Source organism: Balaenoptera physalus, assembly GCF_965194825.1.
Source record: "Balaenoptera physalus genome assembly, chromosome: 4".
NCBI lineage: Eukaryota > Metazoa > Chordata > Mammalia > Artiodactyla > Balaenopteridae > Balaenoptera > Balaenoptera physalus.
The window spans coordinates 145,253,064-145,373,737 of NC_138891.1; the positions used below are offsets into that span (position 1 = coordinate 145,253,064).

Consider the following 120,674-nt stretch of genomic DNA (forward strand, 5'->3'; position numbering starts at 1 on the left):
CAACACATGAAAAATGAAACACAAAGAGACCTAACAGAGCAAACCAACGTTTTCAATTAAATCTAATTAAAATCCCCAAAGGGGAAAAGTTCAGGATACCTGTGCGGGAAAGAGCACAGCTGGCCTGGGACGGCGTCCTCAGGCAGCTGGGGACGTGCGCTTGGGGAGGGGGTCCCACGTGGTGGGACAGGAGCGCCTCACTGGCCTCAACAATCTGCACCACAGTATGGCGTGCGCTGCACACCTGCTCTCCCTCGGGGGGCTGGAGTCTTGGTGCCAGGCAGAGGGTGCCCACGTGACCAGCCCCCGATAAAACCCCTGGGTGCTGGTCCCCCAGGAGCTCCCTGCTGGGGAGTCAAGCGCACCGCGTGTGGCTCCGCTGAGGGTGTTCGGGAGGCCTGTGCCTGGTGCCCCCCAACCCCTCCCCACGCCACGTTCCCTGTGGTGCTCGAGTCCCTGGGCCTTTGGCTGTAATAGCCTCCCAGGGAACCACTGAACATGGGGGTGGTATCGGGGACCCCAACTCACGATCACGTCGGAGATCTTCAATAGTAAGAAGTATGCTGGAAACCCCTGGGCAAAAGGCAGGATGAAGGCTGCTGGAGGGCGGGCCAAGCCCCTGGCCCGGACACGGCGCAGAGGGCGCTGGGGGAGAGGAGGCCGAGGGACATAAGCAGGCTCACGTCAGCAGCCGTGACGAGACTGGAGACTCGAGAGCAGGACAGAAGCGCCACCTCCGCGCCTGCTGGTCTCTCCTCGCCCGACGCCGTCTGCTGCCAACACTCACAGGTCAAGGAAAGGCCGAGGGTCAGCGGAGGCTGGTGAAAACGTCTGCAGACCCCGACAGGGACACCCGGGAGTTCCAGGGGAGACCAGCGGGCGGAGCGAACAGGAAAGAGCAAAACTTCCCGAAGCTCACGTGTCTTGGGAAGGAGGTGGTAGTGGGAGTCCTGGCGGCCGTGCCACCTGTAGGGGGGCACTCCTGCCGCCCGCCAGCCACGGGGTTCCCATACGATTATATTAAAACACGACAGAGAAAACACTGCTCGGGACGGGGAAAATATAGCTTTATTTTACCATAGGAATTAATAAACTCCGTCACAGAATAACGACACCATGGGACTCCTTCTCTTTTGTTTCATTTAATAAATACAAATGAATAAAAATACTTTCTTTTGCAAAGAGACTGCCTCTTTCTTCTCCAGATTTCCTGAGCCCCCGTGGCCACAGGCCCACACTCCACCACACCCACCTTTTCCTCTCTCTGGAGAGGGCTACGTCCCATCCAACACGCCTGCAGATACTACGTAGGTACACTACCTCTCCTTTCCCCATCCTCTTCCGAATGCAAGTCCTCGTACTGCATTTCAACTTGTAAATGATTCCCTTCTGAGAAGGAGAGTCTGGTTTCCACAGAAGCCCTTTAGCCAATACCACGTAACACCAAGAAATGAGCGAGGTTTCAGTAAAAGACTCCTGCCCACGGGCACATTATGAAAGGGAAAGGATAATGTAAAGTAAAATGTACGTCTTGTAGACTGTCCCTTATTTCAAAAATAGAAACTCCTATTTAAATTTAACCTGTTTGAAACAGGCCAAATATTTGACTGCACGCAACAGATCTGTTATTGCTTGAAACGGAGCCCCGGCCCCGCGGCTGAGCTACCCACACCGGAGGAATCCAGACCTCAAAACCACAAGCCGCAGCTGAGCGCCCCCCACCGGCCCGGGGACCCCGGGGACCCCGTGTGCCACGCTCCCACGAGCGCCGGTCAGGTCTGGGATGCAGCACACCTCCGTGCTCTGCGCTAACGGCAGCGGCCCTTCCCAAGTGGCGAGAACGGTTTTGCGCTAACGGCAGCGGCCCTTCCCAAGTGGCGAAGAACGGTTTTGCGCTAACGGCAGCGGCCCTTCCCAAGTTGCGAAGAACGGTTTTGTCCCAACAGTTAAAGTTCCTGCTGCAGCTACCACGTACAAACGCGTAGAACTTTCCAGTTTTCAGATTGGAATAGAAAAGCTCCGACACACCCAGAAGACACTCTGACTAAAATCTCAGTCTCACGTGCCCCTGCTCTGGTAAATGCACTAGGAACTGAGACACGAGCGTAAAGTGTGATCAACACCAGCAGGGAAAACACCGGTCTTCATGGCCAGCAGGAAACTTCTTTTCTATGTGCCCCATTTTTCATTAGTCCACGTTTTAAAAAAGTATTTATTTCCTGAAAGTATTTCTAAATGTGATTATTTGTAACATACAACAAATGAAAAATGTGACTAGATTGCAAGAAAAACATCTGCTTGTAAAACAAAGTACTGAAACAAAGTCATGTCCTCCTCACGGGGGACACGGGAGCCCGGAGGGGCCCCCAGGGACAGCTGGCCGCCGCCCCCCTCCTGGGCTGCAAGGCCCCGCGTCTTCGGAAGGAGTGCCGCGGGTTCTAGTCCTGGGGGCCGGCGCGTACGCCCCGCCCCGCTCCGCACTAAGTGCTGGGTCCGCAGGCACGTCCGCTGGAGAGGTAGTGGTGACAGCTCCCATCATCCCCCTGGGCCACCTCGGCAAGAACGAGGGGTGGGTCCCTCAACTGCACCCAGCTGTCATCGTCCTACAGAAACCATCACTGCAGAAGAGAAGGCTGTTTGGGGTGGGAAAGGTAGAAAAGAAATAGATGCTGTGGTTCTGCAAGCTTGCCTTTTTTGGTACCAGAACAGAGTGTCACTGTCACTAAGTGTGTTGGAGGAGAAACTCCAAAATCTGCTCGGTGGTGTGCCTGCACGCACGCGCGGGCACACGGCTGTGCACACCCGTGGGCAAGGCTCAGAGCCCCAGCGACTTCTGCACGATCTGCTTGGCGATCTTGTAAAACTGTTCCCGGTCATCCCGCCACATTTTGGAGGCGTCCACGTTGGCCCCGCTTTCATCGTTGGGCTCTGAAAGAGAAGGAGAACCTCCACGTGAAAGGGGTTCAAGAAAGAAGGACCTGGCAAGACCTCCCACCCCCTGGAAGAACATCACTGATCTTCCCAGAGAGGTAACCGGAGACAAACCGGAAGCGCCGAGGGATGTGGAACTCCGGGCAAGGACATCAGTTCTGTGGAGACAAGAGCCTTCTCCTGAGGGGCGGGGCTGAGCAGCGAGAGGGCAGCGGACAGACCCACCCTCAGGGCTCCTCCACCCGCGCCTCCCAAGGGCCCACACCAGCCAACTCGGCCTCACTCAGGAGGCACCAGCCGAGCAGATCAAGCGGCCGCTGTGGGCCTCCCCCTTGGGCCTCCCGCTTGGCCACCAGCTCCCTCCGTTCGATGCTCCTCCGTTTCACGGGCGCGGTCTTCCCCGGGGGCTGCCGGGCCGTTCCTCTCTCGGCTCCCTCCCCCCACACGCTGTCCCTCACCTCCACGGCCAGTCCTCGGAGAGCCCCCGTCAAGGCGGCCACTCACACAACACCCCGAACTCTCGTCTCCCCCGAATCCTGCTCCCTCTGGAGTCCTGTCCCCACAGTCAGCACCCCTCCACCCCGCAGTGAGGGCAGGAGCAGGAGCGCCCCCAGGACGCTGAGCCCTAGAGCCGGAGTCTCCAAGGTCCCCCTCCCCAACCTCCCCCATCCTCTTGGCCTGGGACCCACCCCACCTGTTTCAAGCACGTGGGCTGCAAGGGCGATCCGTGGTCTAACAGCCCCACGAGCGAGCGTCAGCTCCGGGCGGGTGCAGGTCCACAGGGCGCCCCGCCCCCAGCCGGGCTCCAGCCATACCAGTCCTGGCGACGCCCCCAGAGGGTCCGCGCCCCCCACCAACCTTGTTAACTCCCACATGTTCTAAACTCACCTCGGGAAGTGGCCTCTGTACCCTGATCTCAGGATTTATCACAGTGTCCTGCAATAGTCGGTGGCTGTGAAAGTTCCCTGAGAATGTGGGGCCTTAAGGTTGGGGTCAGTGTCACCTGAGCTTTACACCCCAGGACACGGCGTCTGCAATATAGCGCCGACTGAATGAATGAAATGCCCACGGATACTCATGGCCAACAATGTGATACGCACGAGACCATCTTTACACCCGTAATTATAAAAAGCAGCTTACGCTTGGAGAAGTGTGTACGAATAACATTACATGAAAAAGCAGAAAAGAAAACAGTATATACCGACTCCTCACGGCGGACAGGGAGCTGTAAGACAAGGGTTAACGAGGAAGGAGAAGCAGCACCGAGCGTCGGGTCTCCCCCCTGGACGCGAACCCGCAGCGTGTCAGGAGCCGGCGGGGCGGGCGTTACCTGCCAGCATGCTCACCACCGACAGCAGGATCTTCTCCACGCTCTGCACGGGGCTCCACCGCTCGGCGCTGCTCTCGTAGCCCATGGGGTCGTCGCCGGGAGCGTGCAGGATGGAGATGCAGACTCTGCCGTCGGGGTAGACTGCGGGGTCAGAGCACACCCGGTGAGCGGGGGGTAGACTGCGGGCTCAGAGCACACCCGGTGAGCGGGGGGTAGACTGCGGGCTCAGAGCACACCCGGTGAGCGGGGGGACGGGCCCGTGACAGGGCGCTCGGTCAGGCCCGCAGACAGAAGGCAGCAAGCGGCGCAGACACCGAAACGGAGCTGTCTGCACGCGGCACAACCTGCGGCCCCAGCGCCACGTTCACGGCCATGCTCGCGTCCGCGCGCTCCCCGCGGGCCCGGCCGGGCTCCCAGGGCACCGCCCACGCACGGACAGGGTGCTGGGCCGGTCTGAACAGTTCTAGTATCATGGGGTGACTCCACCTTCCTATGGATTTTAAAAGCATTATATCCAAAGGGGATAAATGAAAGGCTACCTGGCAGCCAGATATTCCACCAAAATATCTCATGTAATTAGGACTCTTCACAACACTTTTCATAAAAAGTTTCTTAGATATCCCTCGTTGTGCCATTAAATCCCTGAAATGGACTGTGTAAAATATACGTTGCCATAGCTGGGAAAAACGCTACAGGAATTACGTAAATATCCAGAGAAAGACAGATACCAAGATTTCTCTTGGTAACTTACAGTAACAGAAAAACGACCGCCTGTCTTCTCTGGAAATCAGCTGTGCCTGAATCTAAATGCATCTCCCATCAACAGCATCCCTAACAAGACCCTCAAGATCTGATTCAAGAAAAATAAATTTTCAATTCAAAGTCTGGGGTTGGTCCTGTCAAAAAGGTCAAAAGCATCTGTTATCTTTCTTTTACACGTACTCGGGGAAATTCTCAGATGATTCAGTATATGCTCAGATATCCAGGAATCACTTGTAAAACTGTAAGGCTATTAAGTTATAATAATAAGAATACCAGACAATTTTAAATAAATTTAATTCACCCTCACTCATGAGCTCAGCATTTCGTGACCATTTAGAAATGTGAGTCGTTATAAACAGCCTTTCTTTTACACCTGGTCCCTCGTTTTCCTCATGCATCCCTTGTTCTAGTGGTTTCTGCGCTTTGAAACTGTACCGCAAACTCTCACTGAAGGGTTAGGAAACCACGCACGATCTGTCTCAGACACCAGGATGTCCGTCTGAAGTCCACACACACGGGACCTGGCGCCCAGAATGCTCTGAACAGTTCTCTCTGCCACGGACAGAGAGGAGGTGTTGCAGAGTTCTCAACTTCAGTGTCACTTCCTCAAGGTGACAGCACCATGTGATGACACCGCTGACCCCAGAAACATCAAAAAGCAGCTGTGTCCCTGCCACCCACCCCCACCACATCAGCGTCACTTCCTTACCCTCCCAAGTCCCCGCCCAGCCGAGTCCCCGCCCAGCCGCAGCGCTTCAGCGCCAACAACTCCCGCTGGTGCCAGGCTGGCGGTCTCCCCTCCAGGCCACAGCAGCGGCCCAGCACGCGCTCTGCTCCACCTCCAGCCTGCACCACAGTCACCCTTCAAAGGCCATGCTGGTCACGTCGCCCCTCACGCTCACTCCCAGCCCCTCAGCGGGTCTCCACTGCTCCTCGGATAAACATCAAAGTCCTTAATGCTGACCGAAAGGCCTGAACCGGTTTGGCCCTCCCCCCTCCCCCCCCCCCACACCGGGCCTCTGCACCTGCTAGACCCCCTCCCCGCCCCAAACAGACCCCTGGGCAACTCCTACAGCTCCTCCTGCAGGTGGTGGGTTCAACCACCACCCCTGCAGGTGCCTCCCTGGCCTCCCATGTGGTTTCACATCTCCCTGTATGATTCCTTCATCAGCGTCCATCGCTGCCCTCAGACTGGGCGCTCCGGACCGTCCAGCCCCCCACCTCTGACGGTCTGCTCACCACCCCATCCCAGCAACTCTCAGTGAATCTGCTGGATTATTTTTTTAAGTAGTTATGGACTGACCAATTTTTATGACATTGGTAGACCTACTGAATAGCTCTTCTCAAAAATAATTTTTACAAAATAAGAGTAACACATACCCACCTACAGTAACGCCAAATTTAAAAACTATTTGCATTGATTACCTGAACATCAAAAATAATATTATCAGGCTATTCTTAGTACACACATAATTCAATCAGTTTATTGGCCGTATCTGTCTTTAAACCACACCACAGGTATCATTCTAAAGAATGTATTTATCTTCAATATAATCTTATTATTTATTTATTTATTTTTAGCTGCATTGGGTCTTTGTTGCTGCGCGCGGGCTTTCTCTAGTTGCGGCGAGTGGGGCGGAGGGGCTACTCTTTGTTGCGGTGCGCGGGATTCTCATTGTGGTGGCTTCTCTTGTCGCGGAGCACGGGCTCCAGGCGCTCAAGCTTCAGTAGTTGTGGCACGTGGGCTCAGTAGTTGTGGCACACGGGCTTAGCTGCTCCGTGGCATGTGGGATCTCCCTGGACCAGGGCTTGAAGCCGTGTCCCCTGCATTGGCAGGCGGATTCCTAACCACTGCATCACCAAGGAGGCCCTTATCATTTATTTTGTAATTACCCATAATCCTCTTCATAGTTGCATTTTATGGTTAATCACCTTGAACTTGTTGACTTCCTCAATCAACTCTTCTGACCATAATGAATTTTTAAACTTTGTATTATGGAAAATTCCAAACACAGAGCAAAACAGCAGTATACCATGAATGCCCACATGTGCACAATCTCTAGGCCTCTCCCGGAACCATCGAAACTACTTCAAAAGCACTTACTGTTGGGATGAAACATCTCACAGGTAAATCTCATCTTTGGAGGACTTAACGGGTAATCAAGTGGGAAACTCAGGATGGCAGGAAAAACCCCAAACTCAAAACAGGTGTCTTCTGGGCCCCTAAAAGATACAAAATACAGAGACAGAACTTCAAGGTAGATTTTTTTCAATGTCTACCACACTTTAGAAACGAGTTAAGGAAATATCTACTGCTTTACAAATGTGCATGAAAAGATTATCTAAATATTATAATAACGATGAATTGGTATTTTTTTATGGTTGGAAAGTAAAGTGTCATTGTTCTGTTCCAATCAGGTTTAAATCACAAAGACCGGATCACAGGCACAGTTTTCACATTAATAAGGTTGAGAGTGGGGCAGCAACACCTGCTGAAAATGACGGGATCAGAGAAAAGAACTGCAGCCAACACTGCAAGATCGCAGGGATTCTGTTTTTCTATGTGGTACGATTACATTTTAGGATAAAGATACAAATCATGGTACATGTTAGAGCAGGATTCTATTGTACTAAATGAATGAGGGGTTAAGAGTTGTTACTTCAAAGGCTATTTTTAATCTTTAAATGCGCCTGAGAAGTGGTTTTGTAACCTTTGAGAAACAGGTACAGCGCGCACACAGATCACCGTGACGCTCGCGCGCACGTGCGTCAGCCGCAAGCCCTGACCTGCAGGCCTGGGCTCGTGCCACATCCTGGGACGACGCAGTCACCTGAGTCCTCACCGTCACCAGGCACGTGCCTGCCTGCCTGAGGCCACGTCCTCCTCACGTGGAAAATGGCAGAAACGGGCCAACCCACTTCCAAAGTCCTGTCAAATTTTAAAGCTCTATATGTGTAAATGAACACTATCTTGACCGACAGACAAGACGCGAAGGCCAGCCGGAGAGCGAGGGGGACAGCAGCCCAGCTCGCACCATAACAGACAGAGGGACGCCTCCTCCCCTCACAAACGTCCTTTATACAACATGCACGACAGCAGTTTAAAATCTAAGACCACTCTTCCTCTGTACATTTTTATCAGGAGGCAGAGCTGCTGAATGACAGCTACACACAGCGACACCAGACAAGCACTCTGGGAAGACGGGTCAGTTCAACAACGAAGAAGAATCCCGTTTCTCTTTCTGGGCGCGGAGAGGGCAAGGCCCCAAGCGTGTAACACACGAGCCCCGAACCAGCACAGGGGTCGAGACCCCACGCTGCAGCAGCAGTTCAAGCAGACAAAAAATTCTCAAACAAAGTGTGCAGGCAGCTTCACTTCCACCCGGTGACGACAACGCCCAGGGATTTCGAAGGCACCAGTGCAGTGGAGGCCAGGACTGCATCATGGGGTGCGGAGGGGGGCGGTAAAATGGCCAAAACAAGAACAAGGCAGCAAGTGTTTGGTGGAGCCACATTTTTTTCAACTGAAGACACACATCTGGATTCTGAAAACTGTGTCCTTGCTACTTTTGGGGAAACCAAGAGTGGAAAGCTACTCTGTCGTGAGGGATGAGCATCCCCGGACAGCGGCACCCAGAGCCCCGGCAGGAAGCAGGGACAGGACGGCCGCACGGAGAGGCGAGCTCGGGGGCCGGGGCTCCCCGACAGCTGCCCTCCAAGCCCTCCGCTCTGAAGGGGGTCAGCGCCGACGGCAGGGGAGAGCCTGCGCCCCCCGGCCCTCTTCCAGCCTACAACTCACAGTAGAGGATAAACACCACGGTGCTGGCCCTCACACGGCCTCCCGAGGGAAGGTGCCAGGAAGCAGTGCTGTCACCTCAGCGAGGGTCACCTGACTCAGGCCAGGCCCTGGGTCGGGTGGCTCAGTGGGGAGCAGAGGGCAGCTCAGGCTGCGAACCCAGGAGCCTGCGAACAGGGCTGCGGCCACACCAGGAACGCTCGCAGCGCCTCGGTATTCCTGGCACCTCCAAGTTAGAACGGAAAAGAATGTCTGGGTAGTTAAGTGTTTTTGGACAGAGCCAAATGGTATTTTCTCAAGACTCTGATATTTGCTCAGGTCTTTGTTTCTCATAATAGAGCTTTCTTTAAAATAAAAAAAAAAAAACAAAACCCACTAGGTCGTCCATAGCTTCAGAAGCAAGATCAAACATTTCCTAAAGTGCTCCCACATCTGAAACATCAAAGCCATTTTCAAATGCTCTGGTTTGCTACTGGTTTGAAACAGGGGCTTCTTTCTCTTCCAGAATGCCCAGTGCCTTGGCCCAGCACACAGGTGCGCCCCCGTGCACGGGGGCCTGCCCGCTGACTTTGTGGAAAACACTATCGAGTAAATCCCTGGGCCAAGACAGGCGATATAATTAGCGTTATTTTTGGACACGCTTTCCTATCATACTCAGGACAGCCTCACTCCTCTTTCACCAAAGAAGGCCTCACCTCGAAATCAAATTTATCTGAGGCAAATACAAACTCTTCAAAGCCTGCAAGTTATTTTCTATCTTAATTGATTAAAATAACGGCCTCAATTATTTCAGAGCTCTGAGGCAAGTGTTTTATTTATTTTCTGAGACTAGTATTAAGAGTAAAGCAGAACGCCCCTGCTCCCCTCTGTAGAGGCAACAGTGCACTCTGACCTCCCGGCTTCAGGGGAGCGAGAGGCCGGGGAGCCAGCACTGGGGGAGTAGCACCCACGCTCTAAGCCCAACCAGGGCCCAGCAACGCTCACTCCTCCCAAAGGGCAGCGCGGGTTCAACACCCGCAGCCACGCGCCGTCACTGGTGGTCGGTCACTTGCAGAGCCAATAAAAACTGGAGACACGCTTGGTTAGTCTTTCAACATTAAACTCGAGTGAGGCACCGTGCTTTGCCTTTCATCTCTAAAACTGTACGGACAGAACAAAAGCAGCCCACGGCCTGCGTACTGAAGGCGGCAGGGAGGCCAGAGTGCTCCACCATGGAAGCTGGGTGTGTCCGGGCGTCAGTGCGCCATCTGCCCGCCAGGCACGTTCCAGGGCCGCAGCCCGCACGTCACTCCAGCTGTGGCAGGTGTGGAAGAAGCTGTTTTTGCGCTGTTCTTTTGCAAGTTTGTCACAGCACACAGACAAAATTCTCAAACATACATACGAGGCTTGAAATAATGGAGACCGTAAACCCATTCACTAGCGCACACTTGAACTGGATTACCAAGGGACAATTATTCTCCAAAGCCACGACCACTTGAAGCATAAAAAAGAAGGGCACACTGCTTCACAAACACCCTCCAGCCCAGGCGAGCGTGTCACTGCCCTCGCTCTCTCGCTGCAGAACCCACACGGAGCACCCGGCGGTGGCGAGAGGGGGCCTGGCGTCAGAGCAGGGGCGCCACCTCCTTCCTGCGCCCCTGGCTCCGCAGCTCGGCCGAAGCTTCTTGCCAAAGCCCCCACCTCCCCAGTGCAGGTGGGCTGCAAGCACAGCCCCCAGGCCAGGGGCTCTAGAAGCCACGACTCCAGCTCCGGGGTGCCCTGCTGTGCCTCTAAGCCCCCAAGTCACTGAAGGAGCGCCTGTTGCGTGAGGGTCACCCCGCCAGCAGCAAGGCTGCACAGAAACTGACCGGAAGGTCCCGCTCACAGGACCTTCACACCAGCAGGAAAGCCAGGACGGGCTGCAGGGAGCTGTCGTCCCGGCGACAGTGCCCTCGCTGCCTCTCCCCTTGGGAGCCTGGTGGTCTCAGCCGGACTATGTGTCTACACCCATCTGGCACCAGCCCTGACTCAGCGCCGAGTCTCTGGGGATGGACCCAAGAGCCGCTTTCCTCTTTTGTTGTGTGCTAAGCACCCTAGCGATCCTGATGTAGAGAACCAGCGCTGGTTAAACTGTGAGGGAGGAAAAGGACAGGGCCTTCCATCTCAGGAAAGCACAGTGGTAACAAATACAGGCTTCCTTCCATATAATTATGGGTCAACTGATTCCGACAAAGGTCCAAGGCGATTCAATGCAGGAAGGATTTTCTTCTCAACAAATGGTGCAAGACAATTGGACAGCCACATGCCAAAAAATGAAGCTGGCTCCTACCTAATGCTATACTCCAAAATTACCCAAAATGGGCCAAAAACCTAAATTTAAGAGCTATAAATATAAAACTTCTAGAAGAAAACACAGGAGAAAATCTTTTCAATCTTGGGTTATATGACACCAAAAGCATAATCTATACAAGGAAAAACTGCTGAACTGCGTTTCATTGGAAATGAAAACCTTTGCGTTTCAGAGGACCCCATTAAGAAAATGAAAAGGAGGGACCTTCCCTAGCGGTCCAGTGGTTAAGACTCCATGCTCCCAATGCAGGGGGCATGGGTTTGATCCCTGGTCAGGGAACTAAGATCTCGCATTCCACACAGCTCGGCCTAACACATAAAAAAGAAAAATGAAAAGGAAAAGGAAAGCTGCAGAATGGGAGAAAATATCTGAAAATCATATTGATACATCTGATAAAGGACTCTGTATCCAAAATATATAAAGAACTCTTAGGACTAAATAAGAAGACAACCCAATTAAAAAATGGGCAAAAGTTCTTAAGTTCACCAAAAAAGATAGGTGAATGGCTCATACGCCCATGAAAAGATGCTCAACAGCATCGATTATTAGGGCAATGCAGTCCAAACCCACGAGACCCACCTCACACCCAACAGGACAGCTGGCATCAGACACCACCAAGAGGGTGAGGAAGTGGAGAGCTGAGAACTCAGCACTGCGGGTGGGAGTGTAAAATGGTGACACGACACGCCGGGAGGCCCACTCCTGCGCATCCAGCCGAGGGAGGGGGAAACCCGTCCGCACAGACTTAGGTCCCGTGTTCGCAGCTGCACCGTCACAACAGCCGAAGAGGGAAGCAGCCAAATGCCCGTCGATGGGTGAGCGGGTCCATTCCCGGTGGACACAGCTCGGTGGTGACGGAAAAGAGCCGCTCCCACAGGCTGCGCCGGAACCTCGAAGACACCACGCCCAGGAAAAGGAGCCAGACACCGAAGGTGCTGTATCGTGTGATTCCACTTGCAGCAGAAGTCCAGAAAAGGCAAATCGACAGAGTCAGAGAGCAGATCAGAGGGTGCCCGTGGCTGAGGGGGACTGAGTGCACAAGGGCATGAGCACGTGTTTGGAAATGCTCTAAAAGTGAAGTGTGATGACTGCAAAACTCTATAAATTTAATTTACTAAAAATCATTGACTTGTACACTTAATACAGGTGAAACTCTGCATGTAACTTCTATCTCAATAAAGCTATTGAATGCACCCGGCCACACCAGGCTGAGAGATCAGCCTCAGCACCACTGCCACCTCGGGCGTCCTGGGCACGGCGGGGCGCTCAGCGCTCTCCCACCCGGGGCCAGTAGAGATCTCCCCCTGCTACCCTGTGTGACAGCCACGATGTCTCCAGACACTGCCCAAAGTCCCTGGGGGCGAGGCCACACCTGGTGACAACACTGGTCTAGACCCATCGTCCAGCGTCTGCCAGAACCATGGCAGTGCTGCCGGCATCCTGCTGATTGGATGTCCGTAACTTATACTGGACAATGACGTTTCCACTTTCTTTTATGACTGCAGTGAATGTTGTAATAAACTTCCTCACACAGAGGTTTTCCTAACAGAATGTCTGATGAAGACATTCCCAGGGTGGGAACCACTGGGTCAGAGAACATACAGTGCAAATTATAAACATCTATTGTAGTATCTCAGGCTTATCTGAGCAGGCACAATCCTGACAGGAGCCAGGCTTCTGTAAAGAGGAAAGGCTGGTGCGGAGGGCGGTGCCGTGACCGTGGCCTGGGCACCCAGCGTGAGCCAAGCACGGCCTAGGAGGAGCCGCAGCCGGGGGAATCCTCCCCGCCGCAGGTGTGAACCAGCTGGGACCCAAGTGCGCCAGCGGAGATGCGGGGATAGGGTCAGCCAAGGGCTCCCAACCGCTGGGGAAGGGAAGGGCCTTCTCATCTCACCACAGCCTCGGGGCCCTGATCTGGAGACGGGACAGGGGCTCGGCCACAGACCAGGCAGGGAGGTCACCATGCGGCTGCTTGAAGAAACCTGCGGCAGGACAGAAATGGGGCAGCAAGACGCCAAGGGCTTCACGCCTCTTCCAGCCACGGAAGATAAACCGCCGTCCTGCACGGCAGGGCTCCTCCTGTCCTGCAGAAGCTCGCGTCGACCCTCCACAGCTGCCACGCCGCAGCCAAGGGCCAACGAGGTTGCACAGGCCGGAGACCCTGCAGCTGGAAGAGGTGGAAGTGAAGCCACTGGTCTAAAAAGGTGTCGAGGCTCTGTACTGATCCTAATAAGTGAAGGTCAGAGAGGCAGAGTGACTGCCTAAGACCATAAAGCCAGGCCAGCCACACACGGCTCAGGGGCCCGCAGCCGTCAGTGTGACTGACCGGAAGCCCCAGGCCTCTCCCACTGGGTCACAGGCTCAAACTCCGCCCTAAGCTCGGCCGGAGTCACTAGAGTTCTTGTCTCCTTTTAATCAGAGAACAGGCTGTGGTGAGTTTATTGCTGTTGGTTAATTTGTTGTGTTCCCCACCCTAGTCCCCTAATCTTGTTCTTTCAGGGTAGAGATTTGGGGTCACCTAGGACACGCCTGTATCCTCAGACAAGGGCCCTAATATAACAGGCACTCAGTATTTGTTGCCTGAACATCTGAAAAGATGTTCTCTTCGTTGCACAGCTGAGGCTCCGAAGGTAAGCACTACTGCAACAGCACCAGACTCGCAGAAACGGAGGCAAGTGTGGTTTTTAGAAGCACTAGGGTATGGAAGAAACTCTGGAAACAATCAAAGAATAAAATGAGAGAAGAGAAAACCTATCACTAAGGAGTGAAACTCAGCCAGCTGTCTGCCAAAACAGCGGAGTGAGACAAATCAATAGGAGGACAGTTAATTCCTTAATAGATGTTTTAAGTACATTTGTAAACGGCCTCTTGTTTGTGAAAGGATCTGGAACAGGACCAAAACCCACAAACTCACCAGATCTTGAAGCAGGGGAATTCCATACTAACGCAAAAGCATTATTCAAACATAAAAGTGCTCTACCTAAAAATAGTTCTAATTACTTTTTAAGATAAGTTTTCAAAATATTGGTTTAATTTTACGTTATTTATCTGTAATTAGTAATATTTATCCTAACGGATTCTTAACAATAAACACTTTAAAAAAAACCATACTGGGAGGCTCAAGTGTCCCTGGAAGGGCTTCGCAATAGTCTCCCGTGGGTGCGCACCAGCCTCGTCTTCCAGAGACGGAAAAACCGTCAGGGGCCCGCTGAGCTGTGCACTCACAAAGGCCTTCCAATCATCTGTGCACCCCAGCCAGGCCAGCTGCCCTGGGGCGTACTGTTTCCCTAAAGATGAAAAGCTATAGCTGACCCAAGTGCACAATGCCCTGTCACATCAAACGAAGGACACCACTGACCAGGAGACCCACCACACAATTTGTAAGTGCTTCAAGGGGTGAAAGACACAACACCATATTAGATACAAACACAGACTGTGAAGTCATCATCATGCCAGAAACATTTAAACACAGAAAAAAAATGGGTATCACAGGCCCAAACAATTAGGGTATAACAAATGATCAGGAAATGTTAGGTGCGCTGTACTTTCTCTGGATAGTGTTTATTAATTATTTTTAAAACAATCTGCTTATCAAAACAACTCATTTTCACACCCATTTTCATGTACTACTCTAAGCTCCACAGACAACACTGAGCAGCAAGCTGTTTCTCAGACTAAATGGGACACAAGCACGGGGCAAACGCAGAAGGTCTGGCGAGGCTGACACTACACCCCCTCACACGCCTTCCAGGCCGGCCCCACTAGAGCACGCCTCAGCCCAACGAAATCCCACCTGAAAACTTTCTAGCTACTTTCTCATTTTACTAATGAGGCTGCTGAAATGGATTATAAATTTCAACTTCCTAAAGTCTACCTAACCACATTTTGTTAAAAGTACAGTCTGAGAATGGCCAAGAATTGCACATCTAAGGTAGAAACATGAGAAAAAAAGGGCCTGGGTCATAGGGCCAAAGAATACTCTGGAATCAGGGGTCCATTTGGCTCTTTCCAAGCAACATCACTGTCAGTGAGATATGAAATCCAGTCAGGATCTTTCTAGAATGAGGTCAGGACCCACACTGCTCACCTTAGAACTAAGCCAGATCTCTAAGTCAGGGACAAGGGAAGGCCAGACAAGGAACACAGAAAAGGAGGAGCAGCAGAGGAGCTGAAGAACTGGGAAGGGAAGGGAGGGGGAGGGGGAGGGGGAGGGGGAGGGGAGGGGGAGGGGGAGGGGAGGGGGAGGGGGAGGGGGAGGGGGACGAACCCAGGCACACAGGCGGGCAGGGCCCAGGCGGCACCAATAGGCCCGGGCGTCACCCACACCCGGAGGACCCCGCCGCACCGCCAGAGCCCCAGGCTCACGGGGACCCCTTGAAGCCACAGCCCATTCTGTTTGAGGCTAACCCAACACGCAAACTTCATTACTTTGAAACTCTACAAATATAAATACTTACAACTAAAGCTTTTACTGGTTCTAAGGAAGTACTTTCATTTCTTTTGGATGAACGTACGTGTTGTCTGCTTTCAGATCCGCAGACACAGAAAAGCTCGATGACAGAGGCGCACTTGGCCTTTTTTCCCCATTGACGCCTCTGATCACTCACAGTGCAGAATGTGATTCATGGCTCTAATTTCCAATAAAGGCTTAAAACCAAACAACACATATGATTAACTTACATGATCAATGCCTCCCATTCAAAAAAATTCTCTTCATTCATGGGGCCTGCAGGAAAAGAAGAAATTCCACAACTTTACTTTGAAGGAAACTTTGGCAATTAGGAGTAAATGATAAAGAGGCGAACTTCACACTACCTTACCTGCCACAATTCCTTCCGGAGGATTCAGTGTTAATTCTATAAGGTTAAAAAGTAAAACCATTATGAAAAAGAATGAATATTATGTTGCATTTTAACAAAAAACATTAAAACGTATACAAGGCTATAAATTATATGGCATACATATTAGCAGATGAAAATTAAAATTCTGCTTGTCCCAAGTGAACACCTGCTGCAGTTACATTTCTGATCAAGACTATGTCAACAGCTCTTTATACCAGCAAAAAGGAGAATTTTAGAACTGTCAACACTTTCACTTTACAATGAAGAAACAAACAAAAGGTGTTGTTAACTCTCTTTCCAAAATACTCCTGCTGGTTATTTTGATTAAAGCTCATAAATCAAACACGGTATATTATTTCCTAACTGAAGGGATTTCCTGTCATTTTGAGAGTGGGCACAAAGCTTTCTGAATGAGACAAAGTAGAGCTATGAGCCCGCGCCAAGGTTTCAAAAGCCTGGTATTATCAAGTCCGTCAGCGCCGTATAGGCTGGCTGTCGACCTCCGACACCACGCTACAAAATCCATGAGCCCCCCCACGTGTGAGGTCCCACAGAACAGCAGACTGAGAGAGAGGCAGGAAGAAACCATCGGCAGCAGCATTCCTCAGCAACTGAAGGCCAGTAGTTGTTCTAAGGCTCTGCCAACCTGGAAGCTGTCCTTTCCACTCCTGGCCTCCTGGCTTTGTATGAGATACGGGAGGCTACAGAACGAAACCACACCTGCGGGCAAATGTGGCAAATCTGGCAAGGAGAACAGTGGGCGACGGAGGAGCACTCGGCAAGAAGGACGGCCACGGGAGCGAGGGGTCAGGTGGCAAGGGCACCCGCTCTGGGCCGAGTGCAGGGCCGGGACATGACTAAAACAGTGAGAAACACACAGGAGATCAACAAAACCAAGAGCCAGTTCTCTGAAGAGACATAAAACTAACAATTCCCTGCCAAGTAAACATAAAGCGTAAGGACCAGAAAAGAAAAAATAATCATTATTCACAGATGCTCCGCTTACCTACATAAAGTCCAAAAGAGTCAAAAGATAAATTATAATAAAAAGTGATTTTGTCAAAGTTGCTGAATACAAGGTCAATCAATACATACAACTGAACTGTACTTCTATATATCAGCAAGTTAGAAAAGTCTAAAAAAGACACCAATTATAATGGGAAACATGCAGAAATTAGCTTTTCAAAAATGTGCAAGATCTGTAACAGAACAGAAAACATCATTAACAAAAAATTTTAATAAATGGAGATTATATCACGTTCATAGACTAAAACATAATGGAGTTATGACTAAACTAAATGGAGACCTTAATAAATGGAGTTATAGACTAAAATAAATGGAGACCTTAATAAATGGAGATTATATCACGTTCATAGACTAAAACATAATGGAGTTATGACTAAACTAAATGGAGACCTTAATAAATGGAGTTATAGACTAAAATAAATGGAGACCTTAATAAATGGAGATTATATCACGTTCATAGACTAAAACATAATGGAGTTATGACTAAACTAAATGGAGACCTTAATAAATGGAGTTATAGACTAAAATAAATGGAGACCTTAATAAATGGAGATTATATCACGTTCATAGACTAAAACATTCAACATTGTCAAGTTATCAATCCTCTTCAAACTGCACCTACTGATCGAGCCAACCTCAGCCAAAACCCCACCAGGTTTCCTTGTCTGACTCTGCCTAGGTAAACACACGTGAACACGTGAACGACCAGAACAGCCAAGGCATTCTCTAAAAAGGGTAAACTGAGAACCACCCATGGGCTAGCAAGACTCATTACAGAGCTGCAGTAAGCAGGCAGCAGACACCGGCACAAAGTTCAGCAGACGATGGAACAGAAGCGAGCACGCCCAGCGCAGGCCATGCAGAGAGAGGTCCTCCATCTGCTGGGAAGGTCGCCCCACAGGAAAGAGGTGAAAGAACAGGAGAACACAGGTGAAAAAAGAAAACCCTTTTCCCTATCTCAAACCACATACAAAAATCAAAGTATATAAGGAAAAGGGGAGAAGGGGCGTGAGAACTAGTAGAAAATATACACATGGGCCTCTGCCCCAGTTCCCAGCAAAGCTCCTAAGTCCCTCGTAAATTCCCAAGTGACAAGAGCACCAGGTGCATCTCCCACTGTGGGTGGCTGCTGGTCACAAGACCGAGCCATGATTAGAAGGTTTCAGGCCCACCCTCCATTCTCCAGAGTGAGAGGGGCTGGAGATGGAGTTACGGGTGAGTGAGGCCCACGTGGGGAAGCCTCCATACAATCCCACTAGCATAAGGGCAGGGAGCTTCCAGGCTGGCGAGCACGTGGAGGGGCTGGAGATGGAGTTACGGGTGAGTGAGGCCCACGTGGGGAAGCCTCCATACAATCCCACCAGCATAAGGGCAGGGAGCTTCCGGGCTGGCGAGCACGTGGCGGGGCTGGCAGGGAGAGGCCCCCAGAGAGCAGGAAGCTCCGGGCTCCCCACCCCTGCCCTCTGCTTCTCTTCCATCCGGCCCTTCCTGGGTTCTACCCTTCTACAATATACTGGAAACCACGCAAGTAAAATGCTTCTCTGGGTTCTGTGAGCTGCTCTGGCAGGTTAATCAACCCCGAGGAGGGGGTCACGGAAACCTCCAATTTATAGCCTATCAGTCAGAAGCACAGGCGATACCCTGGATTTGCAATGGGCGGGGGAGGGGGAGAAGCCTCGTGGGACTGGGCCCTTAGCCTGTGGGATCTGACACACTAACTCCAGGTAGGTAGTGTCAGAACTGAGTGCAATCGCAGGACACCCAGCTGGGGTCACAGAAGTGCCGGGTGCAGGAAGACCCCCATGCGTCTGTCGTCAGAAGTGCTGTGAGTGCGGCAGTTGAAGGACCGTAAAGGAGAAGTACAGGAGAAGTGAGGTTTTCTAAACAGGGCAAGAGAGTGCAACCGGCCCATCACCAAAGCGGGCACGGAGGCAAACGAGCATGTGGGAAGATGCTCAACGGTGAGTCAGAGGGAAACGGAATGAGGACCACTAACAGACACTGCTCTACAGCCCGAATGCTGAGAGTCTCTTCACTTGGACCAGAAGAGCTAAAATTCAAACGACTGCTAATACCAGCATGGGTAAGTTCTGCAGCTGGGTCTCTCACGCTTCACCAGTGGGAATGCAAAATGCTTTGGCTGCCCCTGGCGAACAGTTTAAACACGTACTCACCCTGAGACCCCGCAACTCTACTATGGACTGCCTACCCAAGAGAAATGAAAACCTGTTTTCTTGACTACCTTGTGCACACGCAGGAGCCCTGTCCTGGTGGTCAGTGAGCCCCTTCTCAGCACCTAGCAGAGCACCTGGCATGAAGTGGGTGTTCAGGAAATACTTGATTGACTACGTTGTTTATAGAAAAGGTTTACATTGTACTTTCATTTGCTTGCTTTGGTGCTGTAAATCTGTAATATTTTCTTATGCTTGATTCTCAGGGATTAAAGACTGTGGACAAAGCAAAGTACCTCCTTCCCCTTCCCCAACAGAAATGTATATTATTTATCTTAACACAAAGTGTATACGTTCAGTTAATAAAAATGATATAAATAATAGTTTTATCATCAAAATGGTAATACTGCATTAAGGATCCTGAGATCTCTTGCATTCCTCTCTGGGAGCTGACCCCCCGGCTGCAGCAGACCCAGTGTTCAACACCTGCTGCTAAGGTAGATCCTTCCACACTGCTCCTACAACGGAACCAGCGAGCACGAAGCCCGAAGAAATCCTGGAGCCTTGATACCAGCTGCACGGCTGCAACCAGCATAACAGACAGCGCGTGCTGAACTCTGTAGGCAGCTAAGGACCAGGAGAGTCAGGGATGCAGTAGCGCGTCGAACTTGAACCACACGGAGAATGCGTGCCACTGAGTTGGAAAACCCCACCAGAGAAACACGTTTCAGAGGGAAGAAAATAGTCTAGTTCTGAAAACATCAAGTTAAGGATGCTTGTAAGTCATCTAAGTGCAGACAGTCAAGGAGGAAACTGGACGTGAGACTAGAGCCCTAAACAGTAGTCCAGACTGGACACATAAAACAGGGGTCCTGAAACAAGATGGTACCTGAAAATAGGAATGGAATACAAACAAATGAAATTAAAACTTATGTCCCCAAGGACTTGTATGTGAATGTGCCCAGCAACTTTCCTCACAATAGCCCCACACTGGAAACAACCCAAATATCCATCCACTGGTAAGTGAATGAGGGGTGATCCATCCACACCAGGAACACTAGGCAGCAACAGACAGGAGCAAACCACCGGCACACGTGACAACAAGGGTGACTCTCAAAGCACTGGGCTGGGTGAAGGAACCTGACATAGAGGCTACACACTGTGTCTATTTATACGAAATTCTAGAAGAAGCAAAGCTATAGTAATAGAAAGCAAATCCAACATTGCCAGAGACCAGGGGCCAGTCACAAGGGAACTTTCCAGGGCAATGGAAACAGTCTCTCACGATTGTGTTGACGGCTATACACAGCATACACGTGTCAAAGCTCAAAGAATGGTATACTTGGAACTTCCCTGGTGGCGCAGTGGTTAAGAATCCACCTGCCAATGCGGGGGACACGGGTTTGAGCCCTGGTCTGGGAAGATCCCACATGCTGCGGAGCAACTAAGCCCGTGTGCCACAACTACGGAGCCTGCACTCTAGAGCCCGTGAGCCACAACTGCTGAGCCCGCACGCCTACAGCCCGTGCTCCACAACAAGAGAAGCCACCGCATCGCAACAAAGAGTAGCCCCCACTCGCCACAACTAGAGAAAGCCCGCACGCAGCAACAAAGACCCAACGCGGCCAAAAATAAATTAATTAATTTTTAAAAAATGGTATACTTGAAATTGACACATTTTATAGTGTGTAAATTTTATCTCAATAAAGTTGACCGCCCCAAATTAATGTTTTTTTATGAAATATAAAACAATAAGTCTCCTAGAGGATAATGCAGAAGAATCTCTTCATGCTCTTAGCGTAAAGACTCCTTAAACAGAACTAACTGTAAAGTTAATAACCAAAAAGCACGAACCATAAAGGAAAAGACTGATAAAATTAAGAGCACTAAAATTAAGAACTTCTGGGAATTCCCTGGCCGTCTCGGGGGAGGGAGGGAGGCAGGCACAGGTTCCATCCCTGGTCCGAAATCCGTAAGCCAAGCAGCGCAGCCAAAAAAAAAACAAAAAGAAGCAAACAAAAAGTCTGACATCAAAAGATATCTTTGTTTTTAATATTCAAAAGAGACAAGGCAAGGCCACCCCCCGCCCAGGGCACAGTCACAGAGCCTCGCTGGAGAGATGGGAGCGGATCAGCACTCCCGGGCCTGGGCCTCCGGCAGCCTGATGTCCCCCTCGAGTCCTGAGAGCCAAGACCCGGCCACCACCTCCTCCTGACACTCAAACCCACAGTTCTTTTAACCCAGCTGACCCCTGCTCTACCCCTGCCTGAGTCACTGGCACCGACCGCCAGGCCAGCTCCCTGCACTCCAGCCAGGGGGTGCCAAGCCCCAGAGCCACCTCTCCTACCTGCAGAGCCCGCCCTGAGGAAGCACTGCTGACGTCCAAGCCTTCACTGCCTCCTGCCCACCCACCCTTCCTGCCTCTTCCCCGAGAAGACCCTTCTCGGAGGACCCTTGTCAGGAAGGCGTGCTTCTCCCCTATTGCCCACTTTATACAGTTTAAAGGCTGTTCTTATTTTAAATAATACTAAAATAGCTTCATTATCCTAAAAAAAACCCAAAAAACAAAAAAAAAAACACCTTTAAGAGAATGCAAAGGTAAGCCCCGGAAAGGAAGAAGACACCTGCAACAGATATAGCCAACAAAGAGCTACTATCTGAACTTTGAAAGAATGCCTTACAAATCAATACAAATACATAAACAACCCAAAAGAAAATCAAGCACAAGCAAGCCTTGAACAGGCACTTCACACACACACACACACACACACACACACACACACAAACACACACGACACCTAAGTGGTCGATAAACCCAAGACAAGGTGTTCAACCTCATTAATTGTGGGGAAATGCAAACTAAGCCCACAACCAGAATCACCCAGTGACCACAGCTGAGAGGGCTGACCCTGCGAAGTGTCCACACAGAAAAGGAGCCACAGAAAGAGAATGCCGGAAGGAGTGTGACTTGGTACAACCACTTTGAAAATGAAGTTGCTCTCACCTCCTATGACCTAGAAATTCCTCTCCAGAGTGCAAACTCACAGAAGTATGTGCACATGTGCACCAAGAGACATGTCAAAGAATTTTTTTTTTTTTTTACTGTTGATGTCATGACTTAGAAGACTAGCTTCAGAATCTAGGTAGCAACCAACATGCAGAGCAACTTGAAACAAATTATAACAATCCCCATATGTGTCAACTTCTGGAAAAACATGGGGAAATAGCAGGTGAAACGTCCGTCACTGGATGTGATTAAGGAATTTTATATTGTAACATGTGGCACTCTCCCAAAAGGGACAGAGAATGGGCTCTGACCAAGGATAGTAGCTTAAGCAAGAGTAAGGAGGAGAATTCGCCAGTACCACTGCTGAAGAGCCTTGATGAATCTAAATCTTGTAAGACAAAGGACAATCTAAGTATTTCTCCATTGTCATGAAAATATTGTTGACTGGTGGTTTAAAAGTTGGTCATGTGTCTCTATTTTGCTACATAATGTTTTTTTGTTTTGTTTTTTTAATTTGTTTATTTATTTTTGGCTGTGTTGGGTCTTCGTTGCTGCGCGCGGGCTTTCTCTAGTTGCAGCGAGCAGGGGCTACTCTTTGTTGTGGTGCATGGGCTTCTCATTGAAGGGGCCTCTCCCGTTGCAGAGCACGGGCTCTAGGCGCACGGGCTCAGTACTTGTGGCACTCGAGCTTAGCTGCTCCGCGGCATGTGGGATCTTCCCGGACCAGGGCTCGAACCCATGTCCCCTGCATTGGCAGGCAGATTCTTAACCACTGTGCCACCAGGGAAGCCCCTATATAATGTTATAGTTACAATCCTAATCACAGACTCGTTCAATTCCAGGCGGTATTTTTCTCTTTACGCTTGCTTCGTGGTGCTATCTGAAGCTCTGAGGAGCTAGACAAGCCGCAGGGCGATGGCTTGAGCACCCACACTTGCCCAGTACGACCAGAAGTAGCCAACCACAAATCACATATCAACTAACAGATATCAACTACACTTCCTCTCTGCAAAGCTATTCCAGGCAGCGGGGGTGTCGTGGTGAATGAGACAGACAAGGTCCTGCCTCCAGTGAGCTTCAGTTCTAGTGGCGGAAGACAGGCAGTGAACACGGAGACATATAAACACAAAGAGTGTTTCAGATACTGACGAGCGCAGTGAAGAACACAATGAAGTGACAGCACGACATGGCCAGGTGGTCAGGAGAGGCCTGCTGGGCAGGTGGTACTGGAGGTGGGCTCTCTTTTTTTTTAACTGAGGTATAATTGATATGGAACATTATATTAATTTCAGGTGTACAACAAAGCGATTCCATAATTGTATCTATTGTGAAATGATCAGCACAATGCGTCTAGCTAACGTCCACCACCACAGAGAGTTACAAATTTTTTTCTTGTGGTGAGAACTTTTAAGACCTACTCTCTTAGCAACTGTCAAACACACAACACAGCTTTATTTACTACAGTCCCATGCTGTACATGGCATCCCCAGCACTTCTCATCTTCTATAAGAAAAAGCCCCACGCCAGATTAGGGCGGATGAATTGCAAAGTGCTAAAGAGGGGCGGAGGATAGAATGTCGGTGGGAAAGGGAGCGGGGCACCTGGAGCCTCGAGGAGGAGCTTACACCAAAAAGAGCTGGCCTTATTTCTCCTTTGCGGAGATCCCCTGGGAACTCCCCTCCGTGACACCCTCCCTTCAGGGTCACAACTGCCACCTCCAGCAGCCTGCCCACCTGCATCCTTGGTCAACAGCGGCATCTACCGGTCAGCAAAGAATTACAGCAACCGAGTTTTCCAGACGGAGGGAATGTTTCTAGATTACATTGTTTCCTTGTTTTGTTTTTTGTTTTCAAAACACACACCCACAACCATATAGTTTCATGTTTAATGATAAAAACAACTTCAAAAAGAGAAACAAAATCTTAACAATAGCAGAGAAATTTGCAATGACCATTCTTTGGCACTGATTCCTTGAGAATGTTAATTGGTTAATAAAAACACTGCTTTAAATAAATAGTGGCTTTAAAAATAGACACCACGCAAAATAAAATATAAATATAAACTTTGACCAGTAGTCCTACTTCTCAGAATCTATCCCTCGGCAAGAAAAGACACATGCGTAAAGTTATTCATTTCAGGACTTTTCGTAATAGCAAAAAAAAAACCTGGAAACAACCCAAATGTCTATCAATAGGGGACCAGTCAAATTATGATATGTCTACTGATGGGACACTTTGCGGCTGTAAATGGGAATGATGAACACCTCTGTGTCCTAGTACAGAATGAACTCCAGGACATAGTAAAGGACAAAAAGTGCATTAGCGTGTATAACTAGGGTCTTTAAAAAAGAAGTAATTAAATGAGGTCATCAGGGTGGGCCCTAATCCAATCTACCAGATGTCCTTATAAGAAGGAGATTAGGGCACAGACATGGACAGAGGGACAAACGCTGTGAGGACACACGGAGGAGGTGGCCGTCTACACTCCCAGGAGAGAGGCTTCAGGAGGGACCAGCCCTGCTGCAACTGGATCTCCGACTGTAAGGGAATAGTTTCTGTGGTTTAAGCTCCTTAGCCTGTGGTACTTTGTTACAGCAGCCCAAGCAAACTAATACAGTGCTCAAACAACTGGACGGCCATTTGCACATCATCTCCAAATAAACCTTGACCTTTATCTCATACCACATACAAAACTTTACTTGACATTGAAACGTAAGAGCTGAGAGTATAAAGAAATCATAGGACAAAACCTTAATGATCTTATGTTAGGCAATGATTTTCTAAACACAACACAGAAAGCAAGAAATGTTTTAAAAGTCAATCTATTGGATGTCACTGAAAATTTTAAAACCTTTGCTCTTTTAAAGGCAATGTTATGAAAATTACAAGGCAAACCACAGGAGCTGTCGTTCAAGGGACAGAGCCCTTCCGTCCAGCCTAGTGAAGGAGCTGCAGAGCCACACAACCACGTGCACACAGCTCACAACAACGCACTGCACACTTCAGATGGCAACGGCGCAACGGTATGTGTTTCTTACCACAATTTTTTAAAAGGCAACCTACAGTCTAAGTGAAAATGTTTACAAAATATCCAACAAAACACCTGTACCTGCATTATATAAAGAACTCTTACAACTTAATAAGGAAACAATAAACTCGATTAAAAACTGAGGAAAAGATTCAAGACACGTTATCAGAAAAGATATGTGGATGGCATATACAAACATGAACTAAAACCACAATGACATGTCACTGCACACCCAACAGAACGACTAAAACTTCACAACTGACCACACCAAGGGTCAGCAACGAAGTGGGACTCTTGATACACTGCTGGTGGGGATGTAAAACGGTACAACCACTTGGGAAAACAGTTTGGCTATTTCTTAAAAATTAAACACACACCTCACATATGACCCAGGAATTTACTCAAAAGAAACAAAAGCATATGTCCACGGAAAGACAGGTTTAACCCTAACCCTAAGCCAAACGTTCACAGCAGGTTTATTTGTAATAGCCAAGAACTGGAAACAATCCAAAGGTCCACCAACAGGTGACTGCAGCAACAAGCTGTGGTCTTGAAGGGACTACTGACCCAAGCAACAACCTGGATGAACTGCAACATGATTATGCTGAGTGAAGGACCTCTGACAAAGAAAGTACAAAACAACTACAGGAGTGACCGAAGGCAGGTCAGTCATTGCCTGGGACCTGGGGGTGCAGGAGAGAGAAGGCCAAGCCAGATTACAAAGAGGCAGGAGGAGACTGGGGGGCGGTGGTTACTCAGCATCCTAACTGTGGCAATGGCTTCACAGGTGTGTGCACGTACATCCAAACTCATCAAATGTACGCTTAAATACGTCAGCTTACTGTATGTCCATTATACCTCAATAAAACTGTTTTTAAAAGGGTGGCTAGAAAAAAAGACACCACAAAGGTTGAAAAGACAAAGCACACACTGGGATAAAATACTTGTAACACATATAACCAACAAAGGATTAGGAATATAAAAAGGGATAGGGAATTTATAAAGAACTCCTACCAATCAGTAAGAAAAAGAAACCACACTATGGAAATCTGGTAAAAGATACGGACATTTCACAAAGGGAAAACATGACAGGATGCTCACCTTCATTCATTCGTCATGATCTACAAATTAAAACCACAAGGAAGCACGTCACACCCACCGGATGGGAGGAAACAGACCCCGCACAACACCAAGGTGTCGGTGAACATCCACCGCGATGCACGCGGCACACGCACACAGGGAAGCATCATCCGTAAGGCCGACCCGCGTGTGCTCCAGGGCTGCGTCACACCGTGCACGGCACCAGAAGTGTCCACAGCAACCAATCTGTATAATAAGCAAAGGCTGGAAATAACCTACACGCCCAGCAGTAAAGGACAAACTGTGGCTTATTCATAAAACGAAATACTACGCAGCAGTGAAAACAGACACAGCTGTATGTTTCAACATAAATGAATCTCAGAAAGAGTGCTGAGCAGAGATTCAATTTGCAGAATACATACTGTGCAATCCTATTTCCACTAAGTACAAACACAGGCAAAAGTAAACAAAACGTTGTGTAGGAGGATATTAAGTGATAGAACTATAAAGAAAAAGAAAAGAACAAGTCACACAAAACTCGGTGGTGGTAACTCCTGGTGGGGGTGGGAAGGAGCACGAACCAGACTGCTCAGTTCCTGCTAACGTCCTACTTCTTAGGCTGGTGTCACAGGTACAGGTGTTCATTTCACTATGTCATCTGCAAGTACACCTTTTGTATCCTTTACATACGTAGTAACATACTTTACAATAAAGAACGCTTTAAAAAACTAAAACGGGTTAATGACAGGGAAGGATGACAGTAATGGGAAGGACAGGCTGAGTCTGGTGGTTCAGAGAAGGTGTCTCCAGGGGAGCAGGGCGAGGAAGGGCCAACACCCCAAGAGGAGTGCGCTGCTGCAGCCACCAAGTGGGGCTGGGGAGACGCGCCGGGGCGCAGGGGTCAGTGAGGTCAGAGGCAAGAGAAGGGCCGGAGCACACAGAGCCTGAGAAGTCACTGCAAGGGCTTCTGGACAGAGCGACCCGATCTGACTTTGCTGTGCTGAGAACAGAGCCAAGCGGGGCAAGAGAGAAGCAGACCGCCGTCAGGGCTGGGCTGCAGTTACCCAGGCCGGAGGCGAGTGGCCTGAGCCAGCACTGGACTCCGGATAAACGAATAAAGTCTGAAGGCAGGTCAACAGGTTACACTTGGATACAGAAGAAAGTGAGTCCTCAAAAGACCAATCTAAGGTTTTGAGCCCAAACGGCTGGAAGAATGAGGCCGCCACTGAGACAGGTAAGGCTGTGGGACGACAACGAAGCAGGAGCACAGCGGCTCGGCGCCACACCTGTAAGTTCGGGGTTCCTACTAGACACTGTACTGGGTTGAACAGTGTCCCCCAGAACCTGTGAAAATAACCTTATTTGGAAACGGGGGCTGTGCAGATGTAATCAAGTTAAAACGAGATCACGCTGGATTAGGATGAGCCCTAAACCAGTGACTGGTGTCTTTATAAGAGGGAAGACGACCACGGGAAGACAGGGGCAGGGACGGGAGTTCTGCTACCACTAGCCAAGGAGCACCGCGGGCTGCCAGCAATGCCCAGAAGCTGGCAGAGGCAAGGAAGGATCCTTCCTAGAGCCTCTGCAGGGAGCCTGGCCCTGCCAACACCTTGATTTGGGACTTCCGGCCTCCAGAGCTGTGAGAGGATACATTTCTGTTGTGTTGTGCTACTCTGTTACGGCAGCCCTGGCAACTAATACCTAAGTCCATCTCTGATACTCCTAGAAAAGGCTAGATGAATGCATGAAGATAAAACAGATAAAACATGGAGAAAAGATATCGGTTTAAGACACCTTGTTTCTTTTCCTGTCTTTCCTTTTTTCTGGTTGTAAGAACCTGGGCAAATCATTTTGTCTGTTATTCAATTTCCTATAAAATTTGTAAAATTAGGGGCCTGAATGGAATCATATCCAAGGTCCTACCACCTCTGAGTTTCTGCAGCTCTGTGACTATTCCAAATACAAGACAGGGGGCCTGAACCCCATCCAAACCTACCTAAACCCATTCCGCACAGAAGTTGCTTCTGGAAAGCCTACCTTTCTACTGGATGTGCCGCCTTAGAATGTGGTAGGAGGGCAAACCAGATGCTAAGACACAAAAGACAAGAATCACTAAGTGGGATTTTATCATGTTCCTAAGATACCGCATCAACAACCCCCGTCCCCAGCAACACAATGGAGTCATTTTCTACGGCTGATGTGACGATGACCACAAACTCAGTGGCTGAAAACAACACCCACTGATGATGTCGCGGCTTCCGTGTGTCAGAGCCTGGGCACCGCACAGGCCACTTGGTTCTCTGCCGAGAGCCTCACAAGGCTGCCGCCCCAAGTTCATTCAGAGGGTTGGCAGAACCCTGCTCCCTGCAGCTGCAGGACCGAGGCTCCAGGGCCCTCACCGCTGTCAGCCGGGGTCATTCTCAGATTCTAGAAGCCACCGTGTTCCTCAGCTCCTGGCCCAGCCACGGCAGGGGATGCTCCCCCTGCGCTGGGTCTCCTGCCTCCCCTCTCCTGTCTCCTCTCCCGTCTGGGGGCCTCACGTGACAATGGGGCTCCACCTCCATAACCCAGGACACTCTCCCCATCTTAATGTCAGCTCGTTAGTTACCTGTAAACAACATCTCCAAAGTCCCTTCACACGGTGCCCAGGTCGGTGTCTGATTGAGTAACCGGGGGACGGGAGTCTTGGGGAGACACCTGTAGAGCTCTGTCCGCGACACACTCCAAAATGTCGTATATTTACACATAAAAACACACACGATACGCTTCTGTGACACAGCTTTGGAAGTCAACTGCTATTTACGTTTTATTACTACAAATTGACAACATGGTTGAGATACTGGATGGGACTTTTGTAAGCACAGAAAAGGGGAAAATATTAGGAAATACAAGTTCAACAATGCAAAGACCAGGCTGAAGCAGTCACCTAAATTCCCCATGCAGGGGTTTAACAGAGTCCTTCTCTACAGAAACAAGAAAGTAGTACCTGCTGGCAGTCTAGAAACAGGGCCAAATAAACTAAAACAGGTGCAGCGACACAGACCAAGATGGCAGGAAATGGCACGTGTCCCCAGACATCTGACCCCCAGCCAGGTTTCCCATGAGGAGACAGAGGCAACGGCCCCCATCTCCAACCCTCTGTTCAGGGGGAACCATCTCTTCCCCCACTCTGCCCCCCAAAGTCTCCCCTAAATATACATTCTTACTTAGAGAACACTAGATGGTGAGCGTTATCTAACCATTTATTTTAACGAGCCTGCATTTGCAACTCTGTGGTTTGCTCTAGCCAAACACTGACACCCGCTGCGCAGTGCCTCCAAGATGGTTTAGGAAACTTAGCTGCGTGCGTATTTACCAGTTAGCTTTACGACATTCGTTATTTTAGTTTATGTTCCAGTTTCTTCAGAAAGTGTCCTCAGTGTAATGACAAAAGGAACAGCTCACGCTGCGGAGAGCCAGCTGTCAGGTACCTGGCTAAGCACCATCTCCACAGACGCGGAAAGGCAGAGGGCGACGTGCGAGGTCAAGGTCCACAGCTAACAAGCAGAGGCAGGTGTGAACCCCCAGCAGGCTCCCGCCCACCCTGCGCCCAGCAAACACAAGGGCATCCATCCCCGGCTTCTCACAGCGACTCCTCCAAGGGAGCCTCCGCTGTAAAAGGGAGAACACGCTTCTCGCTTCTCCCTCTGCTTTCCCCAAACATCAGAAAATTCTGCGGGCTAAGAAAGCACGAAGGAGGCTTTTGCAACGCTACCCGGGAAGAATGGCAGGTGGCACTGTCCAAAAACCCTGTTCCCTCGTTAAAGAGAAAACCCAAATCTGACCTTTCGCCTCCGCCTCATCAGTACGCGCTTCCCCTCCTAGGACGCTTCCCGCAACTTCTCACTAGGCCGGTGAGCTGTCCCTCCGCCCGGCCCGCCGGCGTCCGCGAGGCTGGGTCGGGGAGCCCTCCGGTTACTGGCACAGCCGGAGCTCAGGGTCCCCAGACCAGCGCCGCGCCGGCTTCTCCCCGCCGGGGGTCGCGGGCGGCCCCCGGCGACCGCACGAAACCCGCCCCAACGGCGCACAGACGGGCCGGGCTCGGCGGCGGACCGAGTCCACGCCCCGCACCCGAACGTCGGGGCGGCCGCCAGCAGCGGGCGGGAGGGGGCGCGGGGCCCGGCGGGGGGCCGAGGGGCGGCGCGCGGCCCCGAACTCACGTTTGTATTCGGCCATCAGCCTCTTGAGCGCCGTCCCCGCCATCTTCCGGGCAACAGCTGCGCCGTCGGCCTCGCCTCCTCAGCGCTCCTCCCTCCCGCCCGACGCCCGGGCCGCTTCCGGGTCGCCGCGGGGGCACAGGAGCCCTTCCGGGACGCAAGGCGCGTGCGCGGGGCGGGGCGCGTGCGCTGTGGGCGGGGCGGGGCCCTAAGCCGCTTTGTGGGGTCAACGCCGCTTCCGGGGATCCGGATTCCGGTAGGGAACTCTGCAGAAGATCCCGGAGCAGCGAGTGCCTGCAGTGTGTGTGTGAACCGCCTGTTCCGTCCTCTTGGCCTCAGGGCGGCCCCGACGGCGGGGACGGGGATGGAGGATCGTGGACAGAGGATGGAGACGGCGGGGAGGGCGGCCGAGGGGGGCGGTGGGCAGGGCTGGCCACTCGCGGGCCGGATGAGCAGATGTCGTTCGGACTATTTGCTGAAGGTACACCGTGGACCGTGTCGGGGCTCCCTCGCTGTCACCCGTGCAGTTCAGAGGAGGCGACTTTCAGGCCCAGCTGCAGTAAGAGCGAGAATCCACGCGCAACACATTTGGTGCCCCGGTGGCTACCCTCACAACGCTTTAGGTTTGAAAAAGTGAGATTGGCGATTGTGGCGGTTTTATGCCGTGTCGGTGTGGTTCTGGATTCCACTCGGCCAAGAGAGGAGCTTTGGGAGCTCGAGGAGGGAGCAGAGCAGCGGCCAGACCTCCCCAACCCCAGGTGTGGATGGGCTCCCCTCCCAACCGCCAGCCTGCTGACCAGCAGCTCCCAGAGGCAGCGGGTCCAGACTTCCCCACGGCCCCCTTGGCAGTCCCCCAGGCCACTGCTTCAGGAGGCTAGCAAGGGGCTGTCATCTTCCTCAGGCCATACATCCCCCCTCACCCCCCGCCCCCGCTGCTGCTCTGGCTTCTCCACTGAGTAATGTGCATCGGATAACTAGACGGGCGAGTCTTTTTTTTTCGTAACATTCATGGTGGTTCTACTGACTGGCCCACTGATCTGTTGATCTGTTTATGCCTCTTAGAACCCCATTCTTACTTCAGAGAAAGTCAGCACCTTTAGTGCTTTGTGGCAAGGATATATGCACCTTTTAAAAAAGAAAAGTTTTTATCTTCACAACACATATCCAACGTACTCCTCTATAGAATTTCTACGTAATGTCCTGTATAATTTTCTAGCATAGTACACAACTTATCTGTCTCCTGTAACCAGAAACACGTCCCATGAGGGCAGGGTGCTCTTGTCTCATGTGTTCCTGGATGCAGCCTCAGTACCTGGACGTGGCAGGAGGTATCTGTCGAGTTCAATAAAATCAAACAATTCGCACAAACCTCACAATGGTGCATATTTTGCGGTAGAGGTGTCACAAAAATTCAGTCTGACACTGTCTTTTCAAATGACTATGGTGATTTATAGAAACAACACAGTACTTTTAGACAGTTCCAAAGAGTAATGGATTTGCACAAATACTCATGAGGTTTCCTTCTCCTGTTCAAGAAGTTGCCCTCTCTGCGATCAGACCCCCCACCCCACCCCCCCCAGCCGGTCAGGGGTCAGAGGGTGTGGTTCCCATGGAGACGAAAGGAAAACTCCACTTGGCCACCTAAAGGAAGTGTGGGTGATGAAAAGCATTGTCATCAACGTTATGACGCTCAGACAACAGCGCCTGTCAGATGCAGGGTGTTTCCTTAACTGCGTCCACGTCTGTGTCACTGCTGTCTTCGTGACATCATTTTCCTGTTGTAGAGCAGTGTGTGTATTCACCGCTTGTACCAGGATTAGTTTCAAGTGACAAAAACCCAAAATATGAGGTGCTCAACGTAACAGAAGGCTCTCACCTCACTGTGGCTGGTGGGATGGCCTCGCCTTCAGGGAAGCGGGCCCCCTCCACACGTCTTCTCTGAGATTCAAGTGTAACTGGGCACCCTGTATTTTATTCACTCAATCTGGCAACTCTCTGCTCGGTCAGTCGGTCCTGGTATCCCCAGGGTTCTCAGTAGCAGGTGTGTGGTATCAATACTTAGAGGCTTTGGCCCACTGGACAGGCCAGCAAGTTCAGAATAAACTAGTTTCTTTGGGAACTGAAGTTCTGAGGTACAAAAAGGATCTGCTTTTTGCAGTTCCTTTCCATGAAGCTGTGTCTCGTGGCAGAGCCAATATTAACACATGCTTCCCCACCTGTGCCCTGCAGCACAGCCAGGCTGGCACCGCCCGTGTGCCTGGAACTGAGAGGTCCTGGGACGTGGGACTTGTGGTACCGAAACTGAGAAAGTGCCAGCTGGGACCAAGGGCACCAATAACAGCATCAATAGGGCCTGTCTCCTACTGAAGCATCAATTTAACCCAAAGATTCTGGGAGTTGGGTTTAGGTAACAATATTTTAAAAACACTGGTATCAACAGATTATTCCGAATGCACAATCTGCATACATTTCTAAGATAAAAGACAACCTCCAGGACATTGCCTGCTCTTCGGTCAGGCAGCACTGCTCTAAGGCTCCCAAGGAAACAGCGCTGCTCCTAACCTACGGCACCCTGACGTGTCCCTCTCGGCTCAAGTGCAGGGGCTGCCCTGCTGGGCTTCACCACCCGCTGCGGCATCTGGCAAATGACCCAATCCCTGTGCTGTGCCTTTACCCACCTCCTGCTGCTGCTGTAAGCGAATCAAGTGCTCCATTGCCCGGCTGCCCTTGAGCTTTCAACTCGCGCTCACCTCACCCGATGCACCCTGGTGCTGTCACAGCGTAGCACGCAGGGAAGTTCTCAAATTAGTGCCAACTCACTTCCGTTTCAAACAGATGAGTGAGTAGGTTGTCAACTGCACCAAGGAAAAGTCTTATACTCAAACACCAAAAATATCCAGAAGCCCGGAGTAACGGCGACCCTCCACCCAGGACGCCCAGGAGAGGAAGGAGGAGAGTTCTGAGGGTGAGGGGGTGGCCTCGGCAGGAGACGCCACCCGCCTGGGAAGCCTGCGCGGGTGCAGGAGGGGGGCAGCAGTGAACCGGCCTTTAGATCAAAGTCTGAGTGGCCTCGCTGGAGGGTCGCTGCAAATACTGAATGTGACACAGTGCCCAAGCTCCAAACGCAGTATTGAATACAAGCCGAGAGACAGAATACCAAACTATATTTACTGTTGACAGTAGTAAAGGACAACAAATAATGTACAAACGGGAATAAACACAACAGAGCCAGCAGACATCCCACCCGTGCCCGAAGAGCAAAATACAAAGGAAAAGCAGACATCTTCAGCGAGATGCCAGCCAAACAAGAGATGACGGTGGTCGTGCTGCCCAGGTGACCCGAACAAGCAGTGCCGGGCCATCCGGCGGCAGTGGGTCCACACACAAGGGCAACAGGACAACTATCGGAGTTTAACCGGGACAGACCCCAAATGCTTCACAGAACTGAAATCACACGTAACACGTAAACTCCTTACCAACTTGGGGAGCAGAGCACAGCCCATGGGGAGAACCTGGAGCCGTCTTTCACATCACAACCACATAACCTGGAGCCGCCATAACCACACTTTGAAGCAGCTCTTTTACACAAAAACGTTAACTGCAAAACAGCAATACTCAATCTTCCTTTTTTACATACAGACCATCGTTATTCATCAGAAGCAAATACTGGAAGAAATCTGAGGCCCCGGCACTATTACCAGGTGCGACATGTGGGAATTACTTCTTCCCTGTTAAGGAAAGGGGAAAAGCCAATTTTCACTGCACCCAAACAGCATGACTGGCCATGGGTGGTGATGGGTCCTAGGCCCCAGGCCCCATACGGGGCCACGTTACTGAAGAACTTCTTACCTTTTAAGAAACATTCCAGTATTTTCCCTTCAACTTTACTATATTCTGACAAAGCTTACACTTGTAATATTTAGCATTAAAAAAAACCTGTGCCAGCGAGAAACAGTAAGTGAAAGTTTGTCTCCCATCCCGACTGTGTCCCCAAAACTCACCCCAAAGAAACACCCCCAGAGCAGTGATGTGAGTTCTCTACACGACTGGAATGGGTAGGGGCCAATAGCTGGGGTAAGAGCCCCACCTAGACGGAAAGTGGGCACTCGGGCCACAAGTTCGGGGGAAATGTCACAGGAGGGAGAAAAAACAAAAATGAAAGTAAAAACAAAACCAAAACCCCTCGCCATGCATTTTTCCCAAACAGAGGTACCGGGGTGATGGGCTGGGGGAAGCCGTGGACATCCCCGCGGCCGCACTCAAGTACGTCAGAGAGCAAAGTCCTTCTGGGGAATGTCCTCGGTGTCTGAGCCTCCCTGGGGTGGGCATGGTCACACCTTCACTGTTCAATAGCGAACACGAGCGCAGTGACACGAGGGGACGGTGGCTCTAGAGGCTGCACCGCAGAGGCAGCTGGCCGCCCCGGACCCCCCCGTCTGCTGCTGGAACACGTCGATGGTGTCCTCGTCCTCCATCTCCAGCTGCAGGCACAGAGGGGGCGGTGAGTATCCTCATGTCACAGGAAGGGCTCCCACCCCGCTGGGCGCCAGGGTCTCGGAGCTGCCCCCGCCCACGCCAGGGACACCACCCTGAGGTGCCTGAGCCCCGAGCTGCCCTCGGTGGGCACCCGGGGACAGAGGCTGAGCTGTAAATTTCCAACAAGCCCGCTTATTCCCCAAGCTTCCCCTAACAAAGAAACGGTCAACATTAGGGGCTTGACCTGATAGAAACACTAAGTCCTGTTACAAATAAACAAGTGTCTGTAAAGTTATACTGAAAAGTACAAACTGGCTAACGTTGCAGACCCAGTGCCCAGGCTGCAAGTGGGTGGTGACCGCATGTGCCCGGCTCGCCCGGAGCCTGGAGACGGCGGCGGGGATGACCAGGCCCAGGCCTTGTCCCCGTCTCTGGAGCACCTCTGCCGAGCACCGAGCCCTCCTGCTCCTTCTCCCAACACACAAGAGGCTGACAAAGGACGTTTTCCTCATTCGAAAACTGAACCTCAAAATTACAAAATCAAATGATCTAATAAGTAAAGCCATTAAGAAAAGGTAGGGACTTCCCTGGAGGTCCAGTGGTTAGGACTCCACGCTTCCACTGCAGGGGGCACAGGTTCAATCCCTGGTCGGGGAACTGAGACCCCACATGCCGCAGAGCACAGCCAAAAAAAAAAATTTTTTTAATAAATAAAGAGAAGGTAAGGTGGGTATTCCCTGGTGGTCCAGTGGTTAGGACTCTGCAATTCCACTGCCGAGGGCCCAGGTTTGGGGAACTAGAATCCCGCAAGCCACTTGGTGCGGCCAAGAAAAAGAGAAAGAAAGAAAATGTAAGGTATTCTTTCTATGTGAGAAGCAATCGGTGACTCTCAAATGCAAGTATTCCAAATGGCAGTTATGAAATGCAGATCGGAAGAAGCCCTCAAGTATAGACAGGGTTGGCTTTCCTACCTGTGCTGGGGTGTCTGTTTCATTAATTGGTTGTCCATCAAACCTGAATCGAATCTGTCTCATTGACAAGCCCTGAAAAGAAAAAGCAATCATCATTAAACATTTTCAGCTAACACATTAATTCAAAAAGAATCACACATTTATGTGGAAACACCAGATTTCTGAATATACAGATTTACGACACAGTTGACTACGAAGCCTCACCAGTGGGGCTGCAATCTAGCTCATGTGATGCCCCCAGAACAACCTTTCAGACATTGCCGTTCTAGCACCTTCTAGCTCCTGGGGCTCCGCCCTCATCCATCCCTCTCGCTTCCCTCCAGGCGCTGAGCAGAATTTTGACACCGTTGGCACCATCACTTCCTCCCCTTTAAACAATTCTCAGAAATAGGTCGGGCGACCCTGAGGCATGTGACGAGCAGCCTGCCTGAAGCTGGGAAGCGGCCCTTCTGCCTCCCGAGGGAACAGCTGGACGTGGTCGGGGGCACAGCTAGTTCCTCAGGACAGACAGGACTAAAACACCCATCTCTGCTCTCTCCTGAAACCTACTGCTGTGACATACAGAAACAAAAAAAGGCATAAACAAGGACAAAGAAAACAGGAGAGGGGCCAGGCCAGCAGACAAAGGGCGTCACCTCCGGGCTGGAAGCTACAGGGCTGTGGACCCTAGACCCCAAGGTCAGGATGCGGTGCACTGGGGGGCAGGAGGGCGGACAACAAGAGCCCCGAGAAGGGCAGGGGCCAGGCACACAGGTGTAAGGGGCAGCGATGCAGCTGATTTGGGATGACTGCTGGAAAGTCCATATCCGACTCCCAAAGCAGGGCCCCCAGCCCCAAGGTCGGGCACTGTCCCTCCCACAGGCAGAAGGTCCCCATTGTGGAGAGGTGGACTCAGAGCCCTGGGCTGGGGACACAGGCACAAATGGGGCAGTGACAGGTGGCCAGCGGAGGCAGGCGAGTGACGGCCAGTACACCTGGCGCCCCGCCGGGCTGCTCCTCCCGGCCGCCGCGCTCCCAGGCGGGAGCCTGGGGGCCACTCTGGGGAGACTTAAAGACTCACAGATTGCAACACTGGGACCCCCACAGAACACCCACCCGGGCAGGCCACCCCGCGACAACACGCGGGCCCCGTCCACACACCAGGTGTGCAGCTTTCCACCAGCTTTTTAGTGCTTCATGCTTAAATACGAGCTGTCACCCAGGGAGAGAGAGCAGTTAAAGAAAGACCAATGTGTGAGGGGTCAAAGCAAAGAAGAAAAAAAGGGATGAGGAGGGCACAGCGGGAGGAAGGATCAGAGGACGCCGGGACACGCGCGCACACGCGCAAAGATGCGCACAGAGACACAGCCGCGCACACACACACACGCACTCAAAGATGCACAGAGACACAGTCACGCACACACGCACGCGTACACACGTGTGCACACACACGCACTCAAAGATGTGCACAGAGACACAGCCGCGCGCACAGGCACGCGTACACATGCACGCGCACACACACGCACTCAAAGATGCACAGAGACACAGCCGCGTGCACACGCAAGCATACACACGCAAAGACATGCAGAGACACAGCCGCGTGAACACGCACACGTACACAAAGATGTGCACAGACACAGGCGCGTGCACACACACGTGTAAACACGTGCACACATAACCACGCGTACACATGCGCGTACACACATGCGTACACACGCGCGCGCACACACACATACGCACTCGTATACATGCGCACACAGATGCATACACACACCTGAAGCTCTTAGGGAGACAAAAAACAACAGAAAGTTCCCCCGGGGAAAAAGGAGCCTCAGAAAATGGGAAAGAACAAGAACTTTTAAAAATCAGAAATCATGACAGAAACAAGACCGTCCATAAAAAGTGGGAACACGGGAGTTGAGAAAACCTCCCAGAACAGAGACCAATAGCAACAAAACGCAATGCACGATGGGAGGAAATGATCCAACTGAACACACCTGGAGCAGGTAACTGCAAGCCGGATGGGAATTCCAGTGGAGAGGGACACAAATTACCAAAGAACTAACAGAAGGTCTAGTTCCTGAACTAAAATGAGTTTCTAGACCGAAAAGGCCCAGAACGTGCCCAGAAGAGTAAATGGTAAAACTGCCTCAAATCACGAAAACAAGGTCCCAAAAGCTATCAGAGATAAACCAAGCCGCAAACAGAGGAGAGAGAATCAGAATGCCATTGAACTTTCCACACCAGCGTTGGAAACTAGACGAAAATGATGCAATAGCTCCAAGAAAAGAAAACTGCAACCTATGTGCACTCAAACATTCAAGCGTGAAGGTTTATAAAGCAAATCACTTTCCGACGTGCAGTATTTTGCAGTACTTTTCATACCCTTTCTGAGCAAGATACTGGAAGACATGCTCCATCAAAACAGGGGAAGAAGATTAATCCAGAACATACACAGGAGGCGGCTCTGGGATGATGGCTGAGCAGCAGTTCAGGTGGGGCAGGGGGGGAGGGGCCCTGGGAGGGACGAAGGGAAAGCAAAAGACCCAGGAACATGGGGGACGGTGCAACACGGCGGGAAATTCAGGGCATAAATTAACAATGGGCCCCCAGAAAATGACACACACAACCACCACCAGACCAGGAGAAACAGGACTCAGACAAGAGCCAGAAATCTTCACAGGCTGCTGTGTGGCTCAGGGCTGGCGCTGCCCCAGTCAGGACAGAAGCAGGAGATTCCAGAGCGATGGTCTGGAGTCCAGGGAAGGAGCTGTGTGCAAGCGCGGGTGGTGGATGTACGGTTGGCGGGCCAGACCTGAAGTCCCACCTTTCACAGGCGAAAAAATCTCCAAAATCAAAAAACGTGAAGCAATAGAAGCACAAGCATATTTACCAAAGAAAAGTGAAAAAAAAAGTTGGAGTTGAAGGTGATCTCCTCTGAGGAACAAGGTCTAAAAAGTGGGGAGAAAAAGAGTTAGGAATGGAGATTTTGTAGGGTGTTTTTAATAATAACAACAGAAAGCCCAAGGCAAGGATTTATCAAAGCCAAGAACGGAAACTAACAAAGGTCCAGTATTTCCGAAGTATCCTGAGAAAAGCTGCCTCACCTGAAAGGACGGGCTCGGGGGGAGAGACCGGCAGGAGCATCAGAGAGCACAGGGGACCGAGGGGCCCAAGGGCACAGTCACGCTCACACGTAACACACGCGCCACACTCCGGGCGGTCAGTCTCTCTGGTCACTGTGGGAGGGCATACGAGCATCGGCTCCTTATTTTGAAATGTAGTAAACAAAGGGCAAGAACCAAGCATCGTCTGGAAACCGAACTGTGCCAAGGGCAGTGGCTCCACAGACGCAAAGGTGGAGGGATGGAATCCCAGGCGAAGTCACCACTCTGATTCCAACAGCGCCACAAAGACATCGCCAGACATCCACCCCTGACCGGGGACAACCGTGTGGCTGAAGAGGGAGTGACCGGCCAGCCTGGAGGGGAGCACCTCCGGGGGAGGTGTGCACACACACAGACACACAGGCACGCGCACACACTCCGGGACCCCTCCCCACACCTGGCGCTCGCAGTAGGCCTTCATCAGCTTGCTGAGCGGCGTGTGCCTCTTGATCTTGAACTGGACGACGGAGCCGTCCTGCCCGGCCACCTTCAGGTTGATGTGGTCATTCTCCGTCTTCACTCCCTCCTGCAAAGAGACATGAATCTCGGCCTCCAGCCCGTCGCCCCACAAACACCACTTTAAAGGCAAGTGTTTGCGTGGCTGCTGGTCTTTCTTTAAGTCTTAAAACCAAGCTACTTCTTAAAACTCCCCAGCAATTCAGTCACTCGTGTGAGTGTTTGATTTCTACACAGAACTTATTTTTAACTTCTACTTGCTGAGTCAGGAAATGCCCTGCCAATCTAGTGTTTCCACAGACTGTCAATTCAAGGGGGAAAATCTGCTCAATAGATCCAGAAAACAATGGAGAGAAAATCCATCTTTGTTCTAAGATCGCTCTCATGAGACTAGGAACCGCACATATGCACAGGTGATTTATACTTACGCACGCGGGTGGATGAGACCAAACGACAGACGTTTCCGGCCGGGAAAGCGGGTTGCAAGTGGCTTGGGGTCCAGATGGCCCGCAGCCTCCCTGCTCGCCACCCAGGGAGGGCCACCCTCAAGTCCGTTCCGTGCCACCAGTCCCACCTGGACGGGGTCACCGCCATATTCTATCCTGACATGATCCCCGTAGCGGGGGTCTCTGGCCCCTGGAAACTACTGGAAGTTGATGCAAGAAGCTCGTGCTCAGAGCAGAGGCTCAGCCTGAAGTACCGCTGGGGAAGACAGGAGTTGTTTATTTTTTAACAAAATGATGAAGCTGACCCCTGAGTCAACCTGCAGACGAGCTTGGATGGAGACCAAAGCAGGTTTGTACGCTGTCCAGCCACGTGCTCTCGTCCTCCTCCTGAGGCTCCGGCAGGTCCGGCCGCCGTGGGCTCTCTGCTCCTTCCCTGCTGCTTCCCCTTCCTCCCCCGGGACCCACTCCCCGCCGCTTCCCTGCCGCCTCCCTGCCTCACGGAGGGGGAGAGGAAAGGAGGCCACTCAGCACTCTGGCCCCTGGAGACCCCAGTAGGGGAGCTCGGGCTGGCCCGAGAAGCGGCCCCAGGAGGCGAGGCTCCAGCAACGGGCCTCCTCTGATGGAGCTGGGGCCCCAGGATCACTCCCCAGAGACTGAGGATGCAGCTGCTTTTCCTTTTTTTCAAATAAAGGTTTTATTTTGGAATAATCTTACATTTCCAGAAAAGTTGCAATACCGAGGCACAGTGCACTCCTACACCAGCCCCGCCCGTGTTAACATCTCACGTATGGCAGTGCCCATCACACCCAAGAAACCAACACTGGCACACCGCTGGCAACGGAACTGCAAGCTCTTTTGTATTTCACCAGGTTTTCCACTAATACCCTTTTTCTGTTCCAGGATCCAATCCAGGGTACCACCTTGCATTTACAGGTAAGATTTCTTTTCCATTTATTCATCGTGTTAAAATGCACATAAAATTTACCACCTTAACCATTTTCAAGCGTACAGTTCAGTAGTATAAAATACAACCATTGCCACCATCCACCTCTCAACTCTTTTCATCTTGTAAAACCGAAACTCTGTCCCCACCGAACACTAACTCCTCCCCCTCCAGCCCCTGGCCCCCACCGTTCTTCTGCCCCTATGAGTCTGACTCCCCCAGGGACCTCCTGTAAGTGGAATCACACAGTATTTGTCCTTTTGTGACTGGCTTATGTCACTCAGCATAATAATGTCTTCAAGGTTCATCCCTGTCGTAGCATGTGTTTAGGAAATCCTAAAAATGATTTCCTTCCTTTTCAGGCCCGAATAATATGCTGTTGTATGCATAGACCAAGTTTTGCTTATCCATTCATCCATGGACCAACTGGCACTTGGGTTCTTCCACAATTTTAGCTATTGTTAGTAATACTGCTATGAACATCGGTGCACAAATATCTCTTTGAGGCCCTGCTTTCAATCATTTTGGGTCTATACCCAGAAGTAGAGCTGCTGGATCATATGGTAATTCTACTTTTAACTTTCTGAGGAATTCCCATACTCTCTTCCACAGCAGCTGCACCATTCTACATTCCCACCACCAATTCCAACTTCTCCTCGCCAGCACTTGTTGTTTTCTCTTTTGTTTTTTGAAAGCAGCAATCCTAACGGGTGAGGTGGTATCTCACTGTAGTTTTGATTTGCATTTCCCTGATAATCAGTGATGTTGAGCATCTTTGCATGGGCTTCTTGGCCATTTGTATGTCTTCTTCGGAGAAATGTCTATTCAAGTTTTTTTGCTCATTTCTGAATCAGGTTGCTTATTTCTTGTTGTTGAGCTTTAGGAGTTCTCTATATATTCTGGATACTGATCCTTTATCAGATATACGATGTGGAAGGAAAATCAAAATGGAGTCAGTGTTGCTCAGAGAGCCTCTCTAACGGAGCCAGGAGGCCACTGAGGACGGACTTTACGCTCATCTCAGCCCGGACGGAATCTGACCCTGTGACCACGTCCTGTCCTGATGAAGGCATCCAGGACACCTGCCAGAAACTCAAGATACCTGTGGGACCCAGACCCTAAAACAACTCGTGACAGCCATCCCTTAAGGACAAATATTTCCTTTCTTGCATCAGAGCTCAGCCTCGTGGCTTTCGCCTTTATTATAAAGCCCCTGATTCTTTCTCTTCCTCGAAAGCTCTTTCGGTTTTACCCAAATCTGTGTCTCCCAAATTGCAATTCTTAACACCCCAAATAAATTCTTTTCTTATCTGCAGCCTTCTGTGGTCCTTTTTTTGGTTGATAGTGATTTGAAAATATCTTCTCCCCTTCTGTGGGTTGGCTTTTTACTCTGTTCACAGTGTCTTTTGATGTACAAAATTTTTTAATTTTCATGAGTCTAGTTTATTTTTTTCATGTTACCTGTGCCCTTGGTGTCATATCCGAGAAATCATCACCAAGTCCAACGTCATGGAGCTTTTGTTCTGTTTTCTCCTAAAAGTTTTATTGTTTTAGGTCTTACATTTAAGTCCTCGAACCATCTTGACTTAATTTTTGCATATGGCGTTAAGAAAGGTCCAACTTCATTCTTTTGCATGTGGATAGAGGATGCATTTGCTTTTTTAATGAAAAAATATGGGTGTGTTCAAAACAAAGAGACGCAGGGGCCAGAACACAAAACAGAAAGAGGGTGGACCAGGCAGAGAAAGACACCAAGAACAAATGGCCTGTCCCAGACCCCCGGTGAATGCCTAATAAACAAAGGAACTTAGAAGAGAGGAGGGGACGGGAGCCTAAAAACCAGAACCACAGTTGACACCGTCACTCCCCCGCCTGGGCTCTCCAGGGGAGGCAAACTGTCTTTCCCAACTAATCCACAAGGTTTTCTTTCTGCCAAGGTGGCCTGGGAGTGCACCTCCTACCCTCTCCTCTCCAGGCCCAGAGGAGAGAGTGGCTCCAGGTAGGGCGCAGTGCCCGGCAGGCACAGTGGGCACTGGTGGGGCATGAGGCACAACCATCCAGTTGCCTTGGAAGTAGTTAAAACAAGTTTATTCGACTGAATCGGGCCTTGGACGTTGACCACGTGGGAGAGTTAAGTTTAAACACACTGAAGGGATGGTACTGTGTGTATTTCGTTGCCTATAAACTACAGTAAGAGGAGGCCACCTAGAAATCATAAAGAAAGGGCATTTACATTTGGCCTCCCCAAGCGTGAAAAGCAAAGGCAGTTCCAACTGCACCTGGAGGGAGGAGGCTCCTGGAGGGTGACTTTCTCACAGGAGAGGGCAGCTTCCGGAGCCCCACCGTGTGATCCCGACCAGGGAGGGGCTCCGTGACCGGGGGCCCCAACCTCAGCTCAACCTCCAGCATCAGCGGGGTCAGCGGGAGCCTGCACGCAAAGCACTCAATGCGCAGCAGATGGTCCACTTCAAAAAGACCCCAAGAGTGCAGACGAAGAGCTCCAGAAACCTGTTTTTAAGACTAGTTAGCACAACCGCGGGCCTTCGCGAGGACTGCCGGCCAGGGCACCAGAGTGCGGAGCGCACACCGGGTGACAGCGACGGGAGGTGGGCGCACACCCTGGGGGCGGCAGTGCGTCCAGACAGGTCCGGCCTCTCAGAGCCCCTGCCCAGCCTGCGCCCTCTCGGCGCTCCGCAGTGAGGACTAAGGAGGGGGCCCCGCGCACGCGGGACAGTAGGGCCCACGCCGGCCCGGACCGTGGGTCCCCGCGTAAGGGGCGTAGTGGGGGAGGGTCCCGGCGAGGGAAGAGGTCCTGGGGAGAGGCGGTCCCAGAGAAGAACTGGGGACGGGGGCGCGATGTCAGCGGAGGGAGAGGGTCGCAGCCAGGACGGCCCGGGTTAGAATCGCCCGCTCTCCCGGACTCGGCCCACCGGAGGGGTGGAGCTCGGACCGCGGAGGAGGAGTCTGGGCGGAGGGAGCCGGGGGGCGGGGCCCGGGCCGGGGCGGAGCTCGAGGGCGGGGCGGGGCCTGGGCGGAGGGCGGGACGTGCGGGGGAGGGGAGCCGGGCGGTGCGGGGAGGGGGAGGCGGGGGTTGGAGAGGGGAGGGGGGAGGAAGGCGGGGAGGCCTGGCGACGCCGCCGGGCCTGGGGCCCGGAGGCCGGCGGCGGAGGGCGGCGGGGCCCGGGGCACGGGGGCGACGCGGGCGGGGGGGGGCCGAGTCCGGGGCCCGGCCCGCGCCCGCCGGGCCTTACCTTGGGCTTCTCCTCGGACATGGCTGCGCGCGGCGGGCGGCGGGGCAGCAGGCAGCGCCGAGCGGGCGACTCACGCTCTCGGCCCGCCGCTCTCCCGCCGCAGCTGCTCGCGGGGCCGCGCTTTGCCCCCAAATCCCCGCGCGCAGGTTGGCCGGCGCGGGTCACGCGGTGGGGCGCGCGTGCACGAGGCGCGCTCCCGGGCGTCGGGCGCGTGCCCGGCCGGTCGAGGTTCCTGGCGGTTTCAAATGCGTCAGCCGGCGGGGCCCGCGCGGTCCGGCGTCCGTACTTCGCGGGGCGCGCTGGGAGCCGGGGGAGCACAGGGCAGCTAGGGTCGTGGGGGAAGGGGGCAGCTGTGTGGGTGGGGCGCGCTGGGACCCCAAGCGTGCACGGAGAGCCAGGCCATCAGCCCTACAGGTGCGGGGTCGGGGGCAGGCCTGGCACATTATCTTGGCGCCTGAGAATGGCCCGTCCGTCCCCCGAACTGGCCCCTCACCTGCCGCAGCTCCACCAGCTGAGACCGGGTGTGTCCACTGGCTTCTGTGATGAGTGCGTCTCACAGGGAAACAAGGACAATAAAGCCAGCCAGGTGAACCACCTCCAGTGGCCCTGGCGGACGTGCGTGAGAGAGAGCTGCCCGGGGGACGACCCCAGGGAGGCGACCCCAGGGCTAGGAAAGGCTCGGTTCACCTTCACAGAGGAGCCGAGTGTCAGGTCCTGAGGAAGTGGGGGTGAAGGAAGAAGGCCTACCGGGCTGACCCACTGGGCAGCTCCGTCCACTAAGGACACATACGGCACGTGTTCATTTGGCGAGGCCACACAAGTCCAGCTGCTTCCACCCAGAGCTCCCAGTGGACAGAGGCCTAAACGGGGCATTTCTAGGAGGGGGTCAGGGAGGTGGAAAGTCTCTCTCACTCCGTCCACTTCTCACTCTGCGCTCAGCCAGGCTGACTCTCTGCGGCTCCTTTGTCTCCCCTTGTCCAGCCCCCTTTGGGGCCTTCGGAGCCCAGCCAGTGGAAGCTGAGCATCTGGGAGACAGTGACCTAGCCCACTGGGTTCAGCTCATTTCCTGTTAACACTGAAAGGCCATAGAGCCAAGTTTTCACGGTCCTTAATTTCACAAACCAGTTTTGACTCTTCAGAATTCACTTCCTGGGCTAGAGGCACCATTTAGGACAGGGAAAGGGGGCCCCCCAGAATGGAGCTGCCATGTCACAGGCTGACGAAGTCTGTCCATTGGAAGTTCTGGTCAGAGCCGACCTCCATCTCAGCCGGGTCCAAGGGTTTGGTCCCTTTTACCCTGGACTGTGGTGCCTCTACCAGGGGACTCCCCAGGCACAGTGGCCAGCTCGAGCTGTGCTTCCTGGAGAGGGGAGTCTCCAGGAACTGGCCCCTTCCAGGACAGGGGTGGACAATGGGAACCAGACCCCCCCCAAGATTATTGGCTGTGGTGTAACTTCAGGTGGGCAGAGCTTGGACCCATCATCCATCATCGACTCTAAGACATCAGCAATCATAAAACATTGTTTTATTTAACACACACGTTAAACTATGACAGGTTATGGATGCAAGACACCCCAATTAGAATTGATGAAATACAGTATCTAAATGTGTTACAAGAAGGAATTAAACTATGGTTGATTCATACAATGAAAGGCTATGCCACTATTGAATGTGTAAAAAGAAAGAGTAGTTGATAACAGTAAAAGATGCTCACACATTATGTGTTTTTTTAAAAGCAAATTATAAAACTATTATGGTTTTGAACGACAAGAAAATCTGTATAAAATATTTTGAAAATCTGTTTGAAGACACCCGATAACTGCCAAAACAGAGAAGACTTTCTTGAGGAGCGAAGATCCCAGAAAGAAGGGACGTGGTTTTCCTTTTGAGATATTTAGCGATTAGTATGATGTTTTAGTCAGCTCAGCAGCCATAACAAAATACCACAGACTGGGCAGCTTAAACAAATAGTCTCTCACAGTTCTGGAGGCTGGAAGTCCAAGATCAAGGTGTGGGCAGGATGGGTATCTCCTGAGGCCTCTCTCCTTGGCTTGTAGATGGCCGCCATCTCCCCGTGTCCTCGCATGGCTTTCCTCTGTGTGTGCAGGGGAGGGGGAGAGGGAGAGGGAGGGAGGGAGGGAGACACACAGTGCAGTCCCTAATACGTGCGGCACACAAGAAGTTGAGACACTGAGCACAGCTTTTGAGCCTCAAAGGATGGGGGAGACAATAACTGGGCGGGACCTACTGCAAGATAAACTGGTCGGGGGGCTCTGATAATAACCTGGACCTTCAGCTGGAACACTGAAACCTACAACAAAGGAGTGAGGCTGAGGTGTAGATCAATCCTCACAGACTGAAACCCAGCATCCAAACGGCTCACTCCCAAATTGCACCAAGCTGATCTGCTCTCCTGCCCATTGCCAGCCTGAAGGAAATCTCTGGAGGACAGCAGCAGCACCTGGGGCCTCAGGTTAACTAAAATATCTTCATAGACGATATCCAGAACAGAATAAAAATTCACAAAACCAGAAAACAAATGATCCAAAACCAAGGGAGAAAGTATGTATATATTAGTAATAAATCCACAGGAGAACAGGATATTGGCATTATTAGATAGATTTTTAAATAACTCTAATATGTTCAAGGAAATAGACTATGAGATGGAAATTTTCAGCAGATTAGTGAAATCTATAAAGAAATGGAAATTTGAAAAACAAATACAATCACTGAGACTATGAATTCAGTAGATGGGTTTAACAACAGATTAGACACGGTGGAAGAGATTATTATGAACTGGAAGGTAGGTCAGAAGAAAATAGAAGCAGAGGGAGAAGATTGTCCCAAGGATAGGAGAAATAACTTTCAAACCACTGCAAGAACAATGCAACAACAAAACTCAACCAATCTGACAACGTCATGAAAACAGATAAAAGGAAACAATAGAAATAACAGAAGACATTTATGTAGCACTTATGTGACTTGCACTCTCATACCTTCATACACATTAATGGAATGAGGTAGGTACCATTATTGTACCATTTCACAGATATGGAAGCTGAGGCACAAGTTTCACATCCAAGTTTACCTGGTTACTAAAAGCAGCAGAGCAAGGATTCAAGCAAAGGCAATTATACCAGCTCTACAACAAGAAAGTAGAATAGAGCATACAAAATAAGATAGTAAGAATAAGTAAAGATCAGCAATCATACTAGATATGTATGGATTAAATTGTTCTATTTAAAACAGTGGCTCCCTACGTGGGTCAAAAAAATACAACTATGTTTTCTTCTACTGTAGAGTAGAGAAAGGGTAAAAATAAAAGGCAAAAATGCTATAGCTTATTACAGTTTTCATATCAGATAAAATACATTTCAAACTGCAAAGCATTAAATGGACAATGAGAGATATATTACATTAGTAATGGGTCCATGCCACCAAGAAGCAGGTAGAAAAATGCAAATAGGGTCTGACTCTGTTTTTTTTTATGTTTAACAGCTGACATCTTTAAAGCCTCATCCCTGCCTCTTTTCTTTCTTCCCCACATCTTAGCAGGCAGATAAAGACTGAGCGCTGCCTCCTTTGGTACTGGTGGGAAATTCAAACCACTCAAGCACCTGCCCATGCAGAAACCCTCACCATGGCCCCGCCCTAGCACAACAGAAGCCCCAAGTGCATCTCCTTTCCTGGCTCTCAAGCCATTTTCAGACCAGCTTGGGAGGCCTGCACTGCTCTCCCTAGAAAGCCTCCTTATGTGAGGGATGAACATTTCCATACCCTCTTGATGTGTGTGTGTGTGTTGTCACCAGTCTTGACAACTGGACCAAATTTTGGGTGAGGGTCCCTCTTCTTTCTGAAAGGTGTCACAATGACAAAGACTAAGTAAGCATATAGAAGATCTGAATAACATAATCAATAAGTTCATGAAAATGCATAGAGAGAGAAAGAATTTGGAAACCAATGAAAAATTTATGTAATATTTTTAATCACCTGTGGAATATTTACAAAGTTTGAGCACATATTAGGTCTTTAAGAAAACCTCATTAAATTGTAAGAAGCAAAATCATACAGAGGGCGAGTTCTGCCTAGGATGTCGAAAGCTGGAATGATCATTACCCCCGTCTGAAAACAAGAAAAGCTGGACAACCTCAAAATCATAACTTTTCCTAAATCTATCAGAAAGCTGGGATTTTGGCTTCCTAGTCTTTAAGTTTTGGGCCCTCTCCCTAATCTGCCTGCTATTATTAAGCTTTCAGAGTCTCAGACAGTTGTTTACTTTGTCTTGTCCACACCAGAACTCTCTCCATTTTTGAAGGTTAGTTTTCTGAGTATAGAAATCTGAGCTTAGGGACTTCCCTGGTGGCGCAGTGGTTAAGAATCTGCCTGCCAATGCAGGGGACATGGGTTCGATCCCTGGTCTGGGAAGATCCCACATGCCTCAGAGCTACTGAGCCCACGTGCTGCAACTACTGAAGCCCGCCTGCCAAGAGCCCGTGCTCCGCAACGAGAAGCCACCGCAATGAGAAGCCCGCGTGCAGCAACGAAGACCCAACCCAGCCAAAAATAAATTAAAAATTAAAAAAAAAAAAAGAAAGAAATCTGAGCTTAAAGCCTTTAAAGGTATCATTTCACTGTCCTTATTGTCAGAATACATCCTGGGCCCAGCCCCTTGGAGGTCTTCTGTCTCTGGAGAGGAAACAGGATCACTGAATAAGTCCCACCCCAAGATCCAAGGACATGAGGCCTGCATCAATGTGGACCTGGATCAGGGCAACAGCAAGCCCTACCAGCCATGCCCCGTTCCAGGACAGTCAGCGCCAAGAAGCAAGCTGGAGGGGCCCATCACAGTGAGGGGAGAGAGGAGCAAGAGGCTGGAGAGAGCCTCTTCCCGAGGTGCACAGGGGAGGCCTGGCATTCAAGGCAGAGAAAAACCCTCCAGCAAACCATCCTCCACCCTCAGCACGAGGCCATGCCAGAGGAATTTGAGGTCAGTGGACACTAAAGGTAACCACGGCAACCACAAAACCCAGAGCCAGTCAGCCCCTAGCCTGCCTGACCCCTGCAATGGCAGCCAAACAGAAGAAGAGGAGGAATGTCCATTTCCAGATATAAATACTGCTAACCTCAGTCTCTACTGCCCTAAAGACAATATCTGGCTTTCAGTAAGTAATTACAAGACTCAAAAAAGAAGAAAAAACCCTCCACAATCAAGACATGAAAATCAACAGAACCAGACTCAGATGTGACTCAAATGCTGGGATTGTCTGACAGGATTTATGTCAAGGCTCTAGTGGGAAAGATAACATGAAGAAAAGGGCGGGGAGACTTTCAGCACAGAGACGGAGACTCTGAGGAAGAGGCCAGTGGAAATGCTGGAAGTAAAAACAGAGTAACAGAGGTGAAGAATGCCTTCAACAGGCTCACGAGTAGACTCAGCACGGATGAGGAGAGAATCATGAGCTTCAAGATAAGACTGTGGAAATTACCCAGACTAAACAAAGAGGAAAGGTGGACCCCCACCCCGCCAACAGAGCAGAGCAAATGGAAGCCCTGTAATAATTTCCAGTGGTCTAACACATGTGTAATTGGAGTCACAGAAGGAGAGGAGAGAGTGGGCAGGAGAAATGTTGGAAAAAATAATGGCTACACATTTTCTGAAAATAAAGACACCACAGCACAGATCCAAATTCAGAAGGATTTAAATATATACATTTAATAATATATATAATAAACATACAAAAGGCACAACAAGACACATCATATTCAAGCGATGAAAACCAAAGATAAGGAAGACACCTCGAAGGCAGAGAGAGGGGAAAAAGGACACGTTACGTGCACAGGAACAAGGATCAGAATCACAGCACACCTGATGCAGAAACGGTGCAAGCCGAAGACAATGAGGACGAGGACACGCTACCTCTACACACACGACGCTCAGGTCTCTATACTCAGCAAACCAGCCTGCAGAAGCCAAGGAGAGACTTCTGGTGTGGACAGGACACAACCCTCCGAGGACTCTGAAAGATCAGGAATAGCAGGCAGCTTTGAGAGCAGACCCAAAACTTAGAGACCTGATGGGGTGACTTTCCTAGTGTTCCTCCTCTTTCATCGGCCAGCTTCGACCAGAGCGCGACCCCAGTGTGGGATTACATACCAGTGCAGGTGTCAAAACCTCCAAGAGAAAGCCTCCCTCTCTGGCCAGAGGAAAGGAGACCCTGCGAGCCAAAGCATGTGAGTGAACCCAGGTTTTGGTTGGTTGGTCGGTTGGCTGGTTTTGTGCTTTTTACTCACCGGATCCTGTCCTGAAGAGACCCCGATCCTGGAGCTGCACTGTGGCCGCCGACCAGGCACCCCAAACCTCAGGAGAAAACCCATCCCTCTGGCCACAGAAAACGGGAAAAGGGGTCCTGTGGTCCAGAGAGCGTCAGGGATCCTTCATTTTATCCCTCTTCCCTCCCTGCCTGGCCCTCAGGCAGCCCCAGTCACATGACCCCACCGGCCCCTCCCCTAGGGAGGCGGGGCCTCTCCACTGACGGCCTCCCGGCCCCAAAGAAGGGTCAGAGGTCCACACAACTACCCGAAGGTCATGGGTCCTCACCAGCTAAACTGGCAGGGTCTGGGAACATCCTAGAAACAGACCTCACACCTGTCAGGCCAGGGAGATGATGCACAAGCCTGACTGGGCTGAAGGTACCTCCGTGACAGCCGCCCCAGGATGCGGGGATGGTGTCACCAGTCTGGCTAACGGAAACGTGGGCATCACCGGCATCCAACCGCTTAGAATAACAAACGTCCCTGGCATTCTACAGCAATCTTCCCGACGTCCCTGGACCAGCAGCACCCACATCTGCTGGAAACGCATTACAAGTGCACACTCTGGGGCCCCTCCCAGACCCGCTGGATCGGAAACTCTGGGGTGGGGCCCCGCCATCTGGGTTTTATGAGCCTTCCAGGGGGTTCCGACGCAGCTCAAGCTTGAGAACCCCTGGTGGACAGCGGTGCTGCTCAGATGGGACGCTGTAGACAAATCGTCAGGGAATCTTGGCGAAACGCAGGTTCTGACTCGGCAGGTCTTGGGTAGGGACTGACGTTCTGCAGGCCTGTCGAGCTCCCAGGTGATGCCGGTCTACTAAAACCTGGGCCGCGCCATGAGGAGCAAGCCCCGAGGGCAGTGGTTCTCAGGCTCGGCTGTGCATTAGAACCACGTGGAGATGTTGGGAAAAACCCACCTGTGAAATGAGACCCATGAGGTGGGTGTGGCTGGGAGTGCGGGCTGGCACTGGCGAGCGCCGTGAGCAGCTGAGGCGCAGGCCCGCTGCTGCGGAGCAAAGGCCTGGGATCCCAGAAACGGGGGTGTCGGTGGGCCTGTTACGTGAGCCTGCGCCCCTCCCCTCCAGCTGAGCTCAGGACACTCCCTGCACAGAGCCATGGAGAAATGCATGGGCAAAGCGCCTCGGCGGCTGTCCTCTGCAGACCGGGGAGGCTGCCAGGGTCACCCGATCTCCCTGGGGATGAGGGGTCCTGGCGTGGTGGTACCAGATGTCAGTGCTTAACGCTAGAGACAGACACAGAGCAAATAATCATGGAAGGAGAGGAATCAGAATTTTTTGAACCGATGGCAGGGACCCTGGGAATGAAACTGATGCACAGCTGCTAAACTAGCAGGCAGGATAATTCTAGGTCTTTTGGTCAAGCCCCAACCCGTCACCGTAACGGGGGTGCCTGGCTCGTCCCAGCAGCTTCCGGGACTGGTGAGGAAGGAGCCTGCAATTCAGCCACAGGTGAGACCAGCAAGTGGCTCTCAGGGCTTCCTCAGAGGGACCGAGGACCATTTTCAAGGGTCACTGTGTCCTGGAGCAAAGGAAAGCCCCTGACCCTCAGGGGTTACTACACACCAGCTCTGAAGAGGCCCGGTCAGCCACTGAGGTCCACTGGCCAGAGTGGGCTTGTGGAGGCCGGATGAGAATAGGTCTCACCCCATCTCGCGCACCGTGGGCCCGTGGGAACCAGAGGCCCAGAACGTGTAGCGGGAACAAGCACACTTGGCGCCCCGTGGAGTCTCCCAACTTGTGCTCCAGGCCGGAGCGGAGGCCACGCCGTACAAGGGCCCCGTGGAAGCCCGCGGAGCCCTACCCCCTGCTGCGGGAGGTGGACCAGAGGCGCCACATCCCCAGAGGGAGTGCTGCAGGTCAGGGCACCCCCCAGGCTCGGACGCAAGGCTCCCTGCCTGTGACTAGCTGGACTGTGTCCCCCAAGTTCACAAGCCAGAGCCCTAATCCCAGCATCTCAGAACGTGCAGAATGCGGAGAGAGGACCTTTAATGAGGTAATGACGTTAAAACGAGGTCGCTGGGTGGGTCCTAATCCAACCTGACCGGGTCCTTACGAGGAGAGACGAGGACACAGGCACACACGGGACGAGCACGCGGGGGCACGGGGAGGGGACGGCTGCCCACATGCCCAGGAGGCCTCGGGAGGGACAGCCCTGCGACCCCTGGGCCTCGGACTCCCAGCCTCCAGACTGTGAGACGATGCATGTCTGTTGTTTAAGCCCCAAGTCTGCGGTGCTTGTCATGGTGACCTGAGCAGATACCCCACGGCCAACTGAACCCCCTCTGTGGCTGTTACAGAGCAGACGGGTCCTGAAGAACGGCTGTGGCTCACAGCCAGGGCCCTGGGGTCGCAGCTCCTGGCACCCGGGCCCTGCTCTCTTCTCCCGACCCCGCCGGCCGAGGTCGCCAGCCAGCGGGTGCCTGCACGGGTTGGGAGAGCAGAGCGCCTCCACGCTGACCTCGGCCGGGCGACCTCCTGGTCCGGTCATCCGCAGTGCACTCCGACATCCCTGGAGGCGGTGGGCCTGGTGCACAGGAGGCGGGGGCAGCCCAGATGCTCAGCTAGGGCCGGTGGGGCCCAGGGTGGGGGAGGAAGCGGCCTCGGCTCAGGGCACGTTACCCTGGTGCCCCGCTCGGGGAGAGGGGCGGGAACGTGGAGTCGGGGTCACCGGGGCCTGGGGGACCCTGAGCAGGGGGAGAGGGTGAGGGAGCTGGCCCGGCTCTGACGCCGGACCCACGGCCACCACGCTCTGGAGCCCAGGACCGCGGGGTCAGAGCCGCCGAGCGGGTGGGCTCCTGACGAGCTGGCACAACCTCTCCGTCCCTTGGGCAGGGGGCGCCCGGACCCTCTGGGGAAAGGGGCCGGCTCCCCCAAGCAGCCATCCAGCTTCGCTCCCACCACGGTTTCCCCTCGCGAGAAGCCGGGCCCCGGGGTGTGTCTTTGAGCCGCTCGGTCCCGGGCGTGGGTCGTTCCTCCTCCCGGGGGTGGCCAGAGGGGCCAGCAGTGCCCGCCGCCCCCTTCCTGTCACCGTCAGCAGTCCTGTCACTGAAGGCAAGTTCCTGTGCCCAACGCACAGTGAGGCCAAGCCAACCAAAACATTGCAGTTTGGAGCAGAGAAGGGCCCAGCAAGGAGACGGGCTCAAAAAACCCCTGGGCTTTAGCGTGGGAGAAGTCTGTTGCTGGTCACTTGCTTCAAACAGGAGAGCCAAGGACTCCAAGCGCAAAGGTACAGCTGCTTCCCCTGCAGCCCTCTGTACCTGATCCCAGCGCTGCAGCAGGGACACACGGCGGGGCCGATCCCCGCCGGCCGCGTGTTGGGAGGGAGGCTGCTCGTTCACACCGATGGGTGCAGAAGCCCCTCTTTACCCGGACAGTCCCCCTGTCCTCACTCCCCAAGCAATCACGTCCACACCGCCCAGAAATGAAACACAAGGAACGCAAAGCAGAGTCAACAAAAGCGTGTATTAATCTGCTGGCTGGAAACTGGTTAAAGATTAAGGCACTCAGGCTCATGGTCTCCTTGAGGTTACAGTTTTGGCTGCTCTTAGTACCATCTCAGAAGCTCACGGCTACAGTGACGCTCCCGGGGCGGGCCCTGGGCTGTGTGGGAGGACGGCGCCCGCTCTAATGACTCGCTCTGACAACCCGGCTCTGCTTTCAGCTCGGCAGCCTCAAGTCAAGAGAGTGATTTTACATCCACACCAACTACCGTGTTAACACAAAGTTCACTGAAGTCTATCACAAAGTTTCTTTCATGAACAAACAGTAGAAAGTAAAAATTTGCAAACTGTTATAAAATACTTAGGAATGTTTCATAATACTTTCACTGCTATCAAATGCCCAAGAAACCAGAGAAATAAGACTAAAGAGTTTGTTAAAGGTTGTTTGTGAAACTTAAAGGTAGAATTGTTAAACAGATCTGTGTAGCTAACAAGGCACGTGCAACCGTTTGACGACATGTCCTTTGATCACTGGGTCCGCACGAACTCACTCACTTCATGTGCTTGTTCACCCGCCTCCCCAAAGCTCAATGGTTTTCACATTCAAAGCAATTTGGCAACTAGGACTATTTTCAGATTTAAGAAAGGCTGTTCACGGTGACTCCACGGTCTGCTGTCCCTGCCAGGAAGCGCTCAGACCATTTACTGCAGTCATGCGTCTTGATCTGGAAGAAAAGGAACCACCACGTGCGGCCACTGAAGGAAGTTCCCAGAACACGGCCGAGACAAAGGAGCAGGCCGGGAGCTCAGGTTGTCGGCCAAGCAGGACAACCGCCAGCATCTGTCGTGCGTGGCGATCCCATCAGCGGCCCCGTGGAGCCTGGCTAGTGCAGGCCACTGACTGCCGAGGGCGGACCTCCGGTCACCTGCGAGCCCTAGGTGACCATCGCAGATGGCAGGGAAGGTCTGATTCAGGAGACTCCGCCCCTGGGGCCTGAGGCCTGTGGTCAACGGGGCGGGAAAGGAGGCAGGCGAAGCCTCTTAGACACGCCCCCCTGCCATCCACACACCAGCACCTGACCGACTACTGCCCTTCAGAGAGGTTTTATAATTCAAACTTTTATTGGAAAAATATCTTGATGTTCCAGTAAAGAGACACACTAAAAAATCATCCCATAAGTGGCCTGAACTTTGACAGTAAAGTTTTTTGGTGGAATCTTTTAGGTGGGAGAATAAAATCCAAGAATTATTTAAAAAAAAAAAAAAAGACGTAAGGTGAGTTTAACTACCGCTCAATGCTATTCGGTATAGTCAAGGTCAGAAAGCAAACCCTCGTCCGACTGCATCCTGTACCCCGAGGTCAACAGCAAGTCGTCTGTGCTTTTCTGGGGAAATGACAGGGGCTGGAGGGTGGCCCCAAGGCGGGCTGCAGACGCCCCACTTCCTGCGCGTGGAGCTGCGCAGGCCCGGACGCAGGGAGACGGTCTGCACTGGCTCGCAGACGGAGCAGAGGCCTGGGATGTGCAGTTTCCTCCCCAAATGAACAACAGAAAAGCCCTGACAGTCTTAATGTCTCAAGTGACTAAATACAGAAATGAGAGAAGAGGGAACAGAAGCTCCCAGGCCTGGGCCTGGAGGGCAGCTTCCCTCCCCAGGGTCGGAGGCGGACAGGGCAGCGGGTCCCTGCTGACCCACAGCCCGAGGAAAGGCGTGGAGACCGCTCGCCGTGCCACGAAGTGCATCTCAGTTGTTCTCGAATCTAGCATATGGGTTTTCTTCTCTAAACAAACCTGAAAACAAAACGGGCCTGATTAGAAATGCACTCAGCCAACAGGAAACGAGGGTCAGAAAGCAGCACGTGGTGTCTTCTATGAAGATTTACTGAGGCGAAAAGGAAGACGGGTACGCTAAGCAGGCTCAAACACTACCCTTAACCTTTCGCGAAAGGCGCACCACAGGTGACTTTAAAACTGAAGTGGAATTTATTGGAAACGGTATTTCTAAGAAACGCAGATCCTAAGAAATAAAGACTTGTTTGCTGATTCTCTCTAAATTATACAGAAGAAAACAAAACAAAACCACCTTACTTTAGATGTTCTTATAAATGCTGATTGATTTTCAGAATTAAGGCCACACAAAGAAGGTGACCGTCAGTTTAACTGTGAAGGAGCTAAGTACCCAAAGACTCGGAGTTTTCTCTCTGCATCGTGGAAACACACCCTCTCCCCTCTTTAAACATCTGGTCTGTACACGCAACTATCCGGAGGCACTGCAACACATCTACTTACACAGGGTTTTGGGGGGCAGGGGACAATGGGGGAAAGGTAAGGGCAGAGGGGAGAATGCCCTTCTGTCAGAGGAACAGGGCGAGCTTAGCCTGGGGTGGGGAAGAGCTCAGCCTGGGCCGGGAAGCGCTCAGCCTGGCGGTGGGGCGGAGCACACAGCTGGTTTTGGGTAAAAAATTATCATGTGCCAAATACCAAATATGAGCAGTCTTGTTAAGGCCCTGTTGGGAAAACAAAACCCCAAAAAACCCCCCAGATCCTGGCTCTACTTCTAGTTTAGAGGGAAAAACAGACATAAACTGCTTTGTGATAAAGAAACCAAAGGCCTTCTAAACTCCAGAGATGGTTTCGTCTGCGGTGCATTTGGTGTTAATAAGGCCAAGCACCTCCCTCCCGCTCCCACCAGGAGCTCGAAGGTTCCCCACAGCTGAGGGTTCCTCCTTCCCAAGTCCAGGCCACTCAAAGGGCTTTACACAAAGGGCACAAGATAATTCTTTCAGTGCAATTAAAGAGCAACTGACCAGCTCCAAGACAGGAACACAGCGAATCCGTGACTGTTCCAGAAAAGGCCTCGTGCAGGCCGGGCAGAGCCAAGGTCCAGGATCCCATCACTACCTGTGCTGTGTTGTGTGTGTGTGTGTACACGCACACGAGCACACAACCATCCTGTCTTTTATTTACATTAATGTTAATCAGATGCCCAAAAGCTCCTTTCCATGATTTCCAAATTTCGTTGGAAACCAAGTGCCAGGGAGCAGAAAACACCAATGATATCGGTGGTTTGAAAATCAGTACAGAGCCAGCTAAACACAGGAGCAGGTTCAATGCTCTCAAACACCGAAAAAATAGTCCCCCCACCGAAAACCTCACCAAACAAAAACCCAGAACAGAACCACGACACAGCTCCCGGGAAACAAGCGGTCCAAGGCCTCAGTGTGGCTACTGCCGACTCGGTCAGGAGGCGGGCCAGGAGCAACTCCAGCACAAGGGAGAAGGCGGGCAAAGCCCCGCAGGTAAGGGACTCACCCCACCGTAGGGCAAACAAGACCACAAGGTGGGAAAGGGCGACAGCACTTCACCAGCAAACAGGTGCCAGGAAGGCCGGCAGAGGCAGAAACACTCGCATGCCTCGTCTTACGAGAAGCCGCTCCCGGTGCAGCCCACACCCTACAGCAGAGCCCGCCGGGCGCTGGACGTGGCCAAGACGGCCAGGCCAGCTCCTGCCAACGGAAATGGAGAGCCAGGCGATTCTCACCATATTTCCTTCTGATTTCATCATGTCTTGACTTCATCTCTGCTCTCCTAGAAAACATAGAAATCTCGTTCAGCAGCAAATTACAGTGTAAATTTCTTGTGTGTGTGTGTGTGTGTGTGTGTGTCTGCGGGGCTTGCGGGATCTTAGTTCCCCAACCAGGGATCAAAGCCGGGCCCCCTGCAGTGGAAGCGCAGAGCTCTAACCACTGGACCGCCAGGGAAGTCCCCACAGTGTAATTCCAACAGCTGTGCCTTTCACTCCCTGTGGCCTCCGGGAGCCAGAGCCAGGTGGTGGCGGCTCTGACGTGGCCACGGCCACGCTCCCACCGGGACGGGCAGGGTGCTGAGCACGGACCCCTTCATTTCAAGAAAAGCAATTCCAATACCCCGTGCTGTGATTGAGGACATTTTTTTCCGCATGAAAACGAACCAATCAGCAAAGATCTTACGCTTGGTTCTGAAGATGGTTAGGAACACGCAGGAGCCTTGGCCCCAGCAGCTGCGGGCTGACAAGCCCCCCAGCCCCACCGCGCGCACGCCAAAGGGCTCCGGAACCTGGGACGCACGGTCACCAGAGCACTAGTCACACAAAAGGCCTGGTGCGGGCTCGGACAGACAGGAGACCCCGGTCAGAAGCCTTCCTCCTGCTGAGCCCCCACGGGCTCAGAACCGGACAGGCCCCGAACTCCGGGCTGGCGGCCACCGGCCAGGTCCCTGCCACGCGGCTTCCCACCCTCCACGCCACCACCGAGAAGCCCCCTCGGACGCCCGACACGGTCCTGACTTTTCCACGTGGAGAAAGCTGGGACCGAGTAACCGCCCCGGTCGCGGGGCCTCACCGCTCCTCCTGGCGGACCCGGCGCTCCTCGCGCTCCCGAGCGGCCCTCTCCTCGCTCTTGTCCGGCCGCCGGCTCCGCCGCTTCCCATAGCAGCAGCAGCAGCAGCAGCAGGCGACGCCCAGCAGCAGGGCGCCCCCCAGCACTGACAGGGCGATGATCAGGGCCTCGAAGTTCACTGCCAACGCAAAGGCGCAGAGTCAGGGCCCCGCTCAGGCCCCGCCCCCTCCGGGGGGGGGGCGGGGACGGACGACGACACCCCCGCCTTCCTCAGCCTGCTGCTGTGACTTCGTCACCATTTCCATCAACCTGAAGCAACAGGTAGCTTTTCTCATCACCTGATGCTGAAAGGCTGTTTCCAACCTGAGAACAGTTAACAAAACCAGGAAGAAAGAGAAGCTCCGCGGTGCACTCAGCTGCTACGACACTTGACTCAATCTCGCGGAATCGGATGCTAAGCCCGATGCGGCTTCCGTGATTATCTAAGTCAAAGCCCAGAGCCTCCCATCTGCTGCCAACAGGACACACGTCTGCCCGCACGGGCTGAGCACCAGCTGGAGCCACGGCCCAGGCCAACGCCCGCGGGCTGGAAAACGGTGACTGTGACTTCCCGTCCAGACCAAACGCACTCAGAACAAGTTGCAATTCTTTCCAACTTCTCTTGAGGATTTACAAATTAAAACCAGTCAGTCGGTACTTTTCCACTCCATTCAAGCCAGAGCCCATCACAGGACAGGCTGACACCTTCCCGTTAGCACAGCCCCGCCCTGGACAGCAGCACGACCCTCACAGGACGGCCCCCTGCCGCACACAGCTCGTAAGCTCTGGTGCCACTGGTTTCTTGGTTGGGAGGGGGGGGTGGGCTGGGGTCCGGAAGGTGAGAGCTCTTCCTTGGGTCAGGGAGGGGAGGGAGACACCAGTGCCCCGCTGCCCCCAGCCCCCCTCAGGCTGCCAGTGTGACAGCACTCGCTCTGCCTTCTGAGCTTTGAATCATGTGGTTTTTCCTCCTCTGTCCTGTTCTGGAAGTGCCAGAATTGCAAGATACAGTAGTAACAGGAGACCCCCACAGGCAGATGGCGTAACTTTTTGACTAGAGAACTCGAGAACAATCAACTTTATTTTTATTTATTTTTTAAAATAAATTTATTTTATTTATTTATTTTTGGCTGAGTTGGGTCTTCGTTGCTACACGTGGACTTTCTCTAGTTGTGGCGAGCGGGGGCTACTCTTCATTGTGGTGCGCGGGCTTCTCACTGTGGTGGCTTCTCTTGTTGTGGAGCATGGGATCTAGGCGCATGGGCTTCAGTAGTTGTGGCGCACAGGCTCAGTAGTTGTGGCTCAAGGGCCCTAGAGCACAGCCTCAGTAGTTGTGGTGCATAGGGTTAGTTGCTCCGCTGCATGTGGGATCTTGCCGGACCAGGGACTGAACCCGTGTCCCCTGTGTTGGCAGGTGGATTCTTAACCACTGTGCCACCAGGGAAGTCCCGAGAACAATCAACTTTAAAAACCGGCGAGGGACTTTCCTGGTGGCGCAGTGGTTAAGAATCCGCCTCCCAATGCAGGGGACGTGGGTTTGATTCCTGGTCAGGGAACTAGATCCCACATGCTGCAACTAAGAGTCTGCGTGCCACAACTACGGCGCCTGTGAGCCACAACTAAGGAGCCCACGTGCCACAACTAAGGAGCCCGTCTGCCACAACTAAGACCTGGTGCCACCAAAATAAATAAATAAAATAAAATTTAAAAAAAAAACAAAAAAAAACAAAACCCCGTGAGACCAATGAGACAGCTGGCTCTAAAATACACCTACCCCCACAAGAGCTTTTCTGATTAGCAGCTAAACCATTATAAAACAGAAACAGAAATCCCACCATGATGGGAAACAAAACTATGGGCTTCTTTCCGAGAAATCTACTCTAGGACTTACTAGACCTGAACGGAGAGAGACACCCGTTCCCAGACCGGGGTTCAAACGGTAAAGATCTTGCTGTTCTCCAACTGAACGTGTGTGTGTGTGTGTGTGTGTGTGTGTGTGTGTGTGTGTGCGCATGTATTTTTGTTTGTTTTTTGGCTGAGCTGTGCAGCATGTGGGATCTTAGTTCCCCAACCAGGGATCGAACCCAGGTCCCCTGCAGTAGAAGTGCAGTCTTAACCACTGAACCACCATGGAAGTCCCCTGAACATATATATTTAAGGTCATTACAATCACAACCCCAAAACAATTTTGCCTAGAACTGGTTAAGATGATTCTACAGTTACTTGTAAGAATAAAAGCACCTGTGGCACAGGGCTGAGTTAGTGTGAGGTGCTGCCCTGACGGGGTGGACCAAGAGGGTCTCCAGTGGCCTGACCGCAAGGCCCCACCCGCTCGGCTCCCGTGGATGAGGTCCCAGCTCCCTGCAGGCTCGAGGAATAAGCCCGACAAGGCCAACGCACCTTCTCTCAGGAACCGGGGGCACTGCACCCTCCCGTTACTACAAAGCCTGCCCTCCCGCGCCCCTGCTCACCCCCCGTGAGCCCGTGTGCCCCCATGCTGCCTGGAGCGGCATCAACTGGGGCAGCCACTCTTGAGAAACGTGTGGCCGACCGACTAAGGCTAGACATGAAAGGGGTACCACTCAGCAGTCTGCTCCTAAGCGCACGCCCAGGGCGGGGGGCGTCTGTGTCCAGCCCACGCGGGAGCACACGGCAGCCGCACACAGCCCGGTGTCCACCAGTGCACCGCAGCAGTCGCCCACGGTGTCCTGAGGGACAGGCGAGCGCCGGACGTGGTCCGTGTGTTTTGCTGAGTGGCGATAACCTGCAGACTCACGTGAAAATTCACTGAGTACACGGGCATTTGTATGCACGCATGTGTCTGTACTTGCACGTGTGTACGTGTGCGTGTCCTCTGGAGTCTAGGGCCCGGAGAGAGGGAGCGAGGGCTCACGTGTGCACTGCGTTAGAGTCATGCTTCAGTTTAAAAGCATTTTAACAGTTAAGGCCCCATATGCCGATGGTTGGTTCCCTGGCGCGGGAGCCGTCTGTGCGGAACAGATGGGGAGGGAAGGTTCCACGGAGGAGGCAGCCGCTAACATGGAAGCAGACGGCCGTATGGCCCAAGGAGCCTTTCTGGAGTGAGGGCAGCAGAGGGAACGGCCAGCTGGGAGGACGTGACGGGTGTGTCTGCACATGTACACACACCCATACACACACTCCCACAGACACAAACTTCTGGGTTCCCTGGGTTTCAGCTGGTGAAATCAGAAGTGAGTCATTTCAGATGGAGGCTGACAGATTCTGAGATGGAAATCAATTAGAAAAAAGACAGATAAAACAGATCATCACAATTCTCTGCGAGAGCACTGGCTCCTATGACCTGTAGCCAGGCGGCCTCTCGATGGCCCCAAACCTGAAGCCATAAAGGAAAGGATTAATAAGCCCAACTCATAAAAATGAGTTCCACGTGGCAACACACACCACAAACCAACGTAAAAGGCCACCTAGGAAACAACCTGGGTCTATCCTAGGGCTCACTTCCCTCGGAGAAAGAGCACCACTGAGACAGGTGCTGACGCGCCACCCGCGTGGCCCCGGGGCGTGGGGAGCCGCCTGCAGAGCAGAGCCAAGGCCGCGGCCTTCAGGGCAGCCTCCAGACCCGGGCCGCCACGTTCCCAGACGCCACCGCTCGCGCCGGCCTCCCCACCTCCCCGCTTCTGGCAGCTTACAGTAACTGAGCACAGCCAGAATTTTTCAAAACGGCCCTGGTTTTGCAAGAAGCCAATGAGAACAGCGACTTACCCCAACACACGCCCCAGCGCGCAGAGCTCAGCTTGCAGAGAGAGCTGGGCGGCAGGATTTTGGTCACCGGGTAGTCCAAGCACGCCTTGTCAGTGTTGCACCAAAGACACTGCAAGAGGCGATGACAGGGCATCAGACGCGTAAACGCTGAAAGGCAGACGGGCCAGGGTCCGACCTGCACCAGCCCCGCCAGCCACAATGCTGTTCCCCCTCGGCCCCCTTCCCAACACTGGCTCGACGCCGCCAACCCACCAAGGCCCTCCTCACTCAAACCTCTTCCACCAGGCGCCCTGCCTGCCTCGCAGCCTCCTTGCTGATCCCCGCCCGGGGCCTCTGCGTGGCCTGCTCCTCCCGCCTGGACGCTCCCCTCCCTTCCGAGGCACCACCTTCTAACGCCCAGAGCACCCAGGCGTCAGCCGCCTGCAGGAAGGCAGGCCTTTGCGCCCTTCTCCACGTCCCCCTGCAGGAGGGACCGAGCCAGGCATGGTTGGGGTGGTGGCCACCCATGGTTATCACCCTGTAAAGATCCTAATTTGATCTCTAGGACTGGACCGAGAGGTCTGTCTTATTGCTGGCTGTCTTAAAGATGATGCAACTAAAGTGCAAGGGCATCTGTCCAGAACCGCAGAGCTGGAGAAAACCTGGCAGGTGTGCCTGAGTCCCTGGAACGCACGGCTGAGACCTGGCCAGCACACCAGCCGAGGGGCCCAGAGCCGGGCAGGCACTGGCACAGATGTGAGCTTTGGGTCAACCTAACAACCCGCCCAGGTCAGGACATTCAGGATATTTTCAAGCTTGAAGGTAAAGATTTTACTAAGTTTTTTTCTTTGAGGTTTTAACAGGATGGAAAAGTCATGGTATGTTTTGGTCCCAAGTTAGGGCGAAAATCTATTACAAAAAAATGTTTTAGTGAAACCTGGGGCCCCAGTGCCACTGACACAGTGTCCACTTTGGTGTCTTGTGTTCAAAATGACAAACAGCAGGGAGGCCCTCTTCATTTTGGCCGTTTCAGAATACCTTCCACTCCAGTGGTTCTTTCCTGGCTTAACAATTTCTGGGAAATCCACCATTTTCAAACAGCTCAAGTTTTAAACACCTAATTTTCCATTTTTACATGACAGTTTTACCGAAAGCCGTATGAGCTCACTAGGAGGATAAGTTCTCTTTGTGGTGGTGTCGTGGCTGTTTGTCACTCTTGTTTTTTAGATTAATGAGGTACACGCACGCGGTGAACAATGCAGGGGCGCCAGCAGATCCTTCCGGAAGCCCGTGTGCTTTAAGAATTCACACGTGGCGGGGTCTACCCTGGCCCTGGCTTTCCTCTGCACTTCTGACCTCACCTGTCTGGGTTCAGAGTGGGGGTCAGGCCTTCAGAGGAGGTGTGCACCCCGCTGTGGTCTGGGCACCCCCCAACCCCACACAACGAGGGAGAGCACGGGCACTCCAGCTTGCGGCCCCCTCAGCACTGCGTGAGCCCGGCGGGGGGCCGGGAGGGCTCCGAGCACACCCGCCGCGTCTCAGGGCCCGTCTGTAAGACACGAGGCCTCCAAGGTGGAGTGAGCCCCGTGGGAAAGCCCTGGGCACAGGTCAACAGTCGCAGACGAGGGGCTAAATGTGCTCCCACCCTGCTGCCGGGCACCTCTGCTCACGCCTGCGGGCCCTGGGAGCTCACACAAGTTCCGGGCTGTGTGAAACTTACGTGTTTTATTTCAGGAGTCGAAGTAGCATGTGAACAACACTCAAGTGGTGTGTGCAGTTTTCACGAGACGGTTTAATATGCCTGAGAAAGGCTGTTAAGAGCCATCATGAAAAATACCTCCACAAACCCCAGACCACAGAACCCTGAACACACACAAGCGGCCCTGGAGTCAGAGACAGCGGGTCTGCTTCTGGATCACGTGCTGACCCTGTGCTACTTACAGAGACGTTTTTCAGGCACTCTTCACAGGTTCTGTTTGTGTTCTGAGAACAACCTGCAGGGGAAAGAACAAACATCACTGAGAATCCTGCGGCATCGATGTGGGGAGGGGGAGGGCAAGTGGCGCTCAGAACCCGGAGACGGACGGCCCCTCCCGCGCAAGCCTTCAAGGCACAGACTGAGCCTCTACCAGCAGGGCCCTGGGAGGACACGCAAGCAGCACACATGTGGTCCTGACCCCAGGGGTCTCCTGGGAGAGGAGACGGTGCCGCCCAGCAAGGCCGGCCGCCTGCCTCTCACCTGCGTGGTCGCACACCACTGACCAGCTCATCAGCAGACACCCTGGAACCAGAGGCCACAGCGAGGCCGTGCCAGACTCAAGCCGGGCCGCGGCCCTCTCGCCGGTCCCAACCCTGCGGAGCAGCCCCCGCACCTCCGGGCACTCTTCACTGCGCAGGCGCTACGGGAAGGGCTCAAACCCCGGGCAGCTGACAGCTCTGGGACGCAAGCTAAGCGAAGTGAAGAGCTGGTGCACGAATAAAGGATTCCAATCCACCATCAAGCAGCCGCTCTCCACCCCACGCCACCCCTTAAGACACGCACACGCTTGGAAGAGGCCTGAGCACACCCCATCAGCCAGCAGGAAAGGCACGTGAGAACCGCGGTCAGGCCCCACTTCACACCCACCGGAACGGCTGCATTACAAAGACTGACCACGCTAACGGTGGTGAGGACGGGGGCTCAGCGGCTCGAAAACAAACACGTGCTCCTCCGAGACCTGGCAATTCCACTCTCGGTCTCGTACCCAAGACAAACCAGAACACACGTGCACAGGGACACCTGCACAGGGGGGCTGACGGCAACTTTACGCAGAGGAACGCCTGAGAGCTGAAAGTGGCCCAGATATCCAGGCGCCCCGCACGCCCCTCGGCCTCCCCAGCTGGCTTCCTGGCCGGGGCCTCTGCGCGGCCTGCTCCTCCTGCCTGGACGGAGGATGCGACCCTCCCCGGGACCACCTCCTCCTAACACGCTGCACCCAGGGGGCAAGGGGACAGAGGTCGCTGGAGGATGGACAGGGAAACTGGCCCAGTCCTACAGTGGGACACTCTTCATCCCTAAAAAGAAGTGCGCCGTCTACGCCACACATGATGACTCTACAGATGACCTGGGCTGGGGGAAGCCTCCCGCAAAGGCCCGCAGCGCAGGGCTCGGGGATGGGTGAGGCTCATCTTCGGGGGCGGGGGCGGGGGGGAGGAGGATGGGCTGGGTGGGGCCCCAACCTCCTGGAGAGGCCAGTTCTGAGGCTTGTAGGAGGTCAGGGTCTCACAGGTGTAACTCACTGGATGGCGCGCGGCGCAGGATTCCTGCATTTCGCCGTATGTAAACTTGAGCTCAAAAGAAGGAGAAGACAAACGTTGAGCTCTCTGTGACGACGTGCACGGGGAGGAGCTGGGGGGGTGGGGCGTGCGCGTCTGTAACTTCAAAATGCGACAGACCCGGTGGTGGGCAGCGAGGTGCTCACTGCCCAGGCCTCTCAGCTTCCCTCTACTTTCCGAGACTTGCCTAATAAAATGCACGGGAAAAGAGCTTTAGCTTTAAGTTACGATTGTATTCGTGTTTGCTAATAAGCAGGACCCATACAGCAAACTGCTACTTTGAAAGAGTCGGAGAGTTCTTCTCTTCAACAGTCTTCTACGTTCCATTTTTAAAAACCAAAATCCTACTTTATCTGAAATGAAAGCTCATTCTGTCACAACATACCATTCTACGGCAGTCATTATTAACTAGTACCCTCCTCGGGGCCTCTAGTGGCGTGCTGCTTGTTTTGCGTTCAAGCTGATCCTAAACTGCTTTACTCCCTCGGCCCCAGGAAGGCAGAGCCAGCTGGCGGCCCCCGAAATACCTCCACTTCTCCGAGCACTGCCGAGAGGGGCCCCGGGGCCCTGCGCACCGGCAGGAGGGAACAGCCCCGAGGACGGTTTCACTCACAAGACGGACTCCTAGTTGTGTCCCCCAAGGGGCTGAGAGAGGACGGCACACGTGTCGCCAGGCCTCTGGTCTCCAGCCACTGTCCCCCCTAAAAGGAAACGGGCAGAACAGCAACGCCAGAACCGGGGCAGAGAAAGGGCAACACCAGCCTTGGACAGCTTGCTGAGCCGGAAAGTGGCACGAGGACCCAGAAGCCAGCGTGGAGGGGGTCCTCCTTGCCAAAGTGGCACAACTTCACATCAGAGCGAAGGACAGGAGTGGACTCTCACCTCCTGAACGCCCGTGACTTCACTCGGACACAGAATAAACGCGGAGAAGGACCACTAGCCGAGAGTCTCCGTCGCAGTAAACAGGGACGCCAAGACCACTGCGCCGCTTGCGGAGGGACAAGATGTTATGTACGGTCTCAGAGCACCCCCGCCCCGGTTTAATTATACTTGTGGATAGAAAATGGCACCTGAAAAGTGACTGGAGAGATCACCAAGACAACCTGTGACAAGACAACGGCACAAAGTGACAGCAGGTGCCTCTGACGGGTGCAGGAAGGACAGTCACCCAGTGGCTGAATCCTCCCCAAATGCATCCGAATCAAATCAGAGGAAACCAGACAGGACCACAAAGGGGCCTCTGAGCACAAGGACAGGCTGAGGAGCTATTGCAGGGGAACAGAGGTTGAGAGACATGACACCTAAAAGCAACACGCCAGCCCGGGGTCAGAGGACGGAGGACGCTATTGAGGTCGCTGGTGATCTGTGTGCACAGCCGTGTGTTAAATCAAGGGTCCGGGATCGTACCAATGGTCACTGTGCAGACTTGACCGTCACGTTCTGGCTACGTCCTTCTTAGGAGATACACCCTGGCGAATTTAGGGTAAATGGCCACATCACAACTTGCTCTCAAACGGTTTGGTGACAACAGTAACAGGCAGAGACCTCCCTGGTGGTCCACTGGTTAAGACTCAGCGCTTTCACCGCGGAGGCCCGGGTTCAATCCCTGGTCAGGGAACTAAGATCCCACAAGCCGCCAGGCACGGCCAAAAGAAACAGAAACAAGCAGATACAGACAAGGAGCAGTAAAGCAAATATGGCAAAGGTTGTAAGAACAGAAAAGGACTCAGGAGTTCACTGTACCATTTATTCCTTCAACTTTTTCTGCTAAAGCGTCGGGCAGGGAGGTATGGTGGGGACCTGCACGACGCCTACCACACCCCCTCTTGGGTCCTTCTGAAGCACTGTTAAGAGAGGCCCCAGGGAGCAGGTGATAAAGCGTGGGAATTTTTTCTCAGGCGTCTCCAATTTAAAAGTCTGTGTGATAACTGGTCTTGCGTGAACTAGCAGACCTCGGCTCCAAGATACACACCATAAACCCGTCCACCCTGGGGGTCTCTGGGTCACAGGCCAGATGAGTCAACAGAGAGGCCTGGGAGGGGAAGGGCCAAGAAGACAGGCTCGCCCTCCTCCTGCTCCCAGCATGACCCGGAACCAGGCAGGTTCTCAACCCAGAAACGCCAATGTTAAACAGCCCTCCCAAAGTCAGTTCAGAGCCGAGAGAAGGTCGTTCCCTCCTCGCCCTTGAAAACACCAGGGTGTTTTGCGCAGTAAGACAGGGAAATACGTTAACCATTTGCAGCTGCTTCAGAGACTGGGCGTCAGCAGTCACTCACTGGATCTTATCTCATCCCGGAAACAGAAAACTGCTGAAAGCCAGAGACATGTAAACATCTGGCCTGAGTTTCCGAGGTCTAACGCTGAATGTCACTGTTCTGACTTCAGAGGGCCCGTGGCCGGGACACTTCAGCTTGCACTCTCCTTACCAGTGACTAGAGAACCTTAAGTCTCATGCTCTTGGGAAACTAAGTTAAAAAAAAAAAGGTTCTCAGGACACACTAACCCATGATATATTTGAGTTCTTTCCTAAAGTTTCGGGTGAGTCACTGCTTAAGCACAAAAGGACACACACTAGTGCGTGTAAAGAGGTATGTTTTTAAAAAACAAGGAAATGAGTTAAGTATATTTACCGTGGAACACAACAGGCCAAAGGGCTGCATTCGGCAGTGCCCTCAGCAGTGGAAAAGCCCCAGAACCAGGCACTATGGCCATGCCGCATGGTGACAGGGCACAGAGAGTGCCTGCGCTGTCAATTTCATGTGAGAAACGAGGCAGAAAGTTCATCTAGACAAAAAGTCCTGGCTGTCCTACCACCTCAGCAGAAAAGGGGGAGTGAGGAGGGCAGAGGGCAAAGGCTCAGACCCACGCACACACCCAATGCCCCGAAACCTGCCTGGAAGCCCCAGTTCTCAGCAGCAGGACCGCTGTAAGGAGCCCCCGCCCCCAGCTACCCTGGCCACCACCAGCTCCTCTGGATCCCTCTGTTTAGGACAAGACTGAGGTCCCTTTAGGGGCTGCCTTCCCTCTAGATGTAAAGACGAAACTCTGGGGTGGAGTCTGACCCCACACACAATTAAAGTGGGGTCCAAAGCCCATGAAGCTTCTTTAATTCAATGAACTTCCCTCTGAAAGTCTTCAACACCTTGTCGGTTCCTAACGTCTCCCCCCACCCAAGCGCACAGTAGAGAAGACAGACGTTAGACATGGCTAGGTTTGGACTGGTATGATGGTCTCTGAATTCACACACCCGTAATGGTTAATTTTATCTCTCAACTTGACTGGGCTAAGGGATGCCCAGAGAGCTGGTAAAACACTTTGTTTCTTTCTATCTTTTTTTAAGATTTTTTTTTTGTGTGTGTGGCCTTGCCGCGCAGCTTGCAGGATCTTAGTTCCCCAACCAAGGACGGAACCTGAGCCCCCGGCAATGAAAGCGCAGAGTCCTAACCACTGGACTGCCAGGGAATTCCCAAAACACTGTTTCTGGTAGTGTCCGTGAGGGTGTTTCCAGAAGAGATGAGCATGAGTTGGTGGACGGATGAAAGCACCTGGCCCTCTCCAAGGTGGGTGGGCATCACCTAGCCAATCGAGGGCCCGAACAGAACAGAAAGGCAAGGAAGGAGAGTCTGCTCTTCGTGTGAGGGCTGAGACGTCCCCCTCCCCCTGCCCTTGGGCCTTGAGCCTTAGACTGGGCCGTATGCCCCTGGCTCCCGCTGCCTGGCCTTGAGGTGTGGCCTGGACTACACGCCAGCTCTCCGGGAAAGCAGACGGCAGCTCGTGGGGCTCCTTGGCCCCTCGGTCACGTGATCCAGTCCCTCGTAATAACTCTTTCTCGATGGCTACGTACATCCTGTTGGTTCGGTTTCTCTAGAGTAATTTTTCCTAATACACACAGCATCCTTGCGAGAAAAACAGTCTCTTAAGCAGTGTAGTCACGTTCCTATAGCATGACAAGCGGTAAAAGCTCACAGCAAGCCCAGGCTCAGTGCGGCTAGAAGAAGAGCCACTTTTCTCCTGAAATACTAGGGTGAGAGTCCAGTTTCACTCCCAAACTGTCACAGGACATGCCCACTCAGCCCACAGGGGTCTCTGTCCTTAAGTCCAGGGCTAGGGAGGGGTGAAAAGCTGGCAGTCAAACACACCTGGGGCGTCTCCTGACACACCCACTCTAACAATACACACCCGCGGCCACCAAGGAGAGGTTCTCCGCTGACTGAGGACTCTTGGCTCTCAGCCACCCAGTTTGGTAAAAAAGCACTCACACCACATTTGTGCTGAACAATCCATCTGGACCGAAAGTGCCCTATGCTGTGCCACCCGACTGCTGCATTAACGAATAACATCACAAACGTACACACAAGTACGCTCAGAAGGCAATTAGAAAACACTCAAGCAGTCCTGCCCTGGAACCGACACCCCATGAGGTCACAAAGAGGAAAGGTGCTTTGCTGTGCTAAACAGAAGGTGACGACGCCGCAACTAACTGGCGCTGAGAAAACCCCTGGCCCCTCAGGCTGACCCAGGTCGCTTAGGCCACCGGCCCGAGGCTCAATTCCCCACACTAGTGACCATGCGGGGATGCCACACACAGCAGCCAGATCAAACGCTCCCAAGATTCCCAGCAGCCTGCAGACCACCTACAGGAAGCCACCCTCCAGCACCAGCGCTTCTGGAACTGCTGGGCTCTTAGGTCATGCACTCCCCTCACCACCACCCCCAACTCTAACTGCCGTTTCCTGGTCAGGCCCCCCAGGAACTCGTCGCCTCCACGTGCCGGTCACCACCGTGGGCCCGGCACCTGGCACAGGTAGTTACTTACTGAGAACAGAGGGGATCGCCTAGCAAGGCCGCCCACCTGCCCACGCAGCGCGGGCCTGGAGAGCCCAGGAACCAGCGGCAGGGCGGGCTCAGCCCAAGCACCGGCCGCTATCCCTGGAGCTCCTCGGAGGAGCCTACTCCGCACGGTGGCGGGTGTAGGGGCCGCATACAGGCCTCCTCGAAGCGAGCAGGGCCCCCAACATACCAGCCGCGCCCGCACAAGGGCCCGGCCCCTGGACTCCGGCCGCCGACCCGCTGTGGGACAAGCGAGCTCCCCAGCTCTGCTTTCGACCCCGAGTCCACACCCGAGACGGCTCTTTCCGAGGGTCGTGGCGCCGCTGCGCTCGGCCAGGCCGACGCCGCGGTCCCGGACCACCCCGCCTGCTGAGCCAGGACAAAGAGCCGGCCCGCCGCCGTCCCCGAGCCCCGCCGCCCCAGGCCGCGGGCCGACACTCGGGTGGCCCCGCGGCCGCAGACCGCGCGGGCCCGGAGCACCGACCCAGAGCGGCTGCGACCCCCGGCCCTCCGCCCCCCTTGACACCGACACCGCGACCCCCGCCCTCCCCATCCGCCGCGACCCCGCCCCGCACCACCCCCCCGCACCCCCGCCCCCGAGCCCGCCGGCTGCCCTCACCCTGCGCGGCGGCCTCCGGGAGGAACAGCAGGAACAGCGCGGCGCCGCCGAGGGCCAGTCCCAAGCGCGGCGTCGGCCCGCGGACCCTGCCGGACGCCATGGCTGCTGCTGCCCCGCTGGTCGGTCGTCGTCCTCGTCTGCCGGACGCGCCGCACCTCGGACCTCGGCCAGGCGCCTCCGCCCGGAAGGGCCGCGCGCCGGAGGCGGGAGGGGCGGTGGACTGGCCAGTGCGCAACAGGGGCCCCGCCCTTCGCCGCTCGCGGTCCCGCCTCCCGGCGCGCGGATCAGAGCGCCTGCGCGGCGGGAAGGCGGCGGGCTGCGGGGGGGGGGGGTGGGGGGGGAGCCAATGAGGCTCAGTGCGCTTGCGCGGCCGGGAGGGGCGCTACGCGACCTTGACCCTAAAGGGGTGGGGGAGCGCTCAGGAAGTGGAGGGGAGGTGTTGGTTTCTGGGTTGGTCTCGCCGGCTTCACAGAGCCAGCATGCTGGGCCCTGACCCGCGCCCCGAAGGTCACCTCCCCGGAGTCGGGGCTCACCTCCCCCTAGTCGGGGCTCGGGCCGCGGGGCGGGAGCGGGCGGGCGGCGGCCGGCTCCTGGGAGGTCTGTTGGACCCCGGCCCCGGACGGCGTCATGGAATGATAAAAACATATACTGCGAGAGTCCAGTTGCTTTCTTTTTAAGATTGTGTTTCCATAGCCAGAGTACAGTGGGGCTTTGGGTATTGTATAGGGAAGTCAGGGATCCGTCTCCTAAGCTTCTTGGGGTCGCTGGCTTGTGGCTTCCTGGACCAGCCTGGTAAGACCACCTTCCCAGTAGCAGCAGTGCTGGGATCAGGGGTGGGCCGTCCGTCACGGGGGAGGTGTCTGCCAGCTTTGACCTAATTCAGGGCCCCAACGTCACTTACTGGGTCGGGTTCCACTGCTGTCTCACACCTACCTCAACTCTGAGGGCTGCGGTGAAATCCGGGCGGTGGGCTTTGCAGTCTAATACGGAATCTAGCTGGCCCCGGCGAGGTAGGTGTGCTGCAGACTGAGCAGAGCGTCCCTCCCTCTCAGCGTGCTGGGCTTCAGCGGGGTGGCCTTTAAAATCTTCCATGCTTGCTCTCCCTGAGACGGCCCCAACTGGCTGGAATGTAACTGGCCCTCAACCCCCAGGGTCAGTGTGGAAAGACTTTTCTCGGACAGGAGGACACAGTTGGTTGCAGTGTATTTGTGCCTCTACGATGTGCAGGGGCCAAAGGCAACGTGACCTCATCCTGCCCCGCTGCCAGATGTGGAAAACTGGGCCCAGCAGGGTGCCTGCGGAAGGTCATAGGGCCAGGAAAACAGCGCATCAGGACTGTGAGGCTGGCATCCCAAGCCCGCCAGTTCCTACCTCCATGGCCTCAGCTTCCGTGCGCTTCAGTGGCACAGCTCAGCTCACGGGACTGCTGACCATCACAAGGTCACGGGGTCACTCACAGAAAGGACCCGAGGGCCACAGGTGGGGGCCCAGTGTTAGCGTCCCTGAGCCTGGCGCTCCTGCACACAGTGACTGCACGTCTGTGACGTCACATCAGTGTGGATGTCCAGTGTTTTCACAAGCATGCCTTCAACTTGGGGGGACTTTGTAGAGGGACGAAGTTCCTTCCTGTTCATGTGAGGCAGCAAAGGGCCCTTGACTGCAGTAAGCTGTGTCTGCCCCACATCTTCCAGTTCAAATACTTCTTATCTCCCTTTGCTTTGGATCTTCTGTTATAGAAAAAGATGTTTAAAGACTCATTTGCCATTGGAACTGGAGTAAACACCAGCCCGGGATAAACAACAAGGTCCTACTGTACAGCACAGGGAACTATATTGAATATCCTGTGATAAACCATAATGGAAAATAATATAAAAAAAGAATGTCTATATGTGTATAACTGAGTCACTTGGCTGTACAGCAGAGATTGGTACAACATTGTAAATCAACTAGACTTCAATTAAAAAAAATTTTTTTTTAAAAAGAAAGTTTTGGAATTAAAACAAAAACAAAAACACCAGCCTGGGCTTAGAACTATGGCCCCAGAAAGCAACATTTTTTTCATCCTAACAACCACACAACAACAATGTACTGGCATTTGAAGGACATTGGGCATTTGTAAACATTAGCCAAGACACACTGAACGCTACTGCACCTCCAACAGTACCATCAGCAATGGCATTTTAAAATACAACTGAGCTGTGGGACAATGAGGAAATTCAAAAAATACTCAGTAACTAGAGCCCAAGTCCCTGTTTGAAAAGGGGGAGGACGGGACAGCATTATTTAACTTGACACATTTGATTGTCATAGAGCTTCAAGCTGATAAGAAAGACCCAAAACCGCACAGGATGAGAAATATGAAATACAGCGACTTCTCGGAGAAACAGAATGATTATTCTGTTTGCAATCTGGAATTAAAAAAGAATGTATGGTTTTTCCAGAACAGTGGTTAAGGGATGAGATTTGATACAGTTCGTGGTGTTAACTTAGGAGGAGTGCCCAACGGCAGCACCATGGACAGGGCTGTCCGGGGGTAGACCGGCCACGGTGGGCTGAGGCCTGGGCCCGGCTGGTTCTGGAATTCCAGGGCCCCCGCCCCTTGACTGTGCATATGGGAATCACACAGTTTGGGCCTTTTCACCTGAGCTGTTTTTATTTGGTGGTTGAGTGTGCCATCTGATTTTTTTCATCATCGCTAGTACATTCTTTAGTAAGTTAAAGAATTACTTCCAGAAAGGCTGTGTAAAAAGATCGAAGCTTCTACCTGGGCCGGTCACATTTTAACCACCGTGATCATTAACACTGCGGAGAGCTCATTTGCAGCTCAGCTGAGGACAAAGGGTGCACTTGAGGGCCTCAGACTTTGGAGGTGCCTCGGAGGGATCTGGAAAGGTCTGTGGGTGCTCTCAGGCCGGGGGGCAGTGGGGCTCTGGGGCAGCGGGAGGTATGGACAGAAGCAGAGGGCTGTGCCGACAGGCCAGAGCCCATTTTCTGTGGTTGGGTTAAGAGATGGGACGGACCGTGCATGCACCCAGGGTATGAGGATGGCTCCAAGGGGGGGCTGCAATTGGGAAGGGCTCCCTGGTCCCTGCCAGGTTGGACCTCTCGGGGCCCAGGGAATTGCCCTGGAATGAGACACAGAAAACTCTGCGACCTGCCCCCTCCCACGCGGGCAGTCATGGTCCTCAAGGCACTTCCTCTGAGGGACGGGGAAAGGGGCTCTTGTGACCCCTTCACCTGCACTTTGACAAGACAGAAAACGTAACTCTTTCAAGGTCATGCAGCCAGTGAGAGGCAGGGTGGACTTGAACACAGGGGTTCACCCTGGGGGACCACTCTCCTTCTTGGGGTCTCAGTCCCACTGGGACAAGGCGGAAAAGTTTCAAGAGGATTATTTGAAAACTAGCCGGAAGATGTCACAAAAACAGGAAATGGACTGAGGGCAACTGAATCTATTCTTCATGTTTCTGTAGCCCTCCTCGGGGTACCAGCCAGCCCTGGCCCTGCCCAAGAGGGTGCAAGGCAGGCGGAGTTGGTATCTGGTCTCTCCCTGCATGCAGGCCTCTGATTTCCTGGGAAGCCCAATACTTGTGCAGGGGGGGCGGGGGCGGAGGGGGGCGGGAGGGGAGCTCCCCCTGAGCCTCCTCCTGAGGGGGCATCACCCCCTGCACCCACAGCACCTGCAGCCCCCATGCACAGAGGCACCCTTATGTCCAGAATTAGACCTCCATCTGCTTGCTTCACCTAACTATACACAGACTATAGAGTGTATCAGAATCACCTGGAGGACTTGGCAAAACTCAACTGTGAAACTCAAGCCTGTCCCAGAGCCTCTCATTCAGCAGGTCGGGGGCCAGGCCCAGCATCCGCATCTAACAAATGTCCTGGTGAAGCTGAGCCTGCTATCTGAACCGGCCTTTGAGAAGCATGGTTCTGGGCCAGCGGGGTCTCAACCTCAGGGGACACCACCTGAAGTCCATTTAAAAGTGGCAATGCCAGCGCTCTCAGACACACACACACACACACACACACACACACACGCATGCACACACCAGCAAGGAAGTCAGAACTTGGTGGGCGAGGTGTTGTTTAAAGCTCCCCAGGCACAGGCTGCTGAGACCCTGAGCTGGGAAGTGCTGCTCTGGAAGGGCAATGATAGGGCACCCCCTATTCTAGTTCGTCACCTGCCCAGGTGGAGGGTCCCAGGTCCCATACAGTAAAAGGCCCTCAGCAGTTAGAATTTAAAAGTAGGGGACTCAAAGCCAGATGCCCTCCAGATGTGCCCATTCGCAGGTCTGCTGGGGGCCCAGAGGGTGGTGTGATACTGTTAAGAAATATATATTTGGTCTTCATCTGTTCAAGGCACAGAGCTCCTAAAACCCTTGGAATTTCCCAAGTAATGAGTGATACAGGAGTGTCTTTGTTATTCATATCAATCCCCTTTCAAGCATATCTGAGTTTGTTCGTGTGGTGACCTTTGGAAAGCAGCAGTGGACGGGGGTTGGTTGCCTGGGGAACTTTCAGTCCCCTCTGCATCCCCACCTTCAGGGAGGGGAGAGGGGCTGGAGTGATTTGATCAACCATGCCTACGCCTGCATAATGGAACTTCCAGAGAAACCCAGAAGCACGGTGTTCAGGGAGCTTCCAGTTGGGGGGAGAGTGGGCTCAGAGGGCTTGGGGGCCCTGTGCCCCTTCCCCATCCCCTGCCCTGTGCACCTCTTCATCTGGCTGTTCATTTATTACAAAAATAAACCGGTAATCTAGTGAGTAAACTGTTTCCCAGTTCTGTGAGCCCCTCTTGCAAGTGAACCAAATCTCTGATCTATAGGTGGTCCGTCAGAAGCACAGATGACAACCTGGGATGGGCAAGGGACGGGGGGTGGTCTTGTGGGACCGAGCCCTTAATCTGTGAGATCTCCAGGTAGACAGTGTCAGAATGGAGTTAAATTTGGGGGGCTCTGGTCAGTGTCCTCAGAGAACTGAGTTAATTGCTTGGTTGTGTGGGAAAAACACACATACGGGAGATGGCCCACCGTCCAAACTTGCCCAGACTTCAGGGTTTCCTGGGGTAAGGGACTTTGAGGGTTAAAACCATGACATCCCTTGGGAACTCCCTGGTGGTGCAGTGGTTAGGACTCCACGCTTCCACGGGCTCATCCCTGGTTGGGGAACTAAGATCCTGCAAGCTACAGGCGTGGCCCCCCCCAAAAAAAAAGGGACATTCCAGGCCACCCCCGGATAGCTGGTCACTGGGGCCTGGCTGTAAACGGTGCTCCCACGTCATTCCGATACCACCGCCTGCCCCACCCCACCCCCAGTCTGGTGTGTGCCACCTGCCGCAGGTCACAACCTGCCCGTGTGGGAGCTCAGAGTTGTTCACAGCACGAACCCCCCAGGGAGGAAGGGCTGAGGGAGGGGGAGGGCCCAGCTGACCCGGGGCCTTAGCAGCGTCCGGGTTCCCACACAGGTGGTGTGGGCGCTGGGATGGACCTGGCTAAGGAGGAGACACTGCCGAAGCACAGGACGGTGCACGATGGAGGTTGCATTAAAAAAGGGTAAAACCAACCCGCGAAATGGGTTTTGTTTTACCCTGTTGAAATGCACCCACAGTCTAGAAACAAATGCCCATCAGGTGATGGGCCCATGATGAGTGACGTAGGATTGTGACCCTAATTGAGAAGGTGAATGAGGACACCGCCTCAGCTGGAGGGCGCGGCTCGGGACGTTTTTTCTGGTCCACGGGCTTGTGCTGCCGGAGGAAGAAGGGCACTCGTCTAGCTGGAGTTTTGGGGACCAAGGGGCATCAGGAGGGAACTGCACCCCGGTTGTAACAGAGGGAAAATGATCAGTAGGTGTCTGTGGACGCGGATGCACAGGAAGCGCACGGGGACTGCACGCAGGGGACCCCGGAGGAAGGGGCCGTTTGGGGGAGGGCACCAGACTTCCTTGGACGGAAGGGATGAGGCGACACAGGACGAGACAGGACAGGGTGCTGACGTCCAAGCAGCTGTGAGTGGGCTCGAGCAGGGAGGGCAGAGCTTCCCCCCTGCAGGGAAACAAGCAGCAGTGAAAGTTATCAGCTGCGGGAGTGTAGTGGGTGAGGTGGTCACTTTTATTTCTTTAAACCTTGCTCTCAATCCTGGACCACGTGCTTTTCCGTCTCAGCGGGCATCGTTTATCATTTTACACTGGCTGTGAGGCTACCCTCTGTGTACCTCCGGGAGGGCAGTGAGGGTCTCTGCTTTTGCCCACTGTTCTCTGCACAGAGAGGGCATGAGCAGTACTCTGTAAGTGCAAGTGCAGACTCTTAACCACTGAACTGCCAGGGAAGTCCCTGAACTGATGTTCTTTTAATAAAGAGTTATGCTGGGGTTTTAATAAAAAATTATACATTTTACGGAAAAAAATAAGGGCAAATATCACCTGAAACTATGTCTATGCACGTGAATAAATATTCACAGATATTCACCCCGTACTCACATCCATCTGCTTCTCTCAGGTCTGTGTAACATGAGGAAAGAGCCAGCATTGGCAGGGCTGCAGAGGATGTTAACATACCGGAATAGAGCCCTTTCCTTGGGGACCCAGGACCGCCCCACCCTGACGGGCCCTCACGGGCCACACCCGGACCCTGACCCACATGGAGCCTGCAGAGATTGGCGGACACACACACGGCTAGGTGATCACGCTGAGACCTGCCACCTACTACCATCACACTGGATCACCTTGACCTCCAGGTCACCCCAGGAAACAGCCCGTGAGAAACACACTTATTTAAACTCTCTTCCACTCATTACCCAAGAGCGGGTGTAGACAGCCAAGAGCGTGACAGACGCCCGCTTTCCCATCTTGCCTCGGCCCCATTCAAGCTCTGCAGGGGGACCCCCTTTGCTGGGGCTGCCCCCTGTCTTCTGAAAGCTGCCTAGGAGGTGGGGCCGGGCAGGGACAGAGAGGGGCTTGCACGGCCAACAGGTGAGGAAGGAGAAAAAGAGAACCCTGAGCCGCGGCCCAAAGTCTACACGGACCCTCGGAGTGTGTGAAGGGCAGTGGAGGTGGGGCACAGAGCCCGGCTCCCAGGGAAGCCCCTGCGGAAGGGTTATTAATTTTTTCTGTACACGTGATTGGGGGCAGCATGATCAATGGGATGTAATTTTACACGCTGAGAAGTTCACATATAAATAAATCTGTACCACCTTTCATCAGACTGCTGTGCTAATTTTTACAAAGGACAACACATGTCTAACCTTACAGGATACGAGCAATTCCTTCTTCAAGTTGCTATCAAAAGTCACTCATATCAGAAGGGGGAGGCTGGCCCTTCTGATGAGTTCCTAGAATTATCTGGCCGCAGCTGTCATTCTAGGGGCAGGAAAAACGGTGGATTTTCAGTTAGTGGTGAAGTTGCCAAGTGTCGTCAGCCAAGTCCACCGGGCGACGGGGTCACGGTCGGCCTGCTGGAGGGGACGTGGCGTGGGCTGCTCCCACCTGGGCGGTGCAAGAGGCCCTGTCTTCACCAAGCGGCCCTAACTCTCAGCAAACTTAGGGTTCATGACTGTCGTGGTGGCGCTCTTGAAAAGGGGGTTATCCTGGTGAGAAAAGCAAGCGTGACTTGTCAGCACAGGGAGGAAGGCGCTGGGCTCTGGGGACGAGCCGTGAGGGTGGGGTGAGGCAGGCTCACACTCCCGTGGGCATGCCCTCGGCGCAGAGGGCGGGAGGTGCGCCTTCGCGGGGGCCCGGGGCCACTCACGTTATTCCACTGGGACTTGAGCTTCTCCTTCTCGAAGCGCTTGTACTCCCTGAGGTCACTTACATGGGTCAGGACCTTCCAGATGCCCAGCAGGAGGATGCCGACGAGCACGACTCCTGCCACGGTGCTCCCCACGATGGCGGCGACGTTGGGGCCCTTCGTGCACTCTAAGGCAAGGAGGCACACACGTGGGGGCGTCAGGCCCGCCCCATCCCTGCACGGTGACGGGGTCCCGCTGCTGGCTCTCAGCGACAGGTAGTGAGCAAACCGGCCCCGGCCCCGGCCCCGGCCCCCAGCCAGGGAGGGTGCAGAGCTGGGCACAAGGCCAGGCCCTGTGGTTCCAAATGAAATTGAGAGGCGCTTTGTTCATGGAGAAGGAAAGGGGGCCGAGGTGGCCAGTGAGGAACCAGGGCCAGACACTGGCCTCCCACCTGGACAGCCAATGACCCAATCACCGGGACCTAACCCAACCCACGCTGGATCAGAGCTGAGGGGTGGGCACTCTCCTCGTCAAGGCGCTCCCAGGGGAACCAATGGCAGCAGCCTTGGGAGGGAGGGGGGTGGGGTCCCAGTGCCCGAGGGGCTGCACCCAGCCTCCTCCTGAGCTTGGGGGAGGGGAGGCTCTGGACTCCCCCTCAGCACGCCCGCGCGGCCCCTGACCAAGACACAATGTTCAGTGTGAGCCCCTGTGTGCCCGGCTTGTGGGCACTGGGGTTTGCGGGCACCCCCCACCCACCCACCGCATCATCCTGGCCTCTCCAGGGGGCCTCCCCGTCCTCACAGAAGTGGAACAACTTAGCCAGCGCCGCACAAAACCAGACCTGACCCCACACCTGCCTGTTAAAACGCCCGGGGAGAGCTGTCTGCACCAGCAGCCTGGGCTCTGCCGCCCTGGTAACAGACAAAGGGCTCGGGCCCTACCTGCCTTCCTGGGGGTCCTGTCGTGGGGAGGGGGAGCTGGGAGCAGGTCTCAGTCCTGCAAGGACCCCGGGGTGGGCTGCTGTCCCGCGTCTGCTGCGGTCACCCGAGAGGCCGGCCTCGCAGCCTGTGCCCCATCCCCGCAGCCTCTCTGAGCAGTAAAGGGGCGGCGGTACCGAGAGCTGGCATGTCCACACGGCGCGGCGTGCTGCTGATGTAACCCTCAAGCCCATCCCCCCGTGAGTGTGTTACTCTAAGTCCCCGCGTCCCACACGCTCAACCTACCTCCTCGACACTGACCCACCCTCCGTCCCCACTTGTTGCCCTCCCTGCTGATCCCGCCCAGAGCTGCATCCAAGGGCAGGCTCTGCCCACGCCGCCCCCAGGACCCCAACCCAGCCCTGCTCAGTGCCCGGACTGGGCAGTGGCCCTTCCCGGGTCTGCGCCCGGCCTGTGAAAGCGCAGCTCACTCCTCTGAAAGCGGGCTGGCAGCCTCCCGGTGTGTCTGGGAAGAGACATAAGCCCAACCCCTCCCACCCCGCCCCCGCCGCCGCCCCCGGACTCACAGAGGCCCAGTAAGAGCCCAGCCCAGCACCTCTCACCCCCTCATCCCCTGGTCTCAGCTGCAAGTGTCCTCCTCAGAGAGACCTCCTGACCTCTGAGACACGCCCCGCCGGCGTCTTGGCCCCTGGGAACCGGTTCCTGTGTCCCCACCCCGTGTCCCGGGAACCTATGAAGACAGAGTCAGCCTCTGGGTCCCCGGCGAGCCGGGCGGCGGGCGGGCAGCGGCACCTGGGGAAGCCGGCTCCGGCTCCGGCTCCGCGGGCCCCTGCAGGGCCAGGGCCGGATGTGGGTCCGGCGGCCCCCATGGTCCCCATGGTCCCCCCGGCCGGCTCTCGGGGCTTGCGCTCCAGGCCGCGCTCAGCGCCAGCGCTCCGGGCAGCGCCCCTGCGGGTCAGCCGGCCGCCCCGGAGCAGGGCGCACGGCGGGCAGGCTGAGCGGCGCGGGGACCCGGTCCTGAGCCCACCCGCCTGGGCTCACCGCGCGTGTCGTTCACGTGCACGTCGTATCTGTCCCGCCCCTCGCGCTGAAACAGGGTGTAGGTCATCCAGCAGCCCTCGGAGTCGCGCTCCTTGCACGTGCGGCCGGGCAGTGGCTTGGGCAGCAGGTTCGTCTCCCCGCACGCCGCGCTGCAGTTCTTGGCGAAGGGGCCCTGGTCGAACTTCAGACACTCGGCGCAGTTGCTGCGGGCGAGAAGCGGCGTGACCGCGGGCAGGAGGGGCGGGGGCGCGGGGCCCCGGGTGTCCGCGCGGCGCGGGGCCCGGGCCACCCGGAGCTGCGGGGCCGTGCAGGGCAGTCGGGGGAGGGCCGTCCCCAGCGCCCCGCGCCCCGGGTCCGGCTGGACGGCGGTTCTCCCGGGCCGCGGAGGCGCGAGGCCGGCGGGGCGGTGGGACACTCACGCGTAGCGGGCGCAGGGCGCGGGGCAGCCCGGGCACTCGAGGCACAGGGGTGGCTGGTAGCCGGGGTCGCACTGGCACACGTTGCAGCGGCACCGGCCGCGGCCGCTGCACTCGACGCCATCCAGGTTGAGGCAGCCCTTCGTAGACTTGAGGCACTGGCACGCCGAGCCCTCGTGGCCGTCCTGGCACCTGCAGGTGCCGCAGAAGCAGAGCCCTCGCTCTGGAAGACAGGGGCCCCCGCAGACTCAGCCCCGCCCGAGCTCCCACCCCCACCCCCGCCCCAGGGGCGGCTGAGGCTCCGCCGGTTGGTCTGTCTCCCGCGCTCACTCTCGCCCCCGCAGACTTGGCCGTCGTAGCGCTCGCAGTTGACGTTGTCACACTCGCAGAACTGGCCGTAGATCTTCTTGTTGGGCACATCGCTCGTGTGGCACACGCACTGCCCGCAGATGCAGTCCCCCAGCCCCGAGCAGATGATGGAGCTGTTGTCCTTTCGGCAGCTTCCCTCCAGCTCCTGGCTGCTCCGGCCCTGCGTCTGGCACTCGCAGTTCTTCCCCATGTAGCCGGCGTCGCACCTGCAGGAGGATGTGAGGTCAGGGCCCTCCCGCGCCGGCTCTGCTGCGGGGCGCCTGCGCGGGGGGCGGGGCCGCGGCCTCACCTGCAGACTCCGCACTCCATGGAGCCCCTGCCGCCGCAGAGGCTGTGGTCCCGGCTCGCGTCCCGGCACCGGCACTTGCACTGGGGGAGGACCCGCACAGTCACCGTGTCCGTGAAGCCCAGCGCCCGGATGACGAATGACTGCTCCTGGATGCACTCTGTAGCTGTGACCTTCACCTGGAAGGTGATCTGTAGTGGGAAAGCAGGGCTCAAGTGAACACTGGACACCGGGCACACAACCCTGCTCCCATCTCCTCCCTGGGCAGCGTGGACAAGGGCATGGCCTAGCAGGGTGAGGGCCAGCGTCCTGGGCTCCCAAGCATGGAGGGGACCGCCCCTGCTGGGCCCCCGGGGGAGTGCATGTCGGTGGGGGGGAGGGAAGGATATGGACACTCCAGGTGGCTCCAGGACTTGGGAGGGGAGATGAGGGAAGAGAGGATGAGAGTTGGAAACTCAGAGTCAGAGATGCTGGACCATGCCCCCCACCCCTCCCCCAGCTCCCCCACCCACCATCCTCTGGTGGCCTGGACTTGGGCAGGGATGTCTTTAGAATACTTTTAATCTCACATCCCTTTTAAAGAATTTTAGAGTGACTTTGTAAATGATGTATATTTTCTCCATGTATTTTGTCCTGAAGCCTGGAGGCTAAGATGCCAAAATCGCACAGGAAGTCCTAGGTTCTGCATGTGGGGTTGTATTCTGACCCCGAATGCCCAAGGGGAACCGAGCGGGCAGGGCAAAGTCCCTGCCACTCACACAGCACTGCTGCTCAGCCAGCACTGAACTTCAGGGAGCACTGGCTTGTCCACGGCAAGCCTCACTGCAAATCAATGTAAGTGAATCTCCAACCCGTACGTTAAGACAGAGCAGAAACATCAGGGAAGTAATCAGTCAGTCACAAGACTGAATAAATTCCTGTATGGATCACCCAGTATGAGGGGGATACGTTTCACTAAAAAGTCACACACATTTAGTAAGTCACAGAGTTGAAAGAATTCCGATGTCGTTTAGAAATAAAAGCAAGTATTTTGCTGAATATTAACTCACAGCTGGAGAAAGGAAAAGTTTAATTGTTCTGGTCACGACAAATTTAAAATATCAGGGAAATAACTCAGTGCCTGTTTATAATCATTTGTGTGGCCCCTGCTTTAATGTCTTTGTCAAAAAACAAAAACACAAAAATCAAGAAAATCAAACCAAAGCAGATGCCCCGTGTACAAGGAACGCCCTTCTTAGGCGGGTGGCGCTGTACCCAGCATCTGCCCCCAGGGGGCGCTGCCGTCCTCGTGGCGGTCGGTGTACACCAGGCCGCGAACAGTGTGTGTGGATTTTCAAGGGAAGGAACTGGACCCGCGGTGGACTGGACCCCGCCTCTTGCTGGTCCCTGTGAAGCCGTGTGCTGGGATGCACCCTCCCTCGCTGTCCCTGGGGGAGCCCCTTCCAGAGGCCGGGAGGGAGCCTCACCGGCACGTTGATCTGGACGCCGTCGCAGTCCCCTCTGGGCTGGTCCACCTTCAATACCCCGTTACTGCACAAGGAGTCGTAGGTGACTTTCAGGGTGTCAGGGAGGGTGTTGTGATCCAGAAAGACTCTGGAGGACAGTTTCTGTGGGCAAAGAGCATCGCCATCAGGCCCACCCCGCTGTCCCCGGCCCTTCCCGCCCCTTCCCAGCCGACGGCTGCCACGCCTCTCATCCCCCTCCCTCCACCCGTGTGTCCACTGAGAGCTCCACGGGTGCCGGGTCCTGCACCCCATGCCGCTGGTGGCAGGGTTACCCGTGCCACGCCCCCCAACACAGGCCAGTGGAAGACAGGTCATAGCCCTGCAAGAACGGGAGCTCGACCGTCCACCCACCACTGAAACCCCAGTGCCTGGCACAGGGTGGGAGCTGGAAAAACTGCCTAAGTGAACGAGAGAGAGCGAGACAGACCGTCAGACAGGAAGAGAGACAGAGAAACAGAGATAGAGAGACACAGAGAGGTGAATGAGCCAAGAAACAGAGATAGAGAGACACAGAGAGGTGAATGAGCCCCTCGCTGAAGCTGGCATCATTGGTGCAAAGACAGAGCCCCCCATGGGCAGCATCTGGAGTTTGGGAGGGCCTGCTCGGGGTGGGGGTGCCTAGGGCTCCAAGAGGGTACGAGCAGCAAACGGAGCTGCCCCGGTGGGGCTCTGACTCAACGCAGTGCCATCAGTGCTTACCAGGTGCTCCCAGCGAGCTGTGCTCGCGAGGCCAGCAGGCCCTTTGGCTGGAAGAGGGCCTGATGCTCGTGCCCCAGGGAAGGCATGCGGGGCCTGGGGTGGCACCTACCACACCATCAACGAGGAGGACAGCTGCCCTGGGGAAGTGCCTGAGGACGGCCCAAGAACGCAGGGGCTCTCCTCTCCAGACCATCCTCCTGTTGGCCCACAGTGGGGCGGCATCTTGGCTGACTACCCAGGGGGCACTTACGTTGTAGGCTTTCTTAATAAGCTGGACTACGTTGCTGGAATCGTCTGACAGCTCCCCGACTGCAGACTTGGGGATGATCTCCGTGAGCTTCTGTCAGGGAAGAAGACAGGTGGGCGTGGCCAGAACCCTGGTACCAGGACACCTCAGCATCCACCTAGTTTTGTAATAACATCCCAGAGGGTTTCCTTCCTGCTTGTGAGATGGCTCAGACAACCCTGCACCCAATTTCTTACTGTATTTAGTTAAGACAGCACGTGGTCAAGTGTTGTGCAGGCAAACGTTTAACCACTGGCTCTCAGGAAGAAAAACACCCTGAATTGCAGCGTTTGCCGATTTCCTCGGGAGAAGTACTCCGCCCTGGTTGATGTCCCAGCACTGAAGGCAGAGCTGGGAAGATGTGCCTCGCCGTGGTCAGATGCCACCCCGAGGGCTTCCCTGGTGGTCCAGTGGTTAAGAATCCGCTTTCCGATGCAGGGGACACGGGTTCACTCCCTGGTCGGGGAACTAAGATCCCACATGCCGCGGGGCAACTAAGCCCGCACGCCACAACTAGAGAGCCCACGCTGCAACGAAAGATCCCACATGCCTCAAGATCTGCCGCAGCCAAATAAATAAAATAAATAAATAAATAAGTCTATTAAAAAAAAAAAAGATGCCCCCCCCATCACGCAGATGTGATAGGTACAAACAACCCAAGGGCACAGGTAATCATGAAATGTGGCGTAAAATCAGGAAGCGATGTGTTCTGAGCGTGTGAGTTGACATAATTTAACTTTCATAATGGCTGTGTTAAACAACATTGTGACAATTGGCTCTGGCAGGCGGGGCCGGCTGGTCCAGCGGCACCTCTGGGGTGGGCAGGCCGGAGCCCGGGGTCATGCAGACAAGCCTGGGGCAGCCTCCAGGGAACATCTGTGTCCCCTGCCACCCTTAGCTTAGCCCATCTTTCACGGGAAATTGCACCATCACTTTATCTTGCAGAACCAAGGGTGGGTCACGTCCCTGCCACAAAGCCCTGCTGTGACGCCCCAGAATGGAGTCCAGTCTCCTCCACAAAGCTCACGAGGACACACAGCCTGGCCACCCCACCTCCGGCCTCTGCCCCCCTCTCCCCTCCTCCTCAGCCTCGGGACCCCGCCAGGGCTCGGAGAGCCCTCCTGGCCACCTGCTCTCCATTCGGTGCAGAAACACGTACTGAGGAGGGTCCAGCGTAAGCTGCCCATACAGACGCGGGCCTCCTCGACCCCCCTCCCTAGGAGCCCCGGGAATGGGGTCAGGAAGCTAAGGCTCAGAAAGGCCTGTGACCTGCCCAGGGCCTTGTCCTTGCTGTCGGGGAGCAGGGTCTGGGGTCCGAGTCTCCCGTCTCCAGCTTCTACCCCATCAGCACACTGCCTTCTGGGACACGACTCCTGCTCCTAATAGCAAATTACTGGGACCCGCCACCTCCTGGCGACGAGGAGATGTTACGTCCCGTAACACGGCTGGGGACACGGCGGCTGCGAGGCCCTGACTTGCCGGCGCTCGGGCGGCTCACGTGGGCGGGTGCTCTCTCAGCGGCACCCGGCCACCAGCCCTGCTGTCCTTGTGGCTGGGCCAGCTCCCGCTGCCAGCCCCCGGGGGTCTTCCGGACACCTGCCCCTCCTCCCTCGGCATCCCCTGCAACCTGTCCCCAGTCTGGGGTCCGGGAACGCTGATGGCAGGCGCGGCTGGCCCCGCTGGCAAACGCCCCACACAGGCACAGCAGGCCACGGGCCTCAGCAGGCAGGGGACCGGGACTCAGGGAAGGAGAGGGGCCAGGAGGCGCTCCCAGCCCATCGCAGCCAGAGGCCACCACGCTGAGCCCGGCAGATGAAAGCACAGCAAGCAAAACAGCCCCACAGTGACTGGGAGAAGGGAGGAGGGATGAAAAACGCTCTAAGACAAAAGAAAATTCCCCACGAGAATTCCATGCCACAGAAAAATTTAGTAAGAACAGCAATTCAGAAAAGTCAGGACAGACCCCGGTCTCCTGAGCCGGGAAGGAGGTGCTGTCACAGCTGCTGGGGGGCCCGGGCGCCTGCTGGTTATGGGGGTGTTTTCCTCGCGACACTGAGCTGTGCTCTGGGGGTTCCAGAACCCTCCTGTGTACACCTTATACTGCGTGAACAGTGTTGACGTGCAAACGTATGTGGACACAAAACAAGACACTTTCCCTGACATGACGGATGGGGTCTGCAGACCCAAAGGGTTTCGTTGAGGCAAAACCACGATGACTGAAGTGCAAGGACTTGTCAGCGTCATGTGGCCTAACGAGGCCTCAGCCCCTCAGCAGCAGGGCTCACTCCCCGAAGCTCGGGCCGCCCGCGTGGTCACAGCCCACGCACCCAGCACGGAAGCAGAACTCGGGCTGTGGTCACCCTGGATTTTGTCACCATTCAGTTGCAACACCTTGTCCTGCCAGATTGCTCAAGCCCGCTTACCTCGTACGTTTTCACCATTCTCTTGGTCACAGCAAAGATGGGCTGGATGTTGCTTTCTGCCAGTTTGTGCGCCAGCTGGCCCACCGACGGGTAGTCCTAGAGAGGGGACCCCCGGTCAGATGGCTCCCAAGGGCTGGGGACAAGCCATCCAGGCTGCCTGTCTGCTCCTGTCGGCAGAAGTGACGGCCCAGGGCGCCTGCCTCGTGCTGTGATAGGGCCACTCCCAATGATGTTCGCAAACGCGTAAGATAATGGGATTAGGAGGGAAACTGACAATATTGAAATACCCTCAAGAAAATATTAAAAGCTGCGAAGTGCTTCCTGATCAATGCACTAAAAAAGAAATCCAGTGGCAAGTAACCGCTCCCAGACACTCAAAGTGGAGAAGAGTGAGCGGCATTTGGCGGTGTCCACACTGTGGGGCGCGGGGGAGGCGCCTCTGACTTCTCCTGGGGGCGGCATCCCAGACGCTGCCCCCAGCACAGTGGCACCTATTTTCACAACCGCATGACGTGTGCAATTTCAGGCAGAGGCTCACCGGAGCCTCAGATGTCACATCTGTCCTGTCCCAGTCGGTGGGCCCCTGAGAGCTGCCACCAACACCCACCTCGAGTCTGCAGGCTGCAGGTGGAGGACCGCAAGGGTCACATCTCTAAAGTCCTCTGCAGTGCCTGGGGTTTACGATGCCAGGGTGCCGAGCATCATTTCACAGCAGCCCTGGACCAGAGAATTCTGACCTCTTGGTGCCATTAAAGTGCTTCCCCCAGAGCGAGGGCCCCTCCCCACCCCTCTGGACCCCGGGCTGGGAGTGAGCCTACCTCCCCACTCCCCCCACCCAAGACACCGCACTCACGAATTCGTTGCTGCTTTTGTACATGTTGTCCTCCAGGTGGCAGCGGCCATCGTTGGGAGTCAGGATGGCACCCAACTTCCCGTCTCCCGCAAAGTGGAAGCCATCATCTGTGGCAAACACCAGCAGCCTGGTGACGTTGCGCCAGCCGATTTCCTCCTGACAAGGAGAGGGCAGGGTGACCTGCCTCAGCTTCCCCAGCGGGGACCCACAGACTGGAGGAGCCAAAGCAGGGCTTGCCGTGTCGGCCTCAGGGCTGTGTGCCCCCCACTCCTGGGTTTTCTGGGGAGCAGGAGGACCAGAGACAGGACCCAGCGCCCAGGGGAGCCCGAGAAGTGTCTGTGGGGCGACAACCTCCCAGATGCCCAGGTGAACGTGTGGGACACCGAAGGGACAGGAATGCATGTTTACATTTGCATACTCGGTGGCCCAATCAGCTCACACCTGGGACCACCTCCTAAGGGGATACTCCCAAAGAAGAAAAAATACTTAGAAATGTTTATCTCAGGGAAAAGCACTGCAAACACAGAGGGAGGAACCCACGGACACCGTGATGAGGGGGTGACAGAGCCAGGGCACATGCGCGTCATGAACCGTGACCTCACACAGAAATGAAAATGTGTGTCTGCGATGCAGGATGGTGCACCCAGGGACCAGAGAGGCTCGGGGACTGGGGTCCGCTCTGTGAAGGTGGCAGGACTGCGCGGCTATACACGGGTCGATGTGTTGCAACCCATCACAATACAGCAGCGGACAGGACCACGTGGCGAGGGGTCAGCAGGGGGCAGGCGACGGCCGGCACTGACACTAAAGCCACATAACTGTCGGGGAGCCTGGCCAGGACACCCTCTGCTCCTTGAGGGGCACTGGAAGTGGGGGTGATTCTACTGCAGGACCCGCCAGGGTTAGGTGGCTCAGGGGTCTTGCTTGACAGGATAATTTCCTTGCATTTAGGCTTCAAAAGATTTGCACAGGGTCGCAAGCTAATAGTGGAATCTGTGGTGTCGTGACGGAGGCCCCCAGGTCTGGAGAAATCAGGGCAGGCAGGGGCCTCACCGGGCACGCGGCGACCTGCATCATGGCGTCCAGCCCGCCCTCGGGGGCGTCCAGGTTTCCCGAGATCAGCTGCTTCCCGACCTCTGTCTGGAACTGGTTGGAGTTGTCGGTGAGTTTCAGCACGTGCCTAAAGGCGAACGGGGCCTGGCACTCCTTCTCCTTGTTGGGGCACGGGTTCCGCAGCTTCTCGGGGTGCGTGTTGACGAAGGGGAGCACCGTCTTGTCCACGAAGGAGCCGAAGCCTAGGGGTCGGGCGGGCCGTGAGCCCCGGCTTCCCCACCTCATGCCGGGGTGGGGGGAGGAAGCAAGGTGGCACTTGGGGGGTTGCACCCAGGGACACTAGGTCTGGAGCCCTGGTGCCCTGCCCTCGGGACACAAGGGCACAGAGGTGCCCAGGGTGGGGGCCTGGGGGGCGTGCAGGCAGCAGGCTGGCCGGGGCTCAGGGGAGGAGGGAGCGGGCAGCTCACCGATGCGGCCGGACTCGGTGATCTCGTTGAGGGCCCGGAGCAGGTCGCCCCCCAGCTTCTTGACGTTGATGAGGTCGTCGAGCATGGAGTAGGAGAGGTCCATCAGGTAGTACAGGTCGATGGGGTAGCCCTTGGCCCGCTGGAAAGTCACGTTGAACACAGCCGCCTGACCTGCAGGATTTGGGAATCGCGGGAGAGTGAAGGCACGCCACCTCATCTAGCGGGGCTCAGGGGCACCGGTGCCCCCTGCAGGCCTCAGGACCCTCATGACTTCCCCACTCTCTGAGGCCTGCGGGTAAGATGCAGGGCGCCTACTCGGATTCGAATTTCAGATAAAGAGCGCATTCCCAAATAGAAGACTATTTGGGTACAGAGATACTGAAAAGTGTTCGTTGTTTATCTGGCATTGTTGAAATTGAGATCCACCTGGATCTCCCTCGATCTCCCCGGCAAGGCCTTCTCTACCACCAGCCAGCAAGCAAATCCATCTGCCCGGAAAGGGCTCCCTGGCCATCCTGGGGATATCCCCCTTCCTCAATCACATCCCGCTGGCTTCAGCTCTTCATCATCTTAATCACCACCTGTACCTGTAATTACTTGTCTATCTGTCAATACGAATAGCCTGTGTCCCCAGCTCCCAGGACGGTGCCTAGCACACAGCTGGCGCTGGACAAAGACGTGAGAAATCGAGCTCCGAGTCGAGTCCCCTCTGCCTGGCCCACCTTCCAGCATCAGCTCCCACGTGTGGCCGCCCCAGCCCTGCCCAGGCCCGTCCGCCACACCCCCTTGCTGCTCCACCATGCCGCCTTCCTGAAGGGCGTTTCTCGGAGCGTTAACAGGGAGCTATGTCCTGAACCTGGGTCCGTGGTCAAGTCAGGTGGGCAACACTGATTTATCTGGTTACTAGGGTTCCTTGGCTGCAGGACTTGTCAGAGCCTTTGCTTTGCCAAGAGTACCTGGCCTTCTGAGAGTGGGACAAATGAGTGCTTTCCAGATGGCTTGTTCTCCCTTTTAAAAAGGACACAGAACTCAGGGCTGAAAGAGAGACTGGGCGCCAGCCGCGGACGGGGCTCTTGGGGGCATCCTCCCCAGGGCAGAGAGAAGAGCTCAGACTGGTCCCCAGCAGTCCCAGGGCCTCACCCAACCCACCTGGCTGTCTGACCTGGACACATGGGTACACGGCCATCAGGGGCTGGCTCACCCCCAGCCGAGGCCAAGCCTACCTGGTCTCAGGTAGAGCGTCACTTTCTGCGGGGACAGCTGCTTCTGGCCCCCCACCTGGTCCTCCTGGGTCATGGCGTGGCTCCTGGGGTCCACGATGTCATCCGTCGGGCAGCCCTTTGACAGCAGCTGCTCCCGCGTGTCACAGCGAGTGGAGTCAGGCTCCCCCTGCCCCGTGAAGTTCTGGGGGAGTCAGGGGTCAGGGGTCAGGGGTCAGGGGCAGAGAAAAGATGGGAGCCCACACTGTGGGTGCTGTGCGAAGCTGACCCCCTCATCTGCACCGGATTCAGGTCAGGAGTCCCGGTGGGAGCGGGACGAGGCAGGGGCTGGGCGGCCTCCAGAGGGCCTCTTCACGAGGCTCCGCATCCCAGGAAAGCCCGGGAGCGGGCAGAGGCGACTCAGGAACCAACGTCTCCAGCCCCAGGTGGAGCCACGGGGACTCTCCGCGGCCCGCGGAGCATCTGGCCCAGGGTGTTCAGACCCTTGGGCAGCGTCAGCAGCACCCGACGAAGGAGGGAGTGGTTCCCTCCCAAGGGGACGCGAGCGCCCCCTCTTGGCCCACGTGTTAGCCCTCAGGCACCACGCGGACCTGGAATACAGGCCAGGGCTCTGGGCCAGGCAGTTCAGAAGGAAACAGGCCGGAGGGGAGCGTGGGGGTCCTGGGTCTTCCCTCGTGACCACTGTGCCCCCACGAAGGCCCCCTGGAGGTGGACATGGCAGGGAGAGAGAAGCGGCCGCATTCAGAGGGTCCTGCCCTCGGCTTCCTCCGACAAAAGGAGGCTCGGAAGAGCAACCGCGGTAGGAGACCAGGCAGGTGCAGGGGGCGTGCCCAGTGCCGGGGCGGGGCCAGCCGAGGGGCGGGGCCAGCCGAGGGGCGGTGCTTCCTGAGCTGCCTCTGAACTGTCCTCGCTTTTGGAACCCTATCAATGCTTTAAGTACTTGGGAAAGAAAATTAACAGGAATGGAGACGGAAGAAACCCCTAAAATGGAATCCACTCGGAAACAATTGAACCTGACTGCATTTCAAATGCATATGATAAACTCAGGAAAGGGAAGGGAGAAATTCAAACTGAGGAGGGACTTTTTAAGCCGGGACTATGACCGCACCCCAACAAGAGGAGACAACACAGACCACACCCGATTTCCCCCCTGCAGTGGTGTGGGTAGCAGCTCTGTAACCACTTTCTGTGACTCGTAGGATTAAGAAAATGGGGAAATATATTGCGGATGTTGGGAGCCTGGCTTCTCATGAAGGGGAACCAGGAACCCTCAGAGAAATGTCTGAGTCCCCAGTGGGGGCCAGGAAAGTGCAGACGGGCCTGGAGCTCTGCTGATCCCAAAGAGTAAGAGAGCTCAGGAAGTGATGCTGGGGCGTGCTGACAGGACACAGGGCCAGCCTGGGGGCTCCCAAAGGCCAAACGGGGAACAATTTGAGCTTCAAAATGACAAAATGAAAGTGATAGCTTATAAGCTACTGAATAAAATAAACATCTATGGGTCCACACCGATGAGAGAGACAGAGAGAGGGAGATTGGGGGAAGGAAAAATTCCTCCTTACATTAGAAGCCATTAGAAGGAGTAATGAACAGGAATGTCACCATTTTGCAACCATCCCAGTGAGAACTGATTCAGGCACCCAACACCAACGGATGCTCAAGTTAGTGGGTGTAAGCCTGATGGGAAGCAGAGTATTTCCTGGCCTCGGAGTATCTCTCCACAACTTACTTACTATTGCAAAAGGGAAATAGTGACGTCATGGTGGAGAGCCTGGCAGACGCCACCTCAGCTGCGTGGTCCAGGCTGCATCCCCAGTATCAGGACGAAGTGACAACAGGAGCCCTGCATGGGGTTCCTGCCAAAACGCCCACCCTGGGCTGAATCAGAGGGCATGCCAGACAAACCCATATGATGGGCATTCTGCAAAACTGCTGTCCTGAACTCCTCAGAAATGTCAAGGATGTGAAAGACAAAGCTGACGAATGTTCCAGATTGCAGGAGATAAAGAGACATTTGAATGCAATGTGTGGCCCTGGATTATAATATTGATCAGTGGGGTAGGTGCGGAGTGGAGGGGAGGGGGGGATGATATCAAAGACATTATTGGAACAACTGGCAAAATTTGCACAAGGTGTGTAAACTTGATCAGCGTAAAGTACCATGTTAAGTTTCCAATCTTTGATAAATGCACTGTGGTTTTGTGAGTGCCTTGTTCTCGGGAAAGTCCCTGGAAATATTAAGGGACAAAGGGGTTTGTGTCTGCAACCTACCCTCAAACAACTGAGAAAAAAAAAATGTGTGCATGTGTGTGTTTCCAAACAGACCTGTGGTGTCAGAACCTCAGGGACCCCCGTGAGGAGGGCGTGGTCAGGATCTGGGGGTCCCTAGGGAAGGGGTCCTCCCCAGGAGGAGGTGGAGCTACCCCAAGTCCTGGCCGTCTTGGGCCTTTGCCTTTCTTCCCAGAGGGTCTCACAAGTAAAACATGAAGTCACTAAGGACAGCAGAGAGTTAGGTTTCCAGCAGGGAACTTCCCCAGTCCTCCGTGTTCCGGGAGCGGACAGCGGGGCACACGGGCGGGTGGCAGCAGCTGCCTTCCTGCTGCAAGCACCTCTGCCTTGTCTCTGGCCAGGGCTCCTGCCTCTGGGGCTCGGGCTGCACCTGTCCAGAGCCAGCGGTTTCACTCTCAGATCTGCTTCTGCCAGGCTGCCTGGGGACATGCTGTGTCTGCCTGTCTGTCTCTCTGACAGCACTGTGTCCCTGGGCTGCTCCTGCCCCACTAGAAAGCAGAGTGGTGAAGCTCCTGGAGGCCAGCAGTTGCAGGGGCAGAGAAGGGGGTCCAGCCCAGGAGGAGGGAAGTGGGGAAGGGCAGGCCAGGCGTGAGGACCCTCAGGGTGGCTGACGGCATTCAGTGAGGCTCTTACCAGCTTCTGGCACCAGGCGCAGCCGGGCCCTGACTCGATGCAGTCCCGGCAGGTGCTGACCTTGTACTTGGTGCACTCCTGGGACAGGACTGGGGGAGAGGAGACAGGCTGGTGGGCGTAGACCCCCACAGAGGCAGCAGGCCCTCCAGGGACCGGGGGTGTGAATGGGGGTGGTGGAGAAGAAGTGGCAGCGGGAGGGAGGGAGGAAACCAGGGCCCCAGGGGAAGCGGCCTCCAGGAGGGTGGGCCCCACGGTGGGCGGGGGAATGGAGGAGGACGGCAGGGCAGGGCCCTTCCTAAGCCTCCACCAGGGGACTTCGGGGCAGGAGGGTGCCGGGGCAGGAGGGTGCCAGGGCGGGTCCCATTCCTCCCATGAGGAGCTCCCCCCGCGGCACTCACCGGACCGGAGGGCAAGCAGGCCCACCAGGGGCAGCAGCAGGGGGCGCTGGTGCAGCATGTCCTGTGGAGGGACAGGGGCGGTGACAGGGCCTGGGGCCCCAGACTTGGGGCGTAGAGATGCCTGCAGAGCTGGGCGGGCCGTGCCTGCTGCCGAGGGGTGCTCTGCGCTGGGGCGCAGCCAGCACGGGGCAGTCTCCCCGAGCCCCTCAGCGGGGCTGTGCGGGCCAGCGGGCAGGAGGCCTGAGTGGGGCTGCGTGCGCCCCGCACCGCTGAGCCCCCAGCCTCCGAGGACCAGCAGGGAGTGGGCCTCCTGGCAGTGACACACGCACACGTGCTCACACGCACACGTACACACTCACCACGCGTGTGCGCACACACGGGCGCCCAAGGCGCTGCGCGCTCCGGGTCAGGGCCCCGCGTGGCCTTCGTGGCCCCGAGTCCTCGGTGAATTGAGCTGAGCTTGGAGCAGAGACTCGGCCGGCCCAGGCCTCCTGGGAGGAGGCTGAACCAGGACTTGGAAGAGAAGCCAACTCTGAGCACCTACCGGCGCCAGGACCGTGCCAGCTGCCCGCTGCGCGAGGAAGTGTAATCGGGCAGGACATCTGGGGCCTGCCTGGGACAGACCCCTCCCCCCATATCCTCTTCCTGCCTCTTGTCTGTAGAAAAGCTTAGTCTCCCAGGCCTCCCCTGAGTCACAAAAGCCTGGCTGGAGAATTAACGATTGAAAGGATGTGAACACGTTGTGACAAAAGTAGCAGTTGGGCCAGGAGAACTGGTAAGAATTCAAGCAGTAAATCAGCCATACGGCAGTCACAGAATCTTTAGCTCCTCCTTGAAGTACCTAGATAACGGTATCTGATGCACATATCCTAAGCTGTTTTACAGATGCTAAAACCCCTACCAAATGGAAGAAGTTAATTGCACAATGACCATGAACATGTAGCCCCCAGACCTACTGGAGCCTAAGGATTGATAATGTGAACCTCTGTGACCCCGCCTTGTTACCTCACCATCAGCCAGTCAAAGAACTGTGCACGAGCTGATCGCATACCCTGCGACCCCTCTCCCTCACCTGGCCTTTAAAAACGCTTTGCCGAAACCCTATGGGGAGCTCGGGGTTTTCTGGGCCTGAGCCACCCGTCTCCTTGCTCGGCCCTGCAATAAACCTTTCTCTGCTCCAAACTCCGATGTTTCGGTTTGTTTGGCCTCACTGTGCGTCAGGCACACGAACTTGGGCTGTTTGACCACAGAAGGGCCCGCAGAGCCGTCACCTGCTGCCCGAGGCCACGAGCTCTAGGCGACCATTATTTTGCTCTTCTTAGTCCACACCTGCTGGGTCTGGGGTGAGGCGTGGACAGGGCGCTGGGCCATCACCGGCTGGTCCTGATGCTCCCAGAGGCAAGAGCATGGGGCGGGGCTGGAGGCCTGGCGCTGGGGCTCCGGGTCTTGGAGGTGGAAGCAGCACCTTCAAACCCACTGCGCAGGGACCGGCAGGGCAGCTCCACCCTCCCCCGGAAGTGCCCCGAGGGACCCAGGCTGGGCCCAACCCTCCTCCAGGCCAGCTCCCGGGAGGCGTGGCAGAGCTTCGTGGGCCCGCGAGCCCCCACGTCTGAGAACCCGTAGGGCTGCTGCCTTTTAATCTGACGCCAGGAGAGCGGAGCGGGTGCTGAGGAGCCAACAAACCAGAGGCAGGAAGGGGAGTGCTTTATCGGAAACCGAGATCAAGGCTCACCCTGACTGCCTTCAGACGCCAGCCCCTCCCCCAGCACACTGCTTGACAGCGCTGGGCCAGCACGGTGCACTCAGGGCCCCAAATCCGGGCCGGCACATGCTCCAACCCAAGGGCCACTTGTGCGGAAGACCATGTGGCCCCTGCCGTGGCGGCCTCTGCCGTGGCCTGTGGGCTCCGGGTGCACCTGGAGGTGGGTCCTGCCCTCGCCTCTGCTCTCCCGTAACCCCTGCACGTGTACCAGGGGCTCTGGGGTGGAGGAGGATCCCAGGGGGCCCCATGGGGGGACCCAGTGCTTAGAGGCCCCGCCCAGCCCCACTCTCCGGTCTTTTTGGGGGTGACCCCGCACCCCGGTCCCCACCAAGATTATAATCAGGAGCTAGAAGTGTCAAGACAGAACAGACCCCTTCCCTTTTCTTTCCTGTTCGGGTCAAAAGCAGAACTTACGCCCTGCTCTGGCTTCCGGGGTCACAGAGCGGGAGCTGGGAAGGTGCTTTCGGTTTACTCCACGCCCACCCACTTGTGAAAGCCCCGTGTTGCCCCAGAGACCCCTGGGCCCCCTACCGTTCCGCAGCCGGACGCCCCGTGAGACCCACGCGTGCTCGCTGACCCCCCCGGCTGACCTGGGCGCCGCCGGGCCCTGTCGGCCTCAGGACAGCACCCCACTTCGGGGGCAGAGGCTGCTCCCAGTAGAGGTCGGGGAGCCCCCGCCCCAGGCGCCCCAGCTGTGCACGTAGCCGGCGGGGGGACCAGTCCTGCCAGGGGTGGGGAAGGCCCTCCAAAAGCAGCTCGATGCCCTTTCCTGTGGCCACGGACCCCAAACAGTCACAGCCACCAGCAGGCAAACCCCGGTCCTCGCCTGCGGAAACCGAGACCCCGGCGGCAGCAGGATGCGGACCCGGTGCCGCTCACAGCGGGCGCACCCGCCCACGCGGTGGGGAGAGCGCCTTGGTTATGGCAAGAAGACCCACAGGCCACAGGTCCCGTCCACAGGAGGGGCGTTGCCGGTCTCTCTTCCCCCTTAAGCACTGGACTCCCCCCGCGACCGGCTCCGCCCCAGCCCCAGTGCCCACGGCCCCTCGGGGGCAGGACGCCCGCACACGCGGTGGCTCTGGGAGCTCGGAGCGCGGAGCCTGCAGCCAGCCCTCCTCTCGGCCCCGGGCAGGGGTCCCAGTGGACGCGCCCGGCAGCCAGGACTGGCCATCAGAGGCCCCGATGCCGCAACCAGCATGGCGGGGCCTCACAGACCAAGGCCTCCTCTGGGTGTCGTCCCGGGGCCCGGCCCCCTGGACGGCGCAGGGCAGTGCCCGTGCCCGGGTCCCCGGCTGCCCCAGCGGCATACTCTGCCTCGGCTCCCTCTGCGTGCCTGGAAGGGCTTGCGGGCCTGGTCCCGCTCTGGGGGAGGGCAGGCTCGGACCGCCCTCGTGAATGTGAGGCCCCGACTCGGCTGGGACAGCTGGTCCGAGAGCAGGGAGGAGGGCGCGGGCTCCAGCCGGGCCACCCGAAGCCAGACCTGCGGCACCCTCCCTGCCACTCCGACGGCCCCCAGGCTGCACTCTGCCCAGATCTAAGGGCGGCCCCGCCCCAGGGCTCAAGGTGCAAAACCCCAAGTCGAGGTGGCTTGAGAGACCCAAGGCCCCACGGGCCTGTGAGGACTTTGCGTCAGAGCTACCCTTGAGCTTGACCCTGCCCGGGGGGGGGGGTTGCTGGCGCGACCGAGTGCAACGGCAGGAAGCGGCGCATCCCCGCGGACCCCGGGCACCCTGAGGGTCACCCTTCACGACGGATAGAGCCCTGAGCGTCGGGGTCCGTCAGGGGACATCAGAAGAAAAATAGGATATATTCCTTCCAAATCCCACGCACTCCACAAAAGCCCATAGTGCCTATTTGGTAAAAGAAGAGAAAGAGGAAACATCAAAAAAGAAAGAAAAGTTTCAGAGGCAGAGGGAGGCCCCACGTCGGAGGCAGGGTAAGCTGCTGTCGGATCAGGCTTGCTGTCAAAGGTGAAAGGTTTGCCAAAGTGCAGACCCTTAGACAAGGCCCTGTGGGGCCCCAGGACTCACCGACCGTCAGGACTTGGCATCAGGGCCTGCCCTTGACCGTTCAAGGTCAGACCATAAACCACCTGGTGCTGGTTTCCAAGAGGCATGGCCAGCAAGTGGCAAGGAACAGAGATGCTGTCAGGAAAAGGTTAAAAGAGGGGAAGGCAGGGGTGCGGTATTCACGCCAGGAGCTGAGGATTCAAGGCTGTTTCATGTAGAAAAAGGCCTGTGTTGACAATGGATCTAAAATAGGCATCAACCTTTTTAAACCAAAAGACAAAGTTAGGGTGTGGTCGTTTCTGCTTTATGTAAAGACAAAAAAGAATCGGACAGAAGCGGATTCCAGTGGGGGCTGGAACCCCTCCCCCCCGCCCCAGGTCACGGAGTTTCCAGACAGATCAGAAGACCAGGGCAGAGGGGATTGAAGAGGAGGCCACCCCCGTATTCTCTGAACCCACACATTCTCGGTCCCAGGAGAATCCACTGCACATGTTCATCACTGCTCCGTTCACCACCCGTGAAGGCTGATGGCAGAAATTTTAAGGGCCACAGTTTCTGACCAAATGGAATAAAATGAGATACCACCCCAACACACACATATTAATTAGAACCTTTAAAACATTCTGCCCAATATCCCTTAAGTCCAAGAGGAAATCAAATTTATATGTACAGACACTTCAGAAAAGAGACAGCACAACTTTCTCTGTTCAACGGGTCCCCGATGGAGAGAGAAGCCCGAGGCCCTAAATGCTTTTCTGCCTGACGGAAGGGAATGATGATAAACGTGCAGGACGGAAAGTTCAGACGTGAGAGAAAGAGCCACAAAGCTCAGGAAATAAGGGAAGGGAGGTGGGAAATACACAGACAACAGAAAAAGTCGATGAATCCAAAAACAAACAGAAAAGCTAAAATTGATAAAGACATTGAAAATCATTTCTTTGGAAAAAGCAATAAAATGGGTCATCTGGAAGAGAGCTTGTATGGCAGTCGCCAGGGAGCTTAGGAAAGGAAGAGGTAAGGCAGCAGTGAGCTGTGCACTGGCCTGTAAAACGCATCCAGAAGCTTCGGGGACAGAGTCGGTGTGACCCTGGCCCTCGGGCCGGTGGCCGGGGGAAGGGAAGCGAGCAGTGGCACTCCGGCCTCAAAGGCACCAGGCACAGCAGGTTCCCGGGAAGCCACGTGCCATGGCAGTGCCCCCTTCAAACCATGGGACCCGTAAACCCAGGTTTAGGAAATAAAATGATAAAAGGAATAGAAGAATGTGTATCTCAGCGTAAGGACACTGAGTGTAAAAACTAAGGGAGAAAATACCAAGAAGATAGACTCAGACTTCCCTGGTGGTCCAGTGGTTAAGACTCTGCGCTCCCAATAGAGGGGGCCTGGGTTTGATCCCTGGTCAGGGAACTAGATCCTACATGCGTGCTGCAACTAAGACCCAGTGCAGCCAAATAAATAAATAAATAAATATCAAAAAAAAGAAGAAGGGCTTCCCTGGTGGCGCACTGGTTGAGAGTCTGCCTGCCAATGCAGGGGACACGGGTTCGAGCTCTGGTCTGGGAAGATGCCACATGCCGCGGAGCAACTAGGCCCGTGAGCCACCATTACTGAGCCTGCGTGTCTGGAGCCTGTGCTCCACAACAAGAGAGGCCGTGATAGTGAGAGGCCCGCGCACCGTGATGAAGAGTGGCCCCCGCTTGCCGCAACTGGAGAAAGCCCTCGCACAGAAACGAAGACCCAACACAGCCATAAATAAATAAATAAATAAATAAATAAAAATTTAAAAACAAAAACAAAACACATTAATTATAAAAAAAAAAAAGAAGAAGATAGACTCTAAGATGAAAACTCTAATTCGAAAAGATACATGCACCCCAGTGTTCATAACAGCACTATTCACAATAGCCAAGACATGGAAGCAACCTAAGTGTCCATCAACAGAGGAATGGATAAAGAAGATGTGGTACATATATACAGTGGAACACTACTCAGCCATAAAAAAGGAATGAAATAATGCCATTTGCAGCAACATGGAAGGACCTACAAAATTACTATACGAAGTGAAGTAAGTCAGACAAAGAAAGACAAATAGCATATGATATCACTTATATTTGGAATCTAAAAATTGATACAAATGAACTAATTTACAGAACAGAAACAGACTCACAGACGTAGAAAACAAATTGATGGTTTAAAAGGGGAAAGGGGGAAGGGATAAATTAGGAGTTTGGGATTAACATATACACACCATTCTGTATAAAATAGATAAACAATAAGGACCTACTGTATAGCACAGGGAACTATATTCGATATCTGTAATAACCTATAATGCAAAAGAAACTGAAAAAGAATATATATATATGAAACTGAATCACTTTGCTGTACACCTGAAACATGGTAAATCAACTACACTTGAATAAATTAAATAAATAAAAAGAAGAAACGCTCTAAAAACAAATTTTGTACATAAAAAATTGAATAGATGAAAATATTTAGTATCTGTCTCATGCAGAAGGTGAATGGTAATCTTTGTGTCCAAGGAGATTTTAGAAATAATAACAAAAAGGCAAATACCCCATAGAAAAGGATCTTGTGAACAGATAATTCACAAAAGAAGAAATGCAGCTTGTTAGCAAACATTTGAAAAGGTTGCTCTGGCTGATAATTGGGTATTGTAATCAAAATATCTAGATTCCTGGTCTAGCTGTCAAACTGGACACTGTTTTTAACATCCCTGAGGCCCACCCAGCGGAACCTACATGGCATGAAAATGTGTGAACGGCTGCTCGCAGCTCAATTTTTACAATCAAAAGTTGCTGTGTGGGAAAACAATGAATGTAAATAACCAAAATAGGCCATGTTTCTTCTGTGTGGTGGCATTAGAAGTATTTTCAATTTTCTTCATTATTCTGGTTTGTATTTTCCAAACCTTCTACAATAAATACATATAATGATTTTTTTTTAAAATTCATACATTTAAGAAAATCTGAATATCGTGGTGGTTGAGGAATTGCTTGGAAACGTCTCTAGATTCCTAAAGTGGTCAGTTCCTCTGTTCCCACTGCTGACACTTCTGAGGACAGTGGCCCCCTGCTGGGACATCTGCTCATAGCTCGTTTGCTCACTCATTCATTCACTGAACAAGTGCTGCCTGTGTGGCCCCTGGGCACTGCTCTCCGGGATTCTAGGATTCTGACCTCTGCCAAGACCTTAGGGCACCTCCACACCCCACACCTCCCCCAGATTCCCATCACACCCGAAGGCCCCACTGCTGCAGACACCAACGCATGGCCACACCCACACCATTTAAAAATGAACTGGTGGGTTTTCATCACTAGGTGTTCAGCACGGGCCTCCAGACCGCTGTCGGATGCTTCCAACTTGCAACAAATTATAAAGCATTTGTTTTGTCTTTTGTAACCATATACAAATAAAATATGTTTACAAAAAAAAATAAATTGGTGGAAGCACGGCTCCCGAGGGGCTGCCTTTCTGTGTGCCCCCAGCCCCTGGAGTACTGTGAGAGAAGGCCTGCCCCGTGCCCACGGAGGCCCGTCAGGCAGGAGCCCTGGCTCGGTGAGGTCTCGTCCGTCAAGGAGGCTGCCCTCAATCCCTGACCTTAGCTCCTCAGCCAGCAGGGAACCCTTCCAACTACTGCTGGCTGCAGGCCAGGGTGCGACACACCCAGACGACCTTCCCTCCGGAAGCTTCCAGAGCAGCGGAATCAGGCCACATGGGTGCAGAGGCCTCTGCATCTCAGACTGGCCAGATCTGAGCATCGAGGGGCCTGACCCCACATCTGCCAATGGGAAAGGGGCCGCGACTTGCTCTGTGACGACTCCTGGGCAGAAGGCAGTGGCTGTGCAAGGTTGGGCCACAGCGCTGGGGACCACGGCAGACATGGTCAGTCCTCAAGGGAGCCTCAGCTAGTGGGTGGCGGTCCCTGCCTGGAGAGCCACTCAGGACCCCCGATCCCAGAGGACCAGGGCAGGGCACTGCCCACGGCAGCCACCCTGCTGGCCTGGCTACACTCTGCACTCACAGCCTCAGTTCGCCCACAGCTGCCCTGCGGGTGGACAAAACCTGCTCCCTGTTCCTAGGGAGGGCTCTGAGAGGGTCAGGCCCTCAGCCGCACAGCCAGGACAGACGCCAGGACCGGGGCCCACGTCAGCCTGACCCCAGGGCTGACACGCTCAAGTCTACGCCCAGCTGCCGAGTGAGTGTGGACGGGTGACTTCCCCTTCTGGACCTCAGTTTCCTCCCTTGTCACAGAGAGCCAAGGGTGCTGTGATGGTGAATTTCACGTGCCAACTCTGCTGGGCCGTGGTACCCAGATATTTGCTCAAACCCTGATCTGGATGTTTGCTGCAAAGGTGTTTCTTAGATGAGCTCAACATGACATCAGTGGGCTCTGAGTAAAGCACACGGCCCTCCATGATGTGGGCGGGTCTCATCCGACCAGTCGAAGGCCTTAAAGGAAAGACTGATGTCCCCCAAGAAGGGGAGACCTCTGCCTCCAGACGGCCTTTGGGCTTGAGCTGCAATGTCGCCTCTCCTCTGGGTCTCCAGCCCGCCCTGCAGATTTGGGGTTTGCCAGCCTCCACAATCGTACAGGCCCCGAAATGAATCTCTGCCTCTGTACACGCACACACAGGCACACGTGTACACATCCTATTGGTTCTGTCCCTCTGGGGAGCCCGCACTAGTACAGACCCCAACATGAGCACCCCAGGTTCAGGGAAAGCTGCTAGAGGTGTTTTTTAACACCACTTCGAGGTGAGCAGGCAGAGCCGTGCTTTCCTGCTCCGTGTGTTTCAGAGGCAGTGAGGGTACCCGGCTCCTGTTTCTCTCCACCGCCGTCAGAGCCCTGCGGTGGTGGCACCCCACCCCTGAGCCTGCGTGACACGGTTTCAGACCTGGGCTGCGTGGGGTGCCGTGCTGAGCAGGGACCGTGCCAGGGCTCACGCGGAAGCCAGGGTCTGCTGGCTCCCTGGCACCCCCGGCCCTGCTGCTCGACTGCTGGGAGGGTGAGCCGCCTGGACACCCCCGGCTTTTGGTGGGGGGGACCTTGGACCAGGCAGGAAGGCCTGCCCGGGTCACAGGCGGGCAGCTCGGGGACTTGACTGCACCTGCCATGTCACCAAGACACCCGCTCGTCAGCGGTGGGAGAGACTGGAAACCCCCAGGCCCACCGAGGAATCCCCTCTCCATGGGCTACCCTGCCCGGGAGGGGAAGGCAGGGCCTCTTTCTGAGCAGCCTGGGGACCCCGCCCGCTGCTACAGCTGAACGTGGGCTCCACCAGCCTGACGGGGGACGGGGCCCCAGCGGCCAGGCAGGTGACACGCGGCAGCACGGCTGGGACAGGTGGGTCTCGGCACCTTCCCCCGCCAGCCGCTTGCTCCCTGGGGGCCTCAGCGCCCCCGTCGGGCCTCAGCTCCCCACTCGGGCAGGTCTGGGTGAGGTGACGACAGAACCGACACCCCACTTTAGGTCCAGTTTGCGCAAAGGGGAACGGACAGTGACCATACTAGCATGCCAGCCCTGCCCGCCTGGTGGTGTCACCGGGGCGTCACCAGGAGACTGCCTAGTGCTGGCTGGGAGCGCCGGATGGGGCTTCTCAGCTGGGGGCACAGTTATTAACGCCGGCAGCTGTCTCACAACGTGGGCTCAGGCGGGACCGTGGGCCGCTCGCAGTGGCAGGTGTGCAGGCCGCCGGACCCTGCCACCCAGGACCCATCCTAGAGCTGGCGGGGCCTGAGTCAGGAGAGGCCACCGCGGGCTCCGTGCTGCCCCATTCGTGGGGCGGACGCCTCTCCACAGCCCTGTAACCGGCGGAGCTCGGCCTGAGCTGAACCCGCGGGACCCTGTGGACGCAGGCCCACACCTCCGCCCCCTCCAGGGAAGTGAGTTTTGAATTACAATTTGATATAGAGTCAGCTGGAGTGTAAATACCGGCCCATTTCGCAGGTGGGAGGCCCAGCAGCCGGCCTATCTCCTGCCCATCTTGCCAGGGTGCAGGCAGGGCAGGCCTCTCCCCTCCCCTGGACAGTGGTGGCCCCTCTGCTGAGCTTCTGCAGGGCCCCTGGCTGTCTGGGGTGTCTTCCCTCGTGAAATCTCCAGGAGGTGACCGTGACCGGCACAGTGCAAGCTGACAGCCGCAGGCAGACAAATCCACTCAGATTTCAGCGAGAAACCCGAGGCCGGTGGAGCGGTGTCTGGCTGCCGGGCCGAGCCCCTCAAGAAATGTCTCGATTCACTCCCGTTGGGACAAAGCCCTGGGGCAGCCGTGAGTCCCCTCTCCCAGCGCTTGTCCGGGTCCTCGGGCCCCAGTCCCCCCACTCCTAAGGGGACAGGCCTCCAGGGGCCTGGCTGTGGGAGGTTTAGGTCACACACCCAATGCCTGACCCCCTAAAGCTTAAGTGTCACCCAGCGTTTTCACATCGTTAGGCCAGAGCTGGTGAACCTTCGGGAGTCCGAGAGAAGCAGCAGACCCACCCCCGAGACAATGTACCATGCACACACACACACAGACACACACACATACACACACATACACACACAGACAGACAGACAGACACACACACACATACACACACACACGCACACACACACACACACTGCTGGAGGACAGAACCACCCCGGCAACCACGGAGCTGTGAAGACAGAACGGGACCCGCTCAAGCAGGAAGAGGAAGGCGCAGCTGGGGAGGCCCAGGGACCCTCCTGCAGAGCCTGGCCGTGCCGGCCCCGTACCCACCAGACGGGGGTCTTGCCTGTCCCCCAGCCTCCTCCTGGCTCTGCCGGGCCTTGCAACCCCCGCATTGGGGGCTCAGCAAGTGCGTGGGGCTTGTTGAGGGACCCTCACCCGGGGAACCGCGGCTGGGGTCTGAGTGCATCCCCCCGCCATGCCGGTCCCACCTCCTTGGTTACATCCCTCCCATCACCCCGCCACTAGCTCTGTCCACGGTGGGCTCAGCACTTCCCCTTGCCGGACCTCAGCTCAGGGGGCCTAGAGTGGACGATCCCAGGGTGTGTGACACGGACCAGGGCCACCAGGGCCTCTGCAGGCTGGGCCCCTTGGAGCTGCCCGCCTTGGGAAAGGCAGCAGCCACGGCCGGGGGAAGAGCCTCAGGGCTGAGGTGCCCCCTTCAGAGGGACCAGCCCGACACAGAGGGGCCTCTGTCCACTCACCCGCCGATGCCCTGGAGGTCTCAGCAGGGGTGGTCCTGGCTGGGCTGGCAGGGGCTTCGGCTCCACTCTTCACCAGGCTGGTGCTGCAGCGGGTGTGGGAAGACACCGGCCCGCCCAAGACCCCGCTGGTGAAGGCACGATGCTTCCTGTTCTAAGTCAGGAACTGGAGGAAGTAGTTACATGTGGCAGACTGCACCACACGCGTCCCTCCCAACCGCAGTCCCTCTGCCTACAGGGCCCCCGACAGAGGGCTGTCAGAGGAGCAACACACAGTGGGAACACACCATCCGTCACACACGCTCACAGCTGGAGGTGGAACAGCGTGCAGGGAGGATGGAGTGGGAGCAGGGCCTCCGGCGGCACCCTGCGACGCCCCCACGGGCCGAGGGGCTGGCCGTGCCCCGCAGGGGACAGAAAACCCCGGAGGGCGGTGCCCAGGAAGTTTCACCCCAGGAAGGGAGCCGGCCTGCAGACTGGGCGCATGGGAGGGGAGCGTGCACCCACCAAAGAAGAAGCACACAGGCACTGGGGACGCAAACTTGGGCCACGGAAATAAAAAAGCATCACACGGACCAAAGGGCAGAATACGAAGCTGGAGAGCAAATCGGTTGGAGGGCAGGATGAGGGCATCGGCTTGGGAGGACGATGGGACAGGGAAGAGGCAAGTCCATCTGCCCTGCGCTGCCCACAGGAATTCCAGGAGAGAACAGTAAACAGAGAGGGGAGAGACTCAGACAACAGAAGAGAAGTTCCGAGAGAGAGAACCAGATGAAGAGGCTGCTGCATGGCGTGGGAGGAAGAACAAAGGTGCCGAAACCGGTTAAATTGTGATGCCGTCACAGAACATTAGTGATAGAAAGAAAGCAGGACAGATTCAGAGAGACACAGAGACAGACAGAGAGAGAGAATGAGGGAAGGGGAGGGTTAGGATGGGGAGGAAGGGAAGCAGAAGAGGAGACACTGATTACATCCACAAACAAACAGAAAGCAGAGTCTTCAGATGAACCAGGGCTCAGATACATAACCACCCTAAAATCTATTTGGAAGATGCACTCCCGAAATGAAGACAGACAGATGAAGAAATCCAAGAGGAATCCAAGGGTCGCTGAGGCAAAGGTGACCAAAGAAATAAGGAAAAATTGTTAAGCCTAAGTAATTGTTGATTTTAAAATAGAGGTAAAAATATTAACAATTTGAAACAAAAATCCTAGAGGAGCAGAACAGATGAGCAGGGGGGCATGCTGCTGTTTCTGATACCCATCAATGGACACTTTGCTAGGAAATATTTAATTTTATACGTGACAACAATTAAAACTCTCCTAAAGAATAGAAATAGGAAGTATACATCTGAAAAAGAAGAAAATACGAAAAATCCTTTTTCTAAGGCAAGGGAAACAGAACAAACAAGAAAGGATTGTGAATTAAAAACACACAATTAGTTATCAGCGATGATTTCAGAAGTTCCGGAGAATCCAGAGTTCCAGGGTCACAGGACCTGTGAAGGGGTCACCTTCCTCAAATACAGTCTTGATGAGTTTTAAAAATAGAAAAAACTCCAATTACGTGTTCTCTATCAAGGGAACTTCCTCTTTATGGAACTATTCCGGAAAATACAACAAAAAAAGGAAGGAGAGGTTGAGAATGTCCCCGAATCACGCCCCCTGGTGACGCACCAGATGGAGCACTGACTGTCGCTGGCTGTGACACCACAAGGACACGCTCCACTCACAGACACAAGTCGCTTGCTGTCCTAAGCCTTGGAGAAAACAGCAATAGAAAGTAAGTGAATCATAAAGTAAATAACATAAAAATCACAACTTTTACTCCTGAACCCGAATCAGGTCAACACTTCACCTCCCAGTACATAGGAGCAATGGGGACAGAGGACTGGGTTAATGGTCTGGCAGGGATGCAGTGAGCAAAATCCAGGCTGGAGAGAAGCCCCCAAGGTGAAGAGAAGGTTGCAAGAGAGGAGAGGAGGTGTGGGAACCCGAGACAAGAGATGGGAGAGAATATCAACCAGTCACAGCGCGCGGACCACAGGACATTAACAAATTACTGTTAACATTTTGGACGTGTTAAAGGTTTTGTGATTATGTTAAAGAATCGTCACCTTTTAGCGTCTCACGTTAAGATATTTGCACAGGACATGACAGGATGTTTCAGATTTGCTTCCAAATAATCAGGGGTGGGGTGGGTAGGGGAGACTGGGTAGGGATATAAATAAAACAAGATTGGCCACAAATTGATAATTGTTGAAGCAGATGTCGAGGACACATGGGTTCATTAAACTCTTCCGTCTACTTTGTATAGGTGTGAGATTTTCTGTAGTAAAAAAATGTATTTCTAACTTTAAACAGAAATGTAAATTTGTTTAATGGGGATAAAGTTTCAGTTTTGCAAGATGAAAAAGTTCCAGAGGTTAGTTGCACAACAGTGTGAATATACTTAATAATACTGAACTTTACACTTAAAAATGGTAAAGATGTTTAAATGGTTAAATTTATGTTATATGTATTTTACCACAGTTAAAAAGAAAAAAATGCCGCCTATCAGATAAACTGTTAAAAGTGACACTGAAGACTGAAAATAAAGTATTGGAAAACTTACATATCACATGCTAGAAAATACTAAAAATATAATATAGAGATAATATTAAAAGATATAATTCAAGGCAAAAAGCATTAAACGAATAAAGAAAGATGTATGTAATGAAAGTTCCAATCCACAAAGAAAGTTTAGCAGTCATGAATCTTTATATACTAACAAAATCACCACAATACATAAAAACCAAAAACTGACGAATACATAAGCAAACGGGCACAGCCACAAACGTAGCAAACATCTTTAATATACCTCTCTCAGAAATGAACAGATCAAATAGAAAACCAGGCCTATGGAGAATTTGAGGAATATAACGCTTTCTCCTTACCTTGTACACAGTAAAGCTAAAACATGAGGGACAATAATAACAGATCATTTATTAAGCCACAAAGGAAATCTCAGCATCTTCTAAAGCACAGAAATCATAAGGAGGTCAAATTCACAGACACAATGTAATAACAGTAGGTGCTAACCAAAGAATAGCATTAAAGAAAAACCCAGCAACTGGAACCCAAGAAACTGGAAACAAACCCAACATGGCATAAATAGATACCCTGTGGCCTTCATGCACAAAAGCAGCAATTAAAATATGGATCTGGAGCTCTATGTGTCCACACGACACGCCCAAAACCGTAACACTGAGGTTATTTCTAAAGGCAAGTTGCAAAAGGGGGCTTCCTATTATACCACCCGTGGTTACAGGAAAAACACCCCTGTACTCACCAACCCGCGTTCAGGGTAGTGGCTACCTCTGAAGGTGGAGAAAGTAGTGGTCCTGGCAGAGGTATGTAGAGGGCTTCAATTTTATGTTTTTAAGTTTTATGAGGAAGAAAGAAGAAAAAATTCTGGGCAAAGTAAAGCAAGATATCAAGATATGATGAAGTTGGATGGTGGGTACAAGGGTGTCGGTGATGCTGATCTCCACCCTTTTCTGTAGTCTTGAGATAATCTATTTTCTTTTTTGAAAAGGAACTAATGGGTTGGGAGATTGGGATTGACATATATACACTAATATGTATAAAATGAGTAACTAATAAGAACCTGCTGTATAGAAAAGTAAATAAAATAAAATTCAAAAAAAAAAAAGGGACTAACAGGGAGTGACTGCAAATGAGTGTGAGGACCTTTTGGGGGTGATGGAAATGCTCTAAAAATAGATTGTGGTGATGACTGCACAAATCTGTAAATTCAGCTAAAAATCATTATCATTAAATTGTACACTTAATATGAGTGGATATTGGCATTCAAATTCTATCTTAATGAAACTGTAAAAAATGAATTGAAATTAAGAATAAGAAAGAAAAGCACCAACATCTTCCAGTCCCAGCCAAGACAGAGTAAGCACACTGCGCTCCACCTTTACACTGACCAGAGCTAAAAATATCACACAGAATAAAATAAAGCAACTTTCTAGACAGACTGGCGTGAGAAATCAAAACCTGACGAAAGGCTGATATGGTAGCAAATGTCTTGTCTCCCTACATCCCCTGTGTTAGATTCAAGGTCGCCTGCACCCCAGGACAGCACAGTGAGCGCAGCCAAGAGAACCCCTCCTTTCTGGTCAGTGGGCTGGGAGGAGCAATGCCCTGAAAGACAGAGAGAGTGAGAGAAATGCCCTATTTCATTTTCTTCTTCCTGGTCTGGCCCCAGAGACAAATTTCTGTCCCAAAGCCGCACTCCCAAGATGGTGGTAGCAGCAGCTATAGCGGCAGAAGCTATTGTAATAGTCACTTTGACCCAGAGGTGGATCTAGGCACAGGAAGCATGTGACAGTGCAGGAGGCTAAAATTCCTGCTTTATAGCCAGAGGACCCGGAAAGGAAGACTCGGGAAGCCAGAGAGCGTCAGAGAAATTAATAAGAAGGAGATTAAGAAAGAGACCCTACAGAGCCTTTAAAAAAAAAAATTTTTTTATTTATTTTGGTCGCGCCAGGTCTTAGTTGTGGCAGGCCCGCTCCTTAGTTGCGGCTCTTGGGCTCGCTAGTTGCGGCATGCAAAATCTTAGTTGGGGCATGCATATGGGATCTAGTTCCCTGACCAGGGATTGAACCTGCATCCCCTGCATTGGAAGGCGGATTCTTAACCACTGTGCCACCAGGGAAGTCCCCTATAAAGCTTTATATGAAGTTCCAGACTCACCCCTGAGCTGGACATATGTGGAAATGACCCAAATACCATGTCAAAGGCTTTGAGAATTGAATCGTGGTGTAGACCACTGCCAAGGTTGAAAACTGGACCAGGGGGATGCAAGTGCAAGATGGATCCAAATAACACAGCAGAGACTTTGAAAACTAAACTCACATTGGAACCACAGCCCACAGGAGGCAGGTGTGAACTTGTGGTCTGACCCAACCAGGTTGATGGCCAGAAAAAAAAAAAAGAGAGAGAGAGAGAGAAATGTTGGAGAACATTGGAGAAGATTTTGATAGGATCCAGAGTCTCATTAAATAATATCTAAAATGTCCAAGACACAATCCAAAAGTACTCAAACAACAATAACAACAAAGAAAATCTCAAGAATTTGTAAGAGAAAAAAACAATTAATAGATGCCAACTCTGAGATGATCCAAATGTTGAAATTATCACATAAAGCATTTAAATCAATTATTTAAAATGTGCTCCATTAAGTAAGGAAAACACCCTTGAAACAAATGCAAAGGTAAAAATTTTCAGCAGAGATATAAAAGCTATAAAAAAGAACCAAATGAGTATTAAAATTAAAAATATGATTACAGAAATAAAAAATTCACTGAGTGGGCTTAATAGGAGAGGTGAAGACAGAAGAAAGAGTGAGTGAACTTGAGGACCAATAGAAATTATCCAATATTAATGACAAAGAGAAAAAAAGATTGACAAAAAATGAACAGAGCCTGGGGACCTGTGGAATAACATCAAGAGATCTAACATTTGTTGCCGTTGGAGCCCCAGGATGAGAGGCATAATGGGTTGACCCAGAAAAAGTATTTGAAAAAATAATGGCTGAAAACTTCCCAAATTTGATGAAAAATATAAATTTACAGATTAAAGAATCTCAGTGAATCTCAAATAGGATAAACTTGAAGAAAATCAAGCCTATACACACCATACTTAGACTGCTGAAAACCAAAGATAAAGAAAAATGTCATGAAAGCATTCAGAGAAAAATGACACATCACATATAGAGGAAGATGCATTTGAAAAACATTAAATTTCCCATCAGAATCCACGGAGGTCAGGAGACAATGGAACAACCTGTATAAAGTGCTCAAAGGAAAGAACTGCCAGCTCTCAATTCTGTTCCCACAAAATTATTCCCATCAATGAACGGGAAATAAAAACATTCTCGGGACTTCCCTTACAGTCCAGTGGTTAAGACTCTGAGCTTCCACTGCAGGAGGCGAGGGTTCAACCCCTGGTTGGGGAACTAAGATCCCACTGGCCATGCAGTGTGGCCAAAAAAAAAAAAAAAAAAAAAAAGACACTCGCAGATGAAGGGACAGTAAGAAAATTAGTCCCCAGCAGACAACTCTAAAAGAAATCTTAAGATTTCAGAGGGAAATGATACCAGAGGAAAACTGGGAAACTTAGAAATGAAGAAAAAACAACAGAAATGGAAAATAGCGGGTAACTACGCTATTTTCCCTCTTAAGGTCTTTGCAATATGTTGATGGTAAAAATGACAACATTGTCTGGTGGGGTTTTCAATGTATGTAGATGTAAAATACGTGGCAGCTCCAACATAAAAGGAGAACAGTGAAGGGACATACACAGTTTTAAAGTTCCACTTCATTTCACTTGAAATGGTAAAATGTTCATTTTAAGTAGACAATGAGGTGTTTAGTATATATATTGCAATGCCTCCAGCAACCACTGAAAAACCTGTATAAAAAGATATAGTTAAAAAAACAACTGATAAATTAAAATGCAATACTAAAAACACTGATACAATCCAAAAGAAAGCAGAAAACGGAAATAGAAAAGTGAAAACCAAAGGGAGCAAACAGAAAACAAAAATTTGAACAATAGACCTAAATCCAACAATTTCAATAATTACATTGTGTAAATGATCTAAATACACCAACTGTAAGACAGATACTAGCAGGTGGAATTTCTAAAAATATGACCCAACTATATGCTGCCTATAAGAAACACACTTTAAATATGATAATATAGGTAGGTAAAAAGAAGATGGATGGGAAAGATATACCATACAAGCACTAATAAAAAGAAAAATAGAATGACCGTGTTAATATCAAGCAAAGTAGGCTTCACAACAATGCAAATTACCAGGTGTATGGTGGGGCTTGACTTAATGATGAAAGGGTCTATTCAACAAGACGATACAACAATTGTAAATGTGCATACATCTAACGACAGAACATCAAAATACATGAAGCAAAATCTGAAAGAACTAAAAGGAGAAATAGACAATGACAGCTGGAGCCTTCAATACTCCTTTCCCAGTAATCAATTTTTAAAAAATTAGACACAAGATCAGCAAGTACACAGAAGACCTAAAAAGCACCACTGACCAACTGGACCCGAAAGACATTCCCCCCAGCAGCAGCAGAAGGTGTCCACAACACGGTCACCAAGGAAGACTGTGTCCTGGGCCATAAAATAAACCAGAACACATTTAAGAGAACTGAAATCATGCACGATATGTTCTGTAGCCATAATGGAATTATTAAATGGAATTAAACCAGAAAATAAGCAACAGAAAGACATAGAAGAAATCTCCTAAGAAACAACGTACTTCTAAATAATCCATGGATCAAACAGAGCCTCAAGGGAAATTAGAAAATATTTTGGACGGATTGAAATGAAACACAACATACCGTATTTGCAGGATGTAGCTAAAGCAAGGTGTAGAGGGAAATTTATAGCATTAAATGCAAACATTAGAGACCCAACAACATGAATGATTCTCAGGCATTCTGCTGAGAAGGCCAACAAAACAGAGACTCCAGCCTCTGGGGAGATTACCATCGGAACTGCAATGAGAATCCTTCTCCCAGCCATCACAGGGACAAAATCTACAAGGCGAATTAAAGAGTGGGGGGAAATGGGGGGGGGTGGCATCCTGTATTTAGGCGCATAGTGTGCACCCCATTCGGCTCAGCAGCACCCACCAGGAACGATACCCACCAGGGCTTCTGAAGTGTCTGTGTCTTTATGGGGCAGTATTTGTATGAAATGTCATTAAATCTCATCTAGTACCCGGGAAATGGCCTCGGCAAACCCTGGTGCATCCATTCTTGGGAACTCACGAAGTAGTTGAAACGCCGGCGGCAAGAAGGCAGACAGGGAATTCTGGGAATGAGAACGTGAAACAGAGGACATCACAGGCCTTTGTGGGGAGTGACCGAGAGGGACAGGGCTTTGCATCTCGAAGAAAACTGAAGCCAGGGAGGAGTGAGCTTTTGGAGCAGGATTCTGGGAATAATCTTCTCCCCTAAGTCAGCCGAGAAATTCCACGTGCAGTCACTTTCACCTCCACCTTCCAGAAAATTGACTTTATTTCACCAGGTGTTCATTGAGGACTCCAGGGCCTGGGCGGGACACTGAGCTGGACGCCCAGAGGGTGCAAGGCCGTGCCCTCCGGAACATCATGGCCTGGCTCGGAAGGCAAGCATGTCATGGTGATATAAAGCAGGATGAGGAGGGATACCCCAAAGTGTGCCAGGCCTGGGGGGTGGGGTGGGCAGGAGGCAGCCAGGTGAGTGTAGAAAAGAGGAAGAGATGCCATCCCCTTGCCGTCGTGGACATTGACCTGGGCACCCCCAGCCCCCTTCCCGCCCAGCCATGTCCCCACAACACACGGCCCGGAGAGCACAGTGTGCGACAGTGTGAAGAGTAAGAAATATTTAATGGTGGAGAACATGCGAAGGGGTTCCAGGCTCACCATACAGAGGTTCCCGGGTGGGTGCAGTTTTGTTGCCGACACTGGGGGGAGGCTGCAGTCAGACACTGAAGCCCACGATGCTGTGTCTGTGGGACAGATGAGGCACGAGAGCCGGAGAAAGACCAACCCAGCACCCAGCACCCAAAAGGCAGAACGCAGTCCCTTGAGAACTCGCCCCACGTGACGTGAGGGCGTTCAGGGGAGCAGCAAGGCTGCCGGCAGCTCCTTCCCAGCCCCCAGCTCCTGGCCGGCACGCCTCCACCATCGCACCTCCCTCTGCCAACCGCCCTCCCACCTGGCCTGCAAATTCCCCCTCCAACCCAGCCCTTGTCTTCTCCAGACCCTTCACCCATCTTTGCTTTTCTCTTTTTAATTTCTTCCTGCCAGTAGCTTCCTTCTGCAATGTTGATTCAGCTGTTGCTCTTTTGTGGGGAGGCGGGGGTGGGGAGGTGGGGATGGGAGGTGGGGGGTGGGGGGGGTGGGGTGGCGGGGAGATGGGGGAAGAGGGGGTGGGGGGAGACAGGGGAGGTGGGAGGTGCTGGCAGAGGCAGCTGCAGAGCGGGTGGCAAGCACACTCCAGGGGGGCTGGGGGACCAGAGCAGGAAGCAGTGCTCGCCATGGCAAGGGCTCTAGTAGCTCTTGCTCACTTGGCCCCACACAAACCCACACCAACAGGCAGAAAGCCACCCAGCCAGGACAGTGGAGAGCCTTGCTCTGATCCAGGCCACGTACGTGCAGGAGGGTAGCCAAGCGAGCGTGGAAAGGAGAGAAGAGATTTGAGAGGCTGGGGGCTGTTTCTAGCTACCTACTGTCCTGAACACTGGCCACAGCACACCCAGCCCCACTTCTCATTGTCAAGCAGAGGGCCTTTACTCCTTAGCCTTCCTCCTTGCAGCTTTCTCTGTTTGTGGGAGGAAGCTGAAGAGGTGGCATTCCTATTTCCCTGACATACCTGGAAGGAAGGTGTCTGAGCACACCAGGGAGGCTGGGGTGGGGGCTGGGGCCTGAGCAGGGGTTGCCTGACTCTCATCAAAGCATAGAGATGAACTGATAGGCTTGACAGCGTGGACGGTCACACTGAGAAGAGTCCCTGTTGGAGGGAGGAAGAGTGGGCTCTAAGTTTAAAGGAGACTGAGCCAGCAAAAAAGTTAAGCAATCACCAACTCTGGAGGAAAACCAGAAAATTGTACCAAGAAGAAAATGTAATTACAGTACGTCCACTTGGCTCAGCAGAACACATTTACACAGTTAGAATAAGGAAAGCACTGAGCCCAGATTAAAAATAAAACTGTGATAACAGCTCTACGGAGAGGTGAGGAATGGGCGGGGGTGTGAGGAGCTAACACCTTCCTCTACCGGAACAGGAAGATCTAACGCCTTCTCAGACCCCTCCCTTCACCACAAAGGCCAGGCTGATCTGTGGGGCACCCATCGCGGGGTGGGGGGGGGGTTGGGGGCACGGGGGGCTGGACATCTAATCCTAACCCAGTCCCCAGGGTCATTCCTCTCCTTCCTGGTACTTGTCATATTGCCATTTCCTGTTCAATTTGTGTTTTCCACCAGTGCCGCTTGAGGATGCACATCCACAGGAAGTCTGGGCTGCCTTTGTCAAAGCAAGTTGGCACCTTCCAACCCCGGACTGAGTGGCCCAGTTCCCAGAGGCGCTGTCTAAGCTCCTCTTGCCCCAGGGGCCTGGCTGGGGGGAGTGGAGTCTGAGACTAGAGATAGCACTTGCGCTTGAGGTCTAACAGCTGGGCCCACTAGTAATGGTGGCAACTCAGGACCCTTGGCCTTGTTTTTCCTCTGGGCCTTAGTTTCCCACAGTCTGCTCCCCTGCCCAGTTGGGAGGATAAATGAGGACGCGTGAAAGGATCTTGCAATGGGCCTGGCACACAGCAGGTGCCCAATAAATGCAAAGATGTAAATCATAAAAAGAAAAATGAGATGCGGTCCCAGCACTCATGGAGCTTTTGATAAAATTACAGACTTTTTTTTTTTTTTTTTTAGGGGAGGGTCTATATCTGTATTTACAGAGAAATTTCTTCCCTTTAAGTTTTCTGCTTCTACCTTCTAACTTTTGAACCTGGGGGAACAATCTATCTTTTCTGCATTGGTCTCTTTCCATGTAATAGAGAGGAAACAGATTCTCTCCCCGTTCCCTCCCAGAAATGCAGTGCAAATTCGAGCCTGGCTTCCCCAAGTTGAGAGGATGAAGTAAGAAGGATGCAGAGGAAAGCGTGGCATCTGAGCCCTTCCTGGGGGGTGGGGGGTGGGAGCACTGGCCCCCGCCCAGCCCCAGGAGATGGTGGGTTTTAGGCATGGTGAGATTTCAGAGGAATGTCTGAGAAACTCCTTCTCACTCGCCCCCTTGCCAGGATCCCTGGGAAGGTCCACAAAAGCCCACATGCTTTTGTGATCCTCCCCACTGGGGACCCCAAGCTTCAGCTAAACCTAATTACCTGCCTCATCCCTGAGTTCGCCTGTGTTGTCCTACCCGCATGCTTGGCCCTGAAGCCCTCCCTGCCCACCCACACATTCCCCACCCTGAAGGGTCCCACCTAAACGCTGTTGGCCCGTGGACCCCTCATCCCCGCTGTGTCCCTAAGTGGTAAGGAGCTGTCCCTTCCTCTGGCCCCAGGGTGGCACTTTACACGCAATGTGTCACATCGGTCGTGTAGAGGTGAAGGGCAAAGGCCTGGGTGTGTGGCCTCAGACTTGCCGCCAGTGCCCTCGTCCACCAATGAGAATGATGACCACGGCGCTCTGTCACCAGGCGTGGGGTTATGAGTCACACGGACACAGGACAGCGCCTGGCACAGAGGAAGTGTGATGGGTCTGCTGGGGACGGGGAGGGGCAAGCTTTCCTGGGAAGAGCAGATAGCACAGCTTGGCTGGCTGTGTGACCTGTGCTGTGACAGTCCCAGCCCATCCTGCCTTCAATAAGCAATTGCATTTAAACACAGACGGAGGGCCAGCCTATGGGTTGGGGTTCCCCGGGAGTGAGGACAGTGGCGATGGGGGCGGGCGGAGGGAGCACCTGGGCGCTTCTTGGGAACGCAGATCCACTGGTCCACGTCCAGCCCACTGGATCGGAGCTCGGGGAGGGCCCCGGTGTCCGTTTAACACACTCTGGTGGCAGGTCATCAGTGGGGGGACGAGCCCAGATGGGACCCTGAGTCCCGCGCCACACTGGCCTGCACGGGAAGGCACTAGGCACTGGGGAGGAAGGAGAGGAGGACATCAGAGGCTGGAACAGAGCCCAAGACCACCCAGCGCTGAAGCAGACCCCAGAGGTCATTTCTGTCTTAGAAACTTTCTCTCTCGGCCTTTCCTGTCATTTCACGACTCCTCCTCCTCCACTGAAGCACCTCACTGGCTCCCCAGTTCCCACTGAACCCCCGAAGGTGGGTGTTGCAGTGCCTGACCCACCTGGGCCCCTGGCACTCTTGCAGGCAACCCGGCTGGGGCCAGGGGCCCCCTCTGCACACCTGCTCTCCTCCTCCTTCTTCCTCCCTCCCGTCTGGTTCTGGGTCCCAGCCCAGAGGTAGCCTCTCGGCCTGGAGGGACCTCTCCAGAAAGGTCTCGCCCTCCTTCACCGGGGAAGCCCCTGCAGTTTGGGGGACGGTCTTCTGTCCTCCTTCTCGCACTTAGGTTGTGTTGTTTTTCTCCAAGAACTAGCAGCTCGTCTCCGGCGCGGGCCCCACGGGTCAGCCTTGCTGCTGCCGCACAAAGGAGGAGGGCAGGTGGGCAGTGGCTGAGCTCGGGAGAGCTGGGGTGCAGGCCAGGCGCGAGCCGGGCAGGTGGCTGCAAGGCCTTAGGCCAGTTCCTGGAAGGCGCCTTTTTCTATCTGTAAAATGAGGGCGGGGGTCTGCCTCTCAGGATGCTGAGATGAAGTACAGGAAGCGCTCAGCAGAGCCTGGAAACACAGAGGTGGAGCAGGGGTCAGGGCCAAGTGCCGGGCCAGCCCAGCAAGGCTGCTGAAGCGGGCAGGGCAGGGGGTTAGGAGGGGAGGGCATGGCACCCAGAGGCTGGCTAAGCTTGGGGTGAAGCCGAGGTGGCGCTGGGGAGGAACATGTGCCCTAATCTGGGTGTGGCACCGTCCAGCAGGGAGCGACCCATTGAAGGTCACATGGGTAGGAGGTGGGGCCGGGCTGTCAGAGCTGAGCTGCAAGCCGGCTGACCCTGCACTGTGTGCTGGGTGGGTGTCAGGGAGACCTAATCCTTTTCACACTTTAGCAACGATCAAGCTTCCTAGTTACAAAGGCTGCACCACCCAGAGAGGGAAAAAAGAGGCTCGAGGGGCGCGGACACTGTGCACTGCGGTGACATCTCTGGGCAACGGGATTAAAGGGATTTTAACTTCAGAGCTAGATTTCTGTATTTTCCAAATTGTCTATGATAGCCACGTATTAATTTTGTAATCAGAAAAGGATGTTACTATAAATCAGGTTAATGAGACCACAAACCAAAAACCTAGGGACCCACCCCTATCAGCGGGCTCTCTCTCTAGATGGGGGAGGGTTAAAAGCAGGAAAAGGAGCAGAGCTGGAAGGAGGGCGCCAGGCTGCGGGGCTCCCCGGAGGGCCACGGGCCAGGGCCACCGCGTCTCTTAGCCTGCGGAGTCAAGTGGAAATCGCGAGCTGGGTAACCTCCTGCCCGGCCTCATCCTCTCGCCCCTCCCTCACCACTTCCGCCCGATCACCCCCCCACCCCCGCCCCCGCGACCACATTGAGGACGCATTATTTTACCCCAAGAGTTTCCCAGTGCAGCAACTGCACAACCCCAAATAGTTTGCACCAGACCTTCCTGTCGCATTGCTGGGCGCAGACGGGCGGGACCCGCTAACCCCGTGGTCGCCGCGCGCAGAGGCGCACAGGTTGGGCCCGGGCCGCGCTGTCCCAGAGCCAAGAGGGAGGCACGCGTGCCCGAATCCCAGAAATTCCTCCTGTTTGGGGGATGCTCAGACGACAAACGGCCCCGCAGAGACCCAAACCGATCATTTTTAACCCCAACGCCAGCCTCAGTCTCCCAATCCGTAGCCGGTGGACGGAGCCCACTCGACCGCGAGGCTGGGGCAGGTCCCAGCCGCACGCCCTGGAGTCTGGCGCCTCCTTCCCGGAGCCGCTTCCTTAGGGGTCCTCGGGACGCGCCCGCAGAAGCGCAGAGGGAGGGGAGCCGCCTCCCCTCCCCATCGCCCCGGGGCAGCAGGACGCGGCAGGAAGGTCCTCACATGGAGGACTTTTCTTTGCCTCTGCCCGGCTCAGACGCCCCAAGGCCCGCGCGCCGAACCTCTGCCTGCCGCAGGGCACCCTGCCTGGTGCTGGCGCTGACACCCCGCCGGCCCGCCCCTGAGCCGCCGGACTCTGCCGGGTTTGCTTCCCTACCGACCTGCTGCCACTGGAATCTAAACACCGGCTGCCCGCAGGGGCTTCCTGGCGCTTTACCTGTCAGTCCTCAAAGAACCTCTGCGGCAACCCAGTGTACAGACGGGGAAACTGAGGCTCCTACCTTGCCCAAGTCACCTCCAAGCCTGGCCACCTCGCTGGGGGCGCGTGAACCGGGCCTCCTCTCCGGGGAGAGGCCCGGGGGCTCCCGAGACCTAGACTCAGGCCCGGCAGGGGCTGAGGGGAGAGGAGTGTGGCCAGGGAGGGGGCCGATAGGACGCCTTCCCGGGGCTGAGGAGGGCTAAGGAAGGCTTATCCCGAGCCGGGTTCACGGGGCTGGGCGCTGTACGTGGGAGGCTGGTGCAGCCCCAGGACCACCCCAGGAAGGAAGTCCTGACAGGGGGCACATGGAGACGCGTGGGGTCAGGGCATTGGCCCAGGGTCAGTCAGGGCTGGGATGCAGTGGCCCCTGGGGCTCCACGTCCCAGCCCGGCCACTGGCCAGGGCGGCGCCCACGCAAGGAGCCACGGGCGCTGGGAGGAGCAGCGGGTCAGAGCCGGGGGTCTGCAGCCCCGCTGTTCGCAGGTTGCCGTCCGCTCTAACGCGCAGCCTGGTGGGGTTTGGGAAACCCGAGAGCAGAGAGCTGGGGCGTCATCAGGAAGTCCTTGCGGAGGGCCCCGAAGCACCGGGTGGACCGGGATGAGCGGCGGGGTGTTTGCCCCGAGGCTCTCCCGGAAGCCATCCTTCCACGACTTCGTGGGACCCCCGGATCCGCGAGGAGGTCCGCGCCCTGCGGAGGCTGAAGGCGCTCGGGGTCCGGGGAAGGGCCGGCGCTGGGATCCCCAGCACGCCCGCGCCTGCGCCCGCGGCGCCCCAGCTCCTCCAGAGAAACCCACGCGGGCCGCGGGCGCCCTCGCGCGACAGAAGAATTAACTCGCGCCTCCAGCACGGGGGGCGTGGCCTGTCCAGAGACCACCAAGGCCGCGAGGTCCCGCAGGGAGGCGGACTGCACATGGGACAGAAGAGACACGGCTGAGCGCTGGGAAGGACAGAGCGGCTGAGGGAGGGGTCCTCCCCTGGAGGCCAAAGCCAGGGGTAGCCTTTCCAGGGCGATCATGGCCGTGGCCCCTCTGGGGAGGTAGGGGCCTCCAGTGAGGAGGCCAGGGCAGGAGCCCAGGTGGGGGTGGAATTTGGAGGGAGTGATAAGGGGGCTCTTGGGTTGGATGTGACAGGGAGAGGGGACGCTAGCCAAGGTGACAGCTCGGTTTGGGGCTTGGGAGGCTGTGTGAGCGCCCGTGCCATTTCTTCTGGAGAGGAATATACTGCCCGGGTAGTGGGGGCAGGTTGGGATGGGAACCAAGAATTCCACTTTAAGATTCCCTCAATTTCAGGTGGAGACCCAGAGAGAGGTCGGGGCTGCAGATGAAAGTGTCAGGGTAGCAGGGTGTGGCCTGGTCATGCAGGGGGATGAAGGGAAAGAGAGGGAACGGGCCCCGGGATTTAAAAAACTCATAACAGATCCATTTTGCAGCAGTTGGACATTCTTTTCCTTCTATTGAGAAAGCATGGGCTGTACAGAAAAAGCAAAAAGCAAACCCTGAAATGGTGGCTTCCCTGCAGGCCTTTGGAGCTGGCCAGGGGCCAGCTCACTGGGGGTCAGGCAAGGGAGCAGGCCCCCAGGTCAGGAGGCAAGTCCAGGCCTCCCTGCCGCAGACGGCTCAGGAAGTGAGGTTAGCTGGATGCGGAGTATGCAAGCGTGTCGAAGATCAGGCCCAGTGATGCTGGAGCCGACAGAACAGAGCTGCTTCTGGAATGCTGCCTAGTGCCTCTGCGCCTGCTTCCAGGAGGTCGTCCCTGGATGCCAGCTGAGTTAGTGCTGTGTCTGCATGCACCCTGGCAGCACGTGTACCCAGCAGTCATTACCTCTGTGTTCTCCTTAGGTCTGGCGGAACCAGAGAATGACTCGTGACACCCCTTAAAGAAGTTGTAGGTGCCCCCAGACGAGTGGGGACACGAGTGGGTGGTGGGCTTGGCCTTGTCCGTGCTCCAGAAAGCCTCCCCAGAAGTTCCACTACTCTGGGTCACAGCCAGGAAACAGTTTCTAGCCAAAGGAAGCTGGTCTGGCAGGCGCTGGTCAGACACCCAACCTGGCCCTGGGCAGGTGGTGGTGATAGCAGGGCCACTGACAGAGTCGGGTTGCTGAGCCTGAGAGCTGGCTTCTGGGGTTTCTTCCAGGGACATTTCCTCTGGCTCCAGCCCAGATCCGTTCTGTGAAGTCGCCCCTATAAATCCTGGCCTGATGCCTCTGAGGTGTTTTAATAAGTATGGGGTTTCCTTTAGGGGTTCCCCAGTCCTCCGATTCTCTTCCTCCCCGCAGGGCGTTTTTG

General features: G+C 54.2%; 4 protein-coding genes across 13 annotated transcripts; all 4 read right to left on the minus strand.

The window, feature by feature from the left end:
• Positions 1-2,198: 2,198 nt before the first annotated feature.
• UBE2G2 (ubiquitin conjugating enzyme E2 G2) lies at positions 2,199-30,625 on the minus strand. Of its 6 annotated transcripts, none has more exons than XM_082459906.1 (7): positions 30,500-30,594; positions 16,710-16,846; positions 15,969-16,004; positions 15,829-15,874; positions 7,128-7,246; positions 4,262-4,402; positions 2,199-2,928 (listed from the first exon to the last, which is right to left on the minus strand). In XM_082459906.1, the coding sequence occupies exons 4-7, from the start codon at positions 15,867-15,869 to the stop codon at positions 2,816-2,818; spliced, it is 414 nt and encodes a 137-aa protein (XP_082316032.1). In that variant the 5' UTR covers positions 15,870-15,874; positions 15,969-16,004; positions 16,710-16,846; positions 30,500-30,594; the 3' UTR covers positions 2,199-2,815. The 6 variants fall into 6 exon arrangements, with proteins under 6 accessions (XP_082316032.1, XP_082316029.1, XP_082316028.1 ...); XM_082459903.1 differs by having other exon boundaries at positions 4,278-4,402; positions 30,500-30,576; XM_082459902.1 differs by lacking the exon at positions 16,710-16,846 and having other exon boundaries at positions 4,278-4,402; positions 30,500-30,625.
• Positions 30,626-33,643: 3,018 nt separating this feature from the next.
• SUMO3 (small ubiquitin like modifier 3) lies at positions 33,644-44,358 on the minus strand. The gene is made up of 4 exons (XM_082460720.1): positions 44,186-44,358; positions 39,487-39,615; positions 35,944-36,015; positions 33,644-34,977 (listed from the first exon to the last, which is right to left on the minus strand). The coding sequence occupies exons 1-4, from the start codon at positions 44,204-44,206 to the stop codon at positions 34,843-34,845; spliced, it is 357 nt and encodes a 118-aa protein (XP_082316846.1). The 5' UTR covers positions 44,207-44,358; the 3' UTR covers positions 33,644-34,842.
• Positions 44,359-45,691: 1,333 nt separating this feature from the next.
• PTTG1IP (PTTG1 interacting protein) lies at positions 45,692-71,127 on the minus strand. 2 transcript variants are annotated; one of them, XM_082460715.1, is made up of 6 exons: positions 70,856-71,108; positions 64,033-64,085; positions 62,113-62,221; positions 58,336-58,510; positions 57,498-57,544; positions 53,961-55,747 (listed from the first exon to the last, which is right to left on the minus strand). In XM_082460715.1, the coding sequence occupies exons 1-6, from the start codon at positions 70,953-70,955 to the stop codon at positions 55,701-55,703; spliced, it is 531 nt and encodes a 176-aa protein (XP_082316841.1). In that variant the 5' UTR covers positions 70,956-71,108; the 3' UTR covers positions 53,961-55,700. The 2 variants fall into 2 exon arrangements, with proteins under 2 accessions (XP_082316840.1, XP_082316841.1); XM_082460714.1 differs by lacking the exons at positions 53,961-55,747; positions 57,498-57,544; positions 58,336-58,510 and adding an exon at positions 45,692-46,280 and having other exon boundaries at positions 70,856-71,127.
• Positions 71,128-77,167: 6,040 nt separating this feature from the next.
• ITGB2 (integrin subunit beta 2) lies at positions 77,168-112,542 on the minus strand. 4 transcript variants are annotated; one of them, XM_082460712.1, is made up of 17 exons: positions 112,218-112,542; positions 104,416-104,498; positions 93,456-93,516; positions 93,058-93,146; positions 90,142-90,322; positions 88,919-89,089; positions 88,452-88,693; positions 87,399-87,554; positions 86,546-86,641; positions 84,087-84,176; positions 83,099-83,239; positions 81,636-81,823; positions 81,308-81,552; positions 80,981-81,200; positions 80,562-80,764; positions 78,603-78,769; positions 77,168-78,441 (listed from the first exon to the last, which is right to left on the minus strand). In XM_082460712.1, exons 3-17 carry the CDS (start codon positions 93,511-93,513, stop codon positions 78,379-78,381), a joined length of 2,310 nt encoding a protein of 769 aa, XP_082316838.1. In that variant the 5' UTR covers positions 93,514-93,516; positions 104,416-104,498; positions 112,218-112,542; the 3' UTR covers positions 77,168-78,378. The 4 variants fall into 4 exon arrangements, with proteins under 4 accessions (XP_082316838.1, XP_082316837.1, XP_082316836.1 ...); XM_082460711.1 differs by lacking the exon at positions 112,218-112,542 and adding an exon at positions 104,700-104,717; XM_082460710.1 differs by lacking the exon at positions 112,218-112,542 and having other exon boundaries at positions 104,416-104,649.
• Positions 112,543-120,674: the final 8,132 nt, after the last annotated feature.

What these genes read in the sequence shown, in the direction of transcription:
- ITGB2 (XM_082460712.1), bottom strand. Translation starts at nt 93,513, where the DNA reads ATGCTGCACCAGCGCCCCCTGCTGCTGCCCCTGGTGGGCCTGCTTGCC. An exon ending in CACCGAGTCCGGCCGCATCG is followed by an intron (nt 88,694 to 88,918) that starts GTGAGCTGCCCG and finishes CCCGACCCCTAG; the next exon opens with GCTTCGGCTCCTTCGTGGAC. An exon ending in GAATGGTGAAAACGTACGAG is followed by an intron (nt 84,177 to 86,545) that starts GTAAGCGGGCTT and finishes CTTCCCTGACAG; the next exon opens with AAGCTCACGGAGATCATCCC.
- PTTG1IP (XM_082460715.1), bottom strand. Translation starts at nt 70,955, where the DNA reads ATGGCGTCCGGCAGGGTCCGCGGGCCGACGCCGCGCTTGGGACTGGCC. An exon ending in GCGCTGGGGCGTGTGTTGGG is followed by an intron (nt 58,511 to 62,112) that starts GTAAGTCGCTGT and finishes TTGCGTTGGCAG; the next exon opens with TGAACTTCGAGGCCCTGATC. An exon ending in CGGGTCCGCCAGGAGGAGCG is followed by an intron (nt 57,545 to 58,335) that starts GTGAGGCCCCGC and finishes TATGTTTTCTAG; the next exon opens with GAGAGCAGAGATGAAGTCAA.
- SUMO3 (XM_082460720.1), bottom strand. Translation starts at nt 44,206, where the DNA reads ATGTCCGAGGAGAAGCCCAAG. An exon ending in TGTCCGAGGAGAAGCCCAAG is followed by an intron (nt 39,616 to 44,185) that starts GTAAGGCCCGGC and finishes GTCTCTTTGCAG; the next exon opens with GAGGGAGTGAAGACGGAGAA. An exon ending in AGGCCTACTGCGAGCGCCAG is followed by an intron (nt 36,016 to 39,486) that starts GTGTGGGGAGGG and finishes TTTTCTTTTCAG; the next exon opens with GGCTTGTCAATGAGACAGAT.
- UBE2G2 (XM_082459902.1), bottom strand. Translation starts at nt 30,542, where the DNA reads ATGGCGGGGACGGCGCTCAAGAGGCTGATGGCCGAATACAAAC. An exon ending in TCCGGAAGGAATTGTGGCAG is followed by an intron (nt 15,875 to 15,968) that starts GTAAGGTAGTGT and finishes CTTTTCCTGCAG; the next exon opens with GCCCCATGAATGAAGAGAAT. An exon ending in TGAGATGTTTCATCCCAACA is followed by an intron (nt 4,403 to 7,127) that starts GTAAGTGCTTTT and finishes CTGACCCCGCAG; the next exon opens with TCTACCCCGACGGCAGAGTC.